This window comes from Diplotaxodon limnothrissa, linkage group LG13, assembly GCF_057381915.1.
Source record: "Diplotaxodon limnothrissa isolate DT_005_m linkage group LG13, D_limnothrissa_male_GT1.1, whole genome shotgun sequence".
Classification (NCBI taxonomy): Eukaryota; Metazoa; Chordata; class Actinopteri; order Cichliformes; family Cichlidae; genus Diplotaxodon; species Diplotaxodon limnothrissa.
Window position 1 is genome coordinate 6,673,175 of NC_140608.1, and position 138,057 is coordinate 6,811,231.

Consider the following 138,057-nt stretch of genomic DNA (forward strand, 5'->3'; position numbering starts at 1 on the left):
TTCTCTCTTACTATTTAATACCCCCAGTGATATTTTTGCTATTTTATATTAGGTCAAAAATAATTTCATCATGTTCCTGAGAATATTGTTCCACGCATTACACTTAATGGGATTTAAAGAGGAAGTAAAAGTGTGAGAATCTTTGTCAGTCAGAATGAAACACTGGCTTCTGGCTCCTCAAATGGAAGCCGGATATTTAACAGAGGCAGGACCCTGCACCCTTAATACACTCACCATTACACAGCCTTGCTTTTGGGTGTTCTATAACGCCAGATCCTGTTGAGCTGACAGGTGACAGAACAGTCCACATCAACATACGTCTACTCTCTTTTGCTCCAAACACACACACACACACACACACACACACACACACACACACACACACACACACACACACACACACACACACACACACACACACACACACAAAAATCCTGTTGTCTGCCACCAGCTGATAGGTGACAGGGAGCAGGCTCTGCCTTTTGGGCATGTCCAGCCCTGGAATGTCTGAAGCTGTCTACTGTACAGCAGCAGGGTGTGTGTGTGTGTGTGTGTGTGTGTGTGTGTGTGTGTGTGTGTGTGTGTGTGTGTGTACATCTATCTTTATGAGGACAATTCAGAGTTTCCTGCAGTCTGTAGTCCATGGTATAAGAGTACAGATAGATACCATGGACTGTATTTACAGTTGTCTTTGACTCAAGATGACTCTGGCCACCTCATTTCAGCAATAAGTTAACATTATATTGCCCCAATGTCAGGCATGTTGTGGTATTTAGTCCATATTTGACCCACATAATATTAGCTAGTGCCATGGGATGCTGATCTACTTAATTCAAAGTCCTTTCTCCTCTTATAATGCTTCTGTTATAATATACTTTCTCCTGCGTTCAATTTAAATCGGTATAGAAAATCTTCCACCTTGTTGGCACATAGATGGCACATGTGTAATGAATAATGGGGGTATTTTAGGTAGTATTATTATCATTTGAGAATTATAAGATTGTATCTATGCCAGGAGCCATTAGTCTAGGCAATACACAACATTTCGCTGGGAAGTCCTGTGGTTATGACCCTAACCATAGAACCATCATAAACACTATTTATGTCTTTTCTATATCTGTGCTAATAAATGGAAAATAAAGTTGTTGTTTTTTTTAAAGGAGTCTCAGAAAGAAAATGGGCCTGGTCTGAAAGCCTCCCTAACATGGATAAGAATCTGCATTACTTCTTGTCATCAGTGTAGTAGTCAGTGAGTAAGTCATGGAGCTTTTGTGTTGGGGTACTACACATGTCACAGGGAATAAGACAGAAGCAAAAGCGAGATAAGAGGAGGCAGCTGCCTACCTAGAACTGCTGGCACGGCAGCCAGGGGCGGGGCCAAGACAGCATGGCACACGTCGTCTCCAGACACCCTTTCTTCTCCCTGCTTCGCCAGAGGCTTTGACAGGCGGCACGAGAGCCCCTTGGCCCAGTGAGGGGTGGACAGCCATCTGACAACTCCCCACCTGCATGACCTTTACCATGCTTGACCCCCCTACAGGAGACAATCACCTCATAGCAAACAGCCCTACGGGAGATGTAGACACACAGTGCAGTCAGGAAGACACACACAACAAACTCAGACATGCATGCCACACACACAAAAAGTCAGGCTTAAAAAGGAGACATCCTATTAAAATATTAGGACATTTAATTTCCAATGTTTAATGGGAGGCAATTATTTAAATTTTTAATTCACTTGTCATTTTTAACTGACTCATTCATTAGCTCACATCCGCATCTATGCAAATCAATTTACAAATCATTTAAAATGCAGTGAATGTGAATGTGTGTGTGAATGGGTGGATGACTGGTTGTGTAAAGCGCTTTGGGGTCCTTAGGGACTAGTAAAGCGTTATACAAATACAGGCCATTTACAATCATGATTACACAAAAAAAATAGCCTTTTTTGAAATGGGGCTCTGAAAAAGCCACCCAGTGCTTACAAATAGGGCCCCAGACAACCTGTGGACAATTTAGAATCACCAGTTAACCAGCATGTATTGGAAAGATGCCAGAGTACCTGTATGCTTTTCTCTATTTTTTCTATTTTCCATAAATCCATTTTCTACAAGAGTTTTTGGGAAAATGTTCTAATAGCTCAGTAGTCCATATGTACAAGCAGGCTCAGGCTTCAGATATTTTCAACAGTATGTTTTCATCAGTTTTTACTGACTTGGCTCGTTGTGATGTCAGTAAGAGTGGCAAATGATGGTAATCTCAATCGCACATCTCTAGCTTTATGGCTGAAGCTCCGCCCACCCGCTGTTTAAAACTTCTGTTTTGGACAGGCAGCCAGTAAGAACATCTAAACGTCTAAAACAACTTACAAAACGTATGACGCCTTTTGTATGGCCTGCTTTAACAACGTGCTAACCTTATTTACAATCAATATTGTATGGATGTAATAATGATGCAGTGGATCAAAGTGGATCAAATGAGGAGCTGATAGAAGGCATAGTTTAAAATAATCATGCTTTATCTGCTTAATCTGAGATTAAAAATATGAAGATTAACTGAAAAATCATAGTGTAGACCAAAGTAATTATTTACAGCATTAATGTTAAATACGGTAAATATTCTCATTATGTTTTCACTATAAACGGCATATTTGCTAAATGATATATGATATTAAAACCTGTTAGCCTACCTTCATTACATAAAAATACATTTTGGTTATAAAAGTATATTGTTTTTACAGAAATCAAATCTTACTCTAATTTTGTCATCACATTTTTAAACCATATAAGTAAACCAAATAAGTAAGGTGTTGTTAATAGCAGGAGCAGGAACCATATCCTACTATAATTTGGTCAGATGGGGGTTTCTATGTGAATGCATCCACAGTCCAAAGACATGCATGTTAGGTTAACTGGTGATTCTAAATTGGCTGTATATGAATGTATGTGGTTCTCTCTGCATTAGCCCTAGATAGACTGGAAACCTGTCCAAGCGAAGCGCTAAAAGAAGGCCCTATAGGGTTATGCTGGCGCTCATCAAGCATTTCGTTTATTTGCTGTCTTCTTTTATGGAAGTCTGTGAAAATTGATATCACTGAATTTACAACCAATTTTCAAGTGCTTTTGCTTGGTTTTTATTTTGGGATAAAATCTTTTGATTCACCTTTAGCCTCTCTGACTGACTGGAAATGCCCCTGAAGCTACCCAGGGTGTCCTGCACCTAGTTAGGAAAATTCAGTTAGTCTCAGATATGACATCAGTCTCCTTAAGTCGGTTTAAATTGTAAAGTAAAGACACTATAAGAGTAAAACCCCAACAATCAGACTTGCTGTGAGCCAGCACATGGCAACAGTGGGACGGACAAACATACTTTTAACAAGAAGAAACAGAAGGAAACCTTGCACAGTCCAGGCTCAGGTAGCCATGTGCCAGGAGCGTATTGGCGTGGTGGAAAGAGAAGATAAAATCTAATGATACATGGTGGTGTATGAACACATGTGGAGCAGGAAGATCAGAGTCGAGAAGAAATTCTCATTGCATCACACAAAGTCCCATTGCAGGAAAACCTATTCCAGCATAAGTAAGAGATGGTTCAGGGTCACCTGACCGAGCCCTAACTATAAGCATTTTCAAAAAGTAAAGTGTTAAGCCTAATCTTATAGGCAGAGTGGGTGTCTGTCACCAGAATCCAAAATCAGAGCTGGTTCCATGGGAAAATAAGACTCTGCCTCCCATTCTGCGTTCAGAAGCTCTAGGAACCGGAAGCCATCAGCCCCAGAGCGAAATGTTGTAGTAGGATTATATGATACTATGATGTCTTTAAAGTATGATGAATACTATTTTTTCAAGATGTTGTATGGATAAGAATTTTTGAATTAATTTGCATCACTACATCTTTTGTTTCAGTAAATGTGAACATTTTTGCTTTTTAAAAAATTACTTAATGCAAATTACTTTAATACATGATTTTCTTCTAAAACTGGATTGATTACCCAGTTTTTCCTCCCTGTAATCCTATTAATGTAGATTTACTGATAAAAACAATCCAGTAATTATGCAAATTATTATTATGCAATATCACAAAAACTGCAGTCTTACGTCAGCGCAGCGCTGAACACTGCGTAGCTCTACGTCATCAAAAGGCGTCGTGGCAGCGTGAGAGGGAAAACAAATGCCAGTGCGAATTGCTGTGAAGTAAGTAGAGCATTTATCATTAAAAAAAGAAACGGCTATAAGGTTATGAAAGCATTCTGGCGATGCTTAAAGTATTTTTAAAGCTGATAAATGATGGACGCTGCGCAAAATATGCACTTTCCGTTCGTAGCACTTTTACAAGTGTCGTTAATCGAAACTAACGTGCCTTTTCCATATCTGTAGGTTACTGCTCCTGCACCATAACGCTCTCTCCTGATTTGTTCCAAAACCGCGTGTCGGTTCAGTTCTAATGAATCCAGTAATTAGACGGGGACTGCCTCCGTCCGTGAGGAGTCTTCTCACAGACATCGGTCCAAAGGAGGAGTGGACGGATGAGGAGTCTGAAACGGTGACCAGAGATGGCATTCTGCTTCCGCACAGAGGAGCTACGTCTGGAAATGAGCTTCTCACACCTGCCAGGAGCCATGATAATGCTCCAGAGGATGGTGGTGTCTCTGGAAGAAGTGGACTTTGCATGTTGTGTAAAAGTAAACCTCCTTGCTACACCTGTCCCAGGTGTAACCTGCAGTACTGTGGCTTGGAGTGCTACAAGAGCCCTGATCACTCTGCATGCTCTGAAGAGTTTTACAAGGAGTCTGTTCTACAGGAGCTGAAGGAAATGGGGACAACTGAGACTGAAGGGAGAAAGAAAATGCAGGAGATTCTTGTGGGACTCAAACAAAAGGCAGAAATGACACAAGGGGGGATGGAGAGTTTGTTAAAAGAGGCGGGTGTTGTGTCAGATGACACAGATGATAGGGAAGGAGAGGCAGCTGAGAAAGTGCAGGCTGTGGAGCTCCTGGCCAGGTTAGCAGAGCTTCAGCAGTCTGGAGAAGAGAATGCAACAGAGATTGAGGATATTTTGGGAAAACTTGAAGAGATTGGAGGAGGTGCGCTGATTCCTGGAGACACTGATGAGGATGCTGAAAGTGCACAAGGAGAGCTGGACTTGGCTGATCAGCTCTCAGGGCTGGAGATTGACAAACTTTCAGAAGAGGAGCTGTGGGAACTTCTCAACAACAAAGAGAAAGAGAGTTTTGTGAGTCTCATGAAGGATGGAGCTCTTGGTGGCCTGGTTCCCCTTTGGAAGCCATGGTGGGAGGAACATGAGGAGGGAGGCAGAGCACTGGTGGAAGTGCTTGAGGAAGAAGTAAGCAGACAGGAAAGAGAAACTGTGACAACTATGGAAAAGCAGGACATTGATAATGGAGTGAAAACCTCACAAGGTGTTCAGAAACGAATCAAATCAAAGCCAAAAAGCTTGAAAGGAGGAACAGGGAAGGAAACGAGTAAAGGAAGTTCAGCAGTACCCCCAATTTCTTCAAAAATTCCAAAGCTGAGTTCCTTATGTCCAAATCCTTCTCCTCTGGTTTGCTATGGTTTAGTGAATGCACTTTTTGGCTATGCTTTTACCCTGTGCCTGTTTAACGGTGACACCGATTCACTGATGTTTGAGTTCTGTGACATGATTCTTGCTCTGTCTGAGGCACTGAACTCAAGCAAGGTGTTCACCTCTCTCCAAGAGGCCTTAGGCTGTGGAGAAGCTCTCATTTTAGATGGAGGTTACCTTGACAAGGAGGACCTTCTTGCCCCTGCCAGGGCCGTGGAGGCCGTGGCTCACATCATGACTGGCAGAGACGGAAAGGATGCTGCTGGATACTCCCTGGCAGCCTTGAGTCAACTTCGTTCTGTGCTCTCCCGGGCCAAAATGGCCCTGTCTAAAGATGGAGAGGAAGTGGAAAAGAGACGGAAGTACTTCCTGGCAAGCAAGAAGTGTGAATTCTTTCAAGCCTGGGTGCTGGACAATGTACATCAGATTCATAGACTGGCAGTTAAGCTGTGGAGCGAACACAGAAAAAGAGAGAGTGCAAGGAACAGCATGCAGAAAGCCAAGACTGAAGTTGAGAATTTACAGAAAGGGAAGAGAAAAGATAGCGATAAGCTGATTGAAGAACTAAGTTAAAGAAGATTTGGTTTAACGTGTTGATGCAAAAGTTCATGTTGTAATAAAATGCATCATATTCTCTCATATAGTCAAATTCCTACTGGCAATAAAAGCTGATATTTTCCACTAATTTCTTTGGTTATCTTTCTTGTATTAATTTATTTTAATGAGGAGAAAAGTAATTTAAAATCTGTTTAAATTTCCTGTATAAGCCATAAGAATTTATATTAGTCAAATTGGAAATAGAAGAGTTTTCAATACATACGTAGATGGATACTTTATTCATCTCCAGGGGCAAAGTCAGAAATTCCAGCAGTAACACATTAAGTGTTACTATTTTGTAACAGTTATTAGGTGATATACAAATAAGATATAATTTGATATGTAACAAAAGGATCAAGTTTCCACCTTAAATTTGAAACTACAATTTCTGAAAAAATTACTTTAAAAGGACCTTTGGAGACACAGGTCATTTAATACATTTAGAATGATTTTTTGTCAGTTAATTATAGATCATACCTCTCGCCCTATGGCAGCTGGGATACACTTTTAGAAGCGAAAGAGAATAGATGGATAGAATTACAGACAATTTCATAGTAGCTTTGGGAGAACTGTTATAGTACTTGAAAACCTTACTATTGAATTAATAAGTGATGAGGTGAAACTGTACATGTGTGTATTTGTTTTCCCAAAGGACAGTGGTGATAGAGTTCAAAAGAACTGACATAAGACTGCAAGGGAGCTTGAGCTGTTATGCAGTGAGTGTTTTCTTAGTATTGTTCTGAATGCACAGATTAGTTCGCAATACGTTTTGTTATCTAAGTGTTAATTTATTATTTAGGTTTTCATGGTTATAAATGAATCCAAACAGTTCTAGAGTTTTCATTATGGCTGTTATGTTTTCATATCTTACGTCAAATAGGAAATTATATAGTGCAGGAGTCTCAAACATAAGGCCACGGGGGCAGAATTGGCCGGGCTAAGACTCCAATCCGGCCCAAAAGAGCTTTGGAAAATGTTAGAGGGCATAAATTTTCGACATCTTTCCTTTATCAGCTTTTTCTACTGATAAAGCTCTCTCTCTCTCCCCCCCCCCCCCCCCCCCCCCCCCCCCCAGGGCCATTCATACTATAACAAAGTAATTAAGTAATAGTTAAATGACAGAGAACGTCCCGTTATTTTAGTTCTATAAAGTGCATCCAAAGTGAAGAAAAATCGGAAACTTTCTTCAAACTAACAGAAATTTTCTGTTGTATAATTACAGGATAGTCAGGGCAATGACCAACCAGACATTTTTCTCTTAATTTTAATTTCCTAAAGCTTAAGCCATTTAATCTACAACAGCTGCATTTTCTTAATCACACTTAATGTCTGAGACATACATTTTAATTTTTTTTTAATATTAAGAAAGCTGAGGTATTAAATGTGTAGTTAAACTTTACACCGACATTACGAGAAATTTCACCCACTTAAGATGTAGTTTGTAGTCTGACATCCCTCGTACAGTGCGAAAATATTTTTTAAATTCTCCATAAACGAGTATGATAAAAACCATAAAATAAAACACTGACCTGAACCATACTGTCAAGGCAAAGAATATAAACAATATGTAAAGGTTAGAGATGCTATTATACATGTATTTTCCAGCCTTTAGCCATGTCCCAAAGAACGTTTCTTTTCACCGTGCGCCCAGCGCCACTCTCGCGAGGACTTTTGGCAAGTCACGTGGTGCGGATGTTCTTCCACGCTGCGACAGAAAACATGGCTGCGCTCTTGAGATCATCCCGGTTACTCAAGTTTTCGCCTTCGGGTTTGCTTCAGATCACATGCACTAAAAGAAACGGACCGACGCTTGGTCGGCTGTACAGCGGGGCTCTCAGCGGCAGAAGGACCGGAGTTTGTGCCCGACAGATCGGACCTGTTACTGAAAACGCGTCCAGGTACCAGGCATCTGTGATTCACGCGTGAGCATGCAGCAGCAGAGATGTCATTGAGGCTCAATGACACCCAAAGGCACACGCAAGTGTTGACAGATATGACCTGCTGCATTAAATGTGGTTTGTTAGGATACGTTATAGATCACGTAGGTAACAGCTCAGTTCTCGTTGGTTAAACATGGCTACCAGGTTATGCAAGGTGATGATGAGTTGTTGTGTAACCAGGGTAAACTCACTGTCTGTTTAATCTGTAATCAAGCCGGTTACTATAATCTAGTTCGTAATGAAGCTGTAACTGTTAGCAACCACTTCCTGCCATCAATTTGCTCCCAGCTGTACACACGCTGACTTTTGGGCCTATCACTGGAGACCAGTGTGCACTGTTACACAGCAGCCACGATGATGCGCGTAAATTGCAGCTTAAATGAACATTTATAGTATTATTAATGAGCACGAAAGAAAAACTGGCCTCAGCTGATATAGAAGTGATGGCTACTAGCAGCCGTGGACCTACTTGGAGGGACTTTTTCTTCACTTCAAGGTCACAGGTCTGGCTTTCACTGTGTACAGCTGTGTAACTGTCTTTGACAACATGCCTGTTGTTGTGCAGTAAACACATACTGTGATGGTGGGGCAGACTTTCTGAAATTAAATATTTCTTTTCTCTGATATGCATCCACAGCAGAACTGAGTTAGTTATTTTTCTGCTGTTGCATTTATACCTATGGCCTGTATCTTCACAGTCGCGTGTGGTCATATGCAGCGGGGTGTGTGCGTAGTTTTTCTGTGGCCACCGAGCTAAAGGATGAAGCCAGCATTGCAGTGCGCTCCAAGCAAGCGCAGCAGTTTGACTGGGCCCTGACCAGGCTGGACAGTTCTGTGAGGAGGACCGGTCGTATTACCAAGACCCTGCTTCAGCGCATCTTCCATGATATCTGCAGGGCAGGTAGGCAAGAGGATGAGCAACCACAGAGGGACCTTTAATAACGGATGCCTGCTAATGGCCATTTGAACTCTTTGAGAGACAGTAATGAAATGTTTTGCTTTCTCTCTCCTTCCTCATCCACCTCTGCTATCTGCAGGCTATCCCAGTGGTAACCAGGCCCTGTTGCTGCTCCGTAGCTGTGGGTCCCTGCTGCCTGAGGTGCCTCTGGAAGAACGCACTGAGCTGGCACACCGTGTGTGGGAGAAACTGAAGGAGTTGGGTAAGGGGCTGCGCTAAGTACAGTCTTGCACACACAAGAGATGTGCACTACAAAATCCTAGTTGTGTAGTGAGTGTTTTGTATATGTTTAATTACCCTGGCTGCACATTGTCTTCGCTAGGTGCACAGTATGATGTGAGCCACTACAATGCTTTGCTGAAGGTTTACCTTCAGAATGAGTTCAAATTCTCCCCCACTGACTTCCTGGCCAAAATGGAAGCGGCTAATATCCAGCCCAACAGAGTAAGTAGTGCAGTGCAGAGTGCTGTAATGTCAAGAAATGCATAGTTAGATTTGTGTTCAGCTACATGAAGAGAGTATTTCATTTTGTTAATTCTAGCTGTTTTAATTTGTTTTATTTTATGCATAGGTTACCTACCAGAGGCTCATCGCAGCCTACTGCCAAAATGGAGATATTGAAGGAGCCAGGTGGGTAAATGTTCTTTTCTTAATAGTAACCTGTCCACTGCGGGTACTTTTGCTGAACTAACAGTTTCACAATTCAGGTGAATGGAGTAGGTGTCTTTAAAGAAACTATTTTGGTTACTCCTAAAAGTCCACATCCATATAACACCATGTGAAATGTTTTCATTGAACCCAGTACTACTGATTGTCTCTATTTCTACTGACTGCAGTGTGACTTGTGAGCACTGATCTTGCCAGGCGAACTCTCCTCCTGACAAATTTCAGTGTATTTCCTGAGTGAATGACTCATTCACTATTGTTTTTTTTTTTTTAAAGGAACAGTGCATATTAATTAACATGAGCATTTATATTCATCATGTAAATATGACTTTTGTCATCCGTAGTCCCTGGTATGACCCTACAATAATAAAATGCATCCTCCCCAACAATCAGATTGCCCACTATGAGCAAGCACTTAGCGACAGTAGGAAGTTAAAAAGTAACTTTTAACAGGAAGAAATTCTGGCAGAGCCAGGCTGAGGGAGGGACAGCCAAGGCTTTCCATGGTCAGCCCTCTTGTTATATCGTGATCAGGAGGGCTAATCATTATAAATTTTTCTGTGTGGTGGTTTTTGTTTATTTATTCTTTTAAATACTTGTCATTCAGCTCAGCAGCCTTTTCTGTGTCTGGGTATTTTGGTTTACCGTGCTTCTCATGGGTTTACTGTTAGATTACTTGTTGTGTTGCGTGCTTTTTTTTCTTCTCATTTTAATGTTGATGTAATGCTTTTCGGCTTTCTCAGCACCATATTGGGTTTCATGAAGAATAAAGACTTGCCCATCACTGAAGCTGTGTTCAGTTCGTTGGTGACAGGTCATGCTCGTGCAGGGTAAGTGTCAGTACTTTTTTATTTATCTATTTTTTTTAACATATTGAATTTAATATCAATATGTGGGGCCGGGGTCTTTCTGTGTGGAGTTTGCATGTTCTCCCCGTGTCTGCGTGGGTTCCCTCCGGGTACTCCGGCTTCCTCCCACCGTCCAAAGACATGCAGTTTGTGGGGATAGGTTAATTGGATAATCCAAATTGCCACTAGGTGTGAATGTGAGTATGAATGGTTGTCTGTCCTTGTGTGTTAGCCCTGCGACAGACCGGCGACCTGTCCAGGGTGTACCCCACCTCTCGCGCTATGACAGCTGGGATTGGCTCCAGCGCCCCCCGCGACCCTGAAAAGGATAAGCGGAAGCGACTGGATGGATGGATGAATTTAATATCACATAACAAATGCTATAATTGAAGGAATTTGGATTTAAATAAGCTGTAATCTTTATTACTCGACAGTGACATCGAGAGTGCTAAGAACATCTTGTCTGTGATGCATGGAGCAGGAATTGAACCGGGTCCCGACACTTACGTGTCACTGTTGAACGCGTATGCTGAGAAGGGCGATCTGGAAAACATGAAAAAGGTGTGTGCATTAATTGTGTGTAGTGCCACCTAAGGGTTGAAGGTGTAGGTGTATTTAAGGGTGCAGCTTTTGAACTGCTTGCCACTTTTTTAGCTTATCTGGTGAAGGTATGCTGAGCTTGTGTGATGCGAGGTCTCCAACAGTCCATCCAAAACTCAAAAGAGTCAGTACTCCAACTACAGTTCTGGTCCAACATTAATTTAATTTACAGATAAGGATTATTTAATGGGTGATCATGGTCTGTTGATACTCTTGCTTTATTTATGTACTTCACACATTACAGTAACCTTTGAATTGTGAGCTGGATGAGCTACTGTGTCACTGACATTGTAATTAAAAATATAACATATAATTGTATTTGCAAACCACATGTGATGATTTTTTTCTGTCTCACTGCATTTTTGCCCATGTTGTATATCGTGAGTAAGTTGAGGAAGGGATTTTACCAACAAAAAGTTCAAAAATCTTCTGTTTTGAGTCTTTTCTACGGTGGCCCTGAGAGGCCAAACGGACTGCAACTTAAGAAAACACCAGCAATAAGAAAAAGGCTGCAAAAGCACACAAAACACAACGGAAATAGGAAAAACGACAACATAAATAGGAAAAAACAAAACAGAAATAGGAGAAACAGATTTCCAAAAGCACAAGGAAAGTGTTTCTGGGGAGACAATAACCCGATGGACCATTTGCAGGAACCAAAATATGCTAAGAATTGCGCTGGGAGACACTTAAAAGAAGTGGAGGATCTATCGGTTTTGTGAGCAAAGAAAAGATGAGAGGTAAGTGTGTTAGCCCAACTATTAGCCTAAAAACCTGTCATCAGTATTGTATGTATCATGATAAAACACACCTAGCATGTTTTGGGTTCCTGCAACTGTTCCATCGGGTAATTTTCTCCCCAGAAACACTTGCCATGTGTTTTTTCCTATTTCCGTTGTTTTGTGTCCTTTTGCAGCGTTTTTCGTATTGCTGGTGTTTTCTTAAGTTGCAGTCCGTTTGGCCTCTCAAGGCCACCGTACTTTTCAGATATTAGCACGTGTCATCTTAGACCAAGCCTGATAAAGTTTGTTAAATGGAATGTTGATTTAAATTGTCCATTACATCTGAGCGGCTAGCACAGGGAATTAATCTGTTAAAAACAAACATGCCCCCCTAGGGGGCACAAACATATGAAAAATGGGTTTGGCTAATAATTATATTGCTAACTGTATAATAAATGTAATTTTGTCTAAAATAAATAATTCATCTGTCTAGTAATAATGCTGTTTAAAGTCAGACATGTCAGGTTGCCAAATAATTGATATATATAACTTTTGATTTTCAGACAAAATTTTATAAAAGTTATCAGAAGAATTTTAGATTTTCAAGGTTGCTTACTCAGTTTTATACCCCTCCTCTCTCTTCCTTATTAATTTGCTTTCTTTCAGACTCTGGAGGCGGCAGAGAGTGCAGACTGCAGTCTGATGGACCGGGACATCATGCAGGTCATCTTCACGCTGGCCAAGTCCAAACACCAGCAGCACATCCCAGAGATGGTCGAGCGCTTGAGGCATGAGAGGGGTTACGTTCCAGGTACACATTAATGTGACGTGTTTTACAGCACTCACTTTAGTTTTATGAAAGTAAAATCATAAAAAGAAATACAATTTAGTCAAAGTCTCGATTTAAAGAAATTGGGAGCTATTATACAAATTGTGTGTGTGTTGTTGTTCTTGCAGATGCCATGAACTTGTGTCTGAGCCTGATAACTCAGGGACAGGAGGACACAGCTTTTCACATCTTGAAGACGTTTCCCACTCTGCAGTCTGATAACTCAAGTGACTCTGCCAACCTGGGCAACTTCTTCCTCCGACATTGCATCAACATGGATACGGTACTCAGGCCCTGGTTTCTTTAAGAGACAAAGACACAGGATCAGACCATATTTTAGAGGAGGGGTGTCAAACATATGGCTGATATAATAAAGACTTTCTCCCTGCGCATTCATACTACACCAAAGTACTTAAGTAATAGATATTCAATTAAATGACAGAAAAATTCCTAAAATTCACTTGACATCAAACTCGGCTGTTTATGGCTGCCAATGTAAAGTTGGTTTGATATCCCTGGTCAGTTCTCTTTAGCAGTTGACTGTTAGCTGGCATTGATTTTCAAACTGGATGCAGGGTTTGTAACGTTAATAACAATATAAATTACATTTTTGTTTCCTATATGTGGACTCCAGTCTCTGGAGAAGATCATCTGCTTCTGCAAAGAGCTCCAAGAGTCAAATATGCACACATCACCACTCAGCTTCACTCTGTCCTGCGCCCTGGAGGCCAAGAAAACTGGTACGGCACATGCTTTCACTTACATGCATCTGCTTACTCACAGATATATTTATTTGCTACTGATGCATGCACACTCACCAATTTACTTGCATGTGGTCAATTGTAAGCAAAACATAAAAGTTTGCCAGTTATATCCAGTAATATATCAAGTTATTAATTAACTTTTTTATCTGTATTTGCAGGTACTTCTTTAGAGCTGATGAAATTATTTAAGGAGGAGAAGTTGCCCGTAAGACCTCACTTCTTCTGGCCCCTTCTCACTCAGCACGTCAAAGACAAGAACATAGCTGGTACACACACACACACACACACTTACTTTTACTACTACCTTTGTGATGATTAAGCCTGATTCAAACCATAACCTCAGGATCAAGTCGTACCCACTAAAACAGCCCTTTGTGGCGATCGTGGCTCAAGAGTTGGGAGTTCGCCTTGTAATCGGAAGGTTGCCGGTTCGAGCCCCGGCTTGGACAGTCTCGGTCGTTGTGTCCTTGGGCAAGACACTTCACCCGTTGCCTACTGGTGGTGGTCAGAGGGCCCGGTGGCGCCAGTGTCCGGCAGCCTCGCCTCTGTCAGTGCGCCCCAGGGTGGCTGTGGCTACAATGTAGCTGCCATCACCAGTGTGTGAATGTGTGTGTGAATGGGTGGATGACTGGATATGTTAAGCGCTTTGGGGTCCTTAGGGACTAGTAAGGCGCTATATAAATACAGGCCATTTACCATTTTAAAGACTTTTTGGAAAGTCAAGACCAGCTAAAATGTTGCCCCTCCCTAAGATACTCATACAACTTTGATTTTGCAACATTGTCATATTGATGAGGTCCATTTGACTTTATTTTACATCCTGATTAATTGCTGTAGAAGCTAAACATGTCTTCATGTGTTAATGTTATGTTTTTTTATGAGTTATTGCTCATGTGCTTGTAATCTGTGCCATCACTTGGAAGCCAATAACTTGATAGAAACCATTAGATCTTGTAGCTAAACAAGCCGCTTTACCTGATGCGAGCAATCTTGTGTGTATGAGAACCTAACAGGTGTTATACAGCCTTGTGACAGAAGGAAAAACTGACCTACCAGCTGTTTTTAATACACGTAATAGGAAATAGGTTTTTGGTGAATGTCATATTAGCAGTTTTTGAACATGTTTTTCTTTTTTTTTTTCTGTGGTGCAGAGGGGATTATGACTTCCTCTGTACCAGAAAGAGCTTTTAAAAGAGTTTCCCTTAAATATTAATGACTCACAGAGTGGTCCAACTGGGACAGGTTTCACTTGGCTGGGGCAGTGAAGGGCGAAGAGGTCTGATCCTTGCATGACAGAGTCAGAGCAGGCGAAGACGAGACAAACGCACACAGAAACACCTACTCACAAATCCACACGGGTCTCTCTAGAGAGTTCTTGGAATAGATAGCAAATTTTAGAAGATGTACACACTTTGCATTTGTTCCGGATCCTAAATAAATGTTGACTTTCAGAAAGTGCAGAGGCAAATGAACATTGTATTTTTAGCTCATCTGGCTGAAGGACCGATGAGCTTATGCCATGGCGAAGCTTCTGTCTGCACATCACAAGAATTGCTACTTTTCCTTCAGCATTGCTCATAATTTAATCAAACTTGCACACATTGGTCACCTAATGGGTCTTTTGGCCTTTTTTTACAGGAAATAACTAGAAAAGCTACTACGTCATTAACGTTTTGGTTTTTATCGGGTTTCTGGAACTCTAAACACTTTTAGACCTGTTGTGTAAGTCTTTGAAATAATCTTTGGTATGTGCTTCTAGCAGTGTTGCAAAAAGACACCGTACATATAAAAGCGAACACTACATCAACTGTGCAGAAGCAGTCTGAATGGTTGGACTTCTGCATCTCCCTCCTGCTCATACAGACCCACATAGATGGATGCACAGACCTCTCGGATGCATTGAGGGGTCAGAGGTCGTTTTGCTTCAGTCGTTTCCTCCAATCATTTGTCTAAGTCAGCTTGTTTTTCAGTCCAGATGTTTTTCCGATTCCCTGCAGTACTCCTTTTCCACTGAAGTGCTATGCCGATGCCTTGTGGGGGCACGGGGCTACATTTAGATTGTGAGAGTAATCTTTGCTTTATTTCTTTCCAGGATAATAATCAAATGGGGACTTTTTTTTTCCTCCTGAGCAAAAAAAGCAGTAGCAGTAACTGGTTGTATGAAATTAACACATAAATGGAGCCATTACATCAATTAATGTAATTTATTTCTGCAAAGTATTCTGGACAATAATGAGCAGGGTAGGTAAAAAAAAGTATATTTCATAGCATATTATTTTGTACTCTTGGACAACAATGAGCTAATGCGTGATATTACACAGAAAATGTGACGGCTGCCAGAATATTTACAAGAGCAGCTTTTTTTAAAAAAGCTGTTTCTTTTCATGTCAGAACAAACTTGACAAATAATTTCATTTTGACAGGTACTATGTGTGATTTGTGTTAAATGTGGCACAGCCCCCCTTTTTTCCCCCCCTTCTTTCACTGGGCACGTTACTTTTACTGGACTCTTGTCTGACACTCGGTTGAAAACTTTTTGGGGTTTTAGCCTCTTAATATAGTTTAATGGCTCAGCAGATGCATTTTATGGGAATATTTCTGTCCCCAATTTCTGTCTCGTTTGAAGGAAAATAATTAGTTTCTTTCTCTTGTCTTTGTCAGCTATGGGCTTGTGGGGGAAATCGTCTCACTGACAGATAGCTGGCATCTGGCGACTTGTCAAAATTCATAACTCATTAGTGAATGTGCTCTGTCAAATGTGTTCAGTAGCCGCTCGGTTTTTAAGTGCTTTATTTATGCTGAACCCTGGGTCTCTCTTTGGGGTTTTTTAGAGCGATTAATAAATGATGTATTTTTCAACTGTCAGCCAATTGACAGCATTTGAACTGGCAGGGAGTAGAAACCGGTTACGCCGGTGTGGCGATGCTGCAGATTGGCTTCTCCATGTGGTCGAGACAGATTCGCAGTTTGAATGGTGAGATGTCTCGGCGGCTAGCTTGACAGCATGAACAAGTGGACTAGACAGGAGTTTAAACATGCACAACCACACACACAGACACTTACTCCAGCTTAAATTCTCTGACCGCACAGTCTCGAAGCCACACAGACACATCGGACAGCATCCATTTAGGTATCACAGAAGGAGAAAGGAGGAAGAACGGAAGGAAGGAAAACGGAGAAACTTCACTCTCACTCACACACTCGCTTGTTTGTGATGGTGTTGGCCTCAACGCTCATGAATGATGCAACTTCTCTTTTCTTTCCCCCCTTTCTCTCTCCTGCTGTTGTTGGAGGTGTGTGTGTGTGTGTGTGTATTGAAAGTTGGAAGTGGAGAGGGCGGGCTTTTGAAGACCAGTGCAGGTGATGTGACTGATGCAGAGTGACTTGATTTCATGTAAATGTAAGGGCTCTGAGGGAATTCACTTTGGATTACGCGCCCCACTGTGCACGGCCTATGAAATATTAAGCGCCGTGTCACTTTTTGTCCACAGGTGTCACTAGCAGGCAGAGAGGCCGGAGCTGTGGAATTGAAGGCGGGCAGTGGCGGGGGATGGGGGAGAACATTCTGATTAGGTGTGGATTTGGCGGGTTTGGAAAAAGCATATGTTTGGCCATATATGCCACCTGCCTGCAGCTAGTCGATGCTTGTCAGTCCTCGCAACGCAAAGCACTCTTATCACATCTGACATGGAGGAGCAAGAAAAGGGAGCGGAGGGGAAACTGTAGAGGAAGAGGTGGTGTTTCTGGCCTTGTTTGTTTGAGAGTCGGGGTGATGAGGTAAAGGCTCCCTTCTCTGCTTTTGCCCCTTACCTGATTTTGTTTACATCCTCTGTGGGAAGCAGACTTTTCTGTCAGATAGTTAGCACATTCACAGCCTGACCCTGAACTTAATTCTGATTTAAAATGTGGTGTGAGAGCCAAGTATCATCTTGATTAAAAGAAAGAAAAGGAAGGGTGAAATTGCAGCTCTAGATGTCTCACAAAATAGACTTTTTCTTATGTTTTTAAACATAACCTGCCTTTGCCTTGCAGCAACAATGTCTACCTTTAGAGAGTCATGGACACGGAGAGACAGATGGTGTTAGGGGGGGAGAGAGCAAAGGGGGAAGTGACAGGTACTCATGTCCAAGGACAAGAGGAGATGACAGCGACCAGTTCACTCCACTCCTCTCCTCCTCTCTCTTCTCCATCCTCACTTCTCGTCTGTGACAGTTAACCTGAAGACATGAATCTGATGATGATATCTTGTGACCACTGCCATGCTTAACTCACTACTTTGATACTTCTTGCCTGGATGGTATGTCAGTCTTAATGCTGACCAACCTAGAGAGGTCTCCCCTCTTCTCAGTTGTCCTCTGTGCCAAATCTGTCTTTAAATTGTTCAGACAGGGAGGAAAGAAGAAAGAGGCTTTCACATTATTATGTATTCTGGAGTGAAAAGACAAAAGAGAGAGTGGTATAAATGACACTACATATTATCAGGCCTTGTTTAGCGTTGTAGCTTAACTGTTTTACTAATTTATTCGTAGTTAACAGTTTTGACAGATGAGACAAAGGCACTGGTTCTGTATTTACTATATTGACGTTACTTAGATATAGTACTGTGCAAAAGTCACCCCTCTTTTCTTTACATTTTGCTAGGGATATAGTAAAACGTGCATGGAAGGCAAAAACAGTCTGTACAATTCTAAGAAGCTTGAAAGTCAATATTTTAATAGATAGTATTGGATTGTGGATCAAAATCTATCCATCAGATTTCGACAAGATCTCCAACACCAACACCAAAATTCAGCCCCAAACCATCACAGAGCCTCCATCTTGGTTTATAGATGTACCTACTGATGATGATTTGAACCTCCCATTGCATTTGTCTTCCACTTCCACTCCCAGTTTCCTCAATTGTTTTTAAAGTACACACTGCACACCTTGTCTAGTTCTTCGCTAATAGCTCTTCGGGAATCACTTTATTGGTGCAAAAAAAAAAAATTCCTAAAGATATGGTTTTAAAATCCGTTCTTTACCAAGTTATTGGTGATGTGTAGGCACAACACTAGTTCATCCCTTGAAAGAGCTGTCATTTTAAGGATGAGTGATTCTTAGTTCAGTTTAAAGTGGCTTTACAGTGAAAAGGAGTGAGAAAGCAGCCAATGTTTCAACGAAAACTTTTAAAAGATCTTCAGAGAGCTTGGAGAACTATTTCTTAAGACCACTTTAAAAATTCTAAGAAAGTCTGGCTCCCTGGAAGTAAAATGTAAAGAAATTAAGACTTTTGCACAGTATTGCTTGCGTAACCCCCTTTTTTAAAAAACAAAGAAAGAAAGAAATTTTTAATAACTAGTATTATTCATAGGCTTGCTTCTTAGTTAACTCAATTCAAGCCTTTAAATCAAACCAAAGAAGAAACAACCTGGAGTTCAGAGGAATTAAAGCTTTTGGTTAGTTGATTGTGGGGATGAAAGCACACAAACCTGCTCAACTGACCAAAGAAAAGTGCTGACGGTCATGAAAGCTCATGTGTGGAAGCTGAAAAGCGTGAGAGAACCTGTCCATTTATATACTTCCAGCTATCCATTCACTTGTTTTCAGCTCCTTTTGCTCTCTGTGAAATTGATTATGGATTATTCAGGAGGACAGAAGGTGCTCCCTGTTTTCTTTCATAAAAAAAGAGTTGGATGAAAGCGATTAGGGGGTAAGAATGGAGGGATGGGCAGCAGAGTGGATGGATCCTCCATTGAGAAGATCGTCTGTTTACTTTAACTTGAAAGCAGGTAGATGGATAGTGAGAGGGGACGATGAATGAGTGAAATGGAGGGCGGAGAAGGGTGGATGGATGGAGTGGTTCAGGTAGCCCTACCTGGGATAATGCACCCCAGCGGCAGGTTTTAATGGCATATAAAAGCCCAGGACTCATCTTTTATTCAGCTGAAAAGAGGCTGCCAGGTGAACACATACGTCCCATTAGGATGCAGAAACACAGATATGTGTGTGTGTTTGTTTTAGTACCTGAGTGCTGCTTAAATACACACAGCATCTTAAGGTATGTCAACTCAAGGAAGCACTTTAGGATAGTTTTCAGAAGTCCGCTTGGGAGCCAGGTGTATAAGCCCTTGATGTGCTTATGCATAGCATGTATAGTACCATAGATGGATTATTTCTGTCCTTGCACCAAATTGTAACACTTAATAAGAGCAAACACGCACACACAGACGTGTATATGTGCTCATTTAGGCCCATTTCCTTTGTGGCCATGCTCCCAGAAATATGCAAAGTGCTCCAAAGCTGCTTGCATATGTGCACACACAAACATGAAGATGCTTGAAGGCATGTTAAACATGCGAATGGCTGTTCCATATGTATGTGACTGTTTTTGGCCTCTTTTCCTGGAGCAGGACCTCCAGTTTCTCCTGGAGAACAGGGTGAGGGTGCAAGAGTCCACTTCAGGGCAACTGCATGTTTATGCACACGCACTCACTCGTCTGAGGTAGATCGCGAAAGAGCCATTTGCACTTTGTTGCTGAAAAGAAGAGTGGATTTAATAGTTTTTTGTCAGACCTGTGCACAAATATGAGAAGAGGAAAGCATGTATAAAAGTTCTTAATTTCACCCTTTCAGTCACATTAACTTCAAGGCCTTTCATATTCTATAATGCATTTGTCATTAGAATCTGAATGATAGAAAAGCTGGTTTAAAAAAAAAATTAAGATTATCATTTATAACGGTGCAAATAACAACTTTGCTTTTATATTTGTGTGTTTGAGACTTTTCTTCTGATTTTTAAACTGAATATATTCTGGTTTAAGGGTACCTGTTTGACAGTAGCATCCTAGATTCTAGGAATGAGTGATTTTCAAACAATATTTAACTGAGTACCTTCAGAATTCAAAGGAACCTCTGATAGAAGCATTGATCTATTTTTGTCTTTTTATTCTGTTGTTTCATTAAAAAAAACAACAACTCTTAGTTGCTTCTTTCACTACACAACATAAATGCATCCATCTGGGGGGAAGAAAGGCAGATTTTTCTTACCTATTACTTGTGTGTTGTAGGTGTTGTAGAGGTGATGAAAGGCATGCAGGCTCTCGATGTTTCCCCTGATGTCGAGACTTTATCCAACTACATCCTCCCTGTGTTCCCCAGCATTGATGCAGCTCGACAAGCCCTCAAGGTAATCCATAAATCTGTGTGAGGGTTCTTGTTTGTTGGTTTGTTTGGTTTTTTTCATGTGACCAGTTTTCATTTATGTTTATTCTGATTTAAAGTTGTCTGGGATTTTTTTTTGTTGTTTTGGTCTTCAGGATGCAGGCATCTCTGTGGAGTCGGAGGGCTTTTTATGCTCAGAGATGCGCTTGGTGGCTGTGACCGACCTGGCCAAACTCTACACTCTGTGTAAGTACACACTCTCTTATTCAGTCTAAAGAATCTCTGCAGCATTTTTTGCACTTTGCCTGCAGGCTAATTGGCCCAGCATTAACACACACACACACACACACATTTGCCCACTTGCTTCTCGGTGCTCATCAGGCCTTTTAAGAGATTAGTTTGTGTGAATATGTAAGAAGCGAGAACGAGAGGCGCCTCAACTGGCAGAGGAATGGGATAGAGATGGCCGCTAAATAATGGATGACTCTTCCTGTTTTCCCTTTCTTCTGTTTTTAGTCTCTAGCATCCACCACTCATTTTCACAGGCAGCTGTTGCGTTTCTTTCATTTGTACTCCCTAGTGAATTTATTTTCCTTTTTCCTTTTTTTGGCCTCATGTGAAGAAAGTTTTACAGATTCTTTAACCCTCACATATCTTCCTAGAAATGGTGCTGGGTCTTATCTGCTGCCAACGTTATGTGTTGCCTTTTTGTGTGCAAAAAAATTGTCTTGGCAGAATAGTTAGATACTTTTCTCGAATGTGGAAGCAGAAACCAAGACCATGTCCACATGCTTAAATGCATTGAGTTTAGGGCTGTTCGATATAACGATATATATCGGATGACAATATAAAAACGTCTATCATTTCATTTTACGCTATCGTTTGTTTCGTGGTGTCGCAAAATAAACTGTTTACGGCAGTATTTTTTTCATCGTTTTGATGGTCACTGTAGTGGCTATATTAATTTCTTAAAGTTTTCTCTTTCCCTTATATTTCATATAACCACACTATGGACGGACAAGCGCCTGTTTTTATGCGTTGTGGTTAGCAACAACGACGTAACACCATCGCATGTCCGCTTGTTTATGTTCCACATAAACCTTTCACAATAAAGCTCAAGATCCTGTTGAGATTTTTCAAAATAAACTGAATCACGTGAAAGAGCAGATTATTTATGGATGAGAATTAAAAAAGAGCCGCCAGGTGCTAAAAAATAAACCTTAGACCAAAGAAAACGGCGGCCTTTACAACTTATGTCTAAAAATGTATAGTTTCATGCTTTGGTTAAAACACTCGACTCCAGCTACATGACGCGCAGCTGGAAACACTTCCCGTAAGACGAGCTGCCCGAGATTCACAAAATTTACAGAAAATGCTACATTTTTGTGATTTATATCTTATCGGGACGATAGAATTCTTATATCGGGATATGAGATTTTGGTCATATCGCACAGCCCTAATTGAGTTACTGCCATGTGATTGGCATAGTGGTGTTTCTTCCAGTTAATAATGGCAGGTGAACGTAGAAGTCTTCACACAGGCAATGTGTCATCAGTGTTACACTTCGACACTGCCTTTTAGGCAGCGTTTGGGACTGTAGCTTCTGGCTTATTACTGGAATAGCATTACTTCTAATCACATTCCCTGTTTGCAGGGTTTTATGCAGACTGGTGAGGGTGGAATAACTATCACATTACAGCTTTAAACAAAGCTTTGAATTTAAGCTTTCTCCTGAACTTTGCTGAAAATGTGCTGAAAGCCTTGCATGTTAGATTATTGATTAGTTGAATTGCAAGGCCACCAATCCCAATCTTAAACTTCATTGCAGGATTCCAGAATGTGAATCGGTTTGTCGCTTTTTTTCCCTGTAATCATGATTTGTCTTCTCTTTCCAGTGTCGGATCCTTCCTTCCCCTCCCTGGACCTCGGTGTTTTCCGCAGCAGCCTCATTCTGGGCTTCAAAAAGTGAGTTATTAGCCTGCCGTCCCTTCATGTGTTCACATGTTCCCCATCACTTTATATTCCATATTTCTCCATATTTTGCCCCCAAACTCCTCACTGGTGTTTGAGGGAGGCCTGTAGCTATGTGGAGGTCACTGCAGCATATGCTATGAATATGACATGTGCAGCTGATCACACCATCTACAGTGTCTGTGCTTCAGCAGCTGCGGGGAAAAACACTACCACACACACATGCATGCAGACACATGCACACACACAAAAGATATACATGGATGCCTCATGCATATGGAGCTTGTCATCCCTTAGCTCTTGCCTCAAAGCACCGTGGGAGATATGTAAATTAGCAGATGCCCAACACTGTCGCTCATACCCAGACCCCCATACTGGTCTCTGGTTGTCTCACCCTACACAGACACACAAACGCAGACTGACCCACAGGCTTTCTTGAAGGGATGTTTATGAATATTTACAGTTTAGCACTACACACCCACACAAAAACACTCCAGCCCCTGAGTGAGGCTGGAGGTGTGTCAAGAGAAAAATGCTGACTTGTCTGCTGGGACCAAAGTTATTTCTTCCACTAAGCCAGGATACGCTCAGTTGAGCTTAAATTTGAGCTTTATAATTCAGCTGGTAGTTTCTTTGTTGTAGTGCATGCTAACTAACAAAAGGGAAAAAGTTATGCTGATTATTCTCAGGAATCCATCATTTAAAAAAACAAGACAATGCCATAGTTTGAGCTTGGCAGCATAGTTTTTACTTTAAGGACTAGAATTATAGCAAAATGCCTTTTTTTTTTTTTTTTTTTAAAGCTAAAAATTTATTCAGAAGCTTTATAATAAAAATGTAGTAAAAATAATAAGACAAACTTTAAATTGAAATGTTTCTCTACATATGTGTCGTTTCCATTTTAACTCGCAGTATCCACGTTTGTTTTTATTTTATCTCCAGAGCTTTTTTTATTTGCTTTTCTCTCATTGCACACACATGTACACACACACACACACACTCTCTCACCGTTCTGATAGTTAGGTTGGCTGACAGGGTCATAATTGGGCTTGTCACTTGGGGACCGTGTGCGTCTGTGTGTGCATGTGTGTGTTTGCGAACGCCGTGTCATCGCTGTGTAAGACCTGCTCCTGTCAAAGACAAGGTCAGGGGATAATTTAATCATTAAAGACCTCTTCTTCCCTCCTCTCATCACCCACTTTCTCCTCCTTTCCGCCAACTAGCTGACAACGCCAGAAATGTCACACATTGTCATCATTTAGCCTGTGTGCATGTGTGTGACTTTGTTTCACTGTGTCTTTTGTGGTTTTTCCAGGCTTTTATACTGCCGTCTCTCCTCTCATGTACAGCGAGGTTGAGAATGTCAAATTACAAAATCTGTCGCTCTTTCTCGGTGTGTTGTGCCACACTGTCAATTCAGAAGCTACGGGAACATGACACTGTCTGTGTTACGATTACTTGATTTCAAATGTCATATCATGTGTGTTGTTAGAATAAAAGTTACGTCATTTATTGAGTAAGTCCTTAATGCAAAACGTCTTTGAGCGAAGATGTATCATTGTAGTTCCTGAAGAACTGGATTTTCCTCACTTTGGGGGGAAAATGTAGCAAAATGTACAGAATTTGTGTTTTTCTTTAAAGGTATGAAAATGTATTTTTGCTGCTTTAAATATTATATAGTGTTTTTACCTAATACTTTTTTTTAGTGTGGCGTTAAAGGGAGGCTGTTAACTACTAGCTTAAAACAGTTATATATTAACACAAAGATATTAAGGGAAAGTAAGCTGGTGACGCATAAAGATGTCCTTTTATATTTAAAGTATAGCCTATGCTTGCTTATGACCAAACTGCACAGCAACTCTGTGAAGTTGGAGTCTTGTTGACCTGCCCTGGGTACTCATGTCTTATCCTCTACTGCCCCCTGCAGGTCTGCTGATGTGGAGAGCATGGTGAAGGTAAGAGGTCAACATGCCCACGCGGGCTGCAAAGAGTGATATAGAAGTACAACAGAGAGGTTTAGAAGGAGTTTATCAGCGGCTATGTTAGAACAAACAATTGCAAATAAAAAGAAGCATTTTTTAAACTTGACACAAGTTTAATGAGACATGAGATGAATTTCTGTCTGCCTCTGATTGGCTTTTTTCTTGTAAGTTAAGATGAGTTGCATTTAGGAGGGTTGTAAAATAAGGGTTTGATATTTAATTTGCTTTTCTGACAGAAAGTCACATTCAGTAAAATCTACATTTTTACTGTACTGTTTATAAGATTGGGGAAACCTGCAGTCAGCTGAGACTGAAGAAGTCACTTGGATGAGTGACGAAACGTTTCTCCCAGAAAACGCTATGTCCAGATGAACAGAATCAACTTTTGGAGATAGAATCTACATTGTTAAAACATGGCCCATGCCTGTCATTATTTGGTTATGCCATGTACATTCTTCCACTTGCTGCATATGACGTACTGTAATTTCTATGTGTGATCAATTTGTGTTTCCAGATTACTGAGGTCTTATACAAAGATGAACGCTTCTCTAAAGGAAACTCTTCCCCTGCTGGTAAGGAAACATTTATATGTCCCATTCCTACCAACAATTCATGATGCTGATATCTTGTATACAAGGACATGCCTGGAATGTGTTTGTGTGCATTTGTGCAGGTGAGAAGGAGAGAGGAGTGAGAGTATGGCTGTACGTGTAACTCATATTGGTATTCAGAGTCGGGACTGTATGCGCTGTCACTTTCTAACTATAATTCAGATGACAAAAAAATGCTTTGCATGTGTTTACGTTCAGTCTCAGTAGCAGTGGACTGCTGCCCGGCCCACTTCTTATCATTTTGTGTGTGTGTGTGTGAGTGTGAGTGTGTTGCTGTGTGGATGAAAGACCTGCCCTCTCCATCGGAGGAAAGGGAGCCTAGCTGCTGACACAGCGCAGAGTAGTTAAAGTGGGTATGTGTGACTGTTAGGCAGCGTTTTTGCGCTGTCAGTGTGTGTGCAGAGCGTTAATGTCGCTGTGTGTGTGTGTGTGTGTGTGTGTGTGTGTGTGTGTGTCACAGAATGTCCAAAGTGCTGAAACTGGTGTGTGTGCAGGTGGGAGCGATGGAGACCGTTATCCATGTCACATCCAGTTACACGACATCTGCAAGTGTGTGTGTGTGTACACGCTGCAGTAAGAGGAATCTGTCACTGCCAGCCGTCGTACATTCACTCAAACTCCAGCCCAAAAGCAGCTTCTGTCAGCAGAAAAGAAACACAATCACACACTCTGCAGAGGTTACAGAAAAATAGTATAAATGCACAAATGACCAGAGTGACTGACACGGTGGCAAATGAAATGTATTCCCAAGACAACGGCTCACTGTGCATGTGTATATGCGTGTGTGTTTGTGCAGAAGCTACAGCCTACTTCCTGTATAATCTGATCGACAGCATGTCAGAAGGGCAGGTGCGGGCGCAAGAAGACAAATTGCGGAAATTCTTCAGTCAGCTGCAGTCTAAGGTACACACACCGATTAAGTTGATTGGGGGTAGAAATGCACACACCACACATTCATGTACTAACATCTCTATATCCAGTACATTCATAACCTTCCCACTTTAAAGGAGCTTGGACTGTCTGATCTGAGATGATGCGGTGTGTAATCGGACTCGGATTATTTACAGTATACACGCTCATCCTGTGCTCTATTTTTCAAGAGTGAAGGTTTGAGTTACGAGGTCCAGACATGTCGAAGAAGATTAAATCATGTTTTACATCAAGGATTTAGGGGGAAAAAAGGAAGAAACAAAAACTCTCTTCACTGGCTTTGTTTGGAATTTAAAGTGTAAAAAAAATAAATGTTAATCCTTAAGTGGACATTTTTTTTTTTGATACCAGTGTTGGCAGTGCTGTTTCTCACCTTCATCTGCGGAAATCCTTTTCATATAAAGCGATACTTCATATGCTTTGGAGCAAATATGAATATATATCACAATATTTATTAATTTGTCATTTTCCTTTAAATTCTAATCAGCATAAACATTCACAAGATGAAAGTATCCTAATCAATTTCTCAAAGTCCAGACTAGTGTTTTGTGAGAGTGTATATATCTTTGTTTGATTCTATTTTATTATTTTGGGTTTTGAGGTCTTTCATTTTTATCCAGAATTACATTATTTTATTCACCTTCAGGGTTTTTGACTATTGTATATTATATATTTTAGGATTTTTTTTTCTATATATATCCAGCCATTATTTAGTTTTTTTTTTTTATGTTTTTTTTTCCGTCTTGTATGTATTTAAAGTTGTCCTGTTGTATTATATTTTCATCTCATTATTGGCTCATCAGTCATCTGTGGAGGGCCTTAACCCACATAACATAAAACACACAAAAGCTCAAACTCTCATCTGCAAAGTGGTATCCAGTGAATAGTTGCATATTCATTTTTGAGTAATGAGTCAATAGCGTCAACTCTAATTTGCATGCAGGTCATCTCTCAGGTATTAATCACCAAAAAAAGGATGTCACTGAAAGAGTTTTGCCATTTTGTTGTTAATTAGTCGTTAATGTCCCTTTATTGAAATTGCATCATTTCCAGTAGCACCTGATTACAGCGTTATGCTCCGCAAACGATTTTGAGCATAAGCTCTTGATGGATTTTTTTAAATTTAGTTGTGGCTGAGAGATTTTCAGCTGACTTTGTAACAGAAATCGACAGGTTAAGCTCGAGTTTCTTGCTGATGTTTGTTTTCCTGCTGATTTCTACACAGAATATAATGATTTCAGTAAACCTCTATCGAGGGATAAGGAACCTTCTGGATTCCTGCCACGTTCCTGAGCTTGTCAAGGTATTGAGCCCGACCTTCAGTCTTTTATTTTTAAATATACCTACTGTTACTTTGGACATTTTATTATATCGTTTTCAGGTAAATTAGAGTCAGTTTTTCCACTATGTTTTCTGCACTGTTACTCTAAGTGCTCATTATACTGCAGTAGAAATTGGATGCCAAGTGTTGACGCTGTGTGTGCATGTGTGTGTGTCAGGATGTGATGGCTTTGGTAGACCCCAAAGAGAAAGTCTCCAATGGCCCTGTGTCAGCTACTCCTCGTGCCACTGTAAGTAGGACATTGTGAAGGACGCATACAAAATGTTCAAGTTTCACAATTATCCTCATAACTTTCTTTGATGTGCCATTTTGTAAAGACATCTTCCCCACACCCCAAGTAAGAGCGCAGCTCTCCTGTGGAGATGAATGTCCATGTGTCTATTTGTACAAGCTCCTGTACCCGTGAGGTTGGACAGTGGTCATGTACATGTGTTTAACACCTTTCTGTCTCCTTTAGGGAATTGAGGGCAAGGTGTTGGCACTTGAGAATAAATTGGCTGAACTAAAAGCAGAGAAAAAACCATTAGGACTTGTTCTCAAACAGGCCATCCAGGCTCTGAGTGCTGAGGAGGTAAAATTTCTTTTGGTCTCATAAGGCTCTTTTTCTTTTGTTTTCTTTTTTGAAGTTAGCTGCTTTGTTTTTGTGTTTGGTTTTGGGTTTTTTTTTTTTCCTGAGAGCGTTGTTGTCTGATCAGAACCTGCAGCGTGCCCTCGAGCTGAAGCAGCAGCACGAAGAGGAGATGACAGCCGGCGGCTACGCCATCCTCATCAACCTGTGCTGTCGCCAAAACAATGTGGAGGAAGCACTGAACCTGAAGAGAGAATTGTGAGTGGAGCATAATGTGCGCACACAAACAAATTTTCTACACGCGTGCACACACACAGACGCACATGGCTGCACTGTGGCCAGTAGCAGGCCATTAAAGTTTAACTTGAGTGGTATTAGGGGAGACATTAATGCAGGGTCCAGCCGCTTAGTTGACTGGCTAAAACACAGGAAACTCTCCCCTCTGCCTCCCCCATTTCCTTCTCTTCACTCACCACCTGCTTCCAGCATCAGCCTGAACACTGAGAACGTACAATAGATGAGTTGCATTACTGTAAGTGGAATACATTAATCAAGTCTGTCTGTTGCTATCTCTGTCTCTGCTTTTAGGAGTCGTAAGGACTCATCAGTAGCACTGGATGCCAGCAAATACCTTGCGCTGGTCAAGGTCCTTTCTGTAAATGGCAGAATGGAGGGTAAGTTAACCTAGAACTACAAATAATGTATTTTTTTTCCTTCTTTGTGCTATTAGTTTGACAAATTCTTTGATTAATAAATTTCTTAAGTTGTTAAGTCCTTTTTTTTTTTGAGTGATTAATCCTTTTTTGTTTTGTTTATTTTAATTTTGCGTGATGAGGATATTCTTATAAAGTTGAGCTTGCTCCAGTAGCCTTCCCTCTTTAAATAAAAGTAATACATACAATTGACTGCTGCTTTTTCTTTGTCAGTATATCTGGCTTGAACTTAAAAACCAATGCGCTTCTTTGTACGTGTCACCAGCTCTGTCACAATCTGTCATTTCCCCTCCCTCAAACCACATTAGCTGGCTATTTCCAGAATGCTACGGTGGGTTTCCTTCAGCCCATCGAAGACCCAATTACCATCAGTTTTGCCGCTCTGCTTTTTGCACCCAATGACAGGAAAAATGTTTCCCTTGTCTCTCCTCGCCGTTCCTCTCCTCCCCTTTTGCTATCTCTCTATCTGACCCTCTCTCCTCTGCTCCGTCGCAAAGCGTGTCATTCTCTTATCCCCTCCAACACACACACATACACACACGCACATCCGTGTCAGTGAGAAACGAGAGAGGGGAAAATTACAGGACTGTGTGTATTTTTCCAGAATTATTGAAATCTGCCTTGATGCTAATGGCAGATCATGTCCACCAAAGTGCTTGAACATTTCTCACACACACATACACACAGCGACACGCAAATTTGCATGTGAATTCAAGCAAAAGGCATTTGGTGGCACGGCGGTTGGTGTTATCCATCTGTGTATGTGTGTTGGGGTGTGTATAGGCAGCGCTAACGCATTTGCCATTAGTCGGAGTGTGCATATGGAGGGGGACGCTTGTCAGCCACATTAGCACACATGGCTAACCTTGATTTTAGCCTGTCCCCACCCAGACGCTGGTCCGCCTGGCTCCCAGCACACACCAGGACCAGATGAAGATCATGTCTCCTGGCATCCTTCTTTACTTCTCACTGTCTCTAATGGCTTTTTTTGTTTTTTGCTCATGGCTCTCTCATTTCACCTAACAGGCGAACTTTGTTTTTACAATACGTCATCCTTTTCACTTTATTCTTTTTACTTACCTTCCCCTGTTGCTCTTAGGTAATTCTTCATAATTGATTCCTCTTCTAATAGCTGATTGATCTTCCTATGCTGCTCGCTCCTCAGATTAACTTTCACATGTCCATAAATCTTCCTGATCTTGCATCTCTTTGGCTTTTTTTTTTTTCTAGCATGTTGAGGTCCAAAAACATCATTGTAGGTTCATCTGTTGAGATTTAGGAAAAGATTCTCCTGTCAACATGGGCAGGTGGAAAACTGCTGAACATTAAAATGTTTATTATTGTTATTATGTTTTATTCAGTACTGTAATAGTCCACATTTAGTGTCTATTTCAAACAAATTATATAAAATCCAGTGTTTATTGGCTAATACAGACATATGCTGTTATAAACACTTTTGTTAACAAGATCTACTCCAGATATCTTACTTCCACCAAAATATATGTTTGTGGTATTTTCTTGAGAATATCAAAATGATGTGCTTTAACTCACTGGATCTAGATGCAGTTCTGGATTAATCAAAGTTGAGCCAATCTTCACCCAATGCATCCATAACCCTTTAAGTAACAGATCCAGACGATCACAAAGAGTGCACCCAGCATAGCCTCTGTCCTCTGAGTATCCTCTCTCTCCATCTTTGCAAGCTCTGTCCTTTTTTAAATATAGCTCTTCTATCACAGCCATCTGTTTGACCTGCCCTTGCTCCGCTTCCTCCACCTGTCCATCCTCCCACTTTGGTAAACAGAACTTGTTCTGGCTTTTGGTGGTCCTGGATATGTCTTTGGAGCTATGTGTGTTTGGGAAAGAGACATCACTAGCAGTCATGTCATGGAACATTAGGTGAACCACTGGGCTGTGTGATGTTTGTTTACCTGGCCTGTCTGCCTCCCCATCTCTTCAATTGTGTGCGCACACGTGTGTGTGTGTGTGTGTGTGTGTGTGTGGGGTCTGGCTCGCTGTGCTGGCCATGATGCTCGGCTGAGCTGATGGATATGCATACTGGCTAAACGAACAGATAAAGGGGGAGATGGAGAGAGGACGCCGTGGGGGAAGTTTGGACGGTGGACGGAGGGATGTTAGCTAGTGTTGATCCATTTGGGCAGATCAACTCCAAGCCATTGGTCTCAGTGATTAGTGGGTCTGTCAGTTAGTGATGGAGAGAGGTACGGAGAAAGGGAGAGTGGGAGGCATGGAGATGGATAGTCGGAGTGAAGCACAAGTTTCACTGGAAGTGATAAATAGTACAGACTTGACAACGACTCAAGTCATTAGAGATATTGTTTAATGTTGATACCACCATTTGTAATCAACTCTGTGGAAAACCGTTCTTTAGGGGGAAACTGTTCTGTTTTTTGAAGGTTTTCTTTGTTTTTCTTGTGGATAACCTTGCTCAGTTCGTCTGTTCATGAAGTGATGTCTGTTTCATTTTTGTCATTCTGTTTATTGACATTTGAGTGCATTGACACTAGTAGTGCAGAGACCTAAACTGTTATTATAAGCATGTTAAGTGTAGCTTTATTATCATGTATGCTGGTTGAGTTGAATGAAGAAATATTTTCACTATGACAAAATTAGCATAATTTTAAGTTTTCCCACGAAGGTGACTTACAGCAACATTATTAAACTGAACAGATTTAATTATCAAACGTTTGTGTCACACATCCACACATTCTTCCATCAAGCTCACCTCCCTGATTTGTGGTGCTTGTGTTCTTTGTTGAAAGAAGTTAAAAGCACACCTATGAGTGGGACAGAATATGAATATTGCATTATATCTTTTTGCTTCTTCTTACATTACATACATTTATACACTCGTTTTTACACGAGTGGTGAGCAATGAATTTTCACCAAGGGGCCTCATGAGAGTCGTAGAGAACCGTTCCAATAAGCTGATCTCAATTCTGCTCATGAATTTTATCTCTTCATAAGCTTATTAGTGCAGTCCACCACAACAGTCCCGATTTCTCATGTGGCCCCTTGGGGAAATTAAATGCCCACCCCTGCTTTAAACCAATTCCACCACTAATTTTACTTATCAGGGTCATGATTTAGTTACTGCTTAAGGTAATGCTTATGAAATAAATTAGCCTGAAAGGAAAAGACTTGAGGGTAATTTAAAAGTTGCAATGAAGAAAGCGGCTAAAATGTTGGGGTGGGGGGGCAATTGGAGGGCAGATCGTCTAAATCCTCTTGCTTTGTCTTCAGTGGCACAGATATGATACGGGGAATTGCAGTGTGTTGAGTATCGCAGAATTGGTAAAACGTGGGAATATATTTGTAGTTGGAAACTATGTTGATGGTATCAATTGCTGATATCTTGATAATTAAAAACAGAAACAGAGCAGCAACAGAAACCGGATAAGTTGAAAGAGTACCCTTTATCTTCATCAGGCCCACATTCAATTAACCAAACTTATCCCTTTTGAAAAGCTTAACCCTCCTTTTATTTTCTCCCCCTGTTTAGCGGTGTCTCCTCCACTGCTAGTCACCCCGTCCCCCTCTTCGCCCCTCTATTTTTTCCCCCCGTCCCATTAAATCTGTGACAGCCATGGGTTCCCATCGCCATAACAACTGGCATAGGGAGGTGGAGGGCTGGAGAGACAGACTGAAATTAGGATGCCAAAGCACTCACCAGTGGCCCCGTATCTCAGCCCACGAGGGTGTGTGTTCCCAGTAGAGTGACACTCGTTTGAGGGGTTTTGTTGTATTAACAGCTGTGTAGGTGTGGATATCATTACTCCCATGTGTTCACTTTATTTGCTTTCATGCATCTGTGTACTAAAATCTTCACCAGTGAAAAGAGCGAGGATCTTTGTAAGACAGGATCCAACATTATCCTGCATTTGGAGGCTTAATGGTGATTATTCAAATATATTCTGTGTCTGTGCATCTCTCCATCTCCCTCCTCCTTCTTAGTCATGCTGTATAGATTAGTATCCGTGGTGGAGAGCGGCTGTATCGCTGTCAGCCCATTAGCAGCTGTCTAAATAGATGGTAAACGCATCTTAATTGCTTTACCCTGATACACCACATATATACACACACAAACCACACTCTCTTTTCACCATTTAGCCCCTAGTGTTGGCCAGATGGACGCGTGGCCCAGTAAAAAGCCCTCCATTACCGGCTGGACTTGACCAAACTGATCCACCCCTCAGCCCGCTTAGCGAGGTCTCGCTGGGTCCACGGCGGGCCCTTGTCGCCACATACCTATAATTTAGCCCCCCAAGTGCTTTCCACATGGCCACGGCAAAAAGCTGGCCTCCATTGTAGAGGTCTGGTAATTGTAGTCTCGTTTAGAAAACTGCAAGTAGCAATTAGCACAGAGTTGGCATTATACGGGGTTGGATTTGCATCCCCCGCTGGGTGCAAAATTCTGTTTTAATATGGGTTTGTTTCCCCCACATGGAATTAGCTAAAGGGGCCTTTTATCACATTCACACACCCTACTCTTCTCCCAGCCAATATCTGCCCTCCTCTCGCTTTCTTTCTCCTCTCTGCATCATCTCTCTTTCTCCTTCTCTTTTGTTCTTTTCATGTGCCCGTTCTCTGTCCATCTAATCCACTTTCACATCGCTTGCTTTGATGGAGAGGTGCATGCTGACACCTCACTGAAGCGTCGCACACAGATGTGGGAGCAAGCGTTGCTGACGTTTCTTCCTTTCCATCTCAGAGGCAGTGGACATCCTGAAGGAGATGAAGGAGAAGGATGTGCCGATGAACGACACACACATGACCACCCTGTTTCACGCGCTCAACGCTGTAGCGGCCGGAGGCGATATCCCTTCCATCCGCCGACTGCAAGACACAGTCTTTACCCTCGGTCTGGTCAAGCCCACTGCTAATCTCTGCTCCCCCGTGGTTACTGCCTACCTGGTCAGGTAAAAGAGATCCTAAGTGTTACAAAAGTGTCCCAAACTCCCTTAAAGTTAAAACATCTATTTGAGTTGTATGTTCCAGTTTTATGGCTGATGGTCTCCACTTAACCAGCCAACAAGCTCACTTTTGTTTTCAGATTTGAGCCTTCATCTGCCAAAGCCTGTTGCCAGGTGTGTGTATGCATGTGTGTCTCAATGAGTCACTCATTCCTCCCTATGATCATAGCTGAGGTTATATTCTGGGTCAGCGATTCAGATAGAGAGAGGATGTGGAAATTGCTCATTTATGTTAGCCGTGTGTGTTTATGCGCGTCAGAGCCAGGTTTTGTTTGTTTGAGGATGCGCCAGCTGCAACCTCTCCCATGAGCTCCCCCACCCCTGATCCCCTGAAACACCCACTGCTCTCCTCTGAGGTTTAAGTGTGGGTGTGCGGGGAGAGATGGCCATCGATGCTGCTTCTCATAATGCAAGTATGCAAATGAGCATTAGCAAATATTGGCTGCGGGGTCACTGCTATTGCCCCACCCTCAACTCTATTCGGTTTGTGTGTGTTTTTCAGCGCATGTGCGCGTTCTATTTGTCGAAGCAGCTTTTAAGTAGATCAACTCATTAGCATGTTAATTATGTACAGACCACTAATTGCTGGATTTACCATAGACACGTAATGCGCGGTTAGGGGGCACACACACATACTGTGCATGCTTTCATGTGCAGTTTACCTCTAGCGTGCTTACTGCAGCAGAGGTAGACCTCTGCAAAGAAAGCTCGCTTGCGCGCACACACATACACACACTCTCTCTCACCGGGTGCTCCCTTGTTGCTGTTTGTGTTGCTGTAAGTCTGGTCTCTGGCACAAACAGTTTCGAGGTTCACTCGTTAATCACTGCCTCTGTGAGATTAGCAGGCTAATTTACTACTGGGTCATCAACAGCCGCCAAAACACAAATGCACACAGCAGCTTAGCACAGCCTCGTTCACAAATCAAGTGCCAGTTGTACTTCCTCCAAATGATACTGCAGTGAACACACACTAATAAACACGAAGGAAAAAGATGGTTGTTGGTATTCTAACATCTGTCATGTGTTTATGATTTGTTAGTAGGACATTTGGGTACGCTTAGTTGGCTGGTTGTTGAGTGTTGGTCAACTCATCTGGTGTGCAGATAAAATTTTGATAAAGTTGTCCAGTTTGCTGTGCATAAAGTAGATTGGTGTAATTGTAACAGATGGCTTAATTCTACTTAAAATTGATAGATGAGTAACAACTTAATAATAAAGCTTATTCAGGACACTCTTGTGAATAATCACTATTTTATTAACTTTATTTTACTTTGGCTACAGAGTTATCTTAGTTACGTTTTTAAATCCTATTTTAAAACAGCAAATGTCTTAAATTAGTCTTTTGTGAAAGTGCAGTGGTGGTTCTTGTAGTTCCAACAGTGGTTCAGTCAAGCCTCAGTACTGCAACACTTGACTTTTGCACGCCGGTTGAATCAGTCTCTTTGCCCTCTTCTCTTTTTTATCTTTTATCTTCACCCATTCTCCACCTCTTCATTCCGTCAGTCAGCGGACAAACAGTCGGAAGGAGGAGGAGGAGGAGGGATGAAGGGAAGCGATAACAGAGGACAAAGCAGGCATCACTCCCGCCTGCACCCATCTCATCGCAGCGTCAGCGCTAATGACTTAATGAACACTTCTCCGCCAGATTAGCCCTTGACAGCCCATCATATGCGCCGCCCCGTTAGCCGTCATGCCTGTCCGCTTTGTATTGTGTCTGCTAACCTGCGACTACGCTAGCTGGCAGCTAGCTCACATTGCCACATCCTCGTGGAAGTGATTAGCAACAGTAAATGCTAATGAGTCCAGCAAAATGAAGAGCTGGCAGGACGTGGATGATAAGACGGCAGCCACGTTGATGGAATATGAGGAGGAGGGTAGAGCTGAAAAGAGACAAGTGGCTCAGAGAAAAACGCCTCATTCACTCCCACTCCCTAGGAATAAAAGGAAGAAATGGAAATCCCATGTAGAGAAATCGAAGCAGCCGGAGTTGAATAATGGAAGAACATGAAAAGACATGCTAAAACATGCATGTTTAACTCTTAACATGGTCGATACTAAATTAAGCTTATGTTTAAGTTGGTCTAATGAATATTTTTGACATATTAATCCTTTTAAGCCAACTGTTTTCTGATTGGCTGCCCCTCATAAACATAACAGCAGGTGGGTGCTCACAGCCAGGGCAGTGTGCATGAGATGGCCATGTAAGGACGCTGCCTCTGATTGATGTAGCAGAACAGTCTGAATATGGGCTTTGGCTCATAAGGTTTGTATATAATGATATATATATATATATATATATATATATATATATATATATATATATATATATATATATATATATATAGCCATTAAATAACAAGTTGGGAACAGCTGAATTATCTGTTCAGCCAAAATGGTGATGGGAATGATTCACATTACCACAACGTTACACGCACAGTTTCAATCATGTGGGGGGGGTGAACCGTACTAGCATAAGTGCCTTTCTTGAATACATGTAGTGGTGTGATGATCAGTTTCATTTGTGTTTCAAGACACAGACACCTCGTTTTCCCTCACGCGAGGACAGTGGCTTGATAACAGGCCTGCTCATCTCCTCCGAACAAAAGGGGGAGGAGGGGTGACGGAAATGGAGAGGGAGGTAAAGAAGGGGGAGTAAGATGAGGTAAAATGAGCTTCCTTGTCTAATCCTTCAGGTTTCTATGGAGCAAAGCGCTCGTTATTTTTTCAGGGCTTAATTGGCTGGAAAGTGGCTGACATGCAAAGTTGGGGACATTAACAGGGCTGTGCGCTGCAGTAAATGGCAATGCAAAGTGACAGTTAAATTGTACCTAGGGGAAATTATCCATCTTTCGACATCTTTAGCTCTTTTTTTGGGGGGGGGGTTAGCGGGCGGAGAGATGGGAGGAAGGCAGAAGGGGTATAATTGCAACGCCAGGCCCCTTTTCTCTCTCTCTTTCTCTCTCATTAGAAAAGAGGGATTATAAGTAGTTATGGAGTTGCTTGATGGAGGGATGAATAAGGTGGACAGATAGTTGAGATGATGAAACAAATGAGGAATGAAATGGCCTTGTGCACCACACCATAATAGTTAAAGTAATTGTATGTATATGATACGTCAACTACAAAGAGCATACTGTACTTTTTTCCCCATCCCTCTCTCATTTTGGGGGGTAAACTGCACACCAACGCCTCCCTTTCTGGTCTCCTCCCATCTCCACACTCTTTCTCTCATTTTCAAAAATCTCTTAGTCTCTCTTCTGCGTTGTTCAATCAGACTGTTATGCATTTGAACAGCCTCTTGACTGCCGCTGCTGAATAATGTTGTCCCTCTTCATTTCAATTAGCAGACCTCTTTGCCTTCCAACCCTAATCACTCCATCCCTCCTCCCTCCATCACTCTCTTCTGCTGCTGCTGGCTCACAGAAGCTGAACTCAAGGTCACATCATTTTTTGTCCTTTTTTTCCCTCTAAAGTTGTTGGTCTTTTTGGACATATTTCACAAATCTGCTTATTTAATTGATTAGATGAGAGGGAAAAAAACACTGCAAAAACTATACCTGTCCATTCTGTCTGACACTGTCTTTTTCTCACTCATTCACTCTGCCCCTTGCCTCCTTTGTGGGTGCCTTATATGCTTTGACCTCTGTGTGATTGACATGGTAATTACCCAATCAACAGATTGATGGCAGCGCTGTCACAATAGAGGGGATTGATGTGGTCTCTCCCACTCCCTCTTCTTGCTCTTGCTCTCTTACTTCCTTTACCTATCTCTGCCTCTCTACTTCTCTTGTTATCACTCCTTCAGGTGCACTCATCCTCCTTCTGCATGCTCTTTTGTTTGTTGGAAGGCGTGAAAGTAGAAGGTTAGGCGGGGGGGTGACATGAGATGAAGCTGTGGTGATGCTGCTGGCGGGGTGGGGGGGGGGACTAATTTTGTTGCCATATTTCTGTTAAATTGCTCAGCTGGGGGGTGAGGTCATCGGAGGAGTGTGAGAGCTGACAGCATGGGGGGGGAAAGATGGTGTGGAGGAAGAGAGACGGAAGGATAAAAAGAAGACGGGAAGGTTAGAAGAAAAGGGAAATGAGAGAAGAGAAAATGAGGGGAAGGTTAAAGGGCGTTGAAGAGACAAAAGGAAGAGCAAGAGAAGTTTGAAGGCGCAAGAGGAGCAGAGCAGAGAGGGTAAAGATCAGTGGAGTCCTTTTATCTGTTGCATTGCTTCCCCTCTAAAAGCCTGTCCAGAGAGACATTAGCCCCTCACAGATAGGTGTGTGAGAGTGTGCCTGATTGTGTGAGAATGATGTATTGGGGCCAAAAGGCTTCATCGCCCACAGTTGTGCTGTCATGAATTCAAAGGCCTGTATTGTTGGGGTGGGTCATAGTGCTTGAATGGGAGGTCACAGGGTTAACACCCCATGATACGCTCTTCTATTCTCTACTGACACAATCCTGTACATGACTGATTGCACAGACCTGGCATCTAACTCGCTCTCTGCTCTCTCTCTCTTTGTCTGTATCTGCAGTAAGGACGTGTCCGGAGCTCTCGAAGCAGCACTCGAGTGTCAGAAGCGCTACAACCACCTGCCTCGCATCCACGACATTATTGTTGCTCTGGTGGAGAAAGGAGAGACTGAGTTACTGCAGAAAGGTTACACACTTTGTACATAGTCATCACGTCCTGTCCTTCAGCTACCTTTTTCCACATCCAGTAACCCATCTATCATCAGTTTGTATTAAAAAAAAATACTAATGGGCAATTTATTTATTTATTTTTCCTTAATATTGTAAAGACTATTAGAGAATCTGGCAATCCCCTAGAAGGAAGCATTTGTCAAGGACTAATTTTTAACAGGAAGAAACCTCCAACAGAACCATATATTTATAACCCACTATAAAACATGGATGTTGCTATTGTCATATAACTCATAGATCCTTTTCAAGGTACCGATGGGTGTGACTTGTAGTTTGACCAACGATTCATCAATCAGACGTTGTTAGCCAGTGAGCATATCTGAAATAATCTTTCTTTCTGAAACATACTAACTAGAATATAGAAAATAGACTTTGCTATATTTTGTTTGACCCAAAATTAGCGGCTGAGCTCATAAACTAATCGGAAAGTGTTTATAGATGTCTGGGCAAACAGCTGCTTTGATGAAAGTTTAGGGCACTTCCTGTATTGTCCTTACATTTCCGGCCAGGAAGCTTCATCCAACCTTTATACTGCCTGTGGTCTGAGCAGGGGCTTAGGGAGTAACTTTGAGTATTGTAACTCCCTTTATTTAGGCCTCCCTCGCTCCTCTCTCTACCGTTTGCAATTAGTACAGAACGCTGCTGCAGCCTTTTATCAGGTGCCAGAATGCATGATCATATTACTCCAGTTTTAGCCAACTTACACTGGCTTCCTGAGAAATTTCGCATTGATTTTAAAATTCTTTTACTCACTTATAAAATCTTAAACAATATCGTGCCTAGCTATTTAACAGAACTCCATTTGTATAATCCTAAAAAGCACTAAGATCTTCAAACCAGATGCTCTTAATACAACCTAAGTCTAGGCTGAAAACCAGAGGTGATCGTGCCTTTGCTATCGCAGCACCTGGACTGTGGAACAGTCTCCCTATTGCCAATCACACTTCCGAGTCTATTCAGTCTTTCAGATCTCGCTTAAAGACTCATCTTTTTACCTTGACTATGACTAGGGCTGTGCGATATGACCAAAATCTCATATCCCGATATAAGACTTCTATCAACACAAAAACATTTTGCATTTTCTGAAACTTCTGTGAATGTCGGGCAGCTCGACTTGCGTGAAGTGTTTCCAGCTGGGTATCGTGTACCTGGAGTTGAGTGTTGCATGAAACTGTACATTTTTAGACATAAGTTGTAACGGCCGCCGTTTTCTTTGTGAGTATTTATTACACGGCGTGCTGCGGGGAAAAGCCTGTTCTAACGTTTGAGTCAAAGGTTTATTTTTTTTAGCACCTGGCGGCTCTTTTTTGCTTCTCATCCGTAAACACTCTGCATACTCTTTCACGTTTATTTTGAAAAGTCTCAACAGGATCTTGAGCTTTATTGTGAAAGGTTTATGTGGAAAATAAACAAGCGGACATGCGATGGTTTTACTGTCATTGTTGCTAACGACAACGCATAAAAACAGGCGCTTGTCCGCCTGTAGTGTGGTTATATTAAATATAAGAGAAAGAGAGAACTTTAAGAAATTAATATAGCCACTACAGTGACCATCACAACGATGAAAAAATATTGCTGTAAACGGTTTATTTTGCGACACCACGAAACAAACGATAGCGTAAAATGAAACGATAGACGTTTTTATATCGTCATCCGATATATATCGTTATATCAAACAGCCTTAAGTTATTTTGACTATCATTTCCCCAGAGTTCAGAAGTTCAGAATAGCTGTGTACTCTGTCACTGCGTCTCACAGCTATAATCCAAATTTTTTCCCCCACTCCAGCTTAGCGTGAACCATTTTTGTTTCCTCTGATTGACTCCAACCTTTTGTTATTCATTTGGGTCTTTGTGTGTGGGGAGGAGCTATTCTAAAGTGCTCATTCAGTGTTTGCGTTAAACGCACATGTAACAAGTGCCAACAATCCCAAGAGAGCATAAGAGGACCAGAGAGTGAGAAAGGTTCAGACCAGGGTCACGGTGAAGCATGTCAGCCAGTCACATTTAGAACAGTCTCCCTGTATGTTGACAGCGATGCGGTGAAAAGGTCAAGTTCGGTGAGCCGCTGGGGCAAGTGGCTCTGGAGTACGTAAAGGTTGAAACTGTACAGTGGAGCACCTCTCCACTTCCTTCCCTCCCCTCTGTCTCCTTTCATTCCCCCAACATGCCAAAAGGTGACAAACCCTCACAGTTAGTCGCTGCACCCTTAAATCCAAAGTAACTCTGATTAAAGTGCTGAAAGAGGCCAGCATGTAAAGCAGTGTCAACTTACAAATAACAAATTACACCGCCTCTCACTCCATCATATAAAGCATCAGAGAGGATGACTTGTGACATAAACCTTGAGTCGCACTCGCAGCATCGTGAGTACCCCTGTGGACCCATGCTGATGCAGTGCACGAATAGTCTAAAAATTCACCTTAAAATACACCTTTTAAAATAAAAGAGAAGAAAAGCTTCCAGCAGAATGGCCTTCAGCTGTCCAAAACACACTAAAAGCATGACACAGCTTGTCAAAATCTTCATTCACATGTGTGACCTTGGTTTGGTTTCAAGCACCAACAGAAAAATAAAGTATAGGGTTTTCAGAGGGTCTGGCAATTATAGCAACTACTGAGCTATTTTCAGATAAGAAGAGGACAGAATACTTTTAACCTGGAAGTTTCAACAGGATCCTGCTGGTGTGGTTCAGTCTTGGGAAGATAGGATTTGCACATAGAAAATGCTACATCATTTAATCCAGTCAGAAACTCTGAAAACTTGTTCACATTGGAGCCAATCAGTGAAATATTTCCAGCTTTAAATGAGTGCAAATGAAGGGAGTAGGATTATTCTTTTTTTTCTGTTTGCTGAATATGCAGATTCATTTAGGTTACTGAAAGTTTGCAGAGTGTGTGTTTGTTTGTGTGTCTGGTACCTGTTCTGAAGCTGCTGGATGGAGATAGTACGTAACGCTGAGCAGAGCGTTTTAGCAAGTTCACCGGGGCAGCTTAGGCTTTCATTCGGGACCTGTGTTTGTTTGAGAGCTGTCTTGATAGGGCTGCTTTGTGAGTGGGACATTGTGCCAAATAATGGAATCAGAAGGAAATGAAGTGTGTGGTGGGTTTGTTTACCTTACGTGCGTTTTTATTCATGACCTTTCTCTGCTCCGTTTCCTCGCCTGTCTGTCTTTCTCTTCAGCCATGGACTTTGTGAGCCAGGAGCGAGGAGAGATGACCATGCTCTATGACCTGTTCTTCGCATTCCTGCAGACAGGCCGCTACCGCGAGGCCCGGAAGATCATCGAGGTAACATTGTGTCTTTATTGGAAGGTTTTATTTGTTTTTGTTAGACTGCACTCTGCCCTCTGATCAGATCAGATCTCCAAAGAAAATTAGTTTCTTAGTCTTGGAGAATCTAGCTGATGAAAAATTGTTCTCCGGTGTGCATGGCCGTCATAAGCCGCACAGGACATGTAGGATGGAATTGCCAACCCTCTTTTTGTTATTGTAAATCATCTGACCTGAATATTCTATGAATATTTATATCTTTGTCATCTTAAGTCCTGCTTTAAAATCTGTGTAGATTAGTGCGAGAAAGAGAGAGGCAAAGCGGGCAGATAAGAAGCGATTTTCACATAAATGGAGAAGGGGTTGGGAATGGACAACAAAATAGAGAGATTGATGAGCAGATGAATAGAGGGATGAGCCTGACAACAGAGGAACAGAAACAAGGCCGATCAGAATGAGAACAAAACAGTGAAAAATATCTTAACTCCCTCGCCCTGACCTTGCTCTCTCTCGCATGTCCTGGCGTGCACTGAAATGGGGATTTGTCCCTCTTGAGGATTTTCAAACCCTCTTAAATATTATCAGCGTGTTATTGTGGCTCTCGCTAGATTGTATGACTGTTATCCTACTTATAATAGCGAGTCAGCTACGTGCTACATGTGTGAGATTGCTGATGCCTTGTAAATAGATGTACAGCTGACCTCGTCATGGAAAAAATAGCTCAGATTTGAATCCCACTGAAATGTTGTAGCACAGTACATACAAAAATCCCCAGACTGCAACTGAAAAAAAATGCAGGAATATTGATTTAAAAGTCCAGCAAGCCTATTTACATGCCTACTGAAAATTAAAGCATACAAGATGTTAGTGGACAATGGCTGCTTTTTAACCATAGTGTGTATTTACTACTTCACACAAAGTATCACATCTACTGGCATTTTTATTAAATAAATAATTGTAATCTTTCCTTATCTGCTTTTCTGGACAAAGTTATCACTTTTCTTCAGATGTAGAATTTTTCTCTCATTACTATAGTCGCTGTTGATTACACTGAAACTCCCTGGACTCCTCCATTTATTTCGGGAATTATTGCCATGACAGGACTCGACGTCCCTGGCCTCAGGAAGCTATTGATTAGTTCTCTCAGAGGTGGGAATTGAAGATCCACAGAACAGGGCCTCTGCCAGACACTTCCATTGCACCCTTTCTGTATGTTTGGGCACGCCAGGCCTATCCGGCCACCCGATCTACTGCACCACCAGGTGGTGACCAGTTCACAGCTCAGCTTCTCTCTTCATCCCATTATCTAACATATGCCTCCATAGATCTGATAATACAATTACAAAAATCAACCTGCAGCCTAGAGTGTGCTGGTAGATATGTATCTGTGAACGCCTTAAAGCAGGGATTATACTTTTCACGAGTCTGTCAGAGTTTGCTCGGGTCCCAGTAATGTAAATTCCATTGCCAGATGGTTAGCGTGAGGGTCTATGGTGGACTTAAAAGAATATGTCAGGAATGACTGCTCGGCAACTGGGTCTCCAGTTCCCCAGTTTTACAGTTAACGGCTTTTCTTTGCTGTCTTTCAGAGTCTAATCAGGAGAAAACAAAAAAAGGCAGTTGATATATTTCAAAAGCCAGGATTCACTTAACCTTCACAGACTTTTAGAACAGTCTAAACACAAAGTTCACTTTTGAACTCCCCCGTTATTATACTTGGATGGCGATAGATCCACCGCTGAGGTGATAAACTACAATTGAATTATATCTTTGACTCAAATATGCATACGCACACTCAGATGCACAAATACTTTTTCCCCTGTGAGAGCGTCAAGTGGCAGTCCAGAGTGGTGTCTCTCTTTAGGCTGTGTTTGGTATAATTGGCAGCTGATTAATCACAGCTAATTAAATGTAATGATAGAGAAAGGTGGCCAATTTTGTGCTAAATGGTCATGGTTAGATAGGGGATTGTCAGGTGGCCAGGCCTATTATTGTGTGTGTTATGGTCAAGGTTAGGTAGTATTGCTAAAGAGTGGTAAGCCATTATGTGTTTTTGTGTTAGGGAGAGGGGTTTGCCTCTGCATGTGTGTATTTGTGTGTGTGGGGGGCTAAGTGGCCAGGTGATTAGTGGAATTAGGACATTAGGAATTGAGATGGAGAGGGTTTGTTAAGTGGAGGTGAGGAAAGGTCGACTCCAGCACTTTCTTTTTGTCTATGCACGTAAGTAGGTGGGAGAAACCTGTGAAGATGCTTTGGCAACTAAAGGCTACGCAAGACACTGAGCAAGGTGTCAACAGGGACTCCAGTATAGTTTTATTTGAGCTGTTTGACATGTTTCCTTGATCTCTGAGCGACCTTTTGTTTTTTGGGGGCGTGGGGGTTGTTTCGAACTTGAATTCTTTTCATGTAACCATGCGTGTGTGTAAACTATGTGCCTTCTTATTTCTGAGGATTTTGTTTTTGGCCCAGATTAGGGAGATTTGTCCTGATGGATTCAAAATCCCAAACATATTCGTGTGTGTGTGTGTGTGTGTGTGTGTGTGTGTGTGTGTGTGTGTGTGTGTGTGAGCAGTTGTGGTGCTTTGAGCCCTCAAGACTTTACCAAGTAAAAGGAATCAGAGGCAAAGAGATGGAGCACTTGCACCAGGCCTTAGTCTCTAAGAAGATTAGACAGACTGAGAGAGAGTGAGTGCAACACATTTTAATTTGTCCCTTTGGCTGGTTGGGTAAGAACATAATGCCTTTGCCTGGGACAGCTAGAGGGATGGAGAGGAGGAGCAGGAGAGATTTGGAGGAAGAGGGAGGGATTGAGAGAAGTGGGGATTGAAAGAGGAAAGCATGGCAGTCAGGGGAAGGGATGAAGCTGGTCTTTCCTTTTACTCTCCCCTCTCTCACAGTATGATGGGCTCCCATCAAAGAGGCCAGCAGGGATTGAGCGCTGTTGATCCTCATTCAGATTAACTTCCTGCCAGATCGGTCTGTTCTTTTTTTTTTTTTTCTTTCTTTTTTTCCTTAGCCAGATTACCAGGAAGACAGGCAGAGTGAGGTTTCTCAATCCTAGTCTTATTCAGATTGTATCAAAGCCCCCAGGAGACAGATGAAATCCTGATCACTGTTATTCCATGATAACCATCTAGTCACTCCTCATATCAGACTAAATCATAGCTACATGAGCCTGCAGATCAATCTATGTCAGCCTTTATTGACAGCCCACACACTCTGTCTGTCTGCATCTCACTGGTGTCCTAAAAATCTGAGCAAATCTCCTGGCTGTAACTGCCGGGGCGGCAGATTCTCTGCATTTGAAATCATAATTTTATTGTTGAAGTTCCTTTTTTAAACGCCATTTTCAAGAGTGTAGTGGGAGGTCTTTCTGTAGTATTTCCACAGTTCATATAGGACAGTTCCAGTGTTGCATTGTGGAGTCCTAGATAATGGTCTCTACTACAAGGTAGAGTGTACTGGAAGTGGCTTCACTGGGTTTTTAAACTTATTCGTGGCAAACATTTGCTATTCCTGCTCCCCACGATATACATTAGCTATGAGAGTTTTTTGTATCAATATTGCTCTAAAATGCACTCAACAATCCTCTTTGTTTGGGTTGCCTCTGAGTTTTCTGCCTTCATTTATTCCCAGACTGTTATTCTGAAATACAGTAGCATATTTTGTATGACTTCCTCTTCTTTGTGGAGCAGAATATATGTTTCTTATGAATCTGGCTGTATGTTTGGAGTGTAGAAGAAATTTCAGATCAGTTAGATGCTTCTATGTTGTTACTGGATTAAAAACAAAAATCTGAAATCCGTAAATCTTTGCACAGCACTGAAAATTTGTCAAATCTGAGTTTTGGATAACTGATTATTGAAAAAGTAATTTAAAGCGAAAAAGTACTTTGCGAACTTCTAATGGACATATTCACTACACTGTGAAACTCAATGATTTCCTCAGATGTAGCTTTGCTAAATGCATGTGTCCGACTCCTGAACACATATTATATATCAGCTCTGTTTTCTTTGTATCAGTAAATTGCCCTTTAGCTTTTATGTATTGATAATCTGCCAAACTAATTATCAAACACATTATCTTTAGAAATAGAGTGACTGAAGATACATCATTGATGATCTTGTAAAACCACTGCACTTTCACAAAGCCTCCTGCCAGCAGACACATTTAATTTTTAAAATCTGTTGTATATCAGCTCGTTATTAGTCTACACCAATAGATGCTAATATTTAAGGACTCTTTATACTGGGGTACGGGTGGATCAGTGTTATGTTAAGGATAATGCTTTAATGGTTTTGTATTATATTGATTTCCACCCTATGTTGTGCACAGTGAAGTAATGTTTTTTTTATTTGTCCTTTAGTTTCGAGAGATAAAAATTCCTTTAAGGGAGACCTAGTCAAGGGCAGCAGAAATTGCAGCAAATATAAATAGAAGTAAAGAAACAAACACAATTGGCATGAAGTACAGACATTGTAGTAATAATAATAGTGACACTGATAAAATATAAGCCTGGTGTTGGAAGATGTTATTAACCGGGATCAAGTAAAAAATAAAAAAAAATAAAAAAATTGAAGTATATCTTGTTGCTATGCAGCATCTGACCAGTTATTTGACATCTGAGACTTGTGAGGAACAATTTACTGAAGCTGCTATTTATCAATTAATCAACTGATTTCTTTTTGTCTGTTTTCTTTTATCTAGACCCCTGGGCTGAGGGCAAAGCCTGGACGCGTGCAGTGGTATGCAGAGAAATGCATTTTAAATAACCAGGTAGGTAACACAAACACACACACACAGGCCTAAAATTACCAAAGCCACACAAAGAAGAAGAAGGAAAGAATATAAAAGAAAAAAAACAAAAACAAAGTTAAAGTATATATTCTGTCTGTGTGTACAGCTAGAGGCCTTGGAGCAGATGGTGGACATGACAGCCAAGCTGTTTGAGTGCGACAGAGATGAGATGTACAATTATCTCCTCCGACTCTGCAGTAAGTCTTTTCCTTTCATTTGTCTGTGTGCTCTTTTATTTGGTTTCTCTGTTTGTGGGTTTGACCTACAAACTGCCCCCACTAGCTGGTGTGTTTGATAAATTACAGCATAGTTGAGGGTCAGTCTGTTGATCAGATTAGTGCTTTGATTGCCTTCTCTCAGCATGGAGCGCTTTGTCAGAAATTGCTCTCTTGAGCATGCTGGGTAGTGAGCTGACTATACAGGCTCACAGGTCTGTGTGTCATGGCTTCCAATAACAAATCATAAACATTTTCTCATTCTCACTGCTTTGATTCTGGTTGCTTTCAGAGGAGACCAACAATTGGCAGAAGGCAGAAGCCATGTGGACGAAGATGCAGGAGGAGAACGTCATTCCCAGGGAGAGGACTCTGCGTTTACTGGCAGACATCCTGAAGAGTAATGGCCAGGAGGTCCCTTTCGAGGTACCTGAGGTAAGGTCCCTTGCAATAAAATGATAATCCCAATAATGCTCAGTTGGCAGGTCTGTTATTAGAAAGATGATTGCCATGAGCAGGGAAGGCAAACCTAAAAGCAAAGGCAAGAAGAAAGAGCTGTGAAGGTGCCTGATATTAAATATGACATACAGCCCTGTAGCACCAATGGTAAGACTCAACATAGTGGGCCTGTTCATAGTTTGTGTCCTTAAGTCTTTAATCACAGCAGTCAATTTGATCAGTTGAAGTAATTACCTGTCAGGTAATATTTCCCTTTTTTTGAATTTTTATTGTCTAAAAAGCTATTTTTTATGATGTGAGATTGTTGCTATTTTGAGATATTATATTAAGTCATTGTTTAATCAATAATTAACAAATCATTGAGGCGTTCCCCAAGGCTTTGTCCCAGGACCACTTATGGTTTGAATATAATGCTTCCTCTCAGCCAGATCATTCATAGCCTTAATATTGCCCATTCAGTTTTGCTCATAACACAGTATTAAATCTCTCTCTGCTGTGCAACACCAGTAGCCTTGACAGTCTATTGACCTTTCTAAATGGCATCAAATCCTGGCTATCTCAGAACCTTTCAAAGTTCATTTGATAATAACTTTTATATATTACCTATTGGTCAGAAAGAATTCCACTTCTCTAGCCTACACTAAGTGTAGCTCACCTAAAATGTCAAGCATTGAGCTCATAGCCTAACAGGGACTTTTGGATACTGAGCTCTGTTTTGATGTTCAAACAGGAGGAACAGTCTGATGATTGAGATCAGAATGACAATTTCATTTATTCTTATAATTCTCTCTTTAAAATATTTTTTAATTCTAACACTTTTGTGACTGTTTAACAGGCAGTGCTGTTGATTTTATTTTTCCTGTATTTCTTATTTTGTGCCTTGTTAGTGTTTTGTTTGTTTTATAGTAATCAATACTAAGGCTTGCTCAGCCCTCTTTGATGGTTTATACCTAAAATTGCATGGTAATAACACAATAATTACATTTAATATTCGGTACATTACTGGTCCTGTACTGATGTGGCAAAGTGCTTTAAAAGTTGCACTCCCTCATTCAAATCACAATGGTCTAATTACTGCTTTTTTTAAAATTTAGATGACACTACATGTTTATTTTTTTTGTCTGAATAAAACTGTTGCTGACTGAATCGATTAACCAAAGAGCAGGTTGACCCCAGACTCTGATTGTAGGAGCAACCCCCCCACGCCCCCCAAACAACCTCTGAAAACTCTTATCAGCCGCTCTCCATGCAGCCCCCCTACTCTGCTCCACTTTAAGCGCCTGTTCATTACATGCAGAGGAAACAGGATTGAAGCTCTGATCTGAAGTGTAGTCAATCAGACCGGTTGGCTGGTGAAAGGAATTACAGCTCGATCTGTCTCTAAATCTGTAATGCCAGACTAATTTAGCCAGACACTAAATGCTACCATATGGTTGTCGCTTGATGCTTGGCTCGATATGAGTGTTCAGCTGTAACGAAATTAAATGGAGAGAATTAAATGTTATTTCTTTACTAATTAAATACAATAATTAGTAAAGAAATGAAGTCTTAAAGCCTTAAATTCCTCTTGTTTGCTTCATTCCTTCACTATGCATTTTTCCTGAGCTTGGTGTGCGCGCCTGAAGCAGCCTGAAGCATGATGAGACAGAAAGTGATTGCCGTTGCCTGAAGCGATGAACTTCGTGACCCCAGGGGCTCTTGAGTTGACACCACCCGCTCCAGCACACACATTCTCTAGCACGCACACTTTTCCTTTGCCCCTGGGGTGCCAAACCTAATTTGCCCCCAGCCGATACAGCTTAACCCCCTTCCCTTGCTGCTACATGGGTGATCGAGCATTATGGGACCTTGCCCTGCCTGTCAGGCATTATTGCACTGTCATATATGCACATAAACACACCAGCTCTTTCCCAGGACACAGCTGAACATGTTTCAGACCTTAATACTTGGTGTAGCTGCATTTTGTGGGCATCAGACTGAGTTTAAGCATTGTTTTACACGTGTGTTTGTGTGTTGTTTTTCTAGACCTGGTACCAGCAAGCTGCCACCACACAGCAGGTCAAGTTCGCAACAACCCCCACTGCAACTGAAAGTGTTAGTGATTACCAGGTCCGTCTGTTGGCCCTCTGTAAGAAGGGCAAGGCCAAAGGTAAGCAGCAGAAGGTCCTGCTATTGTTCTCCTGTAAGACTTAGAGGGGAGACATACTACATTTGCCATACTTAAAACATCAGAGGTGTATAAAATGACCAATTCCAGTCTCTTAAAACTAGAATTTGAGAATATAAGAGAATAGAAATTGTTTATCAGGCAATTTCTGTTTTATATTCAAAGAGTTGTGCAATATTTCTGCAAAACCATGTGAAAGACTCATTGCCAGTTATTGCAAACGCTGGATTGCAGTTGTTTCTGCCATAGTTAGCAGAACCAGTTATTAGGTTAATGGGCGATTGGTTTTTCTCAAAGGGCTAGGTAGGCTTGGATACCTTTTTTCCCTCTTAATAAATGAAATCATCATTTAAAAACTACAGTTTGTATTTGCTCTGGTTATTTTTGACTGATCTTCGATTAAGAAATCTGCAAAAAAATCAGAAATCGGGAAGGGGTAAGTATTTTTTCATGGCACTGTATGTATTGCACCTGCAAAACAAATTATCTCCAAAAGCATCGAAATGTTTTTCTTTGCTCAACCCCAGTTAGCATCTTGATAAATTACAGTCTGCTACACTCTTACGTGGGATTCTCTTTCCTAAGAAAGTTTTTTCTCCCCAAAATTGAGCATCTAACTTTCTGACATGTGGGGTTTTTACCTGCCCACCTCTTCATTTTGCTTTCTGCTGATTCATGCTGTGTAGGCATGGCATTTTCCTCTTGACCCAGCATTTTTTTTAATTGTACTATTGGTGAAATCTACTGAGTGCCAAGCCTGCTGATTCATTGAGGGGGGGAAAAGAATAAATGTCAAATTATACTTGAAATGAAGTAGTTCATATAGCAGTCTTGGGTGAATACTGTTCGAAACAGATGCTGTTAAAGGCGCAATAAAGTGCCTGCTGTCATAGGAATGGGTCAGGTTTAATTACTGTTCAAGTTTTAAGGCGGTCACAGACACTTTTGGACAAGTTCAAGGTATCCAAACATCACACACCTGGCCAGGTGGTTGATTTTTGAAAGATACATGTCAGAATTTATTTGTCATACTGCCTTCACCACAGTTGAAGAACATCACCTTAAATTATTATTACCTTTTAAACAATGTTTGTATGTAATTACAAATATATAATTTTTCCAACTACTTTAGATACTGCAAATACATGTTTTCCTATAAATATTGAGGAGAAATGGTAACATCATGTTTTACTATTGTGTGTTCAGATTAGGCTGTTCCAATCCATCAATACAAGGATAATCTTAAATTCTATTTTTCAGTTATCTCAGCCAATCTTATCACTCACTTTTCCCCTCTCCCTTTTTTCTTGCTTTCTTCCTGCAGAAGCATTCGGGATGCTAAAGGAAGCTGACAAAAAAGGTGTGGCACTAGGCCCCTCCCCCTACGACCACCTGATTCGTGCTCTGTTGGCTGAGGGATCTATGGATGAAGCCATGGCAGTCAAGGACATGTAGGTGCATTAATATCTTGATTTGTGCCAAAATCATCTGGAAAAAAGCATTAAAATATTACTGCTTATAGTCTCAGTTTATTGTCTTGTACGTATCCCTGGTTGCTAAAAAGACTTCAGGTTGTGCAGAAGTCTATGCGGACTTGTAAATGCTGCTGTGTTTAGGGGCTTAATGTCTAGTATGAAAATCATACAGTCTTGCACACAATGCAAAAAAACCCTTTTCATTTGTAGGTGTAATGCAAGTGTTGGTAATCTCACACAATGCCTGGATTGCAGATTTTAAATTCGCATCTGGAGGAATGTCACTGGTGAATTCATCTCCATCCAGCTCACAGTCAGCTTTGAAGTGAATTTGTATGATGGATTGTCAGTTTTATAATGGATCACACCCTAAAACATGCAGTAGGAGGGTTTTCCAATGCTGTCAGGTTTAGCAGTTTGGCGTGACATAATGCAGTTCTCTCCATACATCTGCTTTGATTTACAAGGAGTGGGTTTTAGCTTTTGTTTTAGAAGGGCAATCAGATTTTTTTCCCGATATCTAAGTATGATAACCAACTAATTGTGTTTAGTTTTTCCTTGAAAATCAACAGCAGCAAAACAAAAGGGATCCCTTTCCATAGTTGTTCATATTTTAGAAGAGGTAACATAAGTGAAATATCCAGCCCCTAAAGCAGACAGAAAGCATAGCAGTTTGTATTAAACTTACAATTCAACATGTAGTTTAATGCTCTGCTACTTTTCCGGTCACTCCTCAGCTGGTGGTAGCAGGTCGCCTCAGGCTAAATCTGCAGCTCCTCAGTAGACATGAGGATTACAAACTGATTGTGTGCTAACACATTCAGTTCTGCTGGATATGGACAATGGTTCTTACTAAGCCCTGAGAGAAACACACACGCTTGGATATATAGATTAATTTTGGTTCTCTGGAAAGCGGGTGACTTTGTGCAGGGACATCGGTCTTCTTCCAATTAGTAATGTATCATGTGTTGTTGTTTCGTTCGTGGGCCATATCAGGGCTTAGGCCTGGAGACGAATGGATGGACAGACAGAGGTATTAAAGATGCGAGCTTAGCACAGGGCTGATCTTCTTCTCTGTTTTGTCTTTTATAGACAAATTTCTCCAACTTTCCCTTTTTTCTGTCTCCTTTTGTCCCTTTCTAATTTACTAATTTGTGCTGAAAGAAAAAACATGTAAAAACATCTATTACACTATCAGTCTCTTCCCTGTTTCCAGCTCCCTACATGGTTCACTCTCTTATATTATGAGAAATAATCATATCAATTTTAGAGCCGTGTTTCAACAAGCACAAGGCAATACAAGCGATAACCCATCTCCAGTCTCTGTTTGAATTGGTTTATGGCATCCCTGCCTGGATAAAAGCTTAGTTTATCTGCGCTCTTAATGAGAAGTGAAATGAGCTGAGAGGAAAGTCGGGGAGAAATGGAAATGGAAAGGAAAGGATGGAGATAAAAGGGGCTAAATGGGAAAAGAGGAGTGAACAAGGGGAGGAGGGCTAGATTTAATCACGTACGGGGATAATGAAGACGCTATAGGCATTAATTCTCAGTGTGTGTGGGTGTGTTTGTTTTTGGGTAATCTGTACAGAATTGAGCAGCGGGGTACTTATGGTGAGATTAAGGGATTGGGAGAGAGTGATGATGAGAGAGAAGAAGAAGTGGGTGACGCACAATATCCCTAGAAGGAGAAGGTGAGAGTGTGTGTTGGGAGACAGCTTCTGGAGATTTTCTTCCACCTGATAAGAATAATTCTGACCCGCTGCTCAGTCTCCGCAGCAATCTGTCGCCGACCCTGTTACTCCTCCAATCTCCGGCGTGACCCTGTCACAGCGGCCGCCGGATGCTGCCCGGCCTGGTGTCGCCACAGTGATAAGGATTGCCAGCCTGATGCTCAATTGAGCGGGCAGATTCATCTGGTTGCAGGGGTATAATAATAAAAAGGGGGGGAAAAGGCAGGAGGCAAGCTTGATTGAGGTTTTAGTGGCAAAGAAATGAAAAAGAGGAGGGCTGGAGAGGACAGCAAGTTAGATGGACATGCGGAGTGAAAGGAGGAGGATTTGATGAGAGGGAGCAGCTCCCAGAGGAAGGAACATCACGTATACGACAACATCAATCAACCGCTTGATGTCTGCATTATTTTCAGGTCACAGAGAAGCTCAGACTTGTTTTCAATCAGATTTGTTCCTATTGTCTTGTCTGTCATATATCTTTCAGCTCATGCGTTTATCCCCTCTCTCTCTATGGAGTCTAACGCTTTTCAAAATGCGATGCCTGATAATGGCGGGGACGACACCGTCGCACGGCTATCGCAAATTATAAAGATGTGTTTTTAGAGATACAGTATCGGCTTTAAAGTTGGAAATAATGGACTTGCCCATAGCATCGTTCAGATATGGAACAAATCTGTCATGTATATTATGTATTTCTGATATCAAGAAATGGAAATATTAATAGAGGCATTATGAGAGTCAAATATCTTTAAAAATAAACCCAAACAGAAACACTGTGGCGATGATTTGCACATTTATCTTATTTTTACATAATTTACTCAACTACATATGTGACAAATTGAATTTTGTTTAGCAAAAAAGGTATAAATAAAATGTTAGTAGAACATTTTTCTTACAATGGGCAAAACAATATTTGTAAATTGCCAAAATCTCAGAGGCAGCTTTGTCTGAAATGGATAGCTTTGTCTGTTTTTGTTTATTACTTTCCAACTTTGTGCAAGAACATGAAATCTTAATTCTCTTCTTCATTGTCGTCTTCTTTTAGCGGCTCCCTTTAAGCGTAACCACAGCGGATAACCTGCCTGCTGCCAAGCATCCCCTTCTGTCAAACCAACCCCTCTGCATCTCCTCCTTCACTACATCCATGAATCTTCTCTGTGGTCCTCTTCTTTTCCTCCCATCTCAGTCTTGTTTCTCAAACTTTGTCTCCAAACTGCTCAACCTGAGCTGTCCCTCTGATATACTAATTTCTAATCCCATCCTTTCTGGTCACTCGCATTGAAAATACGAGCATCTTCAACCCTGCCACTTTCAGCTTGGCCTCACCAAGCCATACATAACAGCAGGTCGCTCTATCATCTGTAAACTCTTCCTTTCACTCTCCAAAACTCTCGTATTTATCCATCTTGTGTAACTAATATAAAATTGGAAATTATTTTAACATTTAGTAGCTCACAATTGATGTGAGACAAACAAACATCATCAATCCCTTTGGCTGATGTATTGGTGCACTCCTAGCGTATTCTCTAGTTTGTCTTTTTCTTGTGTATTACTGTAGTACACCACAGATAACCAAGGAATTATTTGTCTCCCCTAGTGCTGAAACTCGGGTGCCAGGTTTCAAGCTGACTGATATTGCCAGCAGTTTACTCATCATCACACAAAGCAAGAAAGGCCAGGTCAAAGGTAAGAAATGGACATGCATGCTTAACACAAACATACACATTGTTTTTTGTACACACAGTCACTTGTTGCACTCCTCCACAGAGGCTCTTGAGAGACTGAAGTCTATGCTTCAGTTGGACCATGTGCCCTCGCATCTTGCCATCACCAGGCTGGTTCAGGCTCTGGGTAGTCACGGCAACGTGGAGGGGATCCAGGATGTGGAATCACTAATAAAGAGCCTTGGTACAAGCCCCAACTTGTCCAGCATGGTGTTTGTCAACAACACTGCCCTGGCACACATCAAAAAGTAAGTTTATATGTGGAGATTTGTCAGTGGACCTGTTAGGTTCACAGCATGTACAGCTTTTCAGACATTCCCCAATATCTGTTCATCCATCACCACCAACGTGTAGTGAAATGTTTGGACATTTAGCAGGAAAAAGATGACTGAAGATAGGTTGCATGAGCAAAATGTTTCAACGCAGTCGAGTGAGTCTTTTATGCCATTTCGTAAGCACTGTTGGATATAAACAGTTTAATGCACTACCCCACAGGAGAGTGTGGCAAGATCCAGGCTGACACACTGTTAAAGTAAAAGCTTACAGGGCTGCCAGGGCGTTAAGTACAAATGGGAAACACGGGCATAATAGGATTATTCATGGGTTCCTTTTAATGTCATGAAAAGAGCCGTCCTCCGTTCCTCCTTTGTCTCTTCTCAAACTGCAGAGCAAAATAATAAAATGCATTGTGCATCAAAGTTTCATTGTGCCACTTGTGCATTAGAGCCGTGCGCCAGCTCGAACAGAGGCATCCCCGCGCCATCTCAGAGGGACAGCGAGAAGTGAAGAACAGCAAGGCGGTCTCACGCCTGATTGGCCATCGTAGCGCGGATCTGTCAGCTTGAACTCTGACCTCTGGGAGCTGCGCTCTGAGCCTCCCTGACACATGCTTCCCCTTTGTATCTGAGTCAAGCTGACTGGTTAAGAGCAGCGGCGGAAAAGCAAGCGGTCCCGGAAAGCGGGGCACCACATTTAGAGGGGCCCTTTGCTGAATTATTCAGACGGTCCCAGTCGCAACAATCAGCGTAGATATGTTCCCCCACCTCCAGACACTCACACTTATATATATATATATATATATATATACACACACACACACACCCTGGAAGTTAAATATTCATCACGACTGGTGACGGCAGGGGGTGAGCAGGGAGCATAAAGTGTTAGTAGTGTAGCTGGGTTGCCAGTTTGAGTTGTTTTAGGTTTGTAATGCTGTGGTATGCAGGCTTTGTGTGGTTGTGGCAACCTCAGCAGAAAAACATTTCACAGAATAGGCGGGAGAAAGAGTGTGCACTCAGAGGGAGGCTGTAAGGGACAAAAAGTGAAACTAATATAATTTTAATATTACATTTTAGATATATTTAAAGTCCAAAAATGGCATTTTGGAGTTTTTGTTTGTTTTGGTTTTGTTGTCGTTTTATCGGCCACTTTATCCCATTCTTGGTCTCTTTAAAAACAGCTGTATTGGAGGTTTATGCATGTTGCAGTTTACCCATAATAAGTTAGTGCGAATTCAGAATGAAACCTGATCTTTTTTGAGGACAAATCAGGTGTGGAGGTTTGGTGGTGGTTGGGTGTGTAACAAGTCCAACTTTTAAACAAGGAACCTGCTTTCTCTCTAATGAACTTGGACAACTTAAATCACATTGTGAGGTTTAAAGTGTTGCATTACTTTCGAGTTTTACGCGAATTTCCAACTCTATATTTTTAGTCTTAAGCTCATCACAATAATAAACCATATATCCGCTCTCACTGGCGACTTATAAATGGAAGACTAGAGCACTAACAAGCCTGAAAGTCCCACACCATTACACCACCAGCAGCAGCCTGAACTGCTGATACAAGGCAGGATGGATCAATCCTTTCCATGTTGTTTAAGCCAAACTTTGACCCTGTCATCAACTTTTTGTTTTGTTTGTTTTTTAGTTTAGTTTTTTTTCCCAGTCTTCACGTTGTCCAGTTTCAATAAACCAGAATGAACTTAGCAGGTCATCTCATCCATGCCTATATGCCTTAATGCATTGTGTTAATGCCATGCCATAGGACGATTACATATTAGCATTAATGAACGTTTAGAAAGATATACCTTATAAAATGGCAGGTGTGTGAATATAACAGAAAATTTGTATCTGTCTCCCTCTGCAGTGATGATGTGTCGTCTGCAGTAGAGTTGCTGGAGGGAATCTACACCAGTCCAGACAGCACAAACCCCAGCATGTCCTTCGTCTTTAGAAAGGTTCTGGAAGCTGGGAATGACCATGCCATGGACAAGTGTAAGACATAAGCAGAAATATAAGGCCACAATCAAAGTAACTGATTTAAACTGAGTGTTGCTCAATAATCCTTTACCAACACAACATGTCGTTCTGTAGTGAGCGCTATGGCCGAGCGGCTAGCCAACCACTTTGCCTGCTACAGACCAGCTTCAGACCTCTTCCTCCAGCTGCTGGATATGGACAAAGTGGAGGACGCCAAATTCATGCTGGCTGTAAGTGTGTGTGTGTGTGTGTGTTAGCTCATAGGCTAAAAGCCAAGACATTTTGGTTTGAAGTGTCAGAAGTATACTTTTAGCCAAGTGTTGTCCAAAGGTATGTTAGATTTGGATTATTTATCTCCTCTGGCTTGGTTGTAGCCTTCTGTGGCTGAGATGAGCTAGAATACTCATAATTAATATTAGAGGGAAATTAGCTACCTTTCATACATCGATACATTACTTTTCTCACGTTACTTCAAAAAAATGTGCAAAAATAGAAATGAAAGAATCTGCTGTGAAAATGAAAACTTAACTATTTCTTATGGCCAAGTTAAGGTACCATTTAAGCCCTGCTGAGTTTTGTTTATTCAGCTTGGAATTGGAGCAAAATGCACATACTAAGTGATGTTCTTCATTTTTTTATTTTTTTTTTGTGACCACTTTGGATAAATTTTAAATCATATGGGGTGTTTCTGTCCCAGTGAGCGCTTCTCCATTTGACTGCTCTGTGCTTTTACATTTTAAATTATGATATCAAAGTAATTAAAATCTGCCAAAAGAGGGGAGAAAATATCAACAAGGGACCTTGTAGTGAATTTAGTCCATCACAACTCCCAGTTGCTTTCATCCAGTTGTCAGACCCCAGTGTTGTTGGAGAGGTTCTCCTGCCACATTCGTTCACTTATTTATCCAACCTTGCGTTGATGTCAGGAAAAGCTTGCCCGCTTTCCACCACTGAGTCTTGTGGTCTGAAATTTGCCTCCTACTCTTTCACTTATTCAACAGTTCGTATATTACAGCTCAATGACTTTGCATTGAGCCTGGGGATATAAATATGTAGCAGCTAGATGGGTGAGAGACAGGAGATGGATGGAGAGCATGGTGCAAAATAAGAGAGACAGAAATGAAGAATCGAAGGCCTGCAATGTACAAAATAATTGTTTGCCCAAGTTCAGTGCATCTCTTGGGACAATAATGGTCCCTTATTCGCAATTGGACACCACACCAGGTAGCTCTGCATGGAAGGACCTGGGAGGCTGTGTCTCCTCCTTGGTTTGATCCAGGGATCTTGCAAATCCTTAAAAAAAAACTAAATTAAAAAACAAACAAACTGTAGCATTAACACAAAATTAAATCAATGGGACACTGGTTTCACCTTTACACTGCTTCCCTGTTAAGTAAAACATCAAATCAAGAGACAAATAAAGTCTAAAATAGGCCTTCTCTGAAACATTTTGTCTGCACAGCAGCATAAGTTGCTCCCAAATGTTATCACTAGTCTGTGCGCACTGATGAATCCCCACACAAATGCAGATGACTCAAATCACCTTTATCTATATAGCGCCTTTAAAAACAACAGGATTTGACCCAAAGTGCTTTTCAGCTCTGGCAGATGGATTAACAATGCAAGTATACAAAAATACACAGAACAGGGATCACAGGTTAAAAACAAGTCTAATACAAACCCAGAAAACACGATAAACACATGTATATGCTAAGAAATGGATCAGTAAAAGGAGAAATTTGTAAACAAACAAACAATATTAAAGACAAACACATAAAGTCAATTGGAAAAACTAATAAAGTTTAAATCGCATAAATGGCACAGGATGGCTTAAAAAATAAGAGTGCAATTGAACAGTGACGTCCTCAGACTGATATAAGAAAGCAATGCATTAAATGGTAACATTCTTGCTTTTACCACATATTTTCCATACTGTATTTTTCCTGTTGCAGTAGAGCTGGGCGATAGAACGATAACGATATGTATCGCGATATAACTTTTACTCGATAGAGAAATTAAGCTATCGCGATAGACCTCGCAGCTCTTGTCCTCAAAAAAAAAAAAAAAAAAAAGGTCAGCCAATCCAAATTAAGCAGCGCAGAGCCGAACCAATCACAGCCGCAGCGTCACGTCGCGTGACTTGTTACGTACAGCACAAGTGCCAAGCCGCACGTGTGTTTGTTTGGGAAGCAGCCAGCGCGTAATGGAGGAAATGAGTGCGCCGACTAGAAAAATCAACCGAGCGTGACCGAAGAGAAAACAGATGATGGTTCCAACGCCGGAGAGATTGTCAAACGGAAGAGCCATAGAAGTTCCGTAGTGTGAAGGTATTTCGGCTATTTCAAGTCTGACAAAAAACAGAGTAGCGCGCACTGTAAATTGTGCCGAAAGCAAGTCTGGAAATACAATAAACTGGTGCATGCGTCACACTGTGCGCCACGTTATTGTTTCGGTGAAATGAATTTCTACAATACTGTTACTGTTAATTCTACTCTCTGCAGTGTTTAAATGCTTACATATACACACAGTTACTGTCCCTCCACACATGCGACTCGGTTCTGCTTCTATGCCCCAGCTTTGTTTACTTTTTCCCACCGAGGCTTCTAGACTTCTGATTGGCCAATATTTAGGCACGGTTAGGAATCTAGCGCCACCTGCTGCTTTGGCATGTTCATAGCAGCGTTTTCCTTCATTTCTGCCTTTATGTGTGGACGGGATTATTTTTTAAAACGAAAACGGAAAATCTCCGTTTTCAAAAATACCCGTGTACGTGTGGACGTAGCCTCAGTCTCTGACTGGAAGCGCTAATTCGTCATTCGGCTTTTGTCAGACTAAAGTAACTGTTAAAACTGTTTGAAAAGCTCAGCTATACAACAAGGAGAGATTGAGAATTTCCTTTTAGTTCTCAGTTTATTTGATATTGACAAAAGTTAGTCAGTTTTGTCTGTTCTTCTGTAAAACAAACTAAGATTTATTTTTACAATTAATATTTTGTTTCTAAGTGGAATTGACAATTTAGTAGTCTGTTTCGTTTGTCCTATTTTGAAACTTAAACGCTTTAGCGGCTGCCTTTTGTGTAGTTTGCAATATTTGCCTTTATTTATCTGAAAAAGTCTCATGTTCCTTAAGTACATCTACCCTGTTGAACTTATTATGGGAAATAAATATTTAAATAAAAACAAGCTGCTGATTATTTCACATTTTACTTGTGAGCAACGGCACATTTAAATCTTACAAATATAGTTATTTGGCTTATATCGTGATAGATATCGTTATCGCCTGAAATGAAAAAAACATATCGTGATATGAAAAAATCTCATATCGCCCAGCTCTATGTTGCAGTGGACCTGACGATAATAGGGGGGGAATCTCAGAAAATAGGTTGGATAAGACGCTATTGCAGAGCCTTAGAAAGTAATCTCACCTTTAATTTTTGAAGTAAGAGTCAGGCACTAAGGGGAACGTGGTTAGGAAAAATATCAAAGTACCATCAAAATGATCCTCATTTGTACCCCCTGAATAAAACGATTAAACATCAGCTTCACTTTAACCATCCAGAAGAATTAAAAGATGCATCAGAGCTGCAAGGCGCTTACTAGGGTGGATCAAATTTTCCACATATTTAAACTTCAAGCAAATTTTAAGACTGAAAACTGCAATTTTAAAGTCACTTTAAACTTTAAAGTCAACACTGATAATGATAGTGTCCCTTTTTGAAGTCTGGTGGGGGTGAATGATTGCTTGTATAGCTTATTTGATCTCAAGATTATAGTTTTGCTGTAAACTCCAGAAAACGTAACATTACAAGACTGTCTCATGGTAACATGTGCCGTCCTGTTGTTAAAGTTTGAGTTTGGTCTCACATGTGACCGAGGTTGAGCTACATGCTGTGGTTTGTCCCTCTCGTTTTCCTGACTCTCCCTTCCAAGCTGCTCTTCCAGGGTCACTGCAGGGTAGCTTCCCAACTCCTCCATCCCATAAGTGAAGCAGGACCACAACTCTGAAAAGCTTTTATGCAGGCAAGCACACTATAATGATGACAAGTATATCAGGAGAGATGGAGGTGAGGTCGATGGGGAGCGAGAGGGATGAAGTCATTAAGGAGCGAGAAAGAAGCTGTGAGGTGTGTGCGTTACAGTCTCGTCTATAACTGCGCTGGGAGAGGTCACTGAGGAAAAAGGGGAAGAATTCCCCAGATATCCAGAGCTTTTAGGCAGTCTGTGTGAGCAGCAAAGGAGAAGGTAGGTCTGTTCAGCTGCGGCTTTACCACCGGGACTGTTTGGAGTAGCAAGGGAGGGCAAAAAATACAGGAGAGCGAATGAGAGCATGGAGCAAAGTTGCTTCAAAAAGTGAAGTAGCATAGTGGTAGTCTAATTGCCTGATTGTACTAAAGCTATTCTGCACTTAGTGACTCCAGAAGAAGGCAGGCTGCTCCGTGTCTGTGTGTGAAGCTGCGTGTTAATAGCCTTGCAGGCCATCCGCTTTTAATTCTGCGCGGAGCAGAGGAGGGAAACGTGTCAGTTTACGACTGGCTAGTAATCGGACCTCAACGCAGCTCAGCCAAGAGACTCACTCAGTCACAGAAAGGCAATCTCCTTCACAAACCCACAGAGTATATCATATGTATGTTTGTGTGTTTTCACAATAAGCAGTCGTTAACTGGCCAGTGACAGAAACATATCAGTTACTGGGGGGGGGATGCTGTTTTTCAGTGTAATAGGAACTCAAAATCTGACACCCAGTTTACCAATTTCTCTGACAGTTCTTTAAAAAGAGCAACTTTAAGTGTGTCCCCCATAAAGGTGACCTCCCTGTACCATTAATGACGAGTTTTAACACGCTATAGATAAATAAAGATGCGATTTGACAAACATTAGAATCGTTTCTCAATGTATTTATGTGTTTTAAATAGAAATGGAAGAACCATACACAGCCACAACAGCCTTGGTCGCACACTTCAACCAGTATTTGTCACAAGTCAGCCAATGTGGTTATGTTCAGCACTCTTTCATGAGCAGGCTTTCCAATGGTATAAGATTTAACGTCACAAAGCTTTGGTTGATTATTTCTATGTTGTGACAAACACAAGTTGTCTGACTTCTTCAACCGCTAGGGTTACTCCTAAAAGATAAAGAGTTAAGACGCCTGTTTGTGGCGAATTATTTGCTGGAATCTGCCTGAAACTTTTTCACTTCTGTTTTGAATTCCTGTCATCAGCTCATCAGTGTAAATCGCTCCAGTCCAAGCTGCACAGGAAGCAGTCACGCTATGACCGTACTGATGTTTCCACTGAGTAACAGACATGGCCTTTAGTTGGACTTAGCGATAATTATGCTTTTTGTGAAGCTCTGTACCTATTAAGGTCATAAAGAAATGAGTAGTTATTAGATTCATAATTATCCTTTAACCTGAGTGTAACCCTGAGTGTGCGAATGTTTATACGAATGCTTGGGTGTGCTGGAGTGTGCATGTGTGTGTTTATATACTGTACCTATTTAAAAAGAAGACTGAAGTGTCTTCTTGACTTCAGAAAGAGTCGAGAGGATCAGCTGTCGACTATCACACTTAAGCTCTTATTTCTTTCTCTCTCTCTTTTTTTTTTGTCTCTTTTGTCCTAATGCAGCGTTGCAATGCTTTGGCTGAACAGAAGGAAGTGCTGCTGTCCTTTGTAACCCAAAAGGCTCAGACACCTGGGCAGGTAAGAAATTATATCATTTGTGAATACATTATTTGTGACCAAGTGGGTTTCCTTAATTATGGACTAATCAAAATGCAAGCTCTATGATATTTAACTACACTTCTCCTCTCAAGTGACTGCTGTAATCCTGATGTCTCAGATCTCTAAATCTAGTCTAAAGATTTGAATTTTTTTGACCCTATTAATGTTTACATTTGGCCACAATCCCCTTCAAGTAGGCCTCTCTGTGCACCTCTGGACCTTTCGCATATCTTGATATATGTGGATTTTCCCCTGGAAGTCCAGTTCTCACCACTTAATAATCCCAAATGTCAATTTCTGAAGGCACTGGGATGTACTAGATTGCCTGAGCATCCCCTGAGTTGTGCCTGTGTACTCACCTTGGTGAAGTTGAGTACACAGAAATGCATCTACATTGATTTTTGTCTTTCTGAATGAAGTCTGAAATGTCAGAGAGGCAAAATATTCCTTAATATGACTTAGTTCAAATAGCCACACGTGGAATTAGGAACCTGAGCGTCTGCAGTCTGTTCCATGTTTAAAAAGCACACTCACTTTTGAACAGCATTATTATTTTTACCCATTTTGTTGGAGCATATTTTAATTTCTATTTTGTTATCGGGATATGAATCACAGTTCAACTCCTTACATGCGCGTCCTTGCATGTGTAATGTGTTTGTGTTTAGGTGGGTAAGATCAAGAACCTGCTCAGCTTGATTCCAGACTTTGCGGAGAAGGAACTGCTGTACCCATACCTGATGAAATGTCACGGTAAGATGCATAAACAGGCACTCGTTCTTACAGAAGAGCTGAACGGGTCTGGTAGTGCAGCATGCGGTTCACTGGACTGTAGCTAAGTCAACATTAACAGGCCCATTAACAATGCATCAGGTCAAGCTCAGGGTGTGAGTGTAGGAAAGCGTTCAGGGGTTAGAACACATGTCCTCTAATGAGTTAGCTGTCCTGGCTAGCCTAGCGTGCTAATCTCAACACGTTCCACCACTCAGCTTTTCCCCCCTCTCTCCACCTTTTTGCTCCTGTCTACATTTTCTTGTCCTCAGTTTTTTTTTTTTTCTTTTTTATCCTCCTCTCTTTGCTTTTACTTCACCTTCTCACCCACCAGTCCCCCCTTCTTCCGTACCTTGTCACACCAGAGATGAGAAGACATGACTATTTAATTAGCATTAGCTCGCTGGTCGGTCAAGGCAGCCATAGGGGAAGCAATTAGTGATGCTCTGCTCGCCTCCGTTCTTTGTCCCATCTGTGTACTTTTTCTTTTTTCTCTTTCAGGGCTTTTCTTTTTTCCTTTCACTGTCATTTTTTTCACCTTTGTGACCTTCCCTCTTGGCTGCACACAACCACAGATATTTGTGTGCAGTTGTTTCAGGTTTGTCTCCCTAAAAATGAAAGTTACTGACCCTTTAATATTTTTTTTCTTGTCATAATTTTTAATGTCTATAAAACCTTATTTTACTGTCTAGCTGTTTTTAATTTGCACCTTGAGAATATATTTTCCACAGTGCCAGTGACTCCTCGCCTATTTCTTCCCCTATGTTCTCTTTTTCCACCTCCTCCATTGAACCAACAAACACAAGTAATAAAAAGAAAGTGTCACACTGCCAAGAAAAAAAGGAAAAAAATGGAAATGCACAGATAGTCAAATGTGCAGCTGCACTTAAAAATCAAATTTCTTGGCACCAATAAATTGCCAGGAAAATAACATGATTATCCCACCACACTGTCAGTTTTCTCTAAATATCCAAATTCAAATAAGACATGTTGCTTGTCTCATTTGTTGACTTTCTCCCTCCCACTCCCCACTTTCATCTGGCAGTTCTGGATAAGGACTTACCAGCAGCCAAGGCTTTGCATGAGCAGATGCAGAAGGAGGGGATAGTTGTAGACGAGCTGTCACTCAAACGTCTGGCTGTGCTTTACCGCGAAGCAGGAGAGACGGTGCCCTTCCCCGAGCCCCCCGTAAGTCTCCCTCTCTCACACACACACACACACACACACACACACACACACACACACACACACACACACACACACACACACAGGAGATGCTTTGAGCAAACACTCGGATGCAAATGTGTTTGTGTTTTAACATTTTAGAGGTTTGATTAAATAAAATGAACCATAGATATGAAGGGCAGAAAAACTGCAGGAGAAAAGTTGCTCTTCCTTCATTCAGAAGATTCAGTTGTGAAGCTTTTGTGTACTCCACACTGTTGTACATTTCAAACTCTGACATAAAGGAAAAAGTTGTTGTTTTTTTTAAGTGCCCTTAAACACAATTGATTTTTGGGTTAGAGGTGAATTTTGAATGATGTGTACAAAATACCGAGTTTGCATCAGACCTCCACAAATGACAATCTGGACCTGTGGAAGGAATTATGAGCAACTGCATTCATATTATCAACATTTTGGTTTGTGTTACCAGCATAAACATGGAAAGCATAGTTCACTACAACTAGAAATAAACCTAAAACAGAATTTATGATGCATTTTTAAATGCATGTTTTTTCTCTTTACATTTCTGCCTTTCATTTTAGGGTGAACACAAATTTTAACTAAGCAGTGAATTAACCTCTTAAGAAAGAATTGACAATGAAGCTCCAGTTGGCAAGTTTTCTTTAAACGTGACTTTTTCCTTATGTTTTGCCTCTGTACATCACCACAGTGGATTTTAAACCACACACTAAAGCTGTCATTGAAGTGCACACTGTCATCTTTAATTCAGGGATATGAGTTAGAATTGCATTAACAGTTTATGCCGTCACCGCGTTCTGTTTCCTCTCTTGAGATGCTCTGTTTGGCCTGCTGCACCTCACAGCTCCTAACCAGTGCTAGCACTTGTTGTGCTGGTGTCCTAATGTGTGCTGTGGTCTCTGTGTGCCATACTAATATGAAGGAGCAGTATGCCCGCTCAGTATACTTCAGCATGCCCAGGCCTGCAGCAAGCCTCCTGAAGCCATTAGTGTGTGTGTGTGTGAGAGAGAGAAATGGCGCCCCAGAGTCACGGAGTTGTGTAAGGGAGATGGTGTCACTGCAATAGCCACTCTTCTTTTTGGGTTCATAGTGTTTTTGAGCATGAGTTTTTCAGCACGATGAACATTTTTTTAAGCTGATGTGGGTCTATTTTTAGCAGAGGACACACACACAGGCCTCTCAGCCACAGCACTTTTGATGCGCTGTCCCCTTGAGGCAGGTATAGGCCGGAGCCTTACCTTCACATCACTCACCTGCAGTACGAAGATAGAAGGAGAAAGAGGGGATGAAGGTAGAGAAGCTCTTACATTATTTACTGAAAACCAGGGTAGTTAAGTCATTGCTGGATTTTATAAACAGAGTAGAGGGAGGAGAGTTGCAAGGAGAGGGAAAGGTGAAGAGTCACAGAGTTGAGAAGTTTCTACAAATAAAAGCGCAGCTCCCGACGCTGGTCTTCATCCTCTCCGAATGTATAGAGGTTTGCATTTTCCGGCAGCCCGTTTCCAAAAAGAAATGTTTCAGTTTTATTTCTTTTTATTTCTAAATGCTTTGAACTTCGTCAGAATGTAGCCAAATAAGCCAACATGTGGACAAACCTTTAGAGGAAATAAGATATTTTTAATTAGGGTGCTCTGACCCCCTCGAAACTGTTTGAAACGCGTGCCAGGATCTCCCTCTCCCTCTCTGTAGTGAGCATGGCGATTTATCGGCATTAATTACTACATTAATAAGCAAACGTACATTGTAAGGAGCTGGCGTAATCTGCAGAAAAGCTCTCACCTTCTCCCCCTCCCAAAAACACCCACCACAACACTTTGTCTGGATCAAAACACTGATTAATTAGCCAGGAACAGAGGCAAAGAACGGAAGTGCGTGTTTGGGGAATGTGCTACAAATCCCTTATTTGTGTATTAATGGGGATTTAAAGATGAAACGAGACAACCTGGTTGGAGACTGGAGACTATTTAGACGGACCCAGGAGGGCTCCAGTGCCGCTTACTTTAAGAAAGAGGCGAGATACAAAACACGCCTTACGGTGTAAGGCTGCATCAGGTGAGCAGGTGTTGGGATGTTTGTTGCTGAATGGTCTGCCTTTGCTTTCTCTTTGCAGGAGTCCTTTAAGTTTTATGCAGACAAGCTGAGAGCTGCCAAAGCCCAGGCGACAGCGGAGGAATAAAGATTAATCATCCTCTCCTCATACCTCATTGCAAATCCCACAATTTTCTTCCTTTCTTTCTTTTTTTTTTTTTTTATATGAGTTGTTCAATCTGAAATGTTGAGTGTTGTAACTTTTGGATGCTGAGATTCTGTCCACTGCGGTATCAATACTGTTGAACATGTTGCTAATGTACAGAAGTATTTATGCTAATAAACAATGGTAGGAACCCAGACCGAGTGCGTGAGGTTTTTGTGCAATTTAAAAAGAAATTCTTTTCAAAATACCCAGCCCACCTTGGGTGATGTTTTATGTCTTAATCGGGTGCAGCTCAGGGGACAAAATGCATTTACTCAAGAACAACCGTTTTCAAGGTAGTGCATCTTTTACTTTACAGAATAAAGTTATACCCACAAAACTTATAAATTCTTCAACATGTTTCAGGTGGATCTCCAAAACGACTGGAGCCATGTGTTGCATGAGCATTACATCACCAACGCTCAAGTTTCTGACTTGAGCTTTTTGAGGGCCTCTGCACAAGTTAAACACATAATTAAATGTAATACCTGTTTTAAAGCATGTGTAAAAACACATGAGTGAATAGGTTTTGTATTTGTCATATACCCTACATTATAATCTATGTACCCAAGCAACAATGTGAAGCTGAAGAAATGTGAAGACATGAAATGAATGGATGGATATATGACTAATTTTGAGTCAAAGGTCATAATTAATCTAATGTTGGGCTTTTTCCTCCTTTTTTATGTAAGGTCATTTCCAGCGGCAGGCTAGAAACAAACACAATTTGGAAATTTATGTTATTAAAGGTCCTTTTCAAAGAAGTGTTGAAGCTCGCAAATATATTAGTGTATGTTTGACTGTTTTTGCAATATTAAAATTATATTTCAAACACTGAAATGCTTGTTTTGGTCTTAAGTTTAAGGTGTGGCTTACATACTATATTTTCAGTGTTCGTGCACTGAAGGTTCCAGGTTTTCCCATCGCACATAATTAGCTACCATATGTTTGTGAATTGAGAAATCTAGCAGGGCCAGGTCTGTAAGTCTGAATTTTGAGTGAGCATAGAAAAATTTTGACTTTCATTGTCATGTGTGAAGAAAGCTTAGGTATCAATAACAACCAGCTTGTGCAAGGTCAAGGGCACATACCGGGGTCCTGACCTGTTTTTTTTTTCCTCCCTTTTTTTGTTCAAGTGATTGGCAACCCCACAATTAGTGTACCTGTGACAGTCTTGAAGCCATGAAACAATAAAATAGGCTCAAACATGCCATCCTACACAGTCTGCTCAGAAAGCTGCATGTGTAGATACATTTTCATGCAAGACATGTAGCCATTGATCTGATCTGGGAGACATTTTGCTTGACTGATAGATGACCTTATGCTGTCTAACCCCAGCTCTCTGCAGCTCTCCTCTAATCGACATTGAACTCTGTGCTGGCCTCAGATATTCCCTAGATATTAATGTAATGCAATGCCCGCAGCCCTCTCAGAGCCAGGCCTTAGATAACACTCACTGGTTTTTCCCCAAGAAGATTGCGGGTTTGTTAAGGTCAGCGGAGCTCATTTGGAAAACAAATTAAGGTACAGAAGAAGGAACTTCTGATGTAAACCAGCATGTTTTCTAAGTTATGCTGATATATAAACTTAATATCCCCCTAATATTTCTGCATAAAGGAGCATTGTGTGTTGCCAAAATAGCCGTGATGCGAAGGATGATACACACAAAAAAAGAAAGAAAAATTACACTTCCAGTTTAATTTTCAAGCAGCTGCAGAGCTCCAGTGAACTCCATCGTGTAAGTGAATGTGAAGGCTGAGGATGAGTGCACAAACCAAACATAAACACGCAGAAGTGAGGCATTTTGAGACGATACTTTACTAATTTGGGCTCAAACCACGTTAGAAAAAAGATTTAAGAGGCTTTTGCACCAGTGCAAAAACTCACAGCTTACATAGCATTCAGTCTACACAAGAAGTTTTTTCCGAGTGTGAGTTGGCCTACTAAATTTCTCTTGGTCATCTTTCTTCAGTGCTCAGTATTCTGTCTTAATAATATGCTTAATAACTTCACATATACAAAAAAAAAAGATAACGCTGAGAATATCGAAAATGGAACAAGCAAAAGCTGCAGATTGATATCTGCTAAAGTAGCGCTCTAATCATCTGCCATGCCTGGGAAAAAGAGGGCGAACGAGAGAAAAGTTCATTATTTTCAAATCAATGTTACGACAGTCCTCTGCTGCCATCCAGCAGCAGGCAGCGGCACTGCGACTCCAAACTGTTTCATCACCACGCTCAACTTTTTCTTCTGTAAATCTTTTTCTGTTGGCAGATTAAAACCGTAAACGATGGAAGCATTTTGAAATATTTCAGATGAGTAAATATAGTATTTTATGAATATTTTTCCCATTACACAGGTAAAGTTTATGATGCTGAAATTACAAAAATCTAAACATTTTAATCATGCATGCATTTTACTTTTATAGCATTTGAATTAAATGTCTAAAGAGGAATAAAATGGAAAGTTTGGTATCGAAACCAGCCGAACTAGAACCTCCCTTCCACTTATGCAAAATAAAAACCCTGATGATGTCAGAGGGCGTTTGGTTTTTCTCAGTTTTGTTCACCAGTCTTGACTGGACTTCTGCTTGATGAATTTTAGGGACAGGAAATAGAGCACCATGAAGCCCAGACAGACTCCAAGTAGGACCAAGTAGCAAGAGTACAGCGGGTACTGGTTCATGTGCAGGGCCTCCACCACCTGAATGACGTACAGAAAGGATTAGAGGAGAAAAATGTTCATCAAATGGATTTGTCCATTAAAGTAAGAATTAGCAGGTCCTTAAAAACATTAACAGTCCTGATAACTCTCTTATGGTCTGATTTGTTTAGTCCTATAAATCTTAAAGATTTAATATCTGTACAGATAATAGCAAACCTAACAGTAATGTGTAAACAAATCATAACTTGAGTTGAAATGATAGTGTTTAACTCACGTGTATGCCATCAACATTGATAGACATGTTTGCAATGGTGACGGAATAATCGTTGCCTCTGAACTGCACCTGCAGCATGCCCTCAAAACCCCAGCGCATGAATGAGGCATAAGAGAGCCATGATGCCACTGTGGAGACAAAAAACATGAACAAACATTAAATGCTGACCAGCTCATTTTTCTTTCCGAAGCTGTCGCCTGCTGTTTACGGTTTATAACGCAAATAATTCCTCACCAAGCCACAAATTCTCCAGGTTGATAACATAGCCTGCAGTCAAGTAGAAGACGGTGAACAAAGAATTGCCCATGAAGGCAGAAGTCTGCAGGGTGGGAAGCAAAGCAGCTACAAACAGAGCCATGGCCCGGCTGCAGTAAACCATCAGCCACACTAACAAGAAGTTCAGAAGGAAACGGTCTGGCGCCTTGTTAAGTCCTGCCAGCCAATAGATGGGCAGACCATAGACTAATGTGAACACACAGTGTTCTGGTAACTCCCCCAAAACCTGAAAATGGAGAAAAAGCATATATTCAAAAATACACGACAGTCAAGAATGCATAAAACATACTTGTAGTACTATTCAGCATACAGTGACTCCAGCATGGAACAAGACTGGCCCCTGCTGGAGATTCAGTTTTATCACTGGACTTTACCTTGGCAAAGAAGTAAGAGGTCACAGAGTACATGCCGTCCTGCAGCTCGTGGTAAAGCATGGCTCTCTCTGTGTGACCTGCAGAGAGCATTCAGTCTAACGACACTCAGTTCACAATACATGCAGTAGGATCAGCTTCATGAGCTGTATTTAGCCTCAGCCAGGCAGTTTGTTTTTTTCTTAAAAACTAAGATGTCAAAGAGTTGTATTAGGTTAGGGCATGAATATATAGCACAATGTCTCTCTACATAAATGTTATGATACTGGATAAAATGCAGTTTCAGAGATTTTGTTTTAATTTTCTCTCTGCAGTTAGAGTCACAGTATTTAATTCTAAGTGAGCCTGGCATCATTTTTCTATCTTTTGGTGTCTTCTGACCTTGACCTGAATTAAACTTGACTTTTTATGGTTATGGCTAGACACCTCTACACTGTACATGTGGCTGGATGTCATAAAGTTCAGGGTTAAAGAACACAAATCTGTCTGATAACTCTGATAATCTTTCCATTCTGAACCATCCTACCTTTACCTGCTCTGTTAAAGTGTTCATCATTAATTCAAAGAATAGAATAGAATAGAATAGAATAGAATAGAATAGAATAGCCCTTTCGTCATTGCGCATGTACAATGAAATTGTGGACATCTGCAAATGACTGCAAATGCAGAGGTCACAACTTGAAATGCCTTCAGTGATTTTTGCTTTATTTTAAACAGATAATTTTTTTATGATACTTATTACATGTGAACATTTATAACATAAAACACTTAAATAATTTAAAGTAAATGCATAGAGAAATCAAAACACAACCTCAGTGAGACTTATTACTGGCTTTATCCTTTCAAACTGCTTTATTACTCACATTTAGCTATGACGTCCAGCACCACAGCAAATGGGGTGAGAGCTCCGATCATGTAGAGAAGAGACACGGTGTCCTGAATGGACAGGCGGGTTTCTCCTGCCCCGTAGTAGAGAGAGCCGACCAGCAGCGACATGAGGAGGGCCTCGAAGCCGTGAACTAATAGGGTGACCAGGTCTCTGAAGTCATTATACATGTGACGCCTGATGAACAAGAGGAGAGAGGTCAGTGTTCATATTCAGTCACATAGATTTGAGTGCTCCAAAACATTCATGCTCGTACTTGATGAGGGTGTTAAACTGGTGTAGTTTGCCTGGCAGTCTGTTTTCATGCCTGGAAATAGTTATTACTTCATCTTCTTTTCTCTTGCTTGGCTGCTGAGGGCTGCTGTGTGTGGGAAAAAAGAGTAATGGATGGGTTAGTCTGGGTTTTAAAGGTTTGGTCCACAGCTTAAGCATGACCATAAAGGAGTTTTAAGCATCTACAACAGGTAATCACAAAAAACAGTAAATCCCTATATATGGAAAGCTGTAAGCAGAGATATTGTGGTGTTATTTCTTACAAAAAATACAGAAAATCTTATGCTTTATTAGAAAAATGCTGGTTCATTATCACTACTTACTGTTTAAATAAAATTTTAAAAAAGCCAAACTTTCACACAAAAACATGATCACCTGTCGGTTTGCGCTACATCAGTCCCAGCGGCTTTCCACATGTGGTCGTCAGTATCACGAACCTTTTCCATGAACTGCTCAGCCAGAACTCTGGCCCTCTCCAAACACTCGGCTTCTCGCTCTGGACTGCGCCGGTCTATACTGATCAGATCAACTGGATACACACACACACACACACACATAAAAGACACAGGACACCAACAACATGAGGCTTAAATAGGTTTAAAAGAATGAAAAACACAAAGAGATGTAGTATTTATCATTAAGATGAAAACAAATGCTTCTTTTGCAAAATTAGTGGTAAATTGTTGGGTCCCAGCTTTCCTTAAGTTACCAGTGAGCATGGGGTTGGTAAGAATATGTTATTGCATGCTGGGAAGAAGCACTTAATTCTCTTTTGACACACTTACTAACCATAGTAGTCAGAGGGGTTGCAGTATCGTGGGCAGGGGTGTCCCAGAGCAGTGAAGTAAGGCACCATCTCACGAGCTGCACCGCAGTAAACAGCTGAACCTGAAGACATCAGGACGACGAGGTCGAAGAGCTGAAAGATATCTGATCGAGGCTGGTGGACTGAAAGCAGGACCAGACGATTTCCCCGAGCCAGACGGGACAGTGTGATCACCAAGTTATGAGCGGTAAAGCTGTCTAAACCTGATGTGGGTTCATCCAGGATCAAAATACCTGAGAGGGGAAATAGACCAATCTATCACCTCTGTTAAACCCTGTTCTTTATATAACAGATCTTAACAGTATGAGCTCGAAAATAATAGAGGAATCATGATTGTTAAAGTCAGTAATTAGTCAAATGTGTTTGTTATTCACAGGAAGAAGTGTTACACTCGTGTCACTTCCCAGTAGTTTATAGATGTTCAGAAACGGTATGAAATACCCTGTTTAGAGCTGAAACATTTAAAACTCGCATAAACACAAAGGTTAAAAATGTTATATCTATAGTAACTTTAGAAGTTGCAATAAAAACAACATATATGACACTGATTACACTCAGATGCTAAATGGAAAGGAGGCACTGGAGGTGGGTTGCAAAGTGGCGTATAGAGGACACAATTAAAATAGTGTGCCATATATAAAAGCTGCTGCTTGGATTGGGACTTCAGTTTGAGTCATTGCCCTGTCTTAACAACATAAATGACAGTTCAGGGGACCACATTAATTAATCTCTTTGTTAATATCTCTCACCGGGGTTCCAGAGAAGCTGGACAGCTATGCTGACTCTCCTCCTCTCTCCACCAGAAACCCCCCTGATGTAGTTGTTTCCCACCCTGGTGTGTGCACACTGCCGCAACCGCAGCTCTGCGATAACATCATCCACCTGTGACAGACAGCAACCAGAGACACTGTTAGTCATTGTTATCTGGACACATACAAGCATTCTTATCATTTAACACGTGTTTGTTCAACAAAAACTCTGAAGAGTTTAAAAGGGCATGCCTTAACGAGAATGTGATAAACATGCTGACAACGGCTCTATTATAAAATGGATAAACAAGAACCTGCCAGTCCAAACAATCATGCAAATACTGTTATGGAAATAGTTTGAGTCCCATTTATTGACCAGTCTTAATCTTACCCTCTGGTCCCTTTGAGCCTGTGTGAAGTGAGTGGGCAACCTCAGTTTGGCAACAAAGGAGAGAGTCTCTCGGACGGTGAGGTGAGGAAGAAGCCGATCGTCTTGGCGGACGTGAGCGATGCTTTTCTTGACGAGCTGGGGCGTGTTGTGCTTCCCATTAATTAGAATCTCACCGGACTTCATGATGCCTCCTTCATCCCGACAAGTTATTATGTCCAGCAGAGACGTTTTACCACAACCTGAAAACATATTGAATTCAAGACATTCTCATCTTTGCTTATGTTCAAAAAAACAAACCATAAGCAATATAGAACCGGAGAAATGCATCTATGAGTCTTCCAAATTAGCAGATTTTCTACTTATTTTTACTTAACACACATTTATTCTTCAAGAAAATGCAGTTTTTTCTTTACTGTTCTGGTGGAACAAAGCATATCTATTACTTTATTTAATAAAGCAATACTTCAAACCTTTGTGCATCACCTGAGCTGCCAATAAGGGCCAGCATCTGTCCGCTGTGGACAGTGAGGCTCAGCTTGTTGATGGCTGTCTGCTTATTTCCTTTAATTTCCCACGGCATTTTGAACTCTGACAGCCTCTCGTACCACGGGATCTGAGCTGCTGTATCCACCTGTGAACATAAACACATGTACACGATGAACACCTGCAGCATGTATACACATGAACCAGTCAGGAGCTTGAGAAAACTCATGTAAGATAAGAGCAGGTGACCTATAGTTACCTCATAGCAAAGGTTTTTGACCTCCAGCACATTGCAGCCTCCGCTGTAGGTGAAGTAGAGACTGCTGTCCTCCTCAGATGAGAATAACTCTCTGTCTTGATGCTGTTAATGCGAAGCAAGCAAGTCAATAAGTTTCATACAGACCAGGATACATGTACTAAATGTTTTTATATATATAGACCTATATATACCTTATAAACTATGAGAAACAAGATGTTCTTATTTCAAAGTTTCAAATCAGAATTACAGATATGCTGATTTTACACCACAAAATTGGGTTTAGTTAGTAACAACAAACAGTACAGTAGATAATAAACCTGTGGCCACACATTAGTTGGATGTGATTAGAAAATGTGATTTTGTCTTTTGTCATTTAGTCTTTTATGGAAAAAAATTGTTACACGCATTAACTTGTGTGTTTGATTGTCTACCTGCGTGTGTCTGTTTGTACTGTATGTGCAAATATCTGCCTGTGTGACCAGAGTCCAATTTCAAATAAACCCAATAGTTCAGTTGCAGAAGAAAAAAAATACAAATGTTCAAATTGAGATTAACAGCATCCTGCCACTTAATCTAGTTTACATGGTGTAGATTATAACATACAGTTCTGTTTTAAAATTAACGACTTTTTTAGCCACACATCAAATTTGATCATTTATCACTCATGGAAGCTTCTATAAAATAATAATGTACTGGCTGAAAAAAACAAATACATATTTGGTTTTTTTTACTGATTTTTTTTCATTGTATAGCAAAACGAGGTCGGACATCAGATAGATGTGAAAATGTGAGTCGTGAATGTAATAAAACAAAGAACGCAATTAATACATTTACAACCAAATTAAGCCATTAAACAAATGAGTGAAAAATAATTTGATATTTTACTGAATGTATAAATTAATGAGACACTTAACTGGGCACGATCAAAAATATGTTACAAATCCTGATTTGAACACTGGAAGGAAAAAGGACCTGGATTTCAGTGCTGTAACTGGGAAAGCTTGGTCTGAAACTGGTAAAAGCTGCTGGCAAGCAAACAACTTGGGTTTGCTGGGGTTAGCATATTTAAGCAGTGAGTCTGCGTTGCCTTCTTAACAGAAGTTTATGCATTTCTGGCCATTTGATAGAAAACATTTTTTTATGCTTGAGTAAACGAAACCCAGCAGTGGACATGTTATAGCTAAGCAATAATAACTGAACAGGAAGCCAGTGTAATGACACCAGGAAAGGCAAAAGGTACCAGGTGTGATCGTGACCTTAGTGCCTACCAGACTTCATGTACTGAAGCAGTCTACTCTGGACTTAATGAGTTAAATAATTTTACAAATAACGTTAAATGGTTCATTTGGGTTCTCATTGCATAAACATCCAGATTTCAGAGCATTCTGGTCGCATTTTTAAGGATATTTATCTCGACAAAATGCATCATAGAGTTTGGAAATGTTGTCACTGCTGATCCCGCCGTTGCAACCAGAACATGCCCGATGCAGAAACTGACATAGGAGAAAAACAGAGCTTGCTAAACCATCTATCCATCCATGTGTTTTTCCAACCAATTATCCAATTCAACATTTCCTATTTGAAATTACAGTTTTTTTCTAAATTAATTTGCACTTAAGTGCATTCAGGGAAAAATTCCAGTTTTTCAGCAAAATGTTAAAATGATATATTAGGAAATCAATCAAATTCTTTTCTATAGATAAATAAGTTTGTTTTTTTTAAGAAAAAACAAAAAACCCACGTAAAGTAAAGTTTCTAGTACTGGTTGAGCACACTAGTGATCATAAATTGATTTAGGTTACTTCAGATTAGTTAATAAAATCCCATGTTATACTCAGTCAAAGAGAGGAGTTTAATGGCTGGTAGGGCTATAAATAAAGTAAAACAGCACAAAGTTAAGACCTGGATTGGTCATTTTCTTTAGGAGAGCTAAGATTTGCATATTTTGACCTGACAAACCTGTGAGTAGTCGTTTGTGTGTATAAGGTCACTGCCATTGTCCATGGTTAAAATTTGCAGGTTAGAGAGGTCAATACTCCTCTTTTCCTCTTCTGTTAGGGTCTTTATTTTCCTCTCTGTCTGCTGCTTTGTGTCTCCAGTTGTTCACGTCCTCCTGAAGATCTTCTCCCTTCTAGTTCACAATTCTTTCTTCTTGAAGCATCCGAGTTCATGTCATGTCAGTTCGCCCTCTGCTTTATCCTGTCAGTCACAGCTTTTTTGGGAAGCAGCCGACAATACGAGGACTGAGTCCACACTGAAGGGCTGTGAACTGACTTAGCATGTGTGCTTTTTGTCTTCATTATACAACCTTTGATCAAAGTTCTCTGAGATAACATGACATTTGCTGCGCTCACGCTTCCAGAGAGTCACTACTGATCTCGCATTTCTGCTGTGTGCAGGCAACAGGCGCAGAAGACAAAGTCTGGGACTGAAACAATATGAACAATCTGATGTGAAACAGATTTGACACAGACCTGGAGGAGACATGAACAGATTTTATTCAATGCAGATGGAGGAGCCGCAGAACGGGAAAGTAAAAGAGTCCTTCAGGTTTGTGGCGGAGGTGAAGAAAGATGTGTGGAGAGACAGCAGAGAGGAGCAATCAGAGCCCACCTGTTCTCTAAGTGTCAGAAAGATCTCCTACACAGTCAGGTAAGTGCTGCTGACAACCAACACGAGTAACTCAAAAACAGACTCAGAGAATTTAACTTAATTTACTCATTATTACTTGACTGTGATTGTCTGATTATCTGATTGTTCATAAAGAGCTGATTCTTCCCACAGCCGAGATAGACATCGTGTTGAAAAAAATAAAATACTAATATCAAAAATACTGTCCTTGTCCTTAAGCGTGTGTGCATATATACATGTGTTTCACAGTGAACGTGTGGGTCCGTGGTGGGACTTACCCTCCTACAGGAAACGATGGACTCGTCAGATCCTGAATGATGTCTCCTTTCATGTTGACAGTGGGCAGATCATGGGCATACTGGGCAACTCAGGTTCGAGGTTCAGTTCAATCCAAGAGCCAAATGTTTAAAGTGAAAAAGAAATACAACGTTTTTTATCAGGAAGCGTTAAAAATCAGTTAAATCATGAGTGTTTTATGCATATGTGTCTTTATCTGCACTTTTCATTATAAAGGCTCAGGAAAAACCACATTGCTGGATGCCATCTCAGGGCGGATTGGGAACCAGGGCACGCTGCTGGGAGAAGTCTTCGTTAATGGTAGAAAACTGAAGCAAGAGCAGTATCAGGACTGCTTCTCCTATGTGCTGCAGGTAAGACAAAGAAACGTCCACGCATCAAGATTTAACTCATAGCTTTTACTTATTATCCCAGTATTGCATTTCTATTGATACAATATTGATATAATAAGCATTCATAAATAATTAAAAGTAATATTAATGTTAATATTACATAGTGTTATATGTGTTAATATTATAAACATATAAAATATTATGTGTTAATAACTATTAGGTTACATATAGGTATTACATAAATTACATACAATAAATGTTAAAATAACACAACAATTGTGTTTAAGTTAAATTAACAGACTTTTATTTACACTTATAAGAAAATTGTTTCTCTGTTTAAGTTAATAAAAGCCTTGGGTTGCTTAATATCCTTAACTACCATATCAATTTTGACATTTTTAAACTCGTCATACGCTTTTCTGTTGCTTTATTACAAAAAACATGTACATTTATAAACAATTTACTGTGTAATTTTAAACAGCTGCATAAAAAGCACATTTAAATGGTAATAATATACACAGAAACAAAAGAAAAGCGGTCTAAGACTGCATGACCTCCATACTTTGTTCAAATTTCGGATTCTAATCCTTTCACAACATCAGTTTTTTGGGGGTCAGGAGTTCGAGTGGTTCGATCACTGGATCCTCACGTTCAATATTTGGCCAAAGTGTCATTGTGTAAATACTGAACCCTGGTTTAAAATCACTGCACACCTGAATGATCAACGGTTCAACAAAAAACTTCCTCTATTACTGTTTAAGTTTATTATTAATTATTATTACATTTATTAAGTTGCATACTCTCGCACACACTCAGATGTGCATGCTAGCTAGTGACCACTTCACACGAGTGGATGGAAAGGGTAAGGCTAAAATAAAATATCAGTTTGACAAACTGAATCCTTAGTAACGTCCAAAAAACCTCTAAACATTTTTTTTTTCACAAAAAAATAAATACAATAATTTCCAGCTACATCTACACAAGTCAAAAGAGGGTCCACAGGCATTCACCAAACATTACAGATACTGAACCCCAAACTGACTCCAGTGCATCCATTAGAGTGTCAGTGTGTGCATAGTAGTAAGACATACCTTCACAATGGTAAAGAATTCATGGATTGAAACCCAAATGAAATTTAAAAGATGGGCCCAATCCCATCTTTTAAATTTTGAGCAATCCTGCTAACAATCAGATGGATAACAAACAAAAAGTCAAAGCAGTTGAAATTACATGACTTCTAATAAAGGACAATTTATTCCCAATTCATAATTGTCACAATTGTCACTTAACAGAAGTTGAAACCCAGCAGTGGACGTGTTAGACAAATGATTAATGGGAGACTGAACAGAGTTTAAAGTAATTAGCAAATAAGTTCATGCACATTTCACTTTCCTGTAGTTCACACAAACACTCATTAAACTTTCCACTACAGTTTCAACTGCAGCTGGCCTCATGCACATAGCCTGTATGTATTTAGTTTTGCCTGTGGTTGTACAAACCGCCACAAACTCAATGAACATTCTGCAGTAACTCCTGAAAAGCTGCCCTGGCCTCCGTATGAAATTAACTTAAGACCCCTGATAGCCTCCTCATATATGTAATCTCGCAATGAGAGGTGCTCAAGTGTATCCAAAGCCTGAATTAAAAACACTGGTTTAAAACCAGCCTTGCTTCTTTTCAAATCATCTCTCCCCTCTAGCTGATAGCTCCCCCTTCTGCTCTCTAAGCCTCGTCATTAACTTCCGCTGCTAAGCTGTAGATGAGGAGGTGATATGAGCTCCTCATATTAAAGTCATTCAGATGAGAGAATAAGGAGAAGTGGGATTGGGAGGCGCCATGTGTTAATTGAAGCAGGCAGCAGGTTCAGCTGGTTTAAGTCATGCGCCTGTGCCTGTGTGTATGCACACATCTGAGGCAAAGGTATATTACAGATGGGTCGCACTGGCATATATGAACATAGACGTTTGTGAGGATATACCGGTATGCTCACTGTACGGGGATGTGCTACAAAGATGCTATAGATGGAGAGAGTGTGACATAAAAGTATCCAGTCCAAACATATACTTCCATTTGTTTACTGATGACCACTCAAGAGAAATACTGAGATGTTTTCTTAATCCATCTCCTTGAGGAATAGAGGTGGTAGTTTCTAGTTTTAAGGTGACCAAATCACAATTTACAGTGTTTTTTTGTGTCTAGTTTCTTTTCTGTTAATGCCCTGTTTTCTCTTTCTACCATTCTTTTCCAGAGCGATAACTTGCTGAGTTATCTGACAGTGGAGGAGACTCTGACCTACACAGCTCAGCTGGCCCTGCGGAAATACTCGGCTGAAGCTATCAAGAAAAAGGTGACTTTAGAGCTGCGTCTGGGCATTTCTTTCATTATTTTCTTAAACCTGGCATCTCTGCCTGCTACAGAACATATCCCAAAAAATAAATAAATAAATAAATTACAGGCTGATGGATATCAGTATCCACTAAGATGTCAGCACACAAACAGTTTCAGTGCTTATTTGGATGATCAGCTTAATCTTAGAAGGTGCATTGCTGTGTTGTTTTATATTTTAGGTTAGTTAAGTATGGCTGAGTTATTGCTTCACAGAGAGTCGTGTGCAGCATCAAGATGACTGAGAATGTGTTACAATTTGTTACAGATCTCTTTGCTTACAGCACATAAATGCTGCAAATGCCCATTTTTAAAAAAAGAGTACCTGACCTGACATTTAAGAACGGCAGGTCAGTTGTTCTCAGCCTAATATTTTGTTTGAGTCCCTCGCTCTGAAATATTTCCAAACTGTAAAAACAGGAAAATATTGCTTCTCCTAATCTTGTGGAGCAAATACACTCATCAAGGTCTAATGAAGCTCATGTGGTGCTTGGCACCAGCAGTGGGTCCTTTGGATCTTGTAAGTTTAAAGTGGAAACAAGATGAGTTTTTTTCTGGTGCTGGTTGCTTCTAGTTTTTTCTTTCTTGTTCTTTTGAACATTATTTTTTTAGACTGTGTAGATTGTTGCTGAGGTCAGACTCAAACCCCTGAGCAAATTTCTGAGTATTGTTCCCATGAGCAGGGTGATTATTTGAAGAGTTCACAGCAAATCTTTTCATAATAATGAGGGGATTTTATTCCAAAGTTTTAGCTGATCAATGTATAATATCTCCTGCAGGCCCTTTTTTAGTAGATTTGCTAATAGTTGTAACTCTTGTCTCACCTGAACCTTGACCTCTGGCTCCCATGTAGGTGTCAGCAGTGATGGCTGAGCTGAGCCTTAGTCACGTGGCCCACAGTGTTATTGGAGGTCAGGTTTTCCCTGGGATCTCCGGGGGTGAGCGCCGTAGGGTCTCCATTGCCAGTCAGTTACTTCAGGACCCAAGTGAGTAGTGCACCTGAGGAGATCACCTGAGGAGATTTACACAAGTTCATCTCTGACCAACCGGTTTCCTCCAAAGCAAACATTTGCTGTCGGTTTATATCAAAATAATGAGGTGACGCAGAGTAAAAGTCATTAATCACTCAAATCTTCACTTTTAATAGATGTAAAATAGATAATAAGAGGGATTAGAAGTGATTTTCAAAGACTTTGGCAGATAAAAGAAAATAATTATATATAACATGCTTTCATAAAATGTTTCAAAATATGTCTTTGGTGGAGTCGTGAAAAGGAAAGTTTCAATGAGGTTGTGTCTGAACTTTGACTGGGCCATTGCACCACCTTGATTATTTTCTTTTTCAGTCATTCTGTTGTAGATTTGCTGCTGCTTGTTTGTCAGACTAGCAAACTGCCAAAACAGGACTGCATATAGTCCCGTGAAAACTTTCTTTTTTCCCACGACTGTGGGAGAATGCAGCAGAGGGAGGCAGAAGGATCAGACGCATGAGAACAGTGGAAAGTTCACCACATAACCTGTCTCTCCCCAGAAGAGTTATGAAGTCCACACTGGAGAAAAACAAAAGGATCTAAGTGAGACAGGAGTAAGAAGAGACAGAGAAAAGGGAGAGATGGAGAAGAGTAATAAAGGACTGGGTTATCACACCGTAAGGGGAATGAGCAGAAGTCCACCTCAGTGTGTGTGTGTGTGTGTGTGTGTGTGTGTGTGTGTGTGTGTGTATCCCAGGTGTAGTTTATCAGGACTTCAGTCCTCTGGGGAGGATGGAGGGTCTCAGTCCTCATTCAGGATTAAAATGCCCATGAACACACTCACACACACACACAGAGTCACACACAGAGTAATGAGGAGTTCCCATTCGGTGACTCTCCAATCAACCAGGAAATGAATTAATCTCACAATTAAAGTATCTGCTAATTCCACTCTGCTTTCATAATGCGAAGAGCCAATCTTTTAATTGTCCTAATTAGAGTAATTAACTAAAAAAAGAGAACTCACTTATCTCCGCAAGTTAAGTCGGCTCCACAGAGAGTCCTGCAATGTGCCACTTAATAAAAAGTACATCTGAGAGTTTTTACTTAGAAGGAAAAAGTTATTGTCCTGCCTTTCACTTATTCTCAGTGTTTCACTGCGTGACAAACCTGCAGTGACAGCAGTGATGTCATTGGGATGCTGTCGTTGCAGGGGTGATCCTATTGGATGAGCCGACCACTGGTCTGGACAGCATGACCGCCAATCAGATTGTAGTGCTGTTGGCAGAGCTGGCCAGGAGAGACCGTATCGTCATAGTAACTATCCACCAACCACGCTCTGAGCTCTTCAGGGTGGGTTTTTGAGAAGAACTGGTGAAAAAGAGAATGAATGGCTTGTAGAGTCAAACTCACACCTATGTGCCAACATCAGCTACATTTATCTAACTCACAGCTAAAGAACTTGTTTTGTTTTTTTATCAGAATTACACCACTTCATATATTAGACACATATTAAGAAAACATTTTGGTTACACTGTACACATGAGTCTTTGATCCTTTGATAGTGAATGTTTTGTGAAAAGTTGCATGCTGATGGAATCAAAGGAGCTTGAAAAGAAAAGCGTCTGGACTTCTTTAAGTTGCTTGAAGACGTTTCACCTCTCATCCGAGAAGCTTCTTCAGTTCTAAGGTCAAATGGTGGAGAGTCCCAGATATAAACCCAGTGGGAGTATCCCGCCAAAGAGGGACAAAAGGACCCCCTGATGATCCTCTAATCATCTGAGCCAAGGTGTGAAAATGGGTGTGGGTCCCAATCAGCCAGGGTTTCGGGTGAGCTCATTGTGAAACCTGGCCCCACCTTATCATGCGAATTCCTGAGATCAGATGGCCCAGGATGTGAGTGGGCGTTAAGGCGTCTGGGGAGGGAACTCAAAACTGGATTATAGATGGCAGAGAGTTGGTGTCGTAAACCACCACCTGTGTTCAAAGATGGTCGCTCACAGTGGACATAGATGGCTTCTTTCACTCCTCTTTCAAACCATCTGTCCTCTCTGTCCAAAATGTGAACGTTGACATCCTCGAAAGAGTGTCCTTTGACCTTAAGATGCAGATGGACAGCTGAGTCTTGTCCTGTGGAGGTGGCTCTTCTGTGTTGTGCCATGCGCTTGTGAAGTGGCTGTTTGGTCTCTCCAATGTAGAGGTCTGGGCATTCCTCGCTGCACTGTACAGCATACACCACATTGTTAAGTCTGTGTTTTGGAGTTTTGTCTTTCAGGTGAACCAGTTTTTGTCTGAGTGTGTTGCTGGGTCTGAAATGCACCGGGATGTCATGCTTGGAGAAAACTCTCCTGAGTTTTTCTGATACACCGGCTACATAGGGGATGACAATGTTGTTGCGTCTGTCTTTCTTATCCTCCCTCGCTGGTGTCTGATCTTCTTTTCTGTGCCTCTTTGCTGACTTTATGAACGCCCATTTAGGATAACTGCATGTTTTGAGTGCTTCCTTTACATGTGTTCCTTCTTTTTTCCCTTCAGGCTTAGAGGGAACATGTTCTGCCCGGTGGTGTAGGGTCCTAATCACTCCAAGTTTGTGTTCCAGAGGGTGATGGGAGTCAAAGGGGAGGTACTGGTCCGTGTGTGTGGGCTTCCGGTAAACTTCGATGTTGAGGTTGCCGTTCTCTTCAATGTGCACAGCGCAGTCCAGGAAAGGCAAACAGTCGTCCTTTGTGTCTTCCCTGGTGAACTTGATGTTTTCATCCACGGCGTTAATGTGCGCAGTGAAGGATTCCACTTCTTGTGTCTTGATTTTGACCCAGGTGTCGTCTACATATCTGTACCAGTGGCTGGGTACTCTTCCTTTGAAAGAGCCAAGAGCCTTCCTTTCCACTTCCTCCATGTAAAGGTTGGCTACAATAGGTGACACGGGGGAGCCCATGGCACAGCCATGTTTTTGTCTTTAGAAGCCTTCGTTGTATTTGAAGTATGTTGTGGTAAGGCAGAGGTCTAACAGTGTGCAGATCTGATCGGGTGTGAAGTTGGTCCTGTCTTCTAAGGAGCTGTCTTCTTGTAGTCATTTTCTGACAGTCTCCATGGCCGCTGTGGTGGGTATGCAAGTGAAGAGAGAGACTACATCAAAGGACCCCATGGTTTCATCTGGGTCCAGGGTAAGTTTCTGAACCTTGTCGGTGAAGTCGGTGGAGTTCTTGATGTGGTGTGGGGTGTTCCCCACGAGAGGAGCAAGGATGGTAGCAAGGTGTTTTGCAATGTTATAAGTGGCTGAGTTTATGCTACTGACTATGGGTCTGAGTGGGACACCTTCCTTGTGGAGGTCAGGGGCCAGGTTTCACAATGAGCTCACCCGAAACCCTGGCTGATTGGGACCCACACCCATTTTCACACCTTGGCTCAGATGATTAGAGGATCATCAGGGGATCCTTCTGTCCCTCTTTGGGGGGATACTCCCACTGGGTTTAAATCTGGGACTCTCCACCATTTGACCTTAGAACTGAAGAAGCTTCTCGGATGAGAGGTGAAACATCTTCAAGCAACTTAAAGAAGTCCAGACGCTTTTCTTTGCGAGCTCCTGTGACAACGATGACTGAGAACCTTCACAGACATGCTGATGGAATAATATTGTTTCTTTGTGTGTGTCTACCTCCAAGGTGTTCAACAGGATAGCTATAATGAGTCGTGGGGAGCTAGTATTTTGTGGACAAACAGAAGAGATGGTGGATTTCTTCAGCCAATGTGGATATGAGTGTCCAGAGTACTGCAACCCCTTTGACATCTATGGTACAGTATGACAGGACCCAGCACACTGCACGGTGTTGTGTTTTTATTATAAGTCTTCTTTTTTTTTAAAAAAAAGATGATTTTTCCATAGCTTGAACATTAAAAATTCAATTTGATGTCAAACAGTTGACTTCACCTCAGTGGACACACGCAGCAGCGAGAGGGAGGCAGCCACATTCACTCGCATGCATGAAATCACTTCAGCCTATCAGAGGTCTACCATCTACCAGAGCATGCTGGAAAAAATGGAGCAGAGCTTGCAGAGATCAGACAAGCCCGCCATACCCTTTAAGAGCAAAGAGTCACCCAGCGGTGCTGCCAAACTTGGAGTTCTCCTCAGGTCAGTGTGCTTGTACACACCACCCATAAATCACTATTTAAAACTGAAATATGATCACAATATTCCAGGTACAAATTACAAATGTCACTTAGTGTGCTGCTTTATAAAAGACATGTAACATATACAGATTACTTCCATGCATCATGATGATTTTTTTGTAGGGTATCAGTAGGTAAAACATTTGCTCATTAATTTTGCCTTTCTGTTCTGTGTGCAGGCGCACAGTAAGAAACCTGTCCAGAGACAGGATGGGTGTTCTGATGCGTCTATCCCAGAACCTGATTTATGGTCTGTTTGTGGCCTTCTTCGTCATACATTTAGACATCGACGTCACTAAGGGTGCTGTGCAGGACCGCATCGGCATAATCTATCAGAGCATCGGTGCTTCACCATACACGGGCATGCTGAACGCCGTCGCTCTCTGTGAGTTCCGCCAACACCAAACATCTGCTCACCAGGATGAATTAGTACATTTACATTTGCACGTCCCAAACACCAGGATGTTGCCTGACAGTTTTATATAAAAAAAAAAAGAGGAAGCTGGATAAAAACTTTGAGTCAGTAACTTGAAAACATGATTTTTTTCTTATTCAAAGACTAAATTAAAACATAACTCAGAAGCAGCTTTGCTCAGTGCTAGTACTGACTCTTGATTCAGGATAATGTTGGCTTCCTTCTCTTGGACAGACAGATCCAATGAAGAGCTAATAAAAGCAGTTTCAACACTTGGAATCAACTCCAGATTCCTTTATCCGCTTATAGAAAACACACACACACAGAGGGATTAGGTATCAATTAATTTTGAACTTCTGAAAATATCTCAAATTGACTTTAATTCCTAATCAGCTAAATGCAATACTCTTGTTCAAACCCTTGAATTAAAGCTGAATATCTGCACTTCAATGACATCGTGACTAAATTGCACTGTTTGACCACTGTGGTGGTGTACCGAAACAAAATCACAAAAAATGTATCACTGTTTGAAAATGTATGGACTTAACTGTATAAAATGCTGAAAATAACAATTAGACAAGACAAAAGACAAAATGTGAATGTCGACTTTGTTGTCCATACATTCACTTAATCTATGTGACGTTACAGCACATCTCTGTGCATGTTTCTAACAACATTTAATCCACGAGGTGGGTACTTGTTAGTTCTGTGAAATGGATATGAGGCATGTTTATCGCAGCTGTGTGTGAGGCCACTTCCCCCTGATTCAGTTGTAAAATCACCTTAATTTCTTACTTACTTTTGTCACCTTTGGCAAAACTGTGTAAAGTCTAGCTTAATCTTGGATGTTAAAGGTATGTAGACTATTGGAGATAAGAATACATGAAAGAAAAAATGTCTATTAGAAGACCGTGCATGAAGTCATACTTTAGTTGCTGAGGAGATCCTTCAGTTTACATATTTGAAATGATCATTGGGTGTTCATGACCTTTAATCTGTTCAGAGCTCAATGAACCCGAGTGCCATTTTACCTACAAACCTAGAGAACCTACAATACAGTACAATATTGTGTGCACATAGATTTCCATGATTAACAGTTTTATGGGTTTTTTAATAATGCATGCTTTGACTTAAGATAACATCAAATACAGGGAGAGAAAAATTTGCACTAAGTCTCCTGTCAGCATTTTATAAACTACAACCACAGCAGTGTCTTGATCTTTTATAGAGGACTTGTGACCGCCTTTTAACCCACTTTATTTTTAATGTCAGAGAGATTTATGATTTTTATTTGTGGTTTAACAAATAATTTGGTCGTTAGTGGCTTTGTTCAATATCTGGGAGACTTATTTAATGAGTGAAAAAGTAAGGTTAAGAAAAGGACAACAATCAATAGACAAAATAAAATACAACTATTTCCAAAAAGGCTCTATTGGAATGTGGGTTTCAGTGATAGGAATGGATGAATGAATCATCTTGGCTGTATTTCCTTACTGTCGGTGACACCCTTCGTCATTTACAAGGTTTTATCAAAACATAATAAAAATGTTCCAGTTCTTGCCAGATCTGACAGGTAGAGATAAACCTCAGATGAAAAACAACACTTGACATATCACACAGTGTCATCATATAGGCCAGAAAGCAGAAGCACTTTGTAAAAAATTGAGTACACCATGATTCAGTAGCTTGTAAAACCACCTTTAGCAGTCTTACTACATCAGTCTCTCACACGGAGGGATTTTTTGAACACTATTCTTTACAGCATTGCTTCAGTTCATTGAGGTTTGCAGGCATTTGTCTCTAGAGAGCCATTCTGTTAGAGATTTGCTGCTGAGCTTGGGATCATTGTCCTATTATTCTGTTAGCCAAGCTGTAGCTGTAAGACTGTCAGTCTGACTCAAACCAAATCAAATGCCCTCCACTCCCACAGCTGACAGTTAATAGGTGTTTGTGTGGATATGTTGTGTTTGGATTTCTCAGAATGTGACACTGTGCCTTACAGCCAAACATCTCCACCAAGGACATTGTTCCAGATGTCTCGTGGTGTCTTCAGCTGCAACTTTAAACCTACAGTACACTGTGCTGCCATGTAGAGAGAAGAGATTTTCCCCTGGAAACCCTTTTTAAACAAGCCATACTTGATCAGTCTACTTTTCTTTGTGTGCGTGTGCGTGTGTGTGCGTGTGTGTGTGTGTGTGTGTGTGTGTGTGTGTGTGTGTGTGTGTGTGTGTGCTGTCTTGAACGTAAACTTTTAACTATTTTATGCTAACCGGGCTCAGTAGAGTCTGAATTGCAGCTGTGGGGTTTTTTGCAGTTTCCATGAGCATAGAAAATAAATTTGCTCCGACGTCCACTCCTGGGAAGGCTGCCAACTGTTTTGAACTCTTTCTCACTGTAGAATGATGTCTTTATAAGCCTATAATAATTACTTCTTAAAGATTATATCTAACATCTTTATTGTTTGGCATAGATAGGGATGATTGGACATGCTGATGTTTAATTAACTGTGTGCATTTGATCATCAGCACCTACCTGCTACTTACCTCCTTAATTCCTTTGGCAGTAGTAAAGATGTACTTAGTTTTTCATGTACTGCTTCTGCATTTTGGTTTAGTTAATAATAACATGGTGCAATATGTCATCTGTTGTTTTTAATCTGCGCTTGTATTTACCTAATTTGGAGGACCAGATGATTTTTATTATGTCTTGATATATAAAACCTAAGAGAGTATACTTTCTCTTTCCTATGACTGTATCAACATAGTCTAAAATCTTGGCTTCAGGTCTCTAGCCCTCACAGACACTGAGGAGAATAGATGTGATAAACGATTGGGCTGAGCTGAAGTCAGCCTCTGTAAACACTCAAACAATCAGAGGTTGTGCTTGGGGATATCATTGTGACCTTCAGTCTCAGAGATAACTGATAGGATTCAATGAAAAGCTTTTTTTTTTTTTTTTTTTTTAAAGAAACAGGCCCATCAAGTTGTCTTGGTAAATTCTTGGCATAAAAACAAGAACACCTGAAATATGGAGCGATTGCAAAAATGCATAATCGCCATCATCCTGTTAAAGGAAAGCCCTTTTGATATATTTTGTTTTCATATGCATGCTTTCAGTTATGAGACAATAGAACAGAATGAACTGTTCATTATAATATGCAGATTTTAAAGTACTGGAACTGAATGAAATATGGAAAAGGTAAAACTCCACTTAAGAAATTTTTCTGGGTTTTGTACTCTTGAAATCATCATATTTTTCCCAGTTTAATGTAAATTTAAAAACTGCAAGCAAAACAACATTAAGCCTTTTATACATACATGTGCATGTGCACAATCACTCAGCATTATTATATCCCTTGAATAATCAGTCTCAGATTTGGCAGGCATCAATATTTGACAGTATTCATTTATCTAATTTATATCTATTAAATATAATAAAGTTACTCTTTAAAAAATAAAGGAATAGGGTCAGGGTTTGTTTTTTGTTGTTTTTTTTTTTTTTCAGATTTGGTTGATTTTATATCGAATGGACCAGAAGTCACTTTTATCTTTTTTGCACCCTTTCTGTTTTTATACTCACAGTCCCAGCATTGCGAGCCATCGGTGATCAGGAGAGTCAGGATGGACTCTACACTAAATGGCAAATGTTCTTGGCCTACATCTTCCACATCCTGCCCCTCAGCATCCTGAGTGTCTTCATCTTCACCTCCTTCCTTTACTGGTTGGTCATAAACTTGATGTGTTTTTGTGTTGGCGGTGGAAGAAGCACATTTATCCACTCAAGGATTTTGGTTTCATAGTCATCAATGTCTCTCCTGTGTGTTTGTCTCTGCCTTGCTTTGCTCTCAGGACAGTGGGGATGCATCCGGAAGGTTTGCGCTTCCTGTGTTTCACTGCTGTAGTTCTGGTGCCGCATGTTATAGGTGAGCAAATTAAATAAAAGGGTAAAGTGCTATTTTGGGGGGCACAAATTGGTTGAATGCATTTAATAGCCACGTTTCCACTTTCTTTATCTTTTAGCTGCACATATTCATGTTTGTTTGTTTTTTTCCACTCTCATCAGGTGAGTTGCTGACTGTGGTGCTACTAGGTGTGGTCCAAGACCCTAACATGGTCAACACTGGAGTGGCTCTACTCAATATTGCAGGGATAGTGGTGGGATCTGGCTTTCTAAGGTAAAATCCCAAATATGCTTAACTTTATGATGAGAAAACTTGTGATTTAGAATTTATTGAAAATGAAGGTATAATAATGCTAACTCTCAGGACATATGCTCACTTTCCTCTCCTCTTCTTTGCAACAGGAGCACCCAGCAGATGCCACAGGTCTTTCAGTGGCTCAGTTACCTGACTTTCCAGAAGTACAGCTGTGAGCTGCTCATAGTCACGGAGTTTCATGGTCTCCAGTTCACATGCAGTAAGTTCATTTTTAACATGGGATCATCCTATGCTAGAGGGAATGCTATTTTGTTAATTTGGCCAATATCTACACTATTCTGCGAGTAGTGTAGAGGATAAAGCAGGAAAGATCATTAGAAATAACTGATTTCAATTATCTGTCTTACATTTGATCTTTCTGCTATTGGTCCTTTTAAGACTGATTTATAAAGGATGGGTTCAGGATCAGTGGTCAAAGTCACTCAGCAGCACTTACAGTCATTTAGACTAAAAGGCACTTTCAGAAGATGAAATCTCTTAACACTTTTTTGTGTTTTTGTGATTACAGATAATTCCACATCTTTGCCGGGAGCTTGTGTGGTCACCCATGGCAATCAGATCATTGAGGAGGGTTATCCTGGCGCATTGTCCCGATACACACTAGACTTTGTTCTCCTCTACGCTTTCCTGCCTGCTCTGCTGCTGCTGGGCATAATTAGCTTTAAGATCAGGGACAAGGTTGTGCGTCACTAAGCCCACAAACACACCTTTGTGGGTAAAATCTTCTTTTTAAGTTAAGCTTATAAAGCATTTATGTTATGAAATTCACTATTCAGAGATGACCTACACCCACCACTGTATTAGGTACACCGTACCCTTTTTGCTTTCTTGATAATAAAGGGATGGACATTTTCAGCAATACTCAACAGACTGTTTAAATGATGGCCACCTGGTAGCAGCCCAAAGTGTGCTAGGAAAATAAATTACACCACCAGCAACAAACTCAACCACTGATATAAGACAGGATTCATGTTTAGTTTTTGTTGCTGATTATGCCAAATGTTGACCCTACCATGCAAATGTCATAGCAGAAATCCAGACTTTTGGTGAGTTTGTGTGATTTGTACCCTCGGTTTCTCTTTTCTAAGCTGACTGGAGTGGCACATGATGCCACTGAAGCCCAATTGCTTTAAGGTTTGACGTGTTACGCATTCAGAGATGCACTTCTGCTTATCATAACGAGCGCTTTTGAGTTACTGTTGCTTTCCTATCAGTTTGAGGCATTCTGACAATCAAAAAGCCATATTTTCTTTTTCAGAACATTCTCCTTAAACCCAAGAGATGGTTGCACTGGAAAATCCTAGTAGATCAGCAGTTTTAGAAACGCTTCGACCTGCCTATCTGGCACCAACAACTATGTCATGATCAAAGTCGCTTAAATCCTCTTACTTTCAAATGCACGCTTTGAATTTCAATGTCTTACATTGTTACCACGTGATTATCAGATTAAACATTTGTGTTAAAGCACTTTAACAGGTATACCTAATAAAGTGGTAGTATAAGCACTTAGAATAAGTTTAAATGTTTACACTTGATGCACACAATGTAGTACAGCACGGTTTATCTCTGTTCACTGGGATGAAGCCATGCACATTAAAACACTTAAACATCTGCAGATGTTCTGTAAACTACTTGAAACATGTTACCTGAAAAACGAGCATGTTTATGGCATGTACAGTTTTCTTGTGGTAACCTTAATCCTAGAACCACTGATGGCCGGGAAGAAAAAAAACATAAATTTGTTTGTTTTGTTTGGAAGAACAAACATTATTATTGGTAAGCTAAAACTATATTTTTCTTGATTAAAATGTCAGCATTTATTTATGTAATTATAGAAAAGTACAACAGAAAATATAATACAAAAGTAAACAAATAGAATATATATACCCTGTACATTATAACATGTTGTATGTGTGTAATAAAGCAGAAGATATCTCATGTCTCCAGCTCTAGACCTTTCCATGATTTCGCTGCATTCCTTTTATACTGCTCCAACTCCTGAAAAACAGACAGATGTAACACTTTTCACATATTACTGAGGCAATACAAGAAAATCAAAACAGTGCAGGTAAATGCAAAAACACACGCTACTGTGAAGAAATACTCAAGACTAAATCTGATGATGCAGATGAAGGAAGGTTCCACCAAAGGCAAACGTTTTCAATCTTGTTCTAATTTTACTGTTATAAATTTTAACATACACTCAACAAAAATATAAACGCAACACCTTTGTTACTGCTCCCATTCCCCATGGGATGGACGTAGAGACCTAAAATTCATTCCAGATACACAATATAACCATCCCTCCCAAACAGTGGTCACAAATCAGTCCAAATGTGTGGTAGTGGGCACATCTGCTATATTGAGATAATCCATCCCACCTCACAGGTGTGCCACATCAGGATGCTGATCTGACATCATGAGTAGTGCACAGGTGTACCTCAGACTGCCCACAACAAAAGGCCACCCTGGAATGTGCAGTTTTTTGCGCTATTGGGGGTCTTATATTTTTGTTGAGTGTATAACATGCCAACTTTGGCGTATCGAGTTTGAGATGCAGCCCTCTGGTTTTTTCCAGCTGAACATTGCACGTCTGACCTTGTTTGACTCCAGGGACGACTGGCACACGCCTGAATGCTCCACACTTCGAAAATGCCAAAACGTCTACGTCTACAGAGGCGCTCACACCTCAGAGCAGTACTGTGAAACTGAAGCGCCTAAACTACAACAAATACACATTAACTAGGGGAAAACAGAACTATAGTTAATTAGCTTAAAACTCTTAAGATTGGTCTTTATTTGTATTCGTACTGAACTATGCATTTATACATTTTTACTTCGCAAACCTATCTCTAAATTCATTGTGTTGTCTCTCAAATAAAGAGGTCATTTCTGACTACCATGATCTGCTGAGATTCTTTTTAATCCAGACTAGAGGGTGCTGTCTAGAAAGGAGTTTCTCAAGACTTATTTGGAATTAACCTTTAGCCTGTTTTTCTATTGAGTTCTCAGACCACACAATGGCTGAGTGAAACGACGAGCGCCAGGTGAAAGTCAGTCAGCGATAACAGCCGGTGACTCCATCGGGTTACTGCAGTTCAAGTTCCAGAGTGGCACTATTGCAGGCAGGAATGAAGACAGCTAATCTCTAAGTTTATCACCACAGGATATAAAGTTACAGCCTGTTCATTTCAAGACAGAATCACTACTAGAAACAGACTACTGAAGGACAAAGTGTTACTTTGGAACATTAACCTTCTTTAAGATGTCGAATGAGTTTCTCCATTTGTATATTTTGTACAGCGTACACAGTTTTTAACTCTGTTACCCACGCCAAACAGGCCATGTCATTCGATTGATTTGTCTGTTTGTTTAGCTATGTTTGTTTGTTTAGCTATGCAGGATTACTCAGAATGTTATATGAACAGATTTGCATTGAATTTTTACCACAGCCTCGAACGCAACAATACAAATCTGGATTTGGATGCAGGAATTTTTGGGGGATATTTTACTATTGGGAGATGGAAAAATTAGACATCACATGATATCTTTGCAAATTCATATAAAATTGAAATAAGGAAAATCGGATAATGTCAAACTGAACTGAAGTCAGATATCCTTCTGGATCCAGAGACTGAAGTCCTTCTGTCATTTCGACCTTGCAATTTCAGACTGCCCTTAATAGTGTTTAAAAAAAGAAATATACAATATATTTTTATTCTGACTATTAATATATTATATATTCATTAGCTTTTGTAACTTTGTATCCCACGAGCTTGTCATTTTAAGCAGGGTTATTATTTTATAAACACACATATCTTAACAGCCTCTTTTATCTGGGCTGCCATTATGTCTAATCCCTTTATCAAATGAAACTGTGCTATGTCACAGAAACGTATCTTCTTCATTTTGCGTTAAATGCTTTAGTGATTTATTATCTTCCTAAATACTTGCTACCCCTCAGAAGGAGGACAAAAGTCAGGGTCACGAATCTGAGATAAGTGAATGGGAATTCTGATTACCACTGATTAACCACCGTACTGCCAACTCATGAGTCAAGAGACTTGACTGCAGTAGGTCTGTCAAAATAAATGCAATGCAAACACGTATATAAAGTATTACCTGGTCTTTCTGGGCTCTCATGGCATCAATCTGAGGCTCACTGTACTGGGGATCTTTGGCTGGATCCTTTAGCTCTCTCTGCTCATTTGTACTCTGCAATGACAAAGTTGGTTAGACGAACAGATGCTTTTAAATCATGCAAAAGAAAAAGTAGTTTGTCTACATAAGTTGGATTTTGCAGAAGACAAACATGTTGCCAGAAGCTTAACTACCTCTGGGGGGAAGACACGCTCATACACTTTCTTCCAGAGGTCTTTTGGATTTTTAGCATGGAGAGACGTTATATCCACATCGACAGTAGGTGGGGAACCTATATTAACAGATTTTAAATAAAATATCACACCAAATGTTAAATAAAGGAGGGTGGATTTAAAGGAGATGTTTTGTTTCATCACAGAGTTTTGTAGTTTATTCAAAACTTGAAGACATTTCTACTTTTGGCTACTGGGGGGCGCTGTGCTCACCTATTTGACCGAAGGAATCAGAGCCTGCTGGAATGATGAGCGGCTTGAGGGGGTCAGAGGAAACAGTTTTCCTGATTACAGAAAAAAAGAACAAGAAAAACAGTATTACAGCTAAAACATTAACCAACAGACCCTAACATAGACAGCATTTTACATTTTTTTTGAAATTCTCAATGAGAGCAACACACATTTTCCCTTCAAGAAACAATGACAGTTGTTGTAAGTAGCAGCCATGCTCCTTTAAATGCAATATCTAATACCTCCATCATAAACAAAGGTAAAGATTATAGACTTCTGAGTGTGTATATCTATCTGGAGCTGTCCCATCACATGATTATATAACTAAAGTGAATATCCTAAGCTCAGACTGTTTATGAAAACCTGTTCTATATCATACAATTTTTATACAGTACAAAAATGTAAATAAATCTGCAATGAGACTGTGAAATCTAGTATTATCAAGCATTAGTGGTAACATTAAAGTAACTCTATTGACACTATAATCTAAAATGAAAGCCCATGCCCATTACTGCTTTGTGTTCAATGTTGCTTTATCCTCCTCACCCTCTCTCCAAACCGAAAGCCAGGTGCAAGAAGAAGCTCTTGGTTTTTGATATAAGGCTCTCTGATTTGATGCTAGTGAACTAATCAAAGCATTAGGAGACACAAACACAAATACAAAGCGGTGGTTAGAGACAGCAAACTATAAGAAATATATGAAAAAGTGCAAAATTATTTGTTAAATACAAATGTGCTGCAGGAGCATTAAAAACGTTCTTACAACGAGAGAGGCCACGTAGTAATGAGCAATAAAACGCAGTGTTTTACTGACAACTTTCTTCTTGTCAGAGTCAAATTCCTGAAAAGCAGATGGGAAAATTGGAAATCTTATATACAAATATTACTGAAATTTATGATCTAATAATAATTCTGTGTACGTGTCTTTTTTTAATAAATCATTTAAAAAGAGTACAAATAGTGTGTTTTACCTGGAAGATGTCGTACTTGCTGCCGATGATGAGCAGAGGAACAGGAAAGGGACTGATCAACTCTCTGTCCTGCTGACAGAATCACAGTTAACTCTGGAGACAGCACCGGCCTTACACACTTTTACACTTTTAGTTGAGATTTGCTTTTTGTTCCCTCTGACAATAAAATATCTATTTTCACCATCTTGGTTGCATTTGTCAGGTCAATGCAAATTTTACTTTGTGACATTTGAGTGTTTAAAAAGCCAGAGGCATGAGTAGTTCATGTAAACACTTTAAATATGCAACTTGTTACGGATGCCTCAGTGCACCAGCACATTTACCCATTGATGACTGTTTTTTTTATCATCCTTATTAATCTGCAGTCTCTTTGTGCTGCATCCCTTGTGCTGATCGACTGTAGAGGCTCACCTGTATCACCATAAACCCTGAGGAGGCAGAGCTGCCTTTTCCCTCAGTGCTTTTTACAGTCTATTATGTATTAGCTGAGATGGAAGTTACTTGTGATCCTGTTCTTGGTTACATTAATTTAGTCTAACGATATTGATATTATTAGATAATACATGGTTAAAGAAATTTGCTTCATCTCACATGTTGAGTTCCTTTGAGTCGTGGATTTAGAAATTGTAACACAGCTATAAAATTGCTGTAATACAAATTGTATGTGTAATGAGACAAGGTCTTACAGGATAGTCTTTAGGTAAGACACGTGCTGCTGAGTGGCTGGGAGTCTGGTGTTTGACTCCGGATTTGGATTTCTGTACTTGGGAGGAGGTTCTCTCTAGGTGAGCCTGTGCAGCCTGCAGTAGCTTCTCCATTGTTCCCCACAGAGCGTTGGGTTTAGACAGGTCCAGGACGAGGATGACTGAGAGACAGCTGAACAAGACAGGAAAGGAAAGATGGTTTTCCTCTGAGGTTCAGACCAAGAAAACATTCTTCCTCTCTACTGACATGACATTGCTGTTCAAGAGATTCAGATTTTAAAGATACAAATAATAATCTGAACAGAAAAGATAAATAACATAATTCACACTGTGAATGTGTCAAATACTGACCCCTATTCAAAAGCAGGATATTTGTAAGAGACCTACCTGATGGTGACAGGAGTGATGGGGATCTGGACGAGGTCTGACAAAGAGGTCCCTCCTCCCAGCTCCCATAGGTGGGCTATGTCTTTAGGCTGAAATAAGTATATAACAGTTTTATCTTGAAGTTACATAAACATCCAGTGCAACCCTAACCCTCTATGGCTTGTTCCACATTTCAGCTGCATTTAATACCAAGAACTAAAATATTTACTTGCATAATGAGCACATCCTGCCACATAAGTACACTAAACGTACTCTCTAATGTGGTCACTGTGCTGAAATACTGGAAGGAAGTTCCTTCCTACTAACGCAAATAAAACATATACAGCATAAGGTGTATAACCACATTTGTCTTCTCATTTTTAAGAGACTAAAGCAAAGTGTCCAAGACTAAAAGGATTTACTTACCGTGTTGTGTCCTCGTGCTCGTCTGCCAAAAGTGTACTCCAAGGCCAGAGTTGGTTTGGATAGTTCATCTCTAGTAGACAAAAAAAAAGTGTGTTTATACAAAGTATGATGTCATGAAACTAACTTGTGCTTTTGGTTAAATATTTTACAGTACCTCATTCGTGTGTTTTCTCTAGATCAGCAGAGACACACTACACTTCCTTCTGGCCTTCTCTGTATTTCTCCATTAACACTCTCAAAGCAAACGGTACATCTGTAGAGGTCGTTCTAGACATGAGCCACACTGCTGCTCACCAATCATCACCCCGTTTCCCAAACAAAGCTTAAACTCTTTCCCATATCTTCATGGTATGTCTTAACAACTCTATCCCTCTGTTGTCACTACAGCTCTGCACATCACGCTTGTTCTTGAAAATCACTACACTTCTTTTCCATTTCTCAGGCATCCTCTCACTCTTCAAGAGTCCACTCTTAGCTCACAGCTGCCATCACTTCCTCCTTACTGAACTGTCCTCCTCTCTCTCATTTTCTTCATTCATTAGCTCTTCAAACTACTTCATCTTCTCAACAGCCTCTCATCATTCATTAGTACACTTCCTTCCAGCTCAATCTTGCCGCCAAGCTAATTTTCTTTCCTTAGTGCCGAGCCTCACATAAGCCTTTCCTTATGTGAGGCAGATCTACATGCTTTCCCAAATTTTTATTTGTTAACTCCTCCCTTTGAATAATTGCCAGCACTCCCTCATCCCACCACCAGGTACTCCTTATGTCAATAGGATACACCAAATACTTTCTTGGCAATCTCCCTAAACACTTCAGCCATATAAAAGCTTTGCCAAATATTGACTGTGAAAGGATCAGCTTTAGCTTTCGTGTTTCACTTTGCATGGTGTAAACTGCCCCTGCAATGGGTCTGAATAGTGAATATGAAGAGGGGTTTAGAGCACTCTAGTCTGCCCGGGCATCATCATACCAACCTGTCCAAGCACCTGAGGAGAATGGACGTTTTGCCCTAAAAAATAAACGGATGTGAGTTTACGCAGTACAGTAACAAGATACAAGCGCTTCCGTGTGAAATCAGTGACACACACACCCCAGCTTTGCTCCCCATCAGAAGCACCGTCCGCTCGTTCACAGCCTCTCCACCGTCCCTCTCCTCTGCACCTCCGCTCTCCCGGCTGTGGACCTCCGCCGCAGCCAGCTCCCATAATGTGTCCGAGCTGACCCATACGAGACGAGACGGGACGAGTCGGTCGACAGATATTACTATTACTGTTATCACAGTAAACAGTTATAATGATAAAATAAAGTAATTCTCACCTTATTTTTGGCATTGAGCTCGATGGTTAGCGAAGGCTACACAGCTAATAGGAAGGCTAACCGTTATAAACGTTGCCAAAGCAACAGCGCGTTTTGATGACGTAACCATCTTATGTTTTAATGGACATTGTGGGATATGTAGTTTTACGCAGACAGACTATAAACTTGTAAAATACATTTCCATATTGTCATATCTACAATCTGCTATATGCCAACAATGTTTTAAATTAAGGTATCCTTTATTACAGATATATTTCACACAGAGGTTTTTACAAAGGTTTTCAAAGATAATTCTTTTTGTGGCTTTAAAGCAGAGCTGATTCTTGTTGTCTGTGGTTGTAACAGCAAATTAAGTCTGGGACACTCTGGAAATACTTGTAGTTAATCAGATAACAGTTTACATTTGTTACAGTACCAGCAAATTAATATTTTCCCCTTGTTTGATTCAATCATATGAAGAAGCCAGCAGATAATGTTTCAGTTCCATTTCATAACATGCTGTACACGAAATGACACGATCCAGTTTTCCCAGCACAGATTCCTTGAAACAGAACGAAGTAGATCCTTGCAGAATCAAAAGTGTTGAGATGATCTTATATTTTATTATTTTTTTAATGTTCCTTCTATAAAGCCAAACTGAAGATGAAAAGGCAACAAATGATATATAGTCTCTTTCCTGGTGATCATGAAGTTATCAAATGGTTTGTCACGACTTTTCCCTTGGTTTGTCACAATAGGGGACGTTTTCTAGCAGAAGGTCATTTCTGGGCCGAAGCACTGAGAGTGAGGAGAAAAAAACAAAAAACAAAAAACACAATCGTATCATTAGAGGGAAAAAAATCATTAGCAAGTATATACATTATGATACCTGATGTATGAGTAATCTTTGCATGCACATGCTACTTCCTTAATAAAAAGAAAAAAGAAAAGAAAAGACAAATCATGTCATACACAGCTTATCTTCTGCTACGTGTTCCATTTGCACCACACTCTGTCGAAGGACGATGTCAACGTCTGAGCCCATTTTAATCAGCTATATATATATATAAAAAAAAAAAAAAAAAGTAAAAGTAGAAGTTAAATAAAGTCAATTTTATTTTCAAATATCAAAATGCTTCACAGTACCTTCTGGATGTTTTCTTCTGACGTTTCATTTTTGTTTTTCCGAAACTCCTCATTGATCTTTAATCGTGCAGCTTTGTAGAAGAAAACAAACATATTTCGAGTCACCTGAGCAATTCTGCAGTTCTAATTTGACTTCACAGCAAAAGGCTCAGAAAAAAGGTTTCATTTACACTCATTAGATGAAAATAAATCTCTCCAATGCAACCTTTCTATTACTCTGTGTACATGCTGCTATTACACACGGCCCTCATTACTGATGTAATCCAGATGATTTTCACATGTTTATCAACCATACAATGCAAAATTACATTAAATATCAGTTTACACTGTAAATAAGAATAACAGGGTGGACGTTTTATGCTTTAACATGTTGGTGAACCATAATAAAACATGGAAAAAAATGCTTATGAGAGAGTCTTGATTCATCCTCAATCATTCAGGTAAGGAAATCCCAAAAAGTTGATCTGGACATAACGTTTTCAGGAGAATTGTTTTGTCACTCATTCCCTCAGATACAGCGGCCACACAAGCAGAAGAACATCACATTTAAAAAAGCCCTGTAAATGTGGTTATCCCAGCTGGACATATGTCAAAGTTGGGAAAACACCTAAAGAAAGCTCCAGGCTATCCAGGAGGGAAGAAGGACAAATGCTGCCTAAGGGATCACTAAGGGTTTTCTCTTATGGGTCATGAGTATCGAAACAGACTGTGAGGTCTATTTACACCTATAGGCCATTGGACACTCTTTCAATGATGAGGATGTATACAATCTGAACAGAGTGGAACGCTGGTTTCAATGGAAAGTCATGGATTTATGTGAAAAGCCCTAAGGCGACATCTTTCTTTGCTGTGATTACAGCCACTCTGCAAATTGTACTTTTGACTTTTATAACTTAAACTGGTAATTGAACTTGCACAAAGACGTCTGGGGACATGGCATTTTAGGCTGTTTGTCCAGCTGAAAAAATAAATAATTTTAGGTATATATATATATAAAAAAACAATTTAATGGTAGAGAGGGGTTAATAATATAAGACACGCTCATGGGGCTCATATGACACCGAACATTAGGAATGACCCATTTGATGAATGCTGAGCATGTGTTCACTCATCTCCTGTTTGATAAGCATCAATTATCAGTCCAAGATACTGCTCACAGACTCACCTGTCAGTGCTCGGTCATCATCTTTGAACACAGCCATCCTGGTCCTGTGTAGCGTTTTAAAAACGCCCAGAACCTGTATTCACAAACAGGTAGCTTTTATAACAGCTGTGAATGATGCTACCAGTCACCTGCAATTTCAAGTAACATGCAAGCAATGTTGCAATAAAGGTATTTAAAAAGACGATAATATCCCATACTAACCTTCAAACGAGTGCCCATGTTGCCTTCTTGTGTTCACTTCCGATGTAGGGAGACGTCACATATGTCAGAGCCCAATCAGAGCCGACGCTGGAAATGAAGCTGTGATTGTAGCCAATGAGGGCTCAGAGTAGTTTCACTGAGCTACTAATTCGATTGAGAACGGCCTCTCTCTAGATTTCCCATTTTATGGGGGGCACTGGTAAGCTGTGTTTTGTGCTGAGAGCTCCCTTCGGACACAAAAGTGTAAATGTTGTGGTGCATATAATCCATTTCTTGGATATTTTACAGGTTTCTGTTGGAGTAAAAAGAACTTTCTGGACGGCACCATGAGTCACTTTTATGGCTACTGCCGTCTTGAATAGGGGAGTGAAGCTAGCAGCTAGAGAAAACTTCTAACGTTTCTTATTATACACACGTTTTGTATTGTTTTTTGGTGTGGTGTAACTGCTCCTCTAACGTCTATGGATTTGTGCACTCGTAAAAGCTAGCATTTATTAACATTTCACTAGCACAACGATGTTTTTCATTGTACTAAAGAATAAAGGACACGAGTCTCGTTTTATTTAAAGTCGGGTGTATAATCGAAACCGTGTTTGCGAAAAATAAATAACTTAGTAAGTTTTTAAATCAGGAAGTAGGTGTAAATAATTACTTTCACCATTTAGCTTCGTCCACGCTTATCCACTGAGGGACGTGCGCCCTCTGCTGCCCCTCTGTCTGAACTGCAGCCTGTACAGTGGCATTAACAGGAATTGGAGTGGCTCTTATCATAGATCGGCTCTGATTTTAGTGACACTGGAAGCTGCGTGGGGGAGCCGTGGCTCACCTGCGTCAACATGGCTGATGAAACAGCGAAAGCGCAGACCGCCAAGCCGGGCGGAGATACGATATTTGGAAAAATTGTACGCAAAGAGATTCCTGCCAACCTAATCTATGAAGACGATCAGGTATGCGTTCATCACTTTGATTCACGAGGACGTTTAAAGTCTGAATGTTTCTCATCGTGGCTCCGCAACTGCCTGCAGGAGGCGTTCAGCTAATGCTAACTCAGCGTTGCAGAAACGCTGTTTTTGTGCCTACTTGCATTTAAAAATGCTGCAGCAGAGCTTGCAGAAATCATGTAATACATCAGAAGAATCTGCAAGTTTATAAAATAGCCATATTTGCTGCAACACAGCGTCTGAAGTTACAGATAGTTGGCTTTGCACCAAGAAGTGACAAGGTTCACTCCAGTGCTGTTTGTTTGCGGACTCGTTAAACATGTAGCCGCTGTAGGCTAGAGCAAGACAAGGAAAATTAAAAGGTGAGGTTCCTACAATAAAGCAACATCAAGTGATTTGCAGCAGACATTAGTGAAATGGGGAATCAAAGCGTTAAAAAAAAAGCAATATTTATTTTTATTTCTAAGTTTTGGAACTGCTTTGTATTCCCAGTGTAATGAGCTATAGTTGATGACTCCAGATAATTTATATCTGTCATGTTTACAGATTCCACATTTTTGTACGCCTTAAATGCAACAAAAACATGTAAACATTGTGTCACATTAAGGCTTGGGCTGTGCCACTAGTTGAATTTTAGTTGCAATTTTGTCGAAGTCGACATTTGTTGTTGTGCCCCATTCTGCTTTCTTTGATGTGTTTCAGATATTTGTGACAGAAAGATAGCAGCAAGATTGAAAGGGAAGGTTTACAAGATGACAGTGAGGCCTGCTGTGATGTAGTGTTCGTAGACAGTGGCACTGACAAAAAGGCAGGAAGTAGAGCTAGAGGTGCAGATGAGATTCTTCATTGGGAGTGATGAGGAGGTACAGAAATTAGATTTAATAAAGAAGAACATGCAGAGGGTTGGTGTGACAGAGGAGGATGCTTGGAATAGGGTGGAGGCAGGTTATCTGCTGTGGGGAAGAAAATGAGTGTGACTCATGATCATCTCATTTAGAGCTGAAATTACAATTAGAGTTGATGGAAATTAGCCTAAAAAAGACAATTTTATTCCTGTTTTTTTTTTTTTTAAAGTTTAATAAATCTGTTTTTCCAAAATGTGTGTTTAAAATTTTCAGTATTGACCAAATATTCATGACTATGACTTTGAGATAAGCAAGCAGCCTTAATGTGTTTAACTCCAAATACTGGGGTGTGCATAAACACGTAAAACTATCTAAGTACTATTAAGACCTGAGTTATTATCATTTTTTAATTATATTTTTATTTTTTGTTTTCAGCTAACTTTCAGTTATTTCCAATTTTGATTGTGCACAGTCTAATTCTGTTTTCTAATTTCTTGCTTTGGCTCTCAGTGTGTAGCCTTCCCTGATGTCTCACCTCAGGCTCCCACTCACATCCTAGTCGTCCCAAAAAAGCCAATTGTTCAGCTCTCTCAAGCCGAGGATGACGATGCTGCGGTAAGTATCATTGTAATGACTTTTGCTTGTGAAATAAACTATAAACAATCTCACACTATCATTTCCCTGGCATATTTCTATCAGTGATCACTAGGGGGAACTATTTGCCTTTTAAATACTTTAACGCAAGTCATTCTTTCTGTGTGTCTCTTAGTTGTTGGGCCACATGCTGATTGTTGCAAAGAAGTGTGCTCAAGATGCCGGCCTTTCCAAAGGCTACAGGATTATCATCAACGATGGGCCGGACGGAGGCCAGTCGGTGTACCACATCCACATCCACGTTCTCGGTGGGCGCAGTATGGGGTGGCCTCCTGGCTAACGCTCAGCTTCCAGCACCCACCATCCAGCCATGCATATTCACATCTGTTGTCTGATTACCAGTGCTGTTAAATTTGATCAAGCCAAAATATATCTGTGGAATTAAAAGGCACATCACAACACCACTCGTGCTGGCTTGTCTTTATTCTTAAACCGGACATTTTTTTTTTTTTTTTTTTTTAATAGAAAGCTTGATCGTGTTCTTCAGTGGGGTTAGCAGTAATGTCATTTACAAGCCTTTAACTGAAAGACGAGCAGTTGCGGTCAGAAGTCTGCATATAGTCATGATAACTTAATGATTCCTTTGCATTGTTCTTTTTCCAGGGATTGAATGATTGTACAGCATACCTGATTTTCTCTAATCTACACAGAGTCAAAACTGTACTGACAGGCTCAAATCTATACATACATAATCCTAAAGTGGTGCTGAAGGTTCTGCACTGTCCTTTAACTTGTTAATGCTAAGACTCCAAAGTGATCATGACTGATTACAACTAGTAGTTTGTCTTTGCCAGCATTAAAGGAATTGTTTTACAGCACTCATTAGATTGGATCCAGGTCTTCCATAAACTGGAAATTACTGGAACACCAGTACTACTGTCTTGAGAGGATGCTGATCAAGTAAAAAGCCCCTGCCTCAAAATTGACACCTTCAAGCTCAACTGAAATACGCAGCTGCCCACATGGACAAGCCAAATACCTTCTGGAGAAATGTTTTATAGTCAGATGAGACAAAGATTAAGAAATGTGGCCACAATGACAAAAGGTGTGTTTGGAGGTGTAAAGGTGAGCCTTTTAAACTTAAGAGTAGTGTACCAGTCAAGCTTGGTGATGGTAGCATCATGGTTAGGTCTTCACCTTAAATCAACAGGTAGAAGGTTGAAACTTGGACACAGGTTTTCCAACAGGAGAATGATCCCAAACTGTTTTTTAAAATGGATTTTATGGGCTAACATTACACTTCTGAAATGGCCTTCTGAAGTCTACACTTATAAACCCAGTCTGTGTCAGGAAATCACCAAATTTACCCAAGAGTGGTCAAATATCTGGCTGGAATTATGCCAGAAGCTTATTAATTGCTGCCAAAAGCACCTAGCCAAGGTTCAAGTTGCTAAGGGACATTTGTCCACAAATTAGCGGGAGTGTATTTGAGCTTCTGTGTATACTTTTGACCCTGTGTGGATTAGAGAAAATCCAAAATAAGTTCAAACTCGTGCATCCAATTCTTGTTCTTTAAAGTCATTAAAGATGTATGCTGTACAATCGCTCCACCCTGGGAAAAACAAAAAACAATTCAAAGAAATCATTAAAATGAGGACGCCCATGATGACTGTATGCAAACCTGACCACAACCGTAGCTCTCGTGGTTGAAAGGAGTGCAGCTGAAAGGATGAGGGATCGTTCCTGCTCAAAATGGGACTGTGGGACGGTTAGAGTGTGGGTTTCAGCTTTCTTATAAACCACTTTCCTAGACAACATGAGTAAAGTCATCTGTCACAAGAAAACCAAGGGAAAAATAAAAATATTAGAACCAGTCTGAGTTTTAGATCAATAGAGTGATTATATCTTTGGGCCAAAATAAAGCGTGCCCTCACTGGTTTCAAGGTTAAGAAAATAATTTAGTGTTATGGTTAGTGTTTGGAACTTGGTTGTAAGATTAATATTAGGGGTAAGAGGCTTGGGAATCCATTAATAAGAGAACAACTTTTAGCCAAAATATAAGAGGTACCCATCCAAATGACCTCAGCACTGCACTTATTCAGGCCCCCAGCCACAAACCTGACAAGTCTGAGAAGAGATGTGAGAATTCTGAATTTATTAGTGGGATAAATTGTATAAACCTCCTACATCAATTAAAAAGAATTGGATGCCAGGTACCATGTAAAAAAAAAACTGATGTATTGTAGTTTGAATATAGTTCTTGTAGATTACAACAGCTGAACATGCAAATGTCTAACTGTTCAGGCATCACAAAGCGAGTAGTTGTATCATTTGCATTTTCAGTTGACGCACTATTAATGGCAATTCTACTCAGTAAAAATGATAGTTCAACTGACTGTAAAGGAGTTCCTTTTTTAAGGAGGAATAACAACAGGTTCCTCATTAATCAGTAGTGCTCACGTTACTTCTGTGCAGGTTAACTAAACCCCAAAAAGTAAAAGTGGGACAATTTGAGACGGGTTACTAAAACGGCTGAAACATGAGCATAAGCTCCAAATGTAAATACAGTGAGGATAAAAGCAAGTTAGAGTTTAATCCTTTAAATAACAACCTGTTTTTTCTTTACTGTTTTTTGTCACATCACTTTTTGAGTTCCAGGCTTCCTAGGCTCACCTTCCAACAGTCATGGGATGTTTCTCAGTTGTTACTGGAGATGCATTTCCTTTTCTTTGTGGTTAAGAGTCTGGGATAAGCCAGGTTTATGTTAAAAAGGGACTTGTTTATATACACTCACACGATCAAGGTGTGAATCAGAATGGGGAATAAAGGTGATTTAAGTGACTTCGAAGATGGAATTTGGTGCCACATGGGCTTTTCTGAGTATTTCAAAAAACTGCTGATCTACTGGGATTTTCCCCACATAACCACAACCATCTCTAAGGTTTACAGAGAATGATCCAAAAACAATATCCAGCAGTGGGAGTTCTCTGGGTGAAAATCCCTTTTTTTTTATGTCAGAAGTCAGTGGAGAAATGCCTGATTGCTTCAAGCTGATAGGAAAACAATATTAAGTCAAGTAGTTTCTCATTATAACCAAGGTTGTGGATTTGGAGAAGAGCATCTCTAGATGCACATGCAAACAACTGAACTAGGTGCGGTTAGTGCAGGACAGGAACTACAAAGACAGTTCTCACGGGCTCAACAAAAGACTGGAAAAATGTGGCCCGGTCAGATGAATCTCAATTTGTGGTGAGACATTGGGATGGTAGGATCAGAATTTGGAGTAAACATAAGAATGTGCCTTGTATTGGTGTAATGATGTGGGGGATATTTTCTTGACATCACAGCCTGCCTGAACATTGTTGATGACTGCATCTATCCCTGTGTCGCCACAGTATGCCCATCTCCCGATGGCTGCTTCACTGTAAAATCTAATTCGTTCCCAGAACTCAAAAAAATTGAGGAAACTCGTTGCCTCAAAAAAACTGAATAAAGCTTAGCTAAAAATGACTAAATTAGGACAACTTGTTTATTTTGAGTACTCCGTACAAGCTCATATGTTCCCAGAACTCAAAAGAAATTGGATCAAGTTTACGTAAGATGACCAAGTTAGGGCAACTTACTCATTTTGAGTACACTGTACAGCCTTGTTAGTTCCCAGAACTCAAAAAAATTAAGGAAACTCATTGCCTCAAAAAAAACTAAGTAAAGCTTACTTAAGATGACTAATATTGCAAGTCTGCAGTATTAAGAATAACTTGATATTTCTGACTGTACAGTGCTAATTGTTTACCTACTGACAAACATTTCATGTTCAACTAAATGAAAAACAATTCGTGGTAACCTGAATATGATTAAAAATAATTAACAACACTTTTTGTAAGGATGTTAAAATCAGACCAACTTTTATTTTCAAACACAACAAAGTATAACAGCCAACATACTGGACACTGTTCTGCTGGACAACAAACAATTATATTGCCATCACTGTTATAATCTTACAATGAAACAAAGTCTCAGATTTAGTTATTCTGAAAATAAGTTTAGGCCTACCTCAAGTTTGTTTTGTACTTACATTACTTATATAATCAAAATAAAATATTTGTTGTTCTGTCACAAATGCAGTCTCTAATTTAAACAACACATTTGTTTTGCATTCCAACACATGAGCTGGAATGTTGTAATATTTTAAGGATGGCTTGTTTCCAGTCCAGGCATTACTGCCTGAATGACTATCATGGATCGAGGTGACCCAAATGTAGGTGCAGAAGAAAGTCTTTAACTTCCCTTAAGTACAGTGGCAGTGGATGTGGGTTGGAGATGCAATGAGCTTGAACTTGCAGGCGACCATCTTCACTGACCACACCATCTGTGACGGAGGACTCATCTCTCCTGTTGTCCTGCAAGCAAACAATCATATTTTTTGGAACATGAACTTAATTGCTTTCTTAAAACATTTTTTTCTGCATTTGGTATAAAACAGACTCCAATTTGGACAATCTCAGGCTCCCTCCCCACCGGAGAGGTGATATTCAATGTCCCAATTGTCAATCTGGATAGCCGTGACCACCACCCACCACACAATAATGTCATGAAAGCATCATTTTAATATAAATGTCACTGACAGTTGCTAATATATTGGAAAACCAAAATACTTACCACTGAGTTGATGTCTTTCTGTCCAACAGCAGGAGTGCTGGTCCCGAGCCTCAAAGACAGAAGCAAGCAGAGGGAGAAAAAAACAGAACATTTTTCAGAAACCGATTTGATCCTTAATGGCTGTGCAATCATTGTCACAGAGTTTGCTTATGTTGTTAAATAAAGGCTAGATTTGACATTAATAGATGCCACAGATGTTCAAGGTGCCACAAAGCATGAAAAAAATGGAAGTCTCGGAAAACGTCGGGGCATTTTTGCAAATATGTGATGTCTTGATAAATCGAGCAGATATTTGAACTTTCGACAGCTACATTCTCGCCTGAAAATATCTTAAAAGTTGATTTTGTGACCCAGAAAAGGTAATAAGTTTTTTAGCTGCGCTCCTCCGCCATTGCCGCGCTTACAAGTAGCGCAGGCTCCGACAACCGTGGCCGACATATGCGATCCTCCTTTTCCCCAGATTACCCTTTTTGGGTCACAAAATAACCTTTTAAGATATTTTCAGCGGAGAATGTAGCTGTGTAATGCTCAAATATCTACTTAATTTATCAAAATATCACATACTTGCAAAAGTGCTTCCACGTTTTCGGAGAGCTCTGTTATCCACCAGCGCGATAGCTGACCGGGAGGTCAAGGCTTGATAAGAGTCCGCGAGTCCTGGCTTATTGTTTTCAAACCCCCCTCCGAAGAATTTTGTCTGGGCTCTTATCTCACTTTTTTTATTTCAAACAATCAACAGAAAATTTCACAGACATATTTTTATATAAGGTTTTTAAGGCTGTGGTGTTAATTTTTAAGTAACATGAGCCCAGCCGCAGCAGCAACGCTAGGCTAACACTAACTAGCTAGCTAGCACGATTATAAACCTGGTGCTAAACTAAGAGAAGCCACAAAATCAGTTTGAATAAGAGTAAACATTTACTCACCAAGTCAGTGTATCAGGTAAAGATCCACAGCAATGACAACAATAATCTCTTGAGCAGACGCTTTTCTAGGTTTGCTCAACATATTCCATAAAAAATGCTGGCACCATGAACATGCGGACTGATCCGTGCTAGGGAGGAGGACGGTAGTGACGTGGCATTTTCAAAACACATCTTTCATCCTTCCGCACTGAGAAGAAAAACTTCCATCTTACTTAGTTTTTCTAAGTTAAGACAACTCAAATAAATTGAGTTTATCAGCGTTTTTGCATAAAATGTACTGGTAAAACTTATTTAAATCGAGTTCTAATAACAAATTGATAAAAAAAACTGAGTTCAGCCTATTTAATATTTTTAATTAAACACAATATTACATTTTACAGTGTACTTTTAAATCACTATGGAGCACCAGCATTTCTGTAGAGGACAGAACCACCTGCTTTAATCTACCATGATGCTCTGTGTTATGTTGCCATGGCAATATGAAAAAAACTGAGTTCAGCCTATTTAATATTTTTAATTAAACACAATATTACATTTTACAGTGTACTTTTAAATCACTATGGAACACCAGCATTTCTGTAGAGGACAGAACCACCTGCTTTAATCTACCATGATTCTCTGTGTTATGTTGCCATGGCAATATGAAGTCAAATAAATACAAATACATAAAATGCACATTTGAAGGAGGACAAGAAGACAGGCAACTGGAAGAGCTTTTGAAGCAGGAAAACTTTTCTGGATTACTCTTAATTTAACTGGAAATTTTGCAAATACAAGTCAAGGAGGAAACAAGGAGGCAGGTTGGATTATATTTGAGGACAGGACGCATGAAGGAGAAGCATGAGGAGACAGAAAACAGCAGAGCGATGGTGCAGAGCTAATCGTGGATCAAGTCGAAGAAGCAAGCATCAAAACTGTGAGTAAACATAACACATAAAGACTTAAAAATTACTGTGCTGATTAAGGAAACATTAAATTTGGTTAGTTTGGGGTCTGCAGCTTCAGGTTTGTGGGTTCAGTTGGTCTCAAAATTGAGGAAAGACAAAAAAATTTCTTTTAAAAGGTTGTTGGAGGATTCTTACTGTAAGAAATATCTGGGTGTGCAACTGCTTTTATTTAAAAAAAAGTTGAATTTTATTGAGTCACATTGGAAAGGGAAAATTGGAGGATCGGGACAATAATGTGGCCAGATTTACTGTTTCCTTAATCAGAACAATAATTTTGATCTGAACTAGAAATTTTGAAATGGGTTATTTTCGTTCTTCTCTACTGATCACTGTGTTAAAGGTTGAGTTACTTGTCAGTCTACATTTCTGTTAAAGGTACTTTTAAAAAATGCAGTTTATTCGTAATTTTGTAAAAAAGTTATGAGCTGTCTTGCTGCAGAGAAAGTGGAGTCTGTCATCCTTGAAAAGCTCCCAAGATAGGCAGCTGGCAGGTTGAATGATGCTCTGCCTCTGTGGTCAAGTACAGACATAGGCCTTAAGCAACCATGAGCCACTGATAAGCGTGACAGATTAGGAAACATGCATACAGTTCATTAGTTAGACTCCTATGAGCCACTAATAGGAGAAAATGAGCACGCAATAAAGTGGACTTGTTAGGGAGAGATTGCCATCAGAGTTAAACACTCCAACTCAATTTTGACGACAAACGCGGCTAAAAAAATGAGCGTTTTGTTGACACTGATGACAAAATCCTGGTCAGATACAGACAGACACATGCATACAACACACACTACTGCTCAAAAGTTTGTGGTCAGACTGAAACAGTCGTCTTTTAATTAATAACTTACATTTACTTTAACATAACGTTACAGGAAAATGATCAGAAATGTTTTCACAGATGTGTGTTCAATGAATCATTTAAGTTAAATCACCCATGATGCATTAGGAAATGTCTACACACTTATACATGGGCCCATTTTTAGTAACCATCACTGCTGTGTGGACCGATCACATGGTTATAAACCAGGTGAAAATTGACTTCAAACTTTTGAGCTGTAGTGTAGATTGCAATGATAGTGTATAGTTATCTATTACAGAAGAATATATAGAAGTATGAGGACAGGGAGACACTGCAAAAAAGTTATGAGCTGTCTTGCTGCAGAGAAAGTGGAGTCTGTCATCCTTGAAAAGCTCCCAAGATAGGCAGCTGGCAGGTTGAATGATGCTCTGCCTCTGTGGTCAAGTACAGACATAGGCCTTAAGCAACCATGAGCCACTGATAAGCGTGACAGATTAGGAAACATGCATACAGTTCATTAGTTAGACTCCTATGAGCCACTAATAGGAGAAAATAAACACGCAATAAAGTGGACTTGTTAGGGAGAGATTGCCATCAGAGTTAAACACTCCAACTCAATTTTGACGACAAACGCGGCTAAAAAAAATGAGCGTTTTGTTGACACTGATGACAAAATCCTGATCAGATACAGACAGACACATGCATACAACACACACTACTGCTCAAAAGTTTGTGGTCAGACTGAAACAGTCGTCTTTTAATTAATAACTTACATTTACTTTAACATAATATTACACAAAGCTTACAAGTAATGTTTTCACACATGTGTGTTTAATGAATCATTTAAGTTAAATCACCCATGATGCATTAGGAAATGTCTACACACTTATACATGGGCCCATTTTTAGTAACCATCACTGCTGTGTGGACCGATCACATGGTTATAAACCAGGTGAAAATTGACTTCAAACTTTTGAGCTGTAGTGTAGATTGCAATGACAGAGTATAGTTATCTATTACAGAAGAATATATAGAAGTATGAGGACAGGGAGACACTGTAAAAAAGTTATGAGCTGTCTTGCTGCAGAGAAAGTGGAGTCTGTCATCCTTGAAAAGCTCCCAAAATAGGCAGCTGGCAGGTTGAATGATGCTCTGCCTCTGTGGTCAAGTACAGACATAGGCCTTAAGCAACCATGAGCCACTGATAAGCGTGACAGATTAGGAAACATGCATACAGTTCATTAGTTAGACTCCTATGAGCCACTAATAGGAGAAAATGAGCACGCAATAAAGTGGACTTGTTAGGGAGAGATTGCCATCAGAGTTAAACACTCCAACTCAATTTTGACGACAAACGCGGCTAAAAAAATGAGCGTTTTGTTGACACTGATGACAAAATCCTGGTCAGATACAGACAGACACATGCATACAACACACACTACTGCTCAAAAGTTTGTGGTCAGACTGAAACAGTCGTCTTTTAATTAATAACTTACATTTACTTTAACATAATATTACACAAAGCTTACCAGTAATGTTTTCACAGATGTGTGTTTAATGAATCATTTAAGTTAAATCACCCATGATGCATTAGGAAATGTCTACACACTTATACATGGGCCCATTTTTAGTAACCATCACTGCTGTGTGGACCGATCACATGGTTATAAACCAGGTGAAAATTGCCTTCAAACTTTTGAGCTGTAGTGTAGATTGCAATGATAAAGTATAGTTATCTATTACAGAAGAATATATAGAAGTATGAGGACAGGGAGACACTGTAAAAAAGTTATGAGCTGTCTTGCTGCAGAGAAAGTGGAGTCTGTCATCCTTGAAAAGCTCCCAAGATTGGCAGCTGGCAGGTTGAATGATGCTCTGCCTCTGTGGTCAAGTACAGACATAGGCCTTAAGCAACCATGAGCCACTGATAAGCGTGACAGATTAGGAAACATGCATACAGTTCATTAGTTAGACTCCTATGAGCAACTAATAGGAGAAAATGAGCACGCAATAAAGTGGACTTGTTAGGGAGAGATTGCCATCAGAGTTAAACACTCCAACTCAATTTTTGATCACAAACGCGGCTAAAAAATTGAGCGTTTTGTTGACACTGATGACAAAATCCTGGTCAGATACAGACAGACACATGCATACAACACACACTACTGCTCAAAAGTTTGTGGTCAGACTGAAACAGTCGTCTTTTAATTAATAACTTACATTTACTTTAACATAATATTACACAAAGCTTACCAGTAATGTTTTCACACATGTGTGTTTAATGAATCATTTAAGTTAAATCACCCATGATGCATTAGGAAATGTCTACACACTTATACATGGGCCCATTTTTAGTAACCATCACTGCTGTGTGGACCGATCACATGGTTATAAACCAGGTGAAAATTGACTTCAAACTTTTGAGCTGTAGTGTAGATTGCAATGATAAAGTATAGTTATCTATTACAGAAGAATATATAGAAGTATGAGGACAGGGAGACACTGTAAAAAAGTTATGAGCTGTCTTGCTGCAGAGAAAGTGGAGTCTGTCATCCTTGAAAAGCTCCCAAGATAGGCAGCTGGCAGGTTGAATGATGCTCTGCCTCTGTGGTCAAGTACAGACATAGGCCTTAAGCAACCATGAGCCACTGATAAGCGTGACAGATTAGGAAACATGCATACAGTTCATTAGTTAGACTCCTATGAGCCACTAATAGGAGAAAATGAGCACGCAATAAAGTGGACTTGTTAGGGAGAGATTGCCATCAGAGCTAAACACTCCAACTCAATTTTTGATCACAAACGCGGCTAAAAAAATGAGCGTTTTGTTGACACTGATGACAAAATCCTGGTCAGATACAGACAGACACATGCATACAACACACACTACTGCTCAAAAGTTTGTGGTTAGACTGAAACAGTCGTCTTTTAATTAATAACTTACATTTACTTTAACATAACGTTACAGGAAAATGATCAGAAATGTTTTCACAGATGTGTGTTTAATGAATCATTTAAGTTAAATCACCCATGATGCATTAGGAAATGTCTACACACTTATACATGGGCCCATTTTTAGTAACCATCACTGCTGTGTGGACCGATCACATGGTTATAAACCAGGTGAAAATTGACTTCAAACTTTTGAGCTGTAGTGTAGATTGCAATGATAAAGTATAGTTATCTATTACAGAAGAATATATAGAAGTATGAGGACAGGGAGACACTGTAAAAAAGTTATGAGCTGTCTTGCTGCAGAGAAAGTGGAGTCTGTCATCCTTGAAAAGCTCCCAAGATAGGCAGCTGGCAGGTTGAATGATGCTCTGCCTCTGTGGTCAAGTACAGACATAGGCCTTAAGCAACCATGAGCCACTGATAAGCGTGACAGATTAGGAAACATGCATACAGTTCATTAGTTAGACTCCTATGAGCCACTAATAGGAGAAAATGAGCACGCAATAAAGTGGACTTGTTAGGGAGAGATTGCCATCAGAGTTAAACACTCCAACTCAATTTTTGATCACAAACGCGGCTAAAAAAATGAGCGTTTTGTTGACACTGATGACAAAATCCTGGTCAGATACAGACAGACACATGCATACAACACACACTACTGCTCAAAAGTTTGTGGTCAGACTGAAACAGTCGTCTTTTAATTAATAACTTACATTTACTTTAACATAATATTACACAAAGCTTACCAGTAATGTTTTCACACATGTGTGTTTAATGAATCATTTAAGTTAAATCACCCATGATGCATTAGGAAATGTCTACACACTTATACATGGGCCCATTTTTAGTAACCATCACTGCTGTGTGGACCGATCACATGGTTATAAACCAGGTGAAAATTGACTTCAAACTTTTGAGCTGTAGTGTAGATTGCAATGATAAAGTATAGTTATCTATTACAGAAGAATATATAGAAGTATGAGGACAGGGAGACACTGTAAAAAAGTTATGAGCTGTCTTGCTGCAGAGAAAGTGGAGTCTGTCATCCTTGAAAAGCTCCCAAGATAGGCAGCTGGCAGGTTGAATGATGCTCTGCCTCTGTGGTCAAGTACAGACATAGGCCTTAAGCAACCATGAGCCACTGATAAGCGTGACAGATTAGGAAACATGCATACAGTTCATTAGTTAGACTCCTATGAGCCACTAATAGGAGAAAATGAGCACGCAATAAAGTGGACTTGTTAGGGAGAGATTGCCATCAGAGTTAAACACTCCAACTCAATTTTTGATCACAAGCGCGGCTAAAAAAATGAGCGTTTTGTTGACACTGATGACAAAATCCTGGTCAGATACAGACAGACACATGCATACAACACACACTACTGCTCAAAAGTTTGTGGTCAGACTGAAACAGTCGTCTTTTAATTAATAACTTACATTTACTTTAACATAACGTTACAGGAAAATGATCAGAAATGTTTTCACAGATGTGTGTTTAATGAATCATTTAAGTTAAATCACCCATGATGCATTAGGAAATGTCTACACACTTATACATGGGCCCATTTTTAGTAACCATCACTGCTGTGTGGACCGATCACATGGTTATAAACCAGGTGAAAATTGACTTCAAACTTTTGAGCTGTAGTGAAGATTGCAATGATAGTGTATAGTTATCTATTACAGAAGCATATATAGAAGTATGAGGACAGGGACACACTGTAAAAAAGCTATGAGCTGTCTTGCTGCAGAGAAAGTGGAGTCTGTCATCCTTGAAAAGCTCCCAAGATAGGCAGCTGGCAGGTTGAATGATGCTCTGCCTCTGTGGTCAAGTACAGACATAGGCCTTAAGCAACCATGAGCCACTGATAAGCGTGACAGATTAGGAAACATGCATACAGTTCATTAGTTAGACTCCTATGAGCCACTAATAGGAGAAAATGAGCACGCAATAAAGTGGACTTGTTAGGGAGAGATTGCCATCAGAGTTAAACACTCCAACTCAATTTTGACGACAAACGCGGCTAAAAAAATGAGCGTTTTGTTGACACTGATGACAAAATCCTGGTCAGATACAGACAGACACATGCATACAACACACACTACTGCTCAAAAGTTTGTGGTCAGACTGAAACAGTCGTCTTTTAATTAATAACTTACATTTACTTTAACATAATATTACACAAAGCTTACCAGTAATGTTTTCACACATGTGTGTTTAATGAAACATTTAAGTTAAATCACCCATGATGCATTAGGAAATGTCTACACACTTATACATGGGCCCATTTTTAGTAACCATCACTGCTGTGTGGACCGATCACATGGTTATAAACCAGGTGAAAATTGACTTCAAACTTTTGAGCTGTAGTGTAGATTGCAATGATAAAGTATAGTTATCTATTACAGAAGAATATATAGAAGTATGAGGACAGGGAGACACTGTAAAAAAGTTATGAGCTGTCTTGCTGCAGAGAAAGTGGAGTCTGTCATCCTTGAAAAGCTCCCAAGATAGGCAGCTGGCAGGTTGAATGATGCTCTGCCTCTGTGGTCAAGTACAGACATAGGCCTTAAGCAACCATGAGCCACTGATAAGCGTGACAGATTAGGAAACATGCATACAGTTCATTAGTTAGACTCCTATGAGCCACTAATAGGAGAAAATGAGCACGCAATAAAGTGGACTTGTTAGGGAGAGATTGCCATCAGAGCTAAACACTCCAACTCAATTTTTGATCACAAACGCGGCTAAAAAAATGAGCGTTTTGTTGACACTGATGACAAAATCCTGGTCAGATACAGACAGACACATGCATACAACACACACTACTGCTCAAAAGTTTGTGGTCAGACTGAAACAGTCGTCTTTTAATTAATAACTTACATTTACTTTAACATAACGTTACAAGAAAATGATCAGAAATGTTTTCACACATGTGTGTTTAATGAATCATTTAAGTTAAATCACCCATGATGCATTAGGAAATGTCTACACACTTATACATGGGCCCATTTTTAGTAACCATCACTGCTGTGTGGACCGATCACATGGTTATAAACCAGGTGAAAATTGACTTCAAACTTTTGAGCTGTAGTGTAGATTGCAATGATAGTGTATAGTTATCTATTACAGAAGCATATATAGAAGTATGAGGACAGGGAGACACTGTAAAAAAGTTATGAGCTGTCTTGCTGCAGAGAAAGTGGAGTCTGTCATCCTTGAAAAGCTCCCAAGATAGGCAGCTGGCAGGTTGAATGATGCTCTGCCTCTGTGGTCAAGTACAGACATAGGCCTTAAGCAACCATGAGCCACTGATAAGCGTGACAGATTAGGAAACATGCATACAGTTCATTAGTTAGACTCCTATGAGCCACTAATAGGAGAAAATGAGCACGCAATAAAGTGGACTTGTTAGGGAGAGATTGCCATCAGAGTTAAACACTCCAACTCAATTTTGACGACAAACGCGGCTAAAAAAATGAGCGTTTTGTTGACACTGATGACAAAATCCTGGTCAGATACAGACAGACACATGCATACAACACACACTACTGCTCAAAAGTTTGTGGTCAGACTGAAACAGTCGTCTTTTAATTAATAACTTACATTTACTTTAACATAATATTACACAAAGCTTACCAGTAATGTTTTCACACATGTGTGTTTAATGAATCATTTAAGTTAAATCACCCATGATGCATTAGGAAATGTCTACACACTTATACATGGGCCCATTTTTAGTAACCATCACTGCTGTGTGGACCGATCACATGGTTATAAACCAGGTGAAAATTGACTTCAAACTTTTGAGCTGTAGTGTAGATTGCAATGATAAAGTATAGTTATCTATTACAGAAGAATATATAGAAGTATGAGGACAGGGAGACACTGTAAAAAAGTTATGAGCTGTCTTGCTGCAGAGAAAGTGGAGTCTGTCATCCTTGAAAAGCTCCCAAGATTGGCAGCTGGCAGGTTGAATGATGCTCTGCCTCTGTGGTCAAGTACAGACATAGGCCTTAAGCAACCATGAGCCACTGATAAGCGTGACAGATTAGGAAACATGCATACAGTTCATTAGTTAGACTCCTATGAGCCACTAATAGGAGAAAATGAGCACGCAATAAAGTGGACTTGTTAGGGAGAGATTGCCATCAGAGTTAAACACTCCAACTCAATTTTTGATCACAAACGCGGCTAAAAAATTGAGCGTTTTGTTGACACTGATGACAAAATCCTGGTCAGATACAGACAGACACATGCATACAACACACACTTCTGCTCAAAAGTTTGTGGTCAGACTGAAACAGTCGTCTTTTAATTAATAACTTACATTTACTTTAACATAACGTTACAGGAAAATGATCAGAAATGTTTTCACACATGTGTGTTTAATGAATCATTTAAGTTAAATCACCCATGATGCATTAGGAAATGTCTACACACTTATACATGGGCCCATTTTTAGTAACCATCACTGCTGTGTGGACTGATCACATGGTTATAAACCAGGTGAAAATTGACTTCAAACTTTTGAGCTGTAGTGTAGATTGCAATGATAGTGTATAGTTATCTATTACAGAAGCATATATAGAAGTATGAGGACAGGGAGACACTGTAAAAAAGCTATGAGCTGTCTTGCTGCGGAGAAAGTGGAGTCTGTCATCCTTGAAAAGCTCCCAAGATAGGCAGCTGGCAGGTTGAATGATGCTCTGCCTCTGTGGTCAAGTACAGACATAGGCCTTAAGCAACCATGAGCCACTGATAAGCGTGACAGATTAGGAAACATGCATACAGTTCATTAGTTAGACTCCTATGAGCCACTAATAGGAGAAAATGAGCACGCAATAAAGTGGACTTGTTAGGGAGAGATTGCCATCAGAGTTAAACACTCCAACTCAATTTTGACGACAAACGCGGCTAAAAAAATGAGCGTTTTGTTGACACTGATGACAAAATCCTGGTCAGATACAGACAGACACATGCATACAACACACACTACTGCTCAAAAGTTTGTGGTCAGACTGAAACAGTCGTCTTTTAATTAATAACTTACATTTACTTTAACATAATATTACACAAAGCTTACCAGTAATGTTTTCACACATGTGTGTTTAATGAATCATTTAAGTTAAATCACCCATGATGCATTAGGAAATGTCTACACACTTATACATGGGCCCATTTTTAGTAACCATCACTGCTGTGTGGACCGATCACATGGTTATAAACCAGGTGAAAATTGCCTTCAAACTTTTGAGCTGTAGTGTAGATTGCAATGATAAAGTATAGTTATCTATTACAGAAGAATATATAGAAGTATGAGGACAGGGAGACACTGTAAAAAAGTTATGAGCTGTCTTGCTGCAGAGAAAGTGGAGTCTGTCATCCTTGAAAAGCTCCCAAGATTGGCAGCTGGCAGGTTGAATGATGCTCTGCCTCTGTGGTCAAGTACAGACATAGGCCTTAAGCAACCATGAGCCACTGATAAGCGTGACAGATTAGGAAACATGCATACAGTTCATTAGTTAGACTCCTATGAGCAACTAATAGGAGAAAATGAGCACGCAATAAAGTGGACTTGTTAGGGAGAGATTGCCATCAGAGTTAAACACTCCAACTCAATTTTTGATCACAAACGCGGCTAAAAAATTGAGCGTTTTGTTGACACTGATGACAAAATCCTGGTCAGATACAGACAGACACATGCATACAACACACACTACTGCTCAAAAGTTTGTGGTCAGACTGAAACAGTCGTCTTTTAATTAATAACTTACATTTACTTTAACATAATATTACACAAAGCTTACCAGTAATGTTTTCACACATGTGTGTTTAATGAATCATTTAAGTTAAATCACCCATGATGCATTAGGAAATGTCTACACACTTATACATGGGCCCATTTTTAGTAACCATCACTGCTGTGTGGACCGATCACATGGTTATAAACCAGGTGAAAATTGACTTCAAACTTTTGAGCTGTAGTGTAGATTGCAATGATAAAGTATAGTTATCTATTACAGAAGAATATATAGAAGTATGAGGACAGGGAGACACTGCAAAAAAGTTATGAGCTGTCTTGCTGCAGAGAAAGTGGAGTCTGTCATCCTTGAAAAGCTCCCAAGATAGGCAGCTGGCAGGTTGAATGATGCTCTGCCTCTGTGGTCAAGTACAGACATAGGCCTTAAGCAACCATGAGCCACTGATAAGCGTGACAGATTAGGAAACATGCATACAGTTCATTAGTTAGACTCCTATGAGCCACTAATAGGAGAAAATGAGCACGCAATAAAGTGGACTTGTTAGGGAGAGATTGCCATCAGAGTTAAACACTCCAACTCAATTTTGACGACAAACGCGGCTAAAAAAATGAGCGTTTTGTTGACACTGATGACAAAATCCTGGTCAGATACAGACAGACACATGCATACAACACACACTACTGCTCAAAAGTTTGTGGTCAGACTGAAACAGTCGTCTTTTAATTAATAACTTACATTTACTTTAACATAATATTACACAAAGCTTACCAGTAATGTTTTCACACATGTGTGTTTAATGAATCATTTAAGTTAAATCACCCATGATGCATTAGGAAATGTCTACACACTTATACATGGGCCCATTTTTAGTAACCATCACTGCTGTGTGGACCGATCACATGGTTATAAACCAGGTGAAAATTGACTTCAAACTTTTGAGCTGTAGTGTAGATTGCAATGATAAAGTATAGTTATCTATTACAGAAGAATATATAGAAGTATGAGGACAGGGAGACACTGTAAAAAAGTTATGAGCTGTCTTGCTGCAGAGAAAGTGGAGTCTGTCATCCTTGAAAAGCTCCCAAGATAGGCAGCTGGCAGGTTGAATGATGCTCTGCCTCTGTGGTCAAGTACAGACATAGGCCTTAAGCAACCATGAGCCACTGATAAGCGTGACAGATTAGGAAACATGCATACAGTTCATTAGTTAGACTCCTATGAGCCACTAATAGGAGAAAATGAGCACGCAATAAAGTGGACTTGTTAGGGAGAGATTGCCATCAGAGTTAAACACTCCAACTCAATTTTTGATCACAAACGCGGCTAAAAAATTGAGCGTTTTGTTGACACTGATGACAAAATCCTGGTCAGATACAGACAGACACATGCATACAACACACACTTCTGCTCAAAAGTTTGTGGTCAGACTGAAACAGTCGTCTTTTAATTAATAACTTACATTTACTTTAACATAATATTACACAAAGCTTACCAGTAATGTTTTCACACATGTGTGTTTAATGAATCATTTAAGTTAAATCACCCATGATGCATTAGGAAATGTCTACACACTTATACATGGGCCCATTTTTAGTAACCATCACTGCTGTGTGGACTGATCACATGGTTATAAACCAGGTGAAAATTGACTTCAAACTTTTGAGCTGTAGTGTAGATTGCAATGATAGTGTATAGTTATCTATTACAGAAGCATATATAGAAGTATGAGGACAGGGAGACACTGTAAAAAAGTTATGAGCTGTCTTGCTGCAGAGAAAGTGGAGTCTGTCATCCTTGAAAAGCTCCCAAGATAGGCAGCTGGCAGGTTGAATGATGCTCTGCCTCTGTGGTCAAGTACAGACATAGGCCTTAAGCAACCATGAGCCACTGATAAGCGTGACAGATTAGGAAACATGCATACAGTTCATTAGTTAGACTCCTATGAGCCACTAATAGGAGAAAATGAGCACGCAATAAAGTGGACTTGTTAGGGAGAGATTGCCATCAGAGTTAAACACTCCAACTCAATTTTGACGACAAACGCGGCTAAAAAATGAGCGTTTTGTTGACACTGATGACAAAATCCTGGTCAGATACAGACAGACACATGCATACAACACACACTACTGCTCAAAAGTTTGTGGTCAGACTGAAACAGTCGTCTTTTAATTAATAACTTACATTTACTTTAACATAATATTACACAAAGCTTACCAGTAATGTTTTCACACATGTGTGTTTAATGAATCATTTAAGTTAAATCACCCATGATGCATTAGGAAATGTCTACACACTTATACATGGGCCCATTTTTAGTAACCATCACTGCTGTGTGGACCGATCACATGGTTATAAACCAGGTGAAAATTGACTTCAAACTTTTGAGCTGTAGTGTAGATTGCAATGATAAAGTATAGTTATCTATTACAGAAGAATATATAGAAGTATGAGGACAAGGAGACACTGTAAAAAAGTTATGAGCTGTCTTGCTGCAGAGAAAGTGGAGTCTGTCATCCTTGAAAAGCTCCCAAGATTGGCAGCTGGCAGGTTGAATGATGCTCTGCCTCTGTGGTCAAGTACAGACATAGGCCTTAAGCAACCATGAGCCACTGATAAGCGTGACAGATTAGGAAACATGCATACAGTTCATTAGTTAGACTCCTATGAGCCACTAATAGGAGAAAATGAGCACGCAATAAAGTGGACTTGTTAGGGAGAGATTGCCATCAGAGTTAAACACTCCAACTCAATTTTTGATCACAAACGCGGCTAAAAAATTGAGCGTTTTGTTGACACTGATGACAAAATCCTGGTCAGATACAGACAGACACATGCATACAACACACACTACTGCTCAAAAGTTTGTGGTCAGACTGAAACAGTCGTCTTTTAATTAATAACTTACATTTACTTTAACATAACGTTACAGGAAAATGATCAGAAATGTTTTCACAGATGTGTGTTTAATGAATCATTTAAGTTAAATCACCCATGATGCATTAGGAAATGTCTACACACTTATACATGGGCCCATTTTTAGTAACCATCACTGCTGTGTGGACTGATCACATGGTTATAAACCAGGTGAAAATTGACTTCAAACTTTTGAGCTGTAGTGTAGATTGCAATGATAGTGTATAGTTATCTATTACAGAAGCATATATAGAAGTATGAGGACAGGGAGACACTGTAAAAAAGCTATGAGCTGTCTTGCTGCGGAGAAAGTGGAGTCTGTCATCCTTGAAAAGCTCCCAAGATAGGCAGCTGGCAGGTTGAATGATGCTCTGCCTCTGTGGTCAAGTACAGACATAGGCCTTAAGCAACCATGAGCCACTGATAAGCGTGACAGATTAGGAAACATGCATACAGTTCATTAGTTAGACTCCTATGAGCCACTAATAGGAGAAAATGAGCACGCAATAAAGTGGACTTGTTAGGGAGAGATTGCCATCAGAGTTAAACACTCCAACTCAATTTTGACGACAAACGCGGCTAAAAAAATGAGCGTTTTGTTGACACTGATGACAAAATCCTGGTCAGATACAGACAGACACATGCATACAACACACACTACTGCTCAAAAGTTTGTGGTCAGACTGAAACAGTCGTCTTTTAATTAATAACTTACATTTACTTTAACATAATATTACACAAAGCTTACCAGTAATGTTTTCACACATGTGTGTTTAATGAATCATTTAAGTTAAATCACCCATGATGCATTAGGAAATGTCTACACACTTATACATGGGCCCATTTTTAGTAACCATCACTGCTGTGTGGACCGATCACATGGTTATAAACCAGGTGAAAATTGCCTTCAAACTTTTGAGCTGTAGTGTAGATTGCAATGATAAAGTATAGTTATCTATTACAGAAGAATATATAGAAGTATGAGGACAGGGAGACACTGTAAAAAAGTTATGAGCTGTCTTGCTGCAGAGAAAGTGGAGTCTGTCATCCTTGAAAAGCTCCCAAGATTGGCAGCTGGCAGGTTGAATGATGCTCTGCCTCTGTGGTCAAGTACAGACATAGGCCTTAAGCAACCATGAGCCACTGATAAGCGTGACAGATTAGGAAACATGCATACAGTTCATTAGTTAGACTCCTATGAGCAACTAATAGGAGAAAATGAGCACGCAATAAAGTGGACTTGTTAGGGAGAGATTGCCATCAGAGTTAAACACTCCAACTCAATTTTTGATCACAAACGCGGCTAAAAAATTGAGCGTTTTGTTGACACTGATGACAAAATCCTGGTCAGATACAGACAGACACATGCATACAACACACACTACTGCTCAAAAGTTTGTGGTCAGACTGAAACAGTCGTCTTTTAATTAATAACTTACATTTACTTTAACATAATATTACACAAAGCTTACCAGTAATGTTTTCACACATGTGTGTTTAATGAATCATTTAAGTTAAATCACCCATGATGCATTAGGAAATGTCTACACACTTATACATGGGCCCATTTTTAGTAACCATCACTGCTGTGTGGACCGATCACATGGTTATAAACCAGGTGAAAATTGACTTCAAACTTTTGAGCTGTAGTGTAGATTGCAATGATAAAGTATAGTTATCTATTACAGAAGAATATATAGAAGTATGAGGACAGGGAGACACTGCAAAAAAGTTATGAGCTGTCTTGCTGCAGAGAAAGTGGAGTCTGTCATCCTTGAAAAGCTCCCAAGATAGGCAGCTGGCAGGTTGAATGATGCTCTGCCTCTGTGGTCAAGTACAGACATAGGCCTTAAGCAACCATGAGCCACTGATAAGCGTGACAGATTAGGAAACATGCATACAGTTCATTAGTTAGACTCCTATGAGCCACTAATAGGAGAAAATGAGCACGCAATAAAGTGGACTTGTTAGGGAGAGATTGCCATCAGAGTTAAACACTCCAACTCAATTTTGACGACAAACGCGGCTAAAAAAATGAGCGTTTTGTTGACACTGATGACAAAATCCTGGTCAGATACAGACAGACACATGCATACAACACACACTACTGCTCAAAAGTTTGTGGTCAGACTGAAACAGTCGTCTTTTAATTAATAACTTACATTTACTTTAACATAATATTACACAAAGCTTACCAGTAATGTTTTCACACATGTGTGTTTAATGAATCATTTAAGTTAAATCACCCATGATGCATTAGGAAATGTCTACACACTTATACATGGGCCCATTTTTAGTAACCATCACTGCTGTGTGGACCGATCACATGGTTATAAACCAGGTGAAAATTGACTTCAAACTTTTGAGCTGTAGTGTAGATTGCAATGATAAAGTATAGTTATCTATTACAGAAGAATATATAGAAGTATGAGGACAGGGAGACACTGTAAAAAAGTTATGAGCTGTCTTGCTGCAGAGAAAGTGGAGTCTGTCATCCTTGAAAAGCTCCCAAGATAGGCAGCTGGCAGGTTGAATGATGCTCTGCCTCTGTGGTCAAGTACAGACATAGGCCTTAAGCAACCATGAGCCACTGATAAGCGTGACAGATTAGGAAACATGCATACAGTTCATTAGTTAGACTCCTATGAGCCACTAATAGGAGAAAATGAGCACGCAATAAAGTGGACTTGTTAGGGAGAGATTGCCATCAGAGTTAAACACTCCAACTCAATTTTTGATCACAAACGCGGCTAAAAAATTGAGCGTTTTGTTGACACTGATGACAAAATCCTGGTCAGATACAGACAGACACATGCATACAACACACACTTCTGCTCAAAAGTTTGTGGTCAGACTGAAACAGTCGTCTTTTAATTAATAACTTACATTTACTTTAACATAATATTACACAAAGCTTACCAGTAATGTTTTCACACATGTGTGTTTAATGAATCATTTAAGTTAAATCACCCATGATGCATTAGGAAATGTCTACACACTTATACATGGGCCCATTTTTAGTAACCATCACTGCTGTGTGGACTGATCACATGGTTATAAACCAGGTGAAAATTGACTTCAAACTTTTGAGCTGTAGTGTAGATTGCAATGATAGTGTATAGTTATCTATTACAGAAGCATATATAGAAGTATGAGGACAGGGAGACACTGTAAAAAAGTTATGAGCTGTCTTGCTGCAGAGAAAGTGGAGTCTGTCATCCTTGAAAAGCTCCCAAGATAGGCAGCTGGCAGGTTGAATGATGCTCTGCCTCTGTGGTCAAGTACAGACATAGGCCTTAAGCAACCATGAGCCACTGATAAGCGTGACAGATTAGGAAACATGCATACAGTTCATTAGTTAGACTCCTATGAGCCACTAATAGGAGAAAATGAGCACGCAATAAAGTGGACTTGTTAGGGAGAGATTGCCATCAGAGTTAAACACTCCAACTCAATTTTGACGACAAACGCGGCTAAAAAATGAGCGTTTTGTTGACACTGATGACAAAATCCTGGTCAGATACAGACAGACACATGCATACAACACACACTACTGCTCAAAAGTTTGTGGTCAGACTGAAACAGTCGTCTTTTAATTAATAACTTACATTTACTTTAACATAATATTACACAAAGCTTACCAGTAATGTTTTCACACATGTGTGTTTAATGAATCATTTAAGTTAAATCACCCATGATGCATTAGGAAATGTCTACACACTTATACATGGGCCCATTTTTAGTAACCATCACTGCTGTGTGGACCGATCACATGGTTATAAACCAGGTGAAAATTGACTTCAAACTTTTGAGCTGTAGTGTAGATTGCAATGATAAAGTATAGTTATCTATTACAGAAGAATATATAGAAGTATGAGGACAAGGAGACACTGTAAAAAAGTTATGAGCTGTCTTGCTGCAGAGAAAGTGGAGTCTGTCATCCTTGAAAAGCTCCCAAGATTGGCAGCTGGCAGGTTGAATGATGCTCTGCCTCTGTGGTCAAGTACAGACATAGGCCTTAAGCAACCATGAGCCACTGATAAGCGTGACAGATTAGGAAACATGCATACAGTTCATTAGTTAGACTCCTATGAGCCACTAATAGGAGAAAATGAGCACGCAATAAAGTGGACTTGTTAGGGAGAGATTGCCATCAGAGTTAAACACTCCAACTCAATTTTTGATCACAAACGCGGCTAAAAAATTGAGCGTTTTGTTGACACTGATGACAAAATCCTGGTCAGATACAGACAGACACATGCATACAACACACACTACTGCTCAAAAGTTTGTGGTCAGACTGAAACAGTCGTCTTTTAATTAATAACTTACATTTACTTTAACATAACGTTACAGGAAAATGATCAGAAATGTTTTCACAGATGTGTGTTTAATGAATCATTTAAGTTAAATCACCCATGATGCATTAGGAAATGTCTACACACTTATACATGGGCCCATTTTTAGTAACCATCACTGCTGTGTGGACTGATCACATGGTTATAAACCAGGTGAAAATTGACTTCAAACTTTTGAGCTGTAGTGTAGATTGCAATGATAGTGTATAGTTATCTATTACAGAAGCATATATAGAAGTATGAGGACAGGGAGACACTGTAAAAAAGCTATGAGCTGTCTTGCTGCGGAGAAAGTGGAGTCTGTCATCCTTGAAAAGCTCCCAAGATAGGCAGCTGGCAGGTTGAATGATGCTCTGCCTCTGTGGTCAAGTACAGACATAGGCCTTAAGCAACCATGAGCCACTGATAAGCGTGACAGATTAGGAAACATGCATACAGTTCATTAGTTAGACTCCTATGAGCCACTAATAGGAGAAAATGAGCACGCAATAAAGTGGACTTGTTAGGGAGAGATTGCCATCAGAGTTAAACACTCCAACTCAATTTTGACGACAAACGCGGCTAAAAAAATGAGCGTTTTGTTGACACTGATGACAAAATCCTGGTCAGATACAGACAGACACATGCATACAACACACACTACTGCTCAAAAGTTTGTGGTCAGACTGAAACAGTCGTCTTTTAATTAATAACTTACATTTACTTTAACATAATATTACACAAAGCTTACCAGTAATGTTTTCACACATGTGTGTTTAATGAATCATTTAAGTTAAATCACCCATGATGCATTAGGAAATGTCTACACACTTATACATGGGCCCATTTTTAGTAACCATCACTGCTGTGTGGACCGATCACATGGTTATAAACCAGGTGAAAATTGCCTTCAAACTTTTGAGCTGTAGTGTAGATTGCAATGATAAAGTATAGTTATCTATTACAGAAGAATATATAGAAGTATGAGGACAGGGAGACACTGTAAAAAAGTTATGAGCTGTCTTGCTGCAGAGAAAGTGGAGTCTGTCATCCTTGAAAAGCTCCCAAGATTGGCAGCTGGCAGGTTGAATGATGCTCTGCCTCTGTGGTCAAGTACAGACATAGGCCTTAAGCAACCATGAGCCACTGATAAGCGTGACAGATTAGGAAACATGCATACAGTTCATTAGTTAGACTCCTATGAGCAACTAATAGGAGAAAATGAGCACGCAATAAAGTGGACTTGTTAGGGAGAGATTGCCATCAGAGTTAAACACTCCAACTCAATTTTTGATCACAAACGCGGCTAAAAAATTGAGCGTTTTGTTGACACTGATGACAAAATCCTGGTCAGATACAGACAGACACATGCATACAACACACACTACTGCTCAAAAGTTTGTGGTCAGACTGAAACAGTCGTCTTTTAATTAATAACTTACATTTACTTTAACATAATATTACACAAAGCTTACCAGTAATGTTTTCACAGATGTGTGTTTAATGAATCGTTTAAGTTAAATCACCCATGATGCATTAGGAAATGTCTACACACTTATACATGGGCCCATTTTTAGTAACCATCACTGCTGTGTGGACTGATCACATGGTTATAAACCAGGTGAAAATTGACTTCAAACTTTTGAGCTGTAGTGTAGATTGCAATGATAGTGTATAGTTATCTATTAAAGAAGAATATATAGAAGTATGAGGACAGGGAGACACTGTAAAAAAGCTATGAGCTGTCTTGCTGCAGAGAAAGTGGAGTCTGTCATCCTTGAAAAGCTCCCAAGATAGGCAGCTGGCAGGTTGAATGATGCTCTGCCTCTGTGGTCAAGTACAGACATAGGCCTTAAGCAACCATGAGCCACTGATAAGCGTGACAGATTAGGAAACATGCATACAGTTCATTAGTTAGACTCCTATGAGCCACTAATAGGAGAAAATGAGCACGCAATAAAGTGGACTTGTTAGGGAGAGATTGCCATCAGAGTTAAACACTCCAACTCAATTTTTGATCACAAACGCGGCTAAAAAATTGAGCGTTTTGTTGACACTGATGACAAAATCCTGGTCAGATACAGACAGACACATGCATACAACACACACTACTGCTCAAAAGTTTGTGGTCAGACTGAAACAGTCGTCTTTTAATTAATAACTTACATTTACTTTAACATAACGTTACAGGAAAATGATCAGAAATGTTTTCACACATGTGTGTTTAATGAATCATTTAAGTTAAATCACCCATGATGCATTAGGAAATGTCTACACACTTATACATGGGCCCATTTTTAGTAACCATCACTGCTGTGAGGACCGATCACATGGTTATAAACCAGGTGAAAATTGCCTTCAAACTTTTGAGCTGTAGTGTAGATTGCAATGATAAAGTATAGTTATCTATTACAGAAGAATATATAGAAGTATAAGGACAGGGACACACTGTAAAAAAGCTATGAGCTGTCTTGCTGCAGAGAAAGTGGAGTCTGTCATCCTTGAAAAGCTCCCAAGATTGGCAGCTGGCAGGTTGAATGATGCTCTGCCTCTGTGGTCAAGTACAGACATAGGCCTTAAGCAACCATGAGCCACTGATAAGCGTGACAGATTAGGAAACATGCATACAGTTCATTAGTTAGACTCCTATGAGCAACTAATAGGAGAAAATGAGCACGCAATAAAGTGGACTTGTTAGGGAGAGATTGCCATCAGAGTTAAACACTCCAACTCAATTTTTGATCACAAACGCGGCTAAAAAATTGAGCGTTTTGTTGACACTGATGACAAAATCCTGGTCAGATACAGACAGACACATGCATACAACACACACTACTGCTCAAAAGTTTGTGGTCAGACTGAAACAGTCGTCTTTTAATTAATAACTTACATTTACTTTAACATAATATTACACAAAGCTTACCAGTAATGTTTTCACACATGTGTGTTTAATGAATCATTTAAGTTAAATCACCCATGATGCATTAGGAAATGTCTACACACTTATACATGGGCCCATTTTTAGTAACCATCACTGCTGTGTGGACTGATCACATGGTTATAAACCAGGTGAAAATTGACTTCAAACTTTTGAGCTGTAGTGTAGATTGCAATGATAGTGTATAGTTATCTATTAAAGAAGAATATATAGAAGTATGAGGACAGGGAGACACTGCAAAAAAGTTATGAGCTGTCTTGCTGCAGAGAAAGTGGAGTCTGTCATCCTTGAAAAGCTCCCAAGATAGGCAGCTGGCAGGTTGAATGATGCTCTGCCTCTGTGGTCAAGTACAGACATAGGCCTTAAGCAACCATGAGCCACTGATAAGCGTGACAGATTAGGAAACATGCATACAGTTCATTAGTTAGACTCCTATGAGCCACTAATAGGAGAAAATGAGCACGCAATAAAGTGGACTTGTTAGGGAGAGATTGCCATCAGAGTTAAACACTCCAACTCAATTTTGACGACAAACGCGGCTAAAAAAATGAGCGTTTTGTTGACACTGATGACAAAATCCTGGTCAGATACAGACAGACACATGCATACAACACACACTACTGCTCAAAAGTTTGTGGTCAGACTGAAACAGTCGTCTTTTAATTAATAACTTACATTTACTTTAACATAACGTTACAGGAAAATGATCAGAAATGTTTTCACAGATGTGTGTTTAATGAATCATTTAAGTTAAATCACCCATGATGCATTAGGAAATGTCTACACACTTATACATGGGCCCATTTTTAGTAACCATCACTGCTGTGTGGACTGATCACATGGTTATAAACCAGGTGAAAATTGACTTCAAACTTTTGAGCTGTAGTGTAGATTGCAATGATAGTGTATAGTTATCTATTACAGAAGAATATATAGAAGTATGAGGACAGGGAGACACTGTAAAAAAGCTATGAGCTGTCTTGCTGCAGAGAAAGTGGAGTCTGTCATCCTTGAAAAGCTCCCAAGATAGGCAGCTGGCAGGTTGAATGATGCTCTGCCTCTGTGGTCAAGTACAGACATAGGCCTTAAGCAACCATGAGCCACTGATAAGCGTGACAGATTAGGAAACATGCATACAGTTCATTAGTTAGACTCCTATGAGCCACTAATAGGAGAAAATGAGCACGCAATAAAGTGGACTTGTTAGGGAGAGATTGCCATCAGAGTTAAACACTCCAACTCAATTTTGACGACAAACGCGGCTAAAAAAATGAGCGTTTTGTTGACACTGATGACAAAATCCTGGTCAGATACAGACAGACACATGCATACAACACACACTACTGCTCAAAAGTTTGTGGTCAGACTGAAACAGTCGTCTTTTAATTAATAACTTACATTTACTTTAACATAATATTACACAAAGCTTACCAGTAATGTTTTCACACATGTGTGTTTAATGAATCATTTAAGTTAAATCACCCATGATGCATTAGGAAATGTCTACACACTTATACATGGGCCCATTTTTAGTAACCATCACTGCTGTGTGGACCGATCACATGGTTATAAACCAGGTGAAAATTGACTTCAAACTTTTGAGCTGTAGTGTAGATTGCAATGATAAAGTATAGTTATCTATTACAGAAGAATATATAGAAGTATGAGGACAGGGACACACTGTAAAAAAGTTATGAGCTGTCTTGCTGCAGAGAAAGTGGAGTCTGTCATCCTTGAAAAGCTCCCAAAATAGGCAGCTGGCAGGTTGAATGATGCTCTGCCTCTGTGGTCAAGTACAGACATAGGCCTTAAGCAACCATGAGCCACTGATAAGCGTGACAGATTAGGAAACATGCATACAGTTCATTAGTTAGACTCCTATGAGCCACTAATAGGAGAAAATGAGCACGCAATAAAGTGGACTTGTTAGGGAGAGATTGCCATCAGAGTTAAACACTCCAACTCAATTTTTGATCACAAACGCGGCTAAAAAAATGAGCGTTTTGTTGACACTGATGACAAAATCCTGGTCAGATACAGACAGACACATGCATACAACACACACTACTGCTCAAAAGTTTGTGGACAGACTGAAACAGTCGTCTTTTAATTAATAACTTACATTTACTTTAACATAATATTACACAAAGCTTATCAGTAATGTTTTCACACATGTGTGTTTAATGAATCATTTAAGTTAAATCACCCATGATGCATTAGGAAATGTCTACACACTTATACATGGGCCCATTTTTAGTAACCATCACTGCTGTGTGGACCGATCACATGGTTATAAACCAGGTGAAAATTGACTTCAAACTTTTGAGCTGTAGTGTAGATTGCAATGATAAAGTATAGTTATCTATTACAGAAGAATATATAGAAGTATGAGGACAGGGAGACACTGTAAAAAAGTTATGAGCTGTCTTGCTGCAGAGAAAGTGGAGTCTGTCATCCTTGAAAAGCTCCCAAGATTGGCAGCTGGCAGGTTGAATGATGCTCTGCCTCTGTGGTCAAGTACAGACATAGGCCTTAAGCAACCATGAGCCACTGATAAGCGTGACAGATTAGGAAACATGCATACAGTTCATTAGTTAGACTCCTATGAGCCACTAATAGGAGAAAATGAGCACGCAATAAAGTGGACTTGTTAGGGAGAGATTGCCATCAGAGTTAAACACTCCAACTCAATTTTTGATCACAAACACGGCTAAAAAATTGAGCGTTTTGTTGACACTGATGACAAAATCCTGGTCAGATACAGACAGACACATGCATACAACACACACTACTGCTCAAAAGTTTGTGGTCAGACTGAAACAGTCGTCTTTTAATTAATAACTTACATTTACTTTAACATAACGTTACAGGAAAATGATCAGAAATGTTTTCACACATGTGTGTTTAATGAATCATTTAAGTTAAATCACCCATGATGCATTAGGAAATGTCTACACACTTATACATGGGCCCATTTTTAGTAACCATCACTGCTGTGAGGACCGATCACATGGTTATAAACCAGGTGAAAATTGCCTTCAAACTTTTGAGCTGTAGTGTAGATTGCAATGATAAAGTATAGTTATCTATTACAGAAGAATATATAGAAGTATGAGGACAGGGAGACACTGTAAAAAAGTTATGAGCTGTCTTGCTGCAGAGAAAGTGGAGTCTGTCATCCTTGAAAAGCTCCCAAGATAGGCAGCTGGCAGGTTGAATGATGCTCTGCCTCTGTGGTCAAGTACAGACATAGGCCTTAAGCAACCATGAGCCACTGATAAGCGTGACAGATTAGGAAACATGCATACAGTTCATTAGTTAGACTCCTATGAGCCACTAATAGGAGAAAATGAGCACGCAATAAAGTGGACTTGTTAGGGAGAGATTGCCATCAGAGTTAAACACTCCAACTCAATTTTGACGACAAACGCGGCTAAAAAAATGAGCGTTTTGTTGACACTGATGACAAAATCCTGGTCAGATACAGACAGACACATGCATACAACACACACTACTGCTCAAAAGTTTGTGGTCAGACTGAAACAGTCGTCTTTTAATTAATAACTTACATTTACTTTAACATAATATTACACAAAGCTTACCAGTAATGTTTTCACAGATGTGTGTTCAATGAATCATTTAAGTTAAATCACCCATGATGCATTAGGAAATGTCTACACACTTATACATGGGCCCATTTTTAGTAACCATCACTGCTGTGTGGACTGATCACATGGTTATAAACCAGGTGAAAATTGACTTCAAACTTTTGAGCTGTAGTGTAGATTGCAATGATAGTGTATAGTTATCTATTACAGAAGAATATATAGAAGTATGAGGACAGGGAGACACTGTAAAAAAGTTATGAGCTGTCTTGCTGCAGAGAAAGTGGAGTCTGTCATCCTTGAAAAGCTCCCAAGATTGGCAGCTGGCAGGTTGAATGATGCTCTGCCTCTGTGGTCAAGTACAGACATAGGCCTTAAGCAACCATGAGCCACTGATAAGCGTGACAGATTAGGAAACATGCATACAGTTCATTAGTTAGACTCCTATGAGCAACTAATAGGAGAAAATGAGCACGCAATAAAGTGGACTTGTTAGGGAGAGATTGCCATCAGAGTTAAACACTCCAACTCAATTTTTGATCACAAACGCGGCTAAAAAATTGAGCGTTTTGTTGACACTGATGACAAAATCCTGGTCAGATACAGACAGACACATGCATACAACACACACTACTGCTCAAAAGTTTGTGGTCAGACTGAAACAGTCGTCTTTTAATTAATAACTTACATTTACTTTAACATAACGTTACAGGAAAATGATCAGAAATGTTTTCACAGATGTGTGTTTAATGAATCGTTTAAGTTAAATCACCCATGATGCATTAGGAAATGTCTACACACTTATACATGGGCCCATTTTTAGTAACCATCACTGCTGTGTGGACTGATCACATGGTTATAAACCAGGTGAAAATTGACTTCAAACTTTTGAGCTGTAGTGTAGATTGCAATGATAGTGTATAGTTATCTATTAAAGAAGAATATATAGAAGTATGAGGACAGGGAGACACTGTAAAAAAGCTATGAGCTGTCTTGCTGCAGAGAAAGTGGAGTCTGTCATCCTTGAAAAGCTCCCAAGATTGGCAGCTGGCAGGTTGAATGATGCTCTGCCTCTGTGGTCAAGTACAGACATAGGCCTTAAGCAACCATGAGCCACTGATAAGCGTGACAGATTAGGAAACATGCATACAGTTCATTAGTTAGACTCCTATGAGCCACTAATAGGAGAAAATGAGCACGCAATAAAGTGGACTTGTTAGGGAGAGATTGCCATCAGAGTTAAACACTCCAACTCAATTTTTGATCACAAACACGGCTAAAAAAATGAGTGTTTTGTTGACACTGATGACAAAATCCTGGTCAGATACAGACAGACACATGCATACAACACACACTACTGCTCAAAAGTTTGTGGTCAGACTGAAACAGTCGTCTTTTAATTAATAACTTACATTTACTTTAACATAACGTTACAGGAAAATGATCAGAAATGTTTTCACACATGTGTGTTTAATGAATCATTTAAGTTAAATCACCCATGATGCATTAGGAAATGTCTACACACTTATACATGGGCCCATTTTTAGTAACCATCACTGCTGTGAGGACCGATCACATGGTTATAAACCAGGTGAAAATTGACTTCAAACTTTTGAGCTGTAGTGTAGATTGCAATGATAGTGTATAGTTATCTATTAAAGAAGAATATATAGAAGTATGAGGACAGGGAGACACTGTAAAAAAGTTATGAGCTGTCTTGCTGCAGAGAAAGTGGAGTCTGTCATCCTTGAAAAGCTCCCAAGATAGGCAGCTGGCAGGTTGAATGATGCTCTGCCTCTGTGGTCAAGTACAGACATAGGCCTTAAGCAACCATGAGCCACTGATAAGCGTGACAGATTAGGAAACATGCATACAGTTCATTAGTTAGACTCCTATGAGCCACTAATAGGAGAAAATGAGCACGCAATAAAGTGGACTTGTTAGGGAGAGATTGCCATCAGAGTTAAACACTCCAACTCAATTTTTGATCACAAACGCGGCTAAAAAATTGAGCGTTTTGTTGACACTGATGACAAAATCCTGGTCAGATACAGACAGACACATGCATACAACACACACTACTGCTCAAAAGTTTGTGGTCAGACTGAAACAGTCGTCTTTTAATTAATAACTTACATTTACTTTAACATAACGTTACAGGAAAATGATCAGAAATGTTTTCACACATGTGTGTTTAATGAATCATTTAAGTTAAATCACCCATGATGCATTAGGAAATGTCTACACACTTATACATGGGCCCATTTTTAGTAACCATCACTGCTGTGAGGACCGATCACATGGTTATAAACCAGGTGAAAATTGCCTTCAAACTTTTGAGCTGTAGTGTAGATTGCAATGATAAAGTATAGTTATCTATTACAGAAGAATATATAGAAGTATGAGGACAGGGAGACACTGTAAAAAAGTTATGAGCTGTCTTGCTGCAGAGAAAGTGGAGTCTGTCATCCTTGAAAAGCTCCCAAGATAGGCAGCTGGCAGGTTGAATGATGCTCTGCCTCTGTGGTCAAGTACAGACATAGGCCTTAAGCAACCATGAGCCACTGATAAGCGTGACAGATTAGGAAACATGCATACAGTTCATTAGTTAGACTCCTATGAGCCACTAATAGGAGAAAATGAGCACGCAATAAAGTGGACTTGTTAGGGAGAGATTGCCATCAGAGTTAAACACTCCAACTCAATTTTGACGACAAACGCGGCTAAAAAAATGAGCGTTTTGTTGACACTGATGACAAAATCCTGGTCAGATACAGACAGACACATGCATACAACACACACTACTGCTCAAAAGTTTGTGGTCAGACTGAAACAGTCGTCTTTTAATTAATAACTTACATTTACTTTAACATAATATTACACAAAGCTTACCAGTAATGTTTTCACAGATGTGTGTTCAATGAATCATTTAAGTTAAATCACCCATGATGCATTAGGAAATGTCTACACACTTATACATGGGCCCATTTTTAGTAACCATCACTGCTGTGTGGACTGATCACATGGTTATAAACCAGGTGAAAATTGACTTCAAACTTTTGAGCTGTAGTGTAGATTGCAATGATAGTGTATAGTTATCTATTACAGAAGAATATATAGAAGTATGAGGACAGGGAGACACTGTAAAAAAGTTATGAGCTGTCTTGCTGCAGAGAAAGTGGAGTCTGTCATCCTTGAAAAGCTCCCAAGATTGGCAGCTGGCAGGTTGAATGATGCTCTGCCTCTGTGGTCAAGTACAGACATAGGCCTTAAGCAACCATGAGCCACTGATAAGCGTGACAGATTAGGAAACATGCATACAGTTCATTAGTTAGACTCCTATGAGCAACTAATAGGAGAAAATGAGCACGCAATAAAGTGGACTTGTTAGGGAGAGATTGCCATCAGAGTTAAACACTCCAACTCAATTTTTGATCACAAACGCGGCTAAAAAATTGAGCGTTTTGTTGACACTGATGACAAAATCCTGGTCAGATACAGACAGACACATGCATACAACACACACTACTGCTCAAAAGTTTGTGGTCAGACTGAAACAGTCGTCTTTTAATTAATAACTTACATTTACTTTAACATAACGTTACAGGAAAATGATCAGAAATGTTTTCACAGATGTGTGTTTAATGAATCGTTTAAGTTAAATCACCCATGATGCATTAGGAAATGTCTACACACTTATACATGGGCCCATTTTTAGTAACCATCACTGCTGTGTGGACTGATCACATGGTTATAAACCAGGTGAAAATTGACTTCAAACTTTTGAGCTGTAGTGTAGATTGCAATGATAAAGTATAGTTATCTATTACAGAAGAATATATAGAAGTATGAGGACAGGGAGACACTGTAAAAAAGTTATGAGCTGTCTTGCTGCAGAGAAAGTGGAGTCTGTCATCCTTGAAAAGCTCCCAAGATTGGCAGCTGGCAGGTTGAATGATGCTCTGCCTCTGTGGTCAAGTACAGACATAGGCCTTAAGCAACCATGAGCCACTGATAAGCGTGACAGATTAGGAAACATGCATACAGTTCATTAGTTAGACTCCTATGAGCCACTAATAGGAGAAAATGAGCACGCAATAAAGTGGACTTGTTAGGGAGAGATTGCCATCAGAGTTAAACACTCCAACTCAATTTTTGATCACAAACACGGCTAAAAAATTGAGCGTTTTGTTGACACTGATGACAAAATCCTGGTCAGATACAGACAGACACATGCATACAACACACACTACTGCTCAAAAGTTTGTGGTCAGACTGAAACAGTCGTCTTTTAATTAATAACTTACATTTACTTTAACATAACGTTACAGGAAAATGATCAGAAATGTTTTCACACATGTGTGTTTAATGAATCATTTAAGTTAAATCACCCATGATGCATTAGGAAATGTCTACACACTTATACATGGGCCCATTTTTAGTAACCATCACTGCTGTGAGGACCGATCACATGGTTATAAACCAGGTGAAAATTGCCTTCAAACTTTTGAGCTGTAGTGTAGATTGCAATGATAAAGTATAGTTATCTATTACAGAAGAATATATAGAAGTATGAGGACAGGGAGACACTGTAAAAAAGTTATGAGCTGTCTTGCTGCAGAGAAAGTGGAGTCTGTCATCCTTGAAAAGCTTCCAAGATTGGCAGCTGGCAGGTTGAATGATGCTCTGCCTCTGTGGTCAAGTACAGACATAGGCCTTAAGCAACCATGAGCCACTGATAAGCGTGACAGATTAGGAAACATGCATACAGTTCATTAGTTAGACTCCTATGAGCCACTAATAGGAGAAAATGAGCACGCAATAAAGTGGACTTGTTAGGGAGAGATTGCCATCAGAGTTAAACACTCCAACTCAATTTTGACGACAAACGCGGCTAAAAAAATGAGCGTTTTGTTGACACTGATGACAAAATCCTGGTCAGATACAGACAGACACATGCATACAACACACACTACTGCTCAAAAGTTTGTGGTCAGACTGAAACAGTCGTCTTTTAATTAATAACTTACATTTACTTTAACATAATATTACACAAAGCTTACCAGTAATGTTTTCACACATGTGTGTTTAATGAATCATTTAAGTTAAATCACCCATGATGCATTAGGAAATGTCTACACACTTATACATGGGCCCATTTTTAGTAACCATCACTGCTGTGTGGACCGATCACATGGTTATAAACCAGGTGAAAATTGCCTTCAAACTTTTGAGCTGTAGTGTAGATTGCAATGATAAAGTATAGTTATCTATTACAGAAGAATATATAGAAGTATGAGGACAGGGAGACACTGTAAAAAAGTTATGAGCTGTCTTGCTGCAGAGAAAGTGGAGTCTGTCATCCTTGAAAAGCTCCCAAGATTGGCAGCTGGCAGGTTGAATGATGCTCTGCCTCTGTGGTCAAGTACAGACATAGGCCTTAAGCAACCATGAGCCACTGATAAGCGTGACAGATTAGGAAACATGCATACAGTTCATTAGTTAGACTCCTATGAGCCACTAATAGGAGAAAATGAGCACGCAATAAAGTGGACTTGTTAGGGAGAGATTGCCATCAGAGTTAAACACTCCAACTCAATTTTTGATCACAA

The 138,057-nt window shown here is 40.1% G+C and overlaps 7 protein-coding genes across 9 annotated transcripts; 4 read left to right on the top strand and 3 right to left on the bottom strand.

Annotated features, from left to right (window-relative positions):
* The first annotated feature begins 4,141 nt into the window (after window positions 1-4,141).
* On the top strand, window positions 4,142-6,179 carry znhit2 (zinc finger, HIT-type containing 2). The gene is made up of 2 exons (XM_085369197.1): window positions 4,142-4,193; window positions 4,377-6,179. The coding sequence occupies exon 2, from the start codon at window positions 4,444-4,446 to the stop codon at window positions 6,154-6,156; it is 1,713 nt and encodes a 570-aa protein (XP_085225323.1). The 5' UTR covers window positions 4,142-4,193; window positions 4,377-4,443; the 3' UTR covers window positions 6,157-6,179.
* Window positions 6,180-7,872: 1,693 nt separating this feature from the next.
* lrpprc (leucine-rich pentatricopeptide repeat containing) lies at window positions 7,873-66,447 on the top strand. The gene is made up of 38 exons (XM_085369706.1): window positions 7,873-8,078; window positions 8,819-9,021; window positions 9,158-9,280; window positions 9,401-9,522; window positions 9,650-9,708; window positions 10,488-10,574; window positions 11,027-11,153; window positions 12,581-12,725; window positions 12,872-13,026; window positions 13,378-13,483; window positions 13,666-13,773; window positions 20,554-20,672; window positions 20,803-20,893; window positions 22,543-22,612; window positions 24,546-24,573; window positions 25,115-25,172; window positions 26,008-26,114; window positions 27,367-27,444; window positions 27,641-27,712; window positions 27,941-28,054; window positions 28,179-28,309; window positions 28,640-28,725; window positions 33,497-33,704; window positions 38,282-38,406; window positions 41,633-41,739; window positions 46,429-46,497; window positions 46,625-46,715; window positions 47,026-47,168; window positions 49,218-49,341; window positions 50,684-50,810; window positions 54,162-54,250; window positions 54,332-54,536; window positions 56,434-56,561; window positions 56,661-56,776; window positions 62,170-62,244; window positions 62,931-63,015; window positions 64,079-64,221; window positions 66,347-66,447. The coding sequence occupies exons 1-38, from the start codon at window positions 7,873-7,875 to the stop codon at window positions 66,410-66,412; spliced, it is 4,296 nt and encodes a 1,431-aa protein (XP_085225832.1). The 3' UTR covers window positions 66,413-66,447.
* Window positions 66,448-68,273: 1,826 nt separating this feature from the next.
* Window positions 68,274-76,170, bottom strand: abcg8 (ATP-binding cassette, sub-family G (WHITE), member 8). 3 transcript variants are annotated; one of them, XM_085369076.1, is made up of 13 exons: window positions 75,881-76,170; window positions 73,922-74,023; window positions 73,663-73,810; window positions 73,180-73,418; window positions 72,789-72,921; window positions 72,003-72,272; window positions 71,589-71,742; window positions 71,197-71,298; window positions 70,918-71,117; window positions 70,058-70,134; window positions 69,642-69,909; window positions 69,408-69,535; window positions 68,274-69,172 (listed from the first exon to the last, which is right to left on the bottom strand). In XM_085369076.1, the coding sequence occupies exons 1-13, from the start codon at window positions 75,923-75,925 to the stop codon at window positions 69,035-69,037; spliced, it is 2,004 nt and encodes a 667-aa protein (XP_085225202.1). In that variant the 5' UTR covers window positions 75,926-76,170; the 3' UTR covers window positions 68,274-69,034. The 3 variants fall into 3 exon arrangements, with proteins under 3 accessions (XP_085225202.1, XP_085225201.1, XP_085225203.1); XM_085369075.1 differs by having other exon boundaries at window positions 71,197-71,301; XM_085369077.1 differs by lacking the exons at window positions 73,922-74,023; window positions 75,881-76,170 and having other exon boundaries at window positions 71,197-71,301; window positions 73,650-73,699.
* A 127-nt stretch (window positions 76,171-76,297) lies between these two features.
* Window positions 76,298-91,223, top strand: abcg5 (ATP-binding cassette, sub-family G (WHITE), member 5). The gene is made up of 14 exons (XM_085369078.1): window positions 76,298-76,573; window positions 76,802-76,923; window positions 77,066-77,202; window positions 79,430-79,528; window positions 80,420-80,552; window positions 81,751-81,890; window positions 84,200-84,329; window positions 84,456-84,669; window positions 84,887-85,092; window positions 88,704-88,842; window positions 88,971-89,044; window positions 89,185-89,296; window positions 89,425-89,537; window positions 89,847-91,223. Exons 1-14 carry the CDS (start codon window positions 76,407-76,409, stop codon window positions 90,029-90,031), a joined length of 1,971 nt encoding a protein of 656 aa, XP_085225204.1. The 5' UTR covers window positions 76,298-76,406; the 3' UTR covers window positions 90,032-91,223.
* A 50-nt stretch (window positions 91,224-91,273) lies between these two features.
* dync2li1 (dynein, cytoplasmic 2, light intermediate chain 1) lies at window positions 91,274-97,785 on the bottom strand. Its single transcript, XM_085369079.1, has 13 exons — window positions 97,730-97,785; window positions 97,503-97,629; window positions 97,387-97,421; window positions 96,410-96,479; window positions 96,005-96,093; window positions 95,600-95,789; window positions 94,914-94,982; window positions 94,706-94,783; window positions 94,489-94,568; window positions 93,925-93,995; window positions 93,673-93,770; window positions 93,461-93,553; window positions 91,274-91,336 (listed from the first exon to the last, which is right to left on the bottom strand). The coding sequence occupies exons 1-13, from the start codon at window positions 97,741-97,743 to the stop codon at window positions 91,274-91,276; spliced, it is 1,077 nt and encodes a 358-aa protein (XP_085225205.1). The 5' UTR covers window positions 97,744-97,785.
* Window positions 97,786-97,946: 161 nt separating this feature from the next.
* On the bottom strand, window positions 97,947-100,263 carry lyrm7 (LYR motif containing 7). Its single transcript, XM_085369080.1, has 5 exons — window positions 100,221-100,263; window positions 100,020-100,092; window positions 98,855-98,925; window positions 98,681-98,762; window positions 97,947-98,506 (listed from the first exon to the last, which is right to left on the bottom strand). Exons 1-5 carry the CDS (start codon window positions 100,236-100,238, stop codon window positions 98,436-98,438), a joined length of 315 nt encoding a protein of 104 aa, XP_085225206.1. The 5' UTR covers window positions 100,239-100,263; the 3' UTR covers window positions 97,947-98,435.
* A 747-nt stretch (window positions 100,264-101,010) lies between these two features.
* hint1 (histidine triad nucleotide binding protein 1) lies at window positions 101,011-103,058 on the top strand. Its single transcript, XM_085369081.1, has 3 exons — window positions 101,011-101,167; window positions 102,517-102,621; window positions 102,776-103,058. Exons 1-3 carry the CDS (start codon window positions 101,057-101,059, stop codon window positions 102,938-102,940), a joined length of 381 nt encoding a protein of 126 aa, XP_085225207.1. The 5' UTR covers window positions 101,011-101,056; the 3' UTR covers window positions 102,941-103,058.
* The last annotated feature ends 34,999 nt before the right edge of the window (window positions 103,059-138,057 follow it).

Excerpts from the sequence above, each read along its gene's own strand:
- lrpprc (XM_085369706.1), top strand. The coding sequence starts at position 7,873 with ATGTTCTTCCACGCTGCGACAGAAAACATGGCTGCGCTCTTGAGATCA. Across the intron at positions 10,575-11,026 it reads ACAGGTCATGCTCGTGCAGG|TGACATCGAGAGTGCTAAGA; the intron begins GTAAGTGTCAGT and ends ATTACTCGACAG. Across the intron at positions 28,310-28,639 it reads CTGAACCTGAAGAGAGAATT|GAGTCGTAAGGACTCATCAG; the intron begins GTGAGTGGAGCA and ends CTCTGCTTTTAG.
- abcg8 (XM_085369075.1), bottom strand. The coding sequence starts at position 75,925 with ATGGACAATGGCAGTGACCTTATACACACAAACGACTACTCACAG. Across the intron at positions 71,743-72,002 it reads CAACCCCTCTGACTACTATG|TTGATCTGATCAGTATAGAC; the intron begins GTTAGTAAGTGT and ends GTGTGTATCCAG. Across the intron at positions 70,135-70,917 it reads GCTGGACGTCATAGCTAAAT|GTCACACAGAGAGAGCCATG; the intron begins GTGAGTAATAAA and ends TGCTCTCTGCAG.
- hint1 (XM_085369081.1), top strand. The coding sequence starts at position 101,057 with ATGGCTGATGAAACAGCGAAAGCGCAGACCGCCAAGCCGGGCGGAGAT. Across the intron at positions 101,168-102,516 it reads TAATCTATGAAGACGATCAG|TGTGTAGCCTTCCCTGATGT; the intron begins GTATGCGTTCAT and ends TTTGGCTCTCAG. Across the intron at positions 102,622-102,775 it reads CCGAGGATGACGATGCTGCG|TTGTTGGGCCACATGCTGAT; the intron begins GTAAGTATCATT and ends TGTGTCTCTTAG.
- abcg5 (XM_085369078.1), top strand. The coding sequence starts at position 76,407 with ATGAACAGATTTTATTCAATGCAGATGGAGGAGCCGCAGAACGGGAAA. Across the intron at positions 76,924-77,065 it reads GGGCATACTGGGCAACTCAG|GCTCAGGAAAAACCACATTG; the intron begins GTTCGAGGTTCA and ends TTCATTATAAAG. Across the intron at positions 84,670-84,886 it reads AAACTTGGAGTTCTCCTCAG|GCGCACAGTAAGAAACCTGT; the intron begins GTCAGTGTGCTT and ends TTCTGTGTGCAG.
- lyrm7 (XM_085369080.1), bottom strand. Across the intron at positions 98,926-100,019 it reads TGATGACCGAGCACTGACAG|CTGCACGATTAAAGATCAAT; the intron begins GTGAGTCTGTGA and ends TCTTCTACAAAG. Across the intron at positions 98,507-98,680 it reads CGTAGCAGAAGATAAGCTGT|TGCTTCGGCCCAGAAATGAC; the intron begins GTATGACATGAT and ends CCTCACTCTCAG.
- dync2li1 (XM_085369079.1), bottom strand. Across the intron at positions 96,094-96,409 it reads GAGCACGAGGACACAACACG|CCTAAAGACATAGCCCACCT; the intron begins GTAAGTAAATCC and ends TACTTATTTCAG. Across the intron at positions 93,771-93,924 it reads TGATTCCTTCGGTCAAATAG|GTTCCCCACCTACTGTCGAT; the intron begins GTGAGCACAGCG and ends CTGTTAATATAG.
- znhit2 (XM_085369197.1), top strand. The coding sequence starts at position 4,444 with ATGAATCCAGTAATTAGACGGGGACTGCCTCCGTCCGTGAGGAGTCTT.